We start from the raw sequence: 144,179 nt of genomic DNA on the forward strand, positions 1-144,179 counted from the left end.
ACCCCGTCCCGTGTGATGTGTCCCCCCCACCACCCCGTCCCGTGTGATGTGTCCGTCCCCCCCCCCCACCACCCCGTCCCGTGTGATGTGTCCGTCCCCCCCCCCCCCACCACCCCGTCCCGTGTGATGTGTCCGTCCCCCCCCCCACCACCCCGTCCCGTGTGATGTGTCCCCCCCCCCCCCCCTCCCGTGTGATGTGTCTCCCCCCCCCCCCCCCCCTCCCGTGTGATGTGTCTCCCCCCCCCCACCACCCCGTCCCGTGTGATGTGTCTCCCCCCCCCCCCCTCCCGTGTGATGTGTCTCCCCCCCCACCACCCCCTCCCGTGTGATGTGTCTCCCCCCCCACCACCCCCTCCCGTGTGATGTGTCTCCCCCCCCACCACCCCCTCCCGTGTGATGTGTCTCCCCCCCCCACCACCCCCTCCCGTGTGATGTGTCTCCCCCCCCACCACCCCCTCCCGTGTGATGTCTCCCCCCCCCACCACCCCCTCCCGTGTGATGTGTCTCCCCCCCCCCCCCCACCACCCCCTCCCGTGTGATGTGTCTCCCCCCCCCCTCCCCCCCCGTCCCGTGTGACGTGTCTCCCCCCCCCCGTCCCGTGTGACGTGTCTCCCCCCCCCCGTCCCGTGTGACGTGTCTCCCCCCCCGTCCCGTGTGACGTGTCTCCCCCCCCCGTCCCGTGTGACGTGTCTCCCCCCCCGTCCCGTGTGACGTGTCCTCCCCCCCCGTCCCGTGTGACGTGTCTCCCCCCCGTCCCGTGTGACGTGTCTCCCCCCCGTCCCGTGTGACGTGTCTCCCCCCCCGTCCCGTGTGACGTGTCTCCCCCCCGTCCCGTGTGACGTGTCTCCCCCCCGTCCCGTGTGACGTGTCTCCCCCCCCGTCCCGTGTGACGTGTCTCCCCCCCCGTCCCGTGTGACGTGTCTCCCCCCCCGTCCCGTGTGACGTGTCTCCCCCCCGTCCCGTGTGACGTGTCTCCCCCCCCCGTCCCGTGTGACGTGTCTCCCCCCCCCGTCCCGTGTGACGTGTCTCCCCCCCCCCGTCCCGTGTGACGTGTCTCCCCCCCCCGTCCCGTGTGACGTGTCTCCCCCCCCCCCCGTCCCGTGTGCCGTGTCTCCCCCCCCCGTCCCGTGTGATGTGTCTCCCCCCCGGTCCCGTGTGATGTGTCTCCCCCCCCGTCCCGTGTGATGTGTCTCCCCCCCCGTCCCGTGTGATGTGTCTCCCCCCCCGTCCCGTGTGATGTGTCTCCCCCCCCGTCCCGTGTGATGTGTCTCCCCCCCCGTCCCGTGTGATGTGTCTCCCCCCCCGTCCCGTGTGATGTGTCTCCCCCCCCCGTCCCGTGTGATGTGTCTCCCCCCCCCGTCCCGTGTGATGTGTCTCCCCCCCCCGTCCCGTGTGATGTGTCTCCCCCCCCCGTCCCGTGTGATGTGTCTCCCCCCCCCGTCCCGTGTGATGTGTCTCCCCCCCCCGTCCCGTGTGATGTGTCTCCCCCCCCGTCCCGTGTGATGTGTCTCCCCCCCCGTCCCGTGTGATGTGTCTCCCCCCCCGTCCCGTGTGATGTGTCTCCCCCCCCGTCCCGTGTGATGTGTCTCCCCCCCCGTCCCGTGTGATGTGTCTCCCCCCCCCGTCCCGTGTGATGTGTCTCCCCCCCCGTCCCGTGTGATGTGTCTCCCCCCCCCGTCCCGTGTGATGTGTCTCCCCCCCCGTCCCGTGTGATGTGTCTTCCCCCCCCCGTCCCGTGTGATGTGTCTTCCCCCCCCGTCCCGTGTGATGTGTCTTCCCCCCCCGTCCCGTGTGATGTGTCTTCCCCCCCCGTCCCGTGTGATGTGTCTTCCCCCCCCGTCCCGTGTGATGTGTCTTCCCCCCCCGTCCCGTGTGATGTGTCTTCCCCCCCCGTCCCGTGTGATGTGTCTCCCCCCCCGTCCCGTGTGATGTGTCTCCCCCCCCCGTCCCGTGTGATGTGTCTCCCCCCCCGTCCCGTGTGATGTGTCTCCCCCCCCGTCCCGTGTGATGTGTCTCCCCCCCCGTCCCGTGTGATGTGTCTCCCCCCCCGTCCCGTGTGATGTGTCTCCCCCCCCGTCCCGTGTGATGTGTCTCCCCCCCCGTCCCGTGTGATGTGTCTCCCCCCCCCGTCCCGTGTGATGTGTCTCCCCCCCCGTCCCGTGTGATGTGTCTCCCCCCCCGTCCCGTGTGATGTGTCTCCCCCCCCCGTCCCGTGTGATGTGTCTCCCCCCCCCGTCCCGTGTGATGTGTCTCCCCCCCCGTCCCGTGTGATGTGTCTCCCCCCCCGTCCCGTGTGATGTGTCTCCCCCCCCGTCCCGTGTGATGTGTCTCCCCCCCCGTCCCGTGTGATGTGTCTCCCCCCCCGTCCCGTGTGATGTGTCTCCCCCCCCCGTCCCGTGTGATGTGTCTCCCCCCCCGTCCCGTGTGATGTGTCTCCCCCCCCCTCCCCGTGTGATGTGTCTCCCCCCCCCACCCCCCCTCCCGTGTGATGTGTCTCCCCCCCCCACCCCCCCTCCCGTGTGATGTGTCTCCCCCCCCCACCCCCCCTCCCGTGTGATGTGTCTCCCCCCCCCACCACCCCCTCCCCGTGTGATGTGTCTCCCCCCCCCACCCCCCCTCCCCGTGTGATGTGTCTCCCCCCCCCCCCTCCCGTGTGATGTGTCTCCCCCCCCCACCACCCCCCTCCCGTGTGATGTGTCTCCCCCCCCCACCACCCCCTCCCGTGTGATGTGTCTCCCCCCCCCACCACCCCCTCCCGTGTGATGTGTCTCCCCCCCCCACCACCCCCTCCCGTGTGATGTGTCTCCCCCCCCCCACCACCCCGTCCCGTGTGATGTGTCTCCCCCCCCCCCTACCCCGTCCCGTGTGATGTGTCTCCCCCCCCCACCACCCCCGTCCCGTGTGATGTGTCTCCCCCCCCCACCACCCCGTCCCGTGTGATGTGTCCCCCCCCCCCCCCCTCCCCCACCACCCCCGTCCCGTGTGATGTCGTCCCCTCCCCCACCACCCCGTCCCGTGTGATGTCGTCCCCTCCCCCACCACCCCGTCCCGTGTGATGTCGTCCCCTCCCCCACCACCCCGTCCCGTGTGATGTCGTCCCCTCCCCCACCACCCCGTCCCGTGTGATGTGTCCCCCCCCCCCCCACCACCCCGTCCCGTGTGATGTGTCCCCCCACCACCCCGTCCCGTGTGATGTGTCCGTCCCCCCCCCCCACCACCCCGTCCCGTGTGATGTGTCCGTCCCCCCCCCCCCCACCACCCCGTCCCGTGTGATGTGTCCGTCCCCCCCCCACCACCCCGTCCCGTGTGATGTGTCCCCCCCCCCCCCTCCCGTGTGATGTGTCTCCCCCCCCCCCCCCCTCCCGTGTGATGTGTCTCCCCCCCCCCCCCCCTCCCGTGTGATGTGTCTCCCCCCCCCCCCCCTCCCGTGTGATGTGTCTCCCCCCCCCCCCACCACCCCGTCCCGTGTGATGTGTCCCCCCCACCACCCCGTCCCGTGTGATGTGTCCCCCCCACCACCCCGTCCCGTGTGATGTGTCCCCCCCACCACCCCGTCCCGTGTGATGTGTCCCCCCCACCACCCCGTCCCGTGTGATGTGTCCCCCCCACCACCCCGTCCCGTGTGATGTGTCCCCCCCACCACCCCGTCCCGTGTGATGTGTCCCCCCCACCACCCCGTCCCGTGTGATGTGTCCCCCCCACCACCCCGTCCCGTGTGATGTGTCCCCCCCACCACCCCGTCCCGTGTGATGTGTCCCCCCCACCACCCCGTCCCGTGTGATGTGTCCCCCCCACCACCCCGTCCCGTGTGATGTGTCCCCCCCACCACCCCGTCCCGTGTGATGTGTCCCCCCCACCACCCCGTCCCGTGTGATGTGTCCCCCCCACCACCCCGTCCCGTGTGATGTGTCCCCCCCACCACCCCGTCCCGTGTGATGTGTCCCCCCCACCACCCCGTCCCGTGTGATGTGTCCCCCCCACCACCCCGTCCCGTGTGATGTGTCCCCCCCACCACCCCGTCCCGTGTGATGTGTCCCCCCCACCACCCCGTCCCGTGTGATGTGTCCCCCCCACCACCCCGTCCCGTGTGATGTGTCCCCCCCACCACCCCGTCCCGTGTGATGTGTCCCCCCCACCACCCCGTCCCGTGTGATGTGTCCCCCCCACCACCCCGTCCCGTGTGATGTGTCCCCCCCACCACCCCGTCCCGTGTGATGTGTCCCCCCCACCACCCCGTCCCGTGTGATGTGTCCCCCCCACCACCCCGTCCCGTGTGATGTGTCCCCCCCACCACCCCGTCCCGTGTGATGTGTCCCCCCCACCACCCCGTCCCGTGTGATGTGTCCCCCCCACCACCCCGTCCCGTGTGATGTGTCCCCCCCCACCACCCCGTCCCGTGTGATGTGTCCCCCCCACCACCCCGTCCCGTGTGATGTGTCCCCCCCACCACCCCGTCCCGTGTGATGTGTCCCCCCCACCACCCCGTCCCGTGTGATGTGTCCCCCCCACCACCCCGTCCCGTGTGATGTGTCCCCCCCACCACCCCGTCCCGTGTGATGTGTCCCCCCCCACCACCCCGTCCCGTGTGATGTGTCCCCCCCACCACCCCGTCCCGTGTGATGTGTCCCCCCCACCACCCCGTCCCGTGTGATGTGTCCCCCCCACCACCCCGTCCCGTGTGATGTGTCCCCCCCACCACCCCGTCCCGTGTGATGTGTCCCCCCCACCACCCCGTCCCGTGTGATGTGTCCCCCCCACCACCACCCCGTCCCGTGTGATGTGTCCCCCCCCCCCCACCACCACCCCGTCCCGTGTGATGTGTCCCCCCCCCACCACCACCCCGTCCCGTGTGATGTGTCCCCCCCCACCACCCCACCACCACCCCGTCCCGTGTGATGTGTCCCCCCCCCCCACCCCACCACCACCCCGTCCCGTGTGATGTGTCCCCCCCCCCCACCCCACCACCACCCCGTCCCGTGTGATGTGTCCCCCCCCCCCACCACCCCGTCCCGTGTGATGTGTGTCCCCCCCCCCCCCCCACCACCCCGTCCCGTGTGATGTGTGTCCCCCCCCCCCCCCCACCACCCCGTCCCGTGTGATGTGTCCGTCCCCCCCCCCCCACCACCCCGTCCCGTGTGATGTGTCCGTCCCCCCCCCCCCCACCACCCCGTACCGTGTGATGTGTCCGTCCCCCCCCACCACCCCGTCCCGTGTGATGTGTCCCCCCCCACCCCCCCTCTTTTTTTAATGTTGATTTTTGATAGTTCAATATCTGGGCTGTAAGATTCCACTTGCTGTAGTTTGGTTCAGATATAGATGAGCCTTGGCTCCATGATAGCCTGCTCATCTGAGTCAGAAGGTCTGTGAGTTCACGGCCTACTCCAGAGACGTGAGCACATAATCTAGGCTGACACTTCCTGAGGGAGAGCTGCACTGTCGGAGGTGCCGTCTTTTGGATGGGATGTTGAACCGAGGCCCTGCCTACCGTCAGCTGGATGTAAAAGATCCCATGCACTATTTCAAAGAAGAAGTCATGATGTGAAGATGCCGGTGATGGACTGGGGTTGACAAATGTAAGGAATCCTACAACACCAGGTTATAGTCCAACAGTTTTATTTGAAAATCACAAGCTTTCGGAGGCTTTCTCCTTCGTCAGGTGAAGTGTGGGATTCCTTGAAGGTTATCACGTTTATAGTCAGAGAACAATATCTGGTGATTACAGATGATCTTTCCAACTGCCCGTTGTCAAGGCAATCAAAGTGTTCAGACAGAGATGTTACATACAGGACCACCGAATATACAAACGGCCAGAACAAACGACGGACGGACGAGAGAGAATGATCCGTTGTATTAAAAACAGATAACTTGTTTTCGCTGGTGGGGTACGTGTAGCGTGACATGAACCCAAGATCCCGGTTGAGGCCGTCCTCATGGGTGCGGAACTTGGCTATCAATTTCTGCTCGACGATTTTGCGTTGTTGTGTGTCTCGAAGGCCGCCTTGGAGAACGCTTACCCGAAGGTCGGTGGCTGAATGTCCTCGACTGCTGAAGTGTTCCCCGACTGGGAGGGAATCCTCCTGTCTGGCAATTGTTGTGCGGTGTCCATTCATCCGTTGTCGTAGTGTCTGCATGGTCTCGCCAATGTACCATCCTCCGGCGCATCCTTTCCTACAACGTATGAGGTAGACAACGTTGGCTGAGTCACAGGAGTATGAACCATGCACCTGGTGGGTGGTGTCCTCTCGTGTGATGGTGGTATCTGTCGATGATCTGCCATGTCTTGCAGCGGTTGCCGTGGCAGGGTTGTGTGGTGTCGTGGACGCTGTTCTCCTGAAAGCTGGGTAATTTGCTGCGAACGATGGTCTGTTTGAGGTTGGGTGGCTGTTTGAAGGCGAGTAGTGGAGGTGTGGGGATGGCCTTAGCGAGGTGTTCGTCGTCATTGATGACATGTTGAAGGCTGTGGAGAACATGGCGTAGTTTCTCCGCTCCAGGGAAGTACTGGACGACGAAGGGTACTCTGTTGGTTGCATCCCGTGTTCGTCTTCCGAGGAGGTCGATGCGATTTTTCGCTGTGGCCCATCAGAACTGTCGATCGACGAGTCGAGCGTCATATCCCGTTCTTACTAGGGCGTCTTTCAGCATCTGTAGGTGTCCATCACGTTCCTCCTCGTGTGAGCAGATCCTGTGTATTCGCAGGGCCTGTCCATAGGGGATGGCCTCTTTGACGTGGTTAGTGTGGAAGCTGGAAAAGTGGAGCATCGTGAGGTTGTCCGTGGGCTTGCGGTAGAGTGAGGTGCTGAGGTGCCCGCCTTTGATGGAGATTCGTGTGTCCAAGAAAGAAACCGATTCTGAGGAGTAGTCCATGGTGAGCTTGATGGTGGGATGGAACTTGTTGATGTTATCGTGTAGTCTATTCAGTGATTCTTCGCCGTGGGTCCATAGGAAGAAAATGTCGTCGATGTGTCTGGTGTATAGCTTTGGTTGGAGGTCCTGTGCAGTGAAGAAGTCCTGCTTGAACTTGTGCATAAAAATGTTGGCGTATTGGGGTGAGAATTTGGTCCCCATAGCTGTTCCGTGTGTTTGGTTAAAGAACTGGTTATCAAAGGTGAAGACATTGTGATCCAGGATGAAGCGGATGAGTTGTAGGATGGCGTCTGGAGATTGGCTGTTGGTGTTGAGTACTGAGGCTGTTGCTGCGATGCCATTGCAGGGAAATCAGAGCGATCCAGTTAGTCCCATTCCCCGTTCTTTCTCTGTAGCCCTACCGATTTTTTTCCTTTCAAGTATTTTTCTAATTCCCTTTTGAAAGCCGCAACTGAATCTGCTTCCACCACCCTTACAGGCAGTGTATTCTAGATCATAACTACTTGCTGTGTAAAAAAGTTTTTCCTCATGTTGCCTTTGGTTCTTTTGCCAATCACCTTAAATCTGTGTCCTCTGGTTCACGACCCTTCCACCAATGGGAACAGTTTCTCTTTATTTACTTTATCTAAATCATTTATGATTTTGAACATTTCTATCAAATCTCCTCTCAACCTTCTGCTCTAAGGAAAACAACCCCAGCTTCTCCAGTCTGTCCACGTAACTGGAACCATTCTAGTAAATCTTTTCTGCACCCTCTAAGGCCTTTGTATCCTTCCTAAAGTGCAGTGCCCAGAACTAAACTCAGTACTCTAGTTGTGGCTGAACCAGTGTTTTATAAAGGTTCTTCATAACTTCCTAGCTTTTGTACTCTATGCCTCTATTTATAAAGCCCAGAATCCCATATGGTTTTTTTAACCACTTTCTCAACCTGCCCTGCCACCTTCAACAATTTGTGCTCATACACCCCCAGATCTCTGTTCCTGTAGCCCTTTGAGTTGTGCCCTCTAGTTTATATTGCCTTGCCTCGTTCTTCCTACCGAAATGTATCACTTCACATTTTTCTGCATTAAATTTCATCTGCCATGTGTCTACCCATGCCACCAGCCTGCCTATATCCTCTTGAAGTCTTTCGAATGACTTTTGATTTGTATTTCTGTGCATTTATAATTGACCAGATTTTGTTGTTCTGTGTCCGTGGGTTATAATACAGCTGCTGAACTCAAACTTGAGGAGCTTGACTAGCTACTATTAACCATGTGGCACTGATCATTTGTGGGTTAGAGTGTAAAGCTGCACATGATCATGAGGTGACGAACCAGTTCACTACAGAATTATACAATGCAAGTGGTGAGGTCCTCCAATTGGGCAATTGTGTTTTGCAAACTATAGGTTGGTTTAAAAACAATTGGTATAATTTTAGACTTAATAGATAACACCACTTTATCTTTACAGTTTTCTGTTGCCTGTTACGTGGTATTGCCCTGTTGATTTGATTGAAGTGATGTGATTTAAATTGGTTTCCTGGTGTTTAAAACTACTGAGAAGAATATTAAACTGATTACACAAAAACAGTTTTAAACACATCTTTTGTCCTTGTTTCGTCTCCCTCTCTGTGCCTTGTCTGTTATTCTGGTAGCACTCAACTTTCTCAACCAGAAACATGTATTTGATTACCACTCCAGGACTTGAGCTCGTGATCGAGGCTCCAGTGCTATAGTGAGGGAGTATTGGATAACTTGTTAAACAGAGGTTCCATCTGCTTGTTTAGGTGGACATTAAAGATCCAGTAGCTCCATTGGAAAAAGTTAGTGCTATCTCGAGGGCTGGCAATTTGCTCGGAACTGCCCCCACTTTGTAACACTAACTTCATCAGAAGTGTGGCAGAAGCCCTGTTTAAACATGATGGAACCGGGGCAGCTCCAAGGAAATTGTGTGCTGCCCAATATTCCTCCATCGACGAGCACCATGAATAGACCAACCAGTCATCAATCTCATGGCTGTCCTTGAGCTATTGATAGCAAGGCTGATGGGATGTAGGTCGCTGTACTCCCAAAACAATTAATTTTTCAGTGCCTGATCACGATCAAAGTGCTTTATGTAATGCAAACATTTTAAAGGATTTTGAAGTTGGTAACTTGCCAATGTATTTAGACAGAAGTAAGTGTGCTATCGCTGACTTACTGAAGCAGTATCAGTGCTAGGCAGTAACCTCCTATTTTGGTGATCCTGATTGGCCATTAGTATTTCGTTTTTTCAAGATTTGCTGTCATCTTTGTCCAGCATCCTTTAAATGTAACTTTATTTTCCACACAACACTGCTTTGACTGCCTAGATTTTCCTTTTGACCTGGCAGATTGGTTGTGGTTCCAAATTCTGTTGGTCATATTGGAAGTGTCATTCTTTGGGCCAGATTTCAATGCCATTTAGAGACGTGCTCAAAGGCCAGAAGTCCGATGACACATTATTTGCTAGGTTGCCAAGATTTTCTTTGGTGTGCTATTGATACCCAGGGATTTTGTTGACTTCACAATATCTTGAGTTTGGGATGGGCATTTTTTCTAAATACTGAGTCATCTTGGCAACTTGAATAATAGAAAAGGAGGAAATATCTTTGGGTTTGTGGGGGTGCCACTTTACAAATGATCTACAACTTAGTTTACAGGTGACCCAATGTGCCCTTCAGTGTTCCCATTTTAAAAAAAAAGTGGAGCAGACAGTTTGCAATGTCATGTCATTGCCTATGATGGAGTAACATTCTGTTCTGCAGACCAATTTGATCATTAACATTTTATGTTGTAGTGTAAATAAATATTCAAGATCTCATTGCCATACCATTTTTTTTAAAAAGGAAAACCTGTCATTGACCTGGAATCTGAAATTTACAAGCAATTAAAAGGAATCCAGAAGTCTTCTATCGGCATATAAACAGGTAGCAAGAGGAGGGGTGGGGCCGATCAGGGACCAAAAAGGAGATCTACTCATAGAGGCAGAGGGCATGGCTGAAGTACTAAATGAGTATTTTGCATCTGTCTTTGAGAGTCTCAGTTAAGGAAGATGTATTTGAGATACAGGATGGGCTAATTGATGAGGAGGTACTAGAAAGGCTAGCTGTACTTAAAGTCGATAAGTCACCTGGTCTGGATGGGATGCATCCTAGGATGCTGAGGGAATTAAGGTTGGAAATTGCGGAGGCACTGGCCATAATCTTCCAAACGTCCTTAGATACGGGGGTGGCGTCAGAGGAGAATTGCGAATGTTACCCCTTGTTCAAAAAGGGTGTAAGGATAAACCCAGCAATTACAGGCCAGTCAGTTAACCTCAATGGTGGGGAAACTTTTAGAAACGATAATCCGGGACAGAATTAGCGTTCACTTGGACATGTGTGGATTGATTAAGGAAAGCCAGCTCGGATTTGTTAAACTAACCTGATAGAGTTTTTTATCAGGTAACAGAGAGGGTCGATGAGGGCAATGCGATTGATGTGTATATGGACTTTCAAAAGGCTTTTGATAAAGTGCCGTATAATAAGCTTGTCATCAAATTGAAGCCCATGGAATAAAGGGGGCAGTAGCAGCATGGATACAAAATTGGCTAAGTAACAGGAAACAGAGTAGTGGTGACTGGATGAAAGTGTATAGTGGTGTTCCCTAGGGGTCAGTACTAGGACTACTGCTTTTCTTGATATATTAATAACTTGGGTGTACAGGGCACTGTTTTCAAATTTGCAGATGACGCAAAACTTGGAAGCATAGTGAACGGTGAGGAGGATAGTGGTATACTTCGAGGACGTAGACAAGCTGGTGGAATGGGTGGACGTGTGGCAGATGAAATTTAATGCAAAAAAATGCGAAGTGATATATTTTGGTAGGAAGAGCGAGGAGAGGCGATATAAACTAGAGGGCACAATTCTAAAGGGGTACAGGAACAGAGAGATCTGGGGTATATGTGCACAAATTGTTGAAAGTGGCAGAGCAGGTTGAGAAAGCGGTTTAAAAAAGCATACTGGATCCTGGGCTTTATAAATAGAGGCATAGAGTACAAAAGCAGGGACGTCATGATGAACCCTTATTAAAACACTGGTTCGGCCACAACTGGAGTATCGTCTAGTTCTGGGCACCGCACTTTAGGAAAGATGTGAAAGTCTTTTGAGAGGGTGCAGAAAAGGTTTACTAGAATGATTCCAGGGATGGGGGACTTCAGTTACGTGGATAGACTGGAGAAGCAGGGGTTGTTCTCCTTGGAATAGAGAAGGTTGAGAGGAGATTTGATAGAGGTATTCAAAATCATGAAGGGTCTACACAGAGTAGAGAGAGAGAAACTGTTCCCATTGGTGGAAGGGTCAAGAACCAGAGGACATAAATTTAAGGAGCAAAGGAACCAAAGGTGACATGAGGAAAAACGTTTTTAGAGTGAGTGGTTAGGATCTGGAATGCACTGCTGGGGGGCATGGTGGAGGCAGATTCAATCATGGCTTTCAAAAGGGAGCTGGATAAGTACTTGAAAGGAAAAAATGTACTCGGCTATGGGGACAGAGCGGGGGAGTGGGACTAGCTGGATTGCTCTTGCATAGAGCCGGTTTAAACTCGAATGGCCTCCTTCTGTGCTGTAATCTTTCTATGATTCTATAACTGACCTTTAGTTAACCTCTGCCCCAATCAGTTACAATTATCTTTACTCTCATAGGAAGTTGTTGAGCATTGGCTTTAAAGGGACAGCACAACATTACTCCAGGTTCCAGACTACCCAAGAGCCATATCTGCTAGTTTGGATTAAATTGTCTTAATGCATGTGAATGGAGCTTTTTTTTAAACTGCAGCCTTCTCCTTTGTGACTTGAATAAGTTGTGCTTCGTACAGTTTTCATTTAGGTTAAAATGTTTGTTTGTTGTGAGGAGCATTTAGGCAAGATCATAGTTTTTGTTATAGTACTGTGTTGTGAATCATACAGGTGTGTCTACGTGTATTTGTTTGTAGGTTTCCTGCATAATTGAACCCAAATTCGCCACATATCATTAACTTTATCCGTTCCGCTGTTGGTCTGTCTGAAGAGATGTTGCTTTTACAGCATGGTGACAGCCCTGCTCGACATGGAAGACACAAGGCCTCTAGATAACACTTATCAACATTTACGGATTCCGGGGTCAAGTGATTTGCCATAGTGCAACATCCATATGTTTCTACACTTACTGCTTGACCCCTCTGTCCTTGCAAACTACCTCACTTTCCTCACCAAAGTCTTTGAACGTGTCGCCACCTCCCAAATCCATGCCCATCTTTCCCACAAATCCATGTTTGAACCCCTCCAATCAGGTTTCCGTCCCGCCACAGTACTGAAACGGCCCTTATCAAAGTCATAAATAACATCCTATGTGACTATGATCGTGGTAAACTATCCCTCTTCATCCTTCTCGACCAGTCTGCAGCCTTTGACACAGTTGATCACATCATCCTCTTCCAACACCTCTCCTCCGTTGTCCAACTGGGTGGAACTGCCCTCGCCTAGATTGGCTCCTGGTCCGACTACACTTTTTTAAAAAAAAAAAAAAATTCTCATCCTTGTTTTCAAATCCCTCCATGGCCTCGCCCTTCCATAGCTCTATAACCGCCTCCAGCCCTACAAGGGGATGGAGGCAGTTACAAAGCCCCAGCAAAGGGATATGGACAGATTAAGTGAGCGGGCAAGAAGGTGGCAGATGGAGTATAATGTGGGGAAATGTGAGGTTATTCACTTTGGTAGGAAGAATAGAAAAGCAGTATTTTTTAAATGGTGAGAAACTATTAAATGCTGATGTTCAGAGACTTGGGTTTCCTTGTACAAGAAACACAAAAAGTTAGTATGCATGTACAGCAATTAGGAAAGTCAATGGCATGTTGGCCTTTATTGCAGGGGGGCTGGAGTACAAGAGTAAGGAAGTCTTACTACAGTTGTACAGGGCTTTAGTGAGACTTCACCTGGAGTACTATAAACAATTTTGGTCTCCTTATCTAAGGAAGCATATACTTGCCTTAGAGGTGGTACAACGAAGGTTCACTAGATTAGTTCCTGGGATGAGAGGGTTGTCCTATGAGGAGAGGTTGAGTAGAATGGGCCTATACTCTCGAGTTTAGAAGAATGAGAGATGATCTCATTGAAACATAAAAGATTCCAAAAGGGCTTGACAGGATAGATGCTGAGATTGTTTCCCCTGGCTGGAGAGTCTAGAATTAGGGGGCATAGTCGCAGAGTAAGGGGTCGGCCATTCAAGAATGAGATGAGGAGGAATTTCTTCACGCAGAGGGTTGTGAATCTTTGGAATCCTCTACCCCAGAGGGCTGTGAATGCTGAGTCATTGAATATATTCAAAGTTGAGATGGATAGATTTTTGGACTCTAGTGGAATCAAGGGATATGGGGATCGGGCAGGAAAGTGGAGTGGAGGCCGAAGATCAGCCATGATGTGATTGAATGGCGGAGCAAGCTCGGGGGGCCATATAGCCTACTCCTGCTCTTATCTCATGTTCTTACAACCCTCCGAAATTTCTGCTCTCCTCCAATTCTGCTTCTTGTGCATCCCCGATTTTAATCGTTCCACCATTGGCAGCCGTGCATTCAGCTGTCTAGCTCCCTAAACCTCTCTGCCTCTCTATCTTTCTCTCCTTTTAAGAAGCTGCTTAAAACCTACCTGTTTGACTAAGTTTTTGGTCACCTGTCCTAATAGCTCCTATGTGGCTTGGTGTCAAATTTTGTTTGCTAATGCACCTGTGAAGTGCCTTGGGATGTTTTACTGTGGTAAAAGTGCTATATAAATACAAGTTGTGTGGATCACAGTTTTGCATTAAAAGTCCCAAAGGTAGATGAATGCTTGTATCTGATAAACCTCTTGCCTTACTAATGGCTTATATATAGTTAGTATTTCCTAGATTCTTTTCAGTTTTGAAATGCATTCCTGCTGCTTTCCCAAATTGCATCTATTGCCTGTACCTTAGATGTTCAGTTTACTGATGGCCTATCTAAGCCAAACCAGAAATGGATGCATGACTCCATTAAAAATTGAATTATTCACCTTACACTGATGCTATGCTTGTGTCTGGCACTTGATACAAGATTGTTTGAGGGAGAAAGCATTGAGATCGATCGAATCGTCCTCCAGTTTGGAGACAGTTTCAGGTTTCATTGGGTCTGCACCAATAAACATGCGCTGCAAATGTTTATTAATTTTCATGTTGCAGTTGAATTTCCAACCAGTCAATCTATTAATCGAGCAAGTGCAAAAGAAAATTATTGTAGAATCAATAAATACTAATGTGTTCACCTGAGCATAGAAACCACCTAGAAGCAAAGCTTGAGCAGTTTTAACTGCTGTCTGAACCCAGAGTGTGCATTACTGTGTTGAGATTGCCCCGGGATGTCTTTTTTTTGCATGGATTGTATGTGAAGGAGAGCTTGTTTACACTAAAGACATCAACAGGGTATCTTATTGAGACGTTCAAGATCTTTAAGTGTATCGACAAGTTGAACGCTGAGAAACTGTTTACAATGGCCCCAGGAATAACAGAGGGGCATCGGGTAAAGCTTGACAGAGGGAAGATTTATTTCACACAGGCTGGTTCATGCTCGGAATAAAAGAAAAACTTGCATTTATATAGCGCCTTTCACGATCCTGGGAAGTGCCAAAGTGCTTTACAGCCAATGAAGTATTTTTGAAGTGTAGTCACTGTTGTAATGTAGGAAATGTGGCAGCCAATTTGCGCACAGCAAGATCCCACAAACAGCAATGTGATAATGACCATCTGTTTTAGTGGTTTGAGGGATAAATAATGGCCAGGACAATGGGGAGAATTCCCCAATTCTTCAAAATAGTGCCATAGGATCTTTTACGTCCACCTGAGAGGGCAGATGGAGCCTCGGTTTAAAGTTTCATCTGAAAGACGGAACCTCTGACAGTGCAGTATTCCCTAAGTACTGCACTGGAGTGTCAGTCTAGATTTGTCCTGAGAATGGATTGCCCAGGGAGATAATCAAGGCTGATAACATCTGTAATTTTAAGAGGGACATGTATTTGGCAAAGAAAATCGATTTGAATGATGTAGATATTGAACTCTAGAGCTGGCCAGATGGACTGAAATGATCTTTTTTGGGTCTGTATATTCCTACCACTTAGTCAATTCCAGTTCTAGTGTGCTACACTGGTGCGCGTGATGATATTTGCACTGCACAGTTGAAGACTGAGTAAGTAGGTTTAGCGAGAACTTCCCGGCAGCCCGCAGGTTCCAGTGGCCAATATCAAGGGGCTCAGACATTGTCTACAGTGAAATGTTGATGTCCATGCTTTGTATTTGACATCGAAACACCAAAGAACTGGCTGAATCTTTTATTGCATCCTTTTTAAGGCTTGGCATGCAATCGGGTAATGTGTATATATACTACATATTTGTACTGCCTTGATCTGCGAGAAAGTCAGGACAGGTGGAAGAGGATGTGTGGATACCGGGGGTAATTAAATTAAAAACGCAGAGGGATAGTGGGGAAAAGGAGCTTTATAACAGTTGCTTCTAGAGAGGTGGACACATCTGTCATTCAAAATTAGGCCAGTTCTTTCCTCCTTCAGCTATTCACCAAACCCTAGTTATTTGAGGATTCTTCAATGGCTTGGAGCTACCATCTAAAGTTCTAGTGTAATCAGGGTGCAGGGTTGGAAGTTTGTTTGTTGTAAAATTCGCATCACCCCCACCCCCCAAATTCCTTTCTCCAATTTCCCTGAAAGATGGAGGTGAATGCCATTACTTGTAATCTGTGGGGTGCATTTAATTTCTCTGGTGGTTCCACGTTATGCTGGTATGAGAATGTGTGTAGTTTGTAATGGAGCCCTGTAGATAGCGAATTCTGGTATGCACCTGGCATTGTAAGCTGGGTATGACCCCTGTCCCATGCTACTGTGGAGCTGAACATTAAACATTTTGTTCCAATTCCTGATTTCTGGATGAAAAATTCACTCCAGTATTTTCCTCTGCTTCATAGCCCCCGTCAATTCATATTTCCACCTTTTCAAAAAGTATTTAATAGATTTTCCCTCAGTAATGTACAGCTGCATATCTCTCTGCTCCTGGTTTACTTTGTTAAATAATTTGCTTTACGTAGTCTCAATCCATAAACACTGACCTTTGATGTAAAGACACTTCTTTGAAGTGATTTAGCTGCAAATTGTAGCCAGCATTTAAAATAAGAGTAAATAAGAAAAATATTTGACCTCATCTGGATTACTGTGTTCAGTTATGGACACTGCACCTCCAGGAAGGATATATTGGCATTGGAGGGAGTACAGTGCAGATTCACCAGAATTATACCAGGGCTTAAAGCATTAAATTCAGAGGACAGGTTACATAAACTTGGCTTGTATTCCATTGAGTTTAGAAGGTTGAGGGATGATCTGATTGAGGTATTTAAAATGATAAAGGGACTCGATAGGGTGGATACACAGAAACTATTTCTTCTGGTGGGAGAATCAAGAACAAGGAGACACAATTTTAAAATTAGAGCTAGGCTATTTAGGAGAGAAATCTGAAACTCTTTCCCCCCCCCCCCCCCCCCCGCCCCCCAAAAAAAGGCTGTGGATGCTGAAATTTTCAAGACTGAGATATAGATTTTTGTTAGGTAATGGTATCAAGGGATATGGAGTTGAGGTACAGATCGGCCATGATCTAATTGAATGGCGGAGCAGGCTCGAGACACTGAATGGCCTCATCCTGTTCCTGTGTTGCTTCAGATTGATGCAAGTTTATGCTCTTTATACAGAAATTCTTTGCTAATTTTTTTTCTCCAATTTTTCTCTCCAGAAAGCTATGTCTATCATACTGGGACATGAATGATGTGGCAATGTCATCTGAAAGCATTTTTTTTTTACTTTCTTAGGTGTTCTAAGCGCATCCTCTGTTCCAGACTCTGGGGCCCTGCTGCTTCGGATCTTTCTCTCAGCACTTTACCTCCGCCAGCGTCATGCTTCCGACAACTAAAGACTGAGAGCAGTTGCTCCTCGCTGCTGGTTGCCATTGTGAAGGGAGCCGTGGGAATGGCCGGGCATTTCCGCAGCTACGTGTGGGACCCCATTCTCATCGTATCTCAGATTGTCTTGATGCAGTGCATCTACTACAGTTTCCTGGGCATTTGGTTGGCTGTGGTGGACAGCCTGGTGCAGAACAGCCGCTCGCTCGATCAAGTGTTTAGTTATGAGGTAAAAAAATGAAAGTTTTGATGAAGTCCACTCCTTTTCCTCGCAGCAGCCTCTTCAAAAAAGAAATCCTTCCTCCATGCAGTTTGAAACACGGTGGATCTATCCTATTTTCTGGGGAGGGAGCAAAATAAAACCACCTGTGGATAAGATGTTCATTGTATATGAAGCTATTCACTGTTCAGATGTTTTTGGCTGTAATCATGTGTGCACAGAGGCTTGACACAAGCCCTATGTAACTTGTGCCAAATTCATTTTTCCAGTAACTTGGAAATGTTAGTGATTTTGTGGGCAGGCGAGGGGGGTCTCTGTATGCATTCTGGGATTGTCCCGGGTGGCAGCATGGGTTCCAGATATTGGGAAACAAATATGGAATTTCACACTAGTTATAGAATGGTTACAGCACAAAAGAAGGCCTTTTGGCCCATCAAGCATGTTCCGACTCTTTGTAAGAGCCGTCCAGTTAGTCCTATTCCTCTACTCTTTCCCCGTAGCCCTGCAAATTTTTTCCTTTCAAGTATTTATCTAATTCCTTTTTGAAAGTCACAATTGAATGTTTCCACTGCCTTCTAAGCAGCACATTCCAGATCATAACTAATCGCTGCGTAAATGTTAGACACACTGTGTCAGATTGCTTCCTGATACGTGTTCTGTTGGGTTCATCAAAATGGTCAGTTGGAACCTCCTGTAAATAGTAAAACTGCACAAGTTCAGCACTAATGGAATAATGGGTGTTTTGTTTCCCTTTCTGATAGGGGAGGGATGGTGGAGATTGTAATGGAAAGTGTTGCTGTGGCAAAAATGGCCCATAGAGGTAGGGATGTCCTCTGTCTGGTTTTGGACCCGATACAGTGTTTCCTTTAGTGGACTGTCTGGTTATTTCCAAAACGTAAGCAGACTCTAACATTTATAGTTTAAAATAGAAGTCCACTTTCCCCGATTTCTATTTCTCATGATGTGGAGAAATTACTAACATGTGCTATAAGGCTTTCAATGAATCTTCATTACCAGTAAAGCAAACACCGGAACTTGAGGTGTTATCCCTCCCCTGCCACCTTTCTTGCACTTTGCCACGGGTGACAACTGTACCATGGGGAATAGATATCATAATGGAATATGCAAGACCGTAAGTGAGTACCGAGCAGCCATTCATTCTGGGATGTGGCGGGGGGGGGGTTGCAATATAATCCATAAAGTCACATTACAGAGATCAGCTAGTCTACAACATTTGAGAACCTCCATTATACTTCAAACGATCAAAAGTTTTTTAAAGAAAGGTAGTTATTTCATGGGCTTTTTCCCCCCTAAACTGCAAACTTACTAGAACGTTCCAATTTACGTATTTCTCCTACCAAACAGCAATTTCACCTTGGCCTGTACTAACCTACAGCAATTAAACTTGTGGCTTTAGAGAGACAAACCCGCTTAAACCTGGCTCCACCTAAGCAGCAGTATAACACATCACACGTGTGTGGAGTATAAGATTCCTGCCATTATAATACAACCACTAGCAAAGCCACTAGTGTTCAAAAAAATATTTACAACTTTTTACAGGCTTTCACCAAAATCAAAAACGGAATGTGCTGGAAACACACAGGCCGGTCAGTGTCTGTAAAGAGAAAAGCTTCAATATCCCCATTATGCTTTACTGAAATCCCAGTGACAGTGTTGTAACATATGGGAACAATGTCACTGAAGGATTCAAAGTGAATTGTTCATTTGAATTTCCATTTAAAAATCTACATTTAAGTGGAGTATCTGTAGACTTGGTGATATCTGTCTTCCCTTGTTCCTGCATTTTCTAATTCAAAACTGCTGAGCAAGAGCAGCAAAGGAACTAATCTCCCCCTGCACTGGAAGCCCTGCTTACCAGATTTTATTTTTATCACCATTTTGTCATTCAGCCTTTGCCCTGTAATTAGTTTTTCCCAGCCCAGATTAGTCTGCACCATTACGTTCAGTGATGCAGTGTATATACCAGGAGTGCAGTGTGTTATGGGCACTGGAGCCAGGGAGGGGGTAGAATGTGTGTCAGTCTGCTGGGGAAGAAGTACAGTGTGTATTCACATTGCAGTGTAAGTTAATTACTTCAACCTGCCCTGCACTATCAGAGTCCCCTTCCCTATTGTTCTCTCCCTCCACCCCACCGCCCCCCCCACCAAACCCTCGGCTCATACTTGCTTAAAAACTGTTTAATCTTCAACTACTTCCAGTTATGGCGAAGGGTCATCGACCTGAAACGTTAACTCTGTTTCTTTCTTCACAGATACTGCCTAATTTGCTAAGTATTTCCAGCATTTTCTGTTTATATTTAAGTTAGTTACTTGCCAGTCCAGATGTAGTAATGTTTCTTTTCAGACAAATCACAGACTTCACCCACCACCCAACACCCCCCCCCCCCCCCAAATCTTTCTAAATTCAAATAATCTTTTGCAACACAGCTGATGTGTTCTGTGGTAAACCTTGTAACCAGCATCAAAATCGGATTGTAGGACTGAATTGCAATATACTGCCTACTTGTGTTGTGTTGTTAAGCATCTAGATAGAGGCTTGGATGTGATGTCCTTGTTTTCATTCTCTGTTTATACTAACACTGATTTGTTTGTGCTTTAGGTGCTGGGATTTTCCACAGCTCAGGGGAGGTTGTCGATGATGGCATTTGTCCTCAATTCACTCACCTGGTAAGTACATACACAGATTAGAAGTGTGGAGAGAGAATAACAGACCGCATAACAATGTATATGGAATGTTGCAGTGAAAGTTTTGGAAGTAACCTGTTAAAGTAATCTAGAAAGTATTGATTGAAGGACATTATTTGAAAGTCTAAATTTTATCTGCCTCTCCAACTGATCCTTCTCTTCCCCCACCCCTTTCATATTTCATTACTGGTTCCTCTGGTGGATGGTGACAGGCATTAACACTCAACTCTCTTTCCCATCAGTTTTCTCTCCTCCTGTTCCAAGTGCTGAGTCATCAGTGGTACAATTCCCCAGACATAGACAGCCCTCCAATACCTTAGCCAAGTGGCCATTCTTCACGTGAGCAGTTTGGTGGATGTCAGCAGGTTATTCAACCACGAAGGGCAACACAGCCAAGCCTGAACCTGTCCTTGCCTGACATCCGTACACCTGCAGATGCCGGCAGTTGCACATTTTAACGGGTGTGCACCTGGTGAAACTAACCCAGTGACTGCCCGTTGGTAGCCACACATGCTTAATTCTGGTAAATTGAACTGGAGCATGATGCTTTCTTAGTTATGTTGTAGCTGAGAAGATACTGATTCTCACGGCTGTTGTGCTGTACCTGGGCATGTACTTTGTTAAGGCAAACGTGCTTAGCAACAGAAAAATACAAATTAGCATTTTTGGTTGTTTGCCTAAAAGAGTGCAGTGTAGGTGTCCATGTACTGCAGTGTTTGCATGATAGTCCCACTCCGGAGACTTGAACATATAATCTAGGCTGGCACTTCAATGCAGCACGAAGTGAATGCTGCAATGTCAGGGGTGCCATCTTTTGGATGAAATGTTTAACCGAGGTCCTGTCTGCCCTCAGGTGGACGTAAAAGATCCCACAGCACTATTTCGAAGAGGAGCAGAGGAGGTCTCCCTGGTGTCCCGGCCAATATTGATCCCTCAACAAACACCCCTAAAACAAATTATATGGTCATTTATCTCATTGCTGTTTGTGGGACCTTGCTGTGCGCAAATTACAGCAGTGACTACACTTCAAAAGTACTTCATTGGCTGTGAAGTGCTTTGGAACGGCCTGAAGTCGTGAAAGGAGCTATATAAATGCAAGTCTTCTATTTACCTCTGTACATATGCCTTCTAGTGACCAGATGATGTAGAGTGCAGGTGACCATGTACTGCAGTGTTTGCATGATATTTACAGACTGTACATGTCCCTCCTTGTGAAGAGAACCACATCTGGCTGGTTAATTGCTAGCAAATCCAGCCAAAAACAGAACAAGTATTTTTGCCAAACTAGCTAATTTCTGCTTTACTCCTGTGCTCTTGTACTGTTCACCTTGTAAAATATAGAAATAGGTGCAATTAAAAGGTCAGGAAGGTACTATGATATGAAAGCAATGCCATGATGGAGGGGTGGCTTTCTAGGTTGTAACACCCTGAGACTCTTAAGAGCTAAACAAAGGGGACAGATCGGTATTTGGAGTGGTCAAAAACTGACCTTTCACCTCTGACCCCTGGGTTTGAAACCAGCCCAGAGTGATGGAAAGAAAGTTTGTTTTTTTCCCTTTTCTGACTGTAGGAATCCTGTACGAAGTGAGTTTGGCCAGTGTCAACCTGGTTTCTAGTGAGTGTAAACGACCCACAACACACAGACCATAATTTGACACTAAGTTGGCAGTCTGTCAGAGCGCCCATAAGGATGACTGGCAAATGATACACTGGTGGAATAGAGAGAGATTATTCGCAGCTGGGAGTACTTGTTGGAGACGGTGGGTGCCTGCGATGGAAAGTGCTCCATTCCTTAGACTTGAAGAGCATAAAAGCCTAGCAAAGGAACAAGAGGAAAGACTTGCATTTATATAGCACCTTTCATGACCTCAATGTCCCAAAACACTTTACAGCCAATGAAATACTTTTGAAGTGTAGTCACTATTGTAGGAAATGCGGCAGCCAATTTGCACACAAACAGCAATGTGATAATGACCAGATAATCTGTTTTAGTGATGTTGGTTGAGGGATAAATATCGGCTAGGATACTGGGGAGCACTCCCCTGCTTTGAATAGTGCCCTGGGATCACTTGCGTCCACCCTAGAGGGAAGGTAGACAGGGCCTCGGTTTAATGTCACATTTGAAACGACTGTACTTCCGACAGTACAGCACTCCCTCAGTACTGCACTGGAGTGTCCGTCTCGTATTTTTTTGGTGCTCAAGTATCTGGAGTGGGAAAATTCTAAAGAATATTAGTCGGGGAGTGGAGCAGTCTGTTGTGTGTTAATGGCACATCTAACTACCTTTTCCTTTTTACTTCCAGTGCGCTTGGATTGTGGTATTTTATCCGAAGAGGGAAGCAGTGTTTGGATTTTACTGTGACCGTCCATATCTTCCACTTTGTAGGCTGCTGGATCTACAACTTGCACTTTCCCACAGCGCTGAGCTGGTGGCTGGTGAACATTGTGTGCATTGCACTGATGGCCGTGATAGGGGAGTATCTATGCATGCGGACAGAGCTGAGGGCCATCCCCGTGAACACTGGGCCCAAATCCAACCTGTGAACCATGGTGCAGACCCACATGCCTCTTGAGCGCTCGCACCTCTGATTTGTCTGATCGCGAATGAAACTGCCCTGATGACCAGTGTTAAAACAGATTGTAATGTTAACTCTTTTATTTCATTGTTGGCACGAGCTTTACTTTTGTGCACAGGATACAAAGACGTTTAATTTTTATTTTGGTCACCATATATAACAACCTGTTGCGTAAAGTGAAAATGGTTTGTGTACTGCATATTTTTTTTTAAAAAAGCCTTTCTAAGCATGTGTTCGAAATCTGGATCAGCTTTGGTGGGCAGTGCGTCAGGGGTTGGTGAGAGTTCACACCCAAGGGGTCCGTGTTTGTCGTTTTATACATAAGGCCGGACGTGGATTGAGAGATTTGTCTCCAGTCGGACTTGCTGGGAATATTGCAGATATCTGCTTTTAAATCTCATCGGCGACCTGTGGTGAGACCCACCCCCTCTCTCCTGAGTCATCTCACCTTTTCTTGTAACTGTTCCCAAATTTTCCACTTTTTTTTTCTAAAAAGTTTTAAATTTTAAATTTGGACAGAGAAGCTGTATGCACACTGAGCATCTATAAACTGGAAATCTCTGTCTTAAAACAATCCACTCAACACTTCGAACGATGAGGGATCTGGGCTAGTCATAAAACGAGACACCTGGGACCTGTTGTAACACTGGGTGTATCTGGCATTGCAGTTTCCTCCGATTGAGCGCCCTTGTTTTGATATTGAGATACATCTCCTGATTGGTGTAAAATAGTTTAGTAATGAACTGGTAAAAGCACTTTGAAACTAAAGGCTGGTCCTGGACTTGAGGGCTGACTTGTGGGCACAGTCCATGATCCTGGTGCCATGTTTTATTGGCATGGTATACAGCTTAATCTCTATTTTGTTTAAGAGTCACTGAGGAATAAATCTATTGCAGTACCTAAAATTTAAATGTTTTTAGTTCTTGATTCAAAACCAATTCAAATCGTTTCCATCGCAAGATCCTGAGCCCTGACACTTATTTTCTCTACACCCAAGTTTTCACCTCCCCTCAAGGTGATGACTCTTGATGGGGTTCAGTTTGACAATCAGGGTGTGCACAGCCTTGCTCCAGTATCTGAGCCACATTCATGAGCCTAGCCGGTGAGTGTTGAAGGGCTGTTCCGGGGATGTGCAGCCTGATCGCTGACGCAGTTAGTGAATAAATTGCTGACTAGTCCAACAGAATCATAGTTCCCTAAATTGGGGAATTACTCACATTTTAAAACACTTCCTGTTTGTTGCTGGACTTAGTTTTCATTTAATACACCCTTGCCTCTGAACCTGTGGAGGTCAGCATCCAACAGTGTTGTGACTTTTTTAAAAATCCAATTTAGAGTATTATCTTTGGGCTATAGCAGAGACTGCTAAATAATCTTTTAAACTTACTGTTTAAAACTAGGAGGAGCTCAGTTATGTCACGCCTCCTTCCTTCTTTCGGGACACCCTATACAATGAATTGCACTTTGGAGGGTAATCATTTAATATAAGGTAAAATTAACATTCAAGGAAATGTTTAGGGCTTTTTTAAAACTAGATGAGGGAATAGGATTATGGAGTAGCACTACTTGCACATGGTCATGGTGAAGAAGTGAATACGGTAAAGCAGAAAATAAATTTAGAGACAATAAGCTCAGACAAAAGTCAGGAACCATTGGGTGCCTTTACCTGACTGCTAGGAGCATTAGGAATAAAATACTGAATTGGAAACGGCAACAGGAATAGCCCATTCAGCTCCTCGAGCCTGTTCTGCCATTCAATTAGATCATGGAGGTTTCTGTACCTTAACTCCAATTTCCTGCCTTTTTTATTCGTTCATGGGATGTGGGCATCACTGGCGAGGCCAGCATTTATTGCCCATTCCTGATTGCCCTTGAGAAGGTGGTGGTGAGCCGCCGCCTTGAACTGCTGCAGTCCGTGCGGTGAAGGTTCTCCCACAGTGCTGTTAGGAAGGGAGTTCTAGGATTTTGACCCAGCGACGATGAAGGAACGGCGATATATTTCCAAGTCGTGATGGTGTGTGACTTGGAGGTGGTGGTGTTCCCATGTGCCTGCTGCTCTTGTCCTTCTAGGTGGTAGAGGTCGCGGGTTTGGGAGGTGCTGTCGAAGAAGCCTTGGCGAGTTGCTGCAGTGCATCCTGTGGATGGTACACACTGCAGCCACTGTGCGCCGGTGGTGAAGGGAGTGAATGTTTAGGGTGGTGGATGGGGTGCCAATCAAGCGGGCTGCTTTGTCCTGGATGGTGTCGAGCTTCATGAGTGTTGGAGCTGCACTCATCCAGGCAAGTGGAGAGTATTCCATCACACTCCTGACTTGTGCCTTGTAAATGGTGGAAAGGCTTTGGGGAGTCAGGAGGTGAGTCACTTGCCGCAGAATACCCAGCCTCTGACCTGCTGTTGTAGCCACAGAATTTATATGGCTGGTCCAGTTAAGTTTCTGGTCAATGGTGACCCCCAGGATGTTGATGGTGGGGGATACGGCGATGGTAATGCTGTTGAATGTCAAGGGAAGCTGGTTAGACTCTCTTGTTGGAGATGGTCATTGCCTGGCACTTGTCTGGCGCGAATGTTACTTGCCACTTATGAGCCCAAGCCTGGATGTTGTTCAGGTCTTGCTGCATGCGGGCTCAGACTGCTTCATTATTTGAGGGGTTGCGAATGGAACTGAACACTGCAATCATCAGCGAACATCCCCATTTCTGACCTTATGATGGAGGGAAGGTCATTGATGAAGCAGCTGAAGATGGTTGGGGCTTGGACACTGCCCTGAGGAACTCCTGCAGCAATGTCCTGGGGCTGAGATGATTGGTCTCCAATAACCACTACCATCTTCCTTTGTGTTAGGTATGACTCCAGCCACAAGAGAGTTTGCCCCCTGATTCCCATTGACTTCAATTTTTCTAGGGTTCCTTGGTGCCACACTCTGTTAAATGCTGCCTTGATGTCAAGGGCAGTCACTCTCACCTCACCTCTGGAATTCAGCTCTTTTTTTTGTCCATGTTTGGACCAAGGCTGTAATGAGGTCTGGAGCAGAGTGGTCCTGGCGGAACCCAAACTGAGCATCGGTGAGTAAGTGTCGCTTAATAGCACTGTCGACGACACCTTCCATCTCTTTGATGATTGGGAGTAGACTGATGGGGCGGTAATTGGCCGGATTGGATTTGTCCTTTTTGTGGACAGGACATACCTGGGCAATTTTCCACATTGTCGAGTAAATGCTAGTGTTGTAGCTGTACTGGAACAGCTTGGCTAGAGGCGCAGCTAGTTCAGGAGCACAGCCGGGATGTTGTGGCCCATAGCCTTTGCTCTATCCAGTGCACTCAGCCGGTTCTTGATATCACGTGGAGTAAATCGAATTGGCTGAAGACTGGCTTCTGTGATGGTGGGGATATCGGGAGGAGGCAGAGATGGATCATCCAATCAGCACTTCTGGCTGAAGATGGTTGCAAACGCTTCAGCCTTGTCTTTTGCACTCACGTGCTGGACTCCACCATCATTGAGGCTGGGGATGTTTACAGAGCCACCTCTTCCTCCCGTTAGTTGATTAATTGCCTGCCACCGTTCACGACTGGATGTGGCAGGACTACGTTGGCTGAGGAATCACTTCGCTCTGTCTATAGCATGTTGCTTCTGCTGTTCATGCATGTAGTCCTGAGTTGTAGCTTCACCAGGTTGGCACCTCATTTTTAGGTACGCCTGGTGCTGCTCCTGGCATGCTCTTCTACACTCCTCATTGAACCAGGGTTGATCCCCTGGCTTATTGGTAATGGTAGAGTGAGGAATATGCCGGTCCACGAGGTTACATATTGTGCTGGAATACAATTCTGCTGCTGCTGATGGCCCACAGCACCTCATGGAATGCCCAGTTTTGAGCTGCTAGATCTGTTCTGAATCTATCCCATTTAGCACGGAGGTAGTGCCACACAACACGTTGGATGGTATCCTCAGTGCGAAGACGGGACTTCGTCCCCACGAGGACTGTGTGGTGGTCACTCCTACCAATACTGTCATGGACAGATGCATTTGCAACAAGTAGATTGGTGAGGACAAGATCAAGTAAGTTTTTCCCTCGTGTTGGTTCGCTCACCACCTGCTGCAGGCCCAGTCTAGCAGCTATGTCCTTCAGGACTTGGCCAGCTCGGTCAGTAGTGGTGCTACCGAGCCACTCTTGGTGATGGACGTTGAAGTCCCCCACCCAGAGTACATTCTGTGCCCTTGCTACCTTCAGTGCTTCCTCCAAGTGGTGGTCAACATGGAGAACTGATTCATCAGCTGAGGGAGGACGGTAGGTGGTAATCAGCAGGATGTTTCCTTGCCCATGTTTGACTTGATGCCATGAGATTTCATGGGGTCCAGCGTCAATGTTGAGGACTCCTCGGGCCACTCCCTCCTGACTGTATATCACTGTACCGCCACCTCTGGTCGTTCTGTCCTGCCAGTGGGACAGGACATACCCAGGGATGGTGATGGAAGAGTCTGGGACATTGGCTGAAAGGTATGATTTTGAGAGTATGGCTATGTCAGGCTGTTGCTTGACTAGTCTGTGGGACAGCTCTCCCAATTTTGGCACAAGTCCCCAGATGTTAGTGAGGAGGACTTTGCAGGGTCGACTGGGCTTGGTTTGCCGTTGTCGTGTCCGGTGCCTAGTTGTCCGATGCCGGGTGGTCTGTCCGGTTTTATTCTTATTGTGACTTTTCGTAGTGAGATTTTACAACTGAGTGGCTTGCTAGGCCATTTCAGAGGGCAATTAAGAATCAACCACATTGCTGTGGGTCTGGAGTCACATATAGGCCAGACCGGGAAAGGATGGCAGGTTTCCTTCCCTAAAGGATATTAATGAACCAGATGGGTTTTTACGACAATCCAGTAGTTTCATGGCCACCATTACTGATACTAGTATTTTAATTCCAGAATTTATTTAATTAATTGAATTTAAATTCCCTAGCTGCCATGGCAGGATTTGAACTCATGACTCTGGATTATTAGTCCAGGCCTCTGGATTACTAGTCTAGTAACATAACCACTATGCTACCGTACCCGAACGTTCCCTGATACCCTTGTCCAATAAAAATCTATTAATCTCAGTCTTAAGTTTCAATTAACCCAGCATCCACAGCCTTTTGGAGGAGAGTTCTAGAGTTCCACTAACCTTTGCTTCCTGATTTCATTCCTAATTGGCCTAGCCCCAATTTTAAGATTGTGCCCTCTTGTTCTGGATTCCCCCACCAGAGGAAATAGTTTCTCTGTATCTACCCTATTTAATTGCTTTATCATTTTAAACACCTCAATTAGATCACTCCTCAACTGCCTAGACTCAAGGTAGTGCAAGCTAAGTTTATGCAATCTATTATTATTTAACCCTTTAAGCCCTGGTATCATTCTGGTGAATCTCCACTGTATCCCTTCCAAGGCCAGTACATCTTTCCTGAGGTTTGGTGTGCAAAACTGAAAGCAGTGCTTTAGGTGGGGTTTGACCAAGCCTCTACAATTGAAGCCTTACTTTTGAATTTCAGCCCCATTGAAATAAAGGCCAACATTCCATTAGCCTTTTTGATCACTTGTACGTGTGCACTAGCTTTGTGATTTGTGTACATGGACACCTAAATCCCTTTGTTCCTCCACAGCTCCCAGTCTCTCAACATTAAGAAAATATTCCAATTTATCTTTCTCAGATCCAAAGTGGATGACCTCACTTCCCTACATTGAAGTCCAGCTGCCATAGTGTTGCCCACTCACTTGTCTGTCCAGGTTCCTTTGTAACATCCTGCTCCCATCCAAACATAGTGTCATATGTAAACTTGGATATACAACTCCATAGCTTCACCTGCATCTGTTTTTAATATCCAGGTCATTAATATATATGGTGTAAAGCTGAGGCTCCTGTACAAATCCCTGGAGAACATCACATGTTGCATCCCATCAATCAGAGAATGTCCCTTTATTCCTACTGTCTCCCACCTCCCAACCAATTACTGACTGGTCACAAGGTTACCTCCAATTCCGTGCGCTCTTATTTGCTAATAATCTCTCCTGTGGAACCTCATCAAATGTCTAGATGGACTTCCAGAAGACAATGTCTATAGACACTTCCCAATCTACCATGCTAGTGACCTCCTCAAAAAAACAATTTCACTAGGTAAGTTAGTTGCAATCAACCCTTCATAAATTCTTGCTCTCTCTTGATCAGCTCAAACTTGTCCAAATATTCAGTCACACTGCCTCTGATGATAAATTCCAGTAACTTCCCCAACAATTGATAAACTGACAGGCCTGTAGTTACCTGGTTTCTCCCTCCCTTCTTAGATAATGGAGTGACATTTGCAATTTTCTAATCCAAAGGCACAATTCCTGATTCTAGAGACCTTTGGAAAATTATGATTAATGCATCTGTAATTTCCTCGCCTATTTCTTTTAATACCCTGGGGTGGAAAATATCAGGTCCTGGAGATTTATCTAAAGTCCCATTATTATCTCCATTACCATTTTTTTTACTTGTATTAAATTTATTAAGTTTCTCCAATTGACTTATTTTTACATTCCCATGTACTGCTGGTATTTTCTTCCTCCACTGTGAAACTCTGGATACAAAGTGTTCACTTAACAAATCAGCCTTTTCCTTATTGTCTATTATAGCCTCACCTGCATCAATTTTTAATGGGGCCCATATTCCCCTTTACCACTTTTTTCTCAATATATTTATAAAGACATTTGCTGTTATCTTTGATCCTTGCAAGTTTTTTAAAAAATTATTCCCTTTTTACACCTCATTACTTTTTTTTCTATTCCTTTGTTGCTTTTTGTAGCTCTCCCAGTCTGCTGGATTTCCCCTTTTCCTTGCCTTTTTTTAATTTTGAACATAACATAAGAAATAGGAGCAGGAGTAGGCCAATCGGCCCCTCGAGCCTGTTCCGCCATTCAATAAGATCATGGCTGATCTGATCCTAACCTCAAATCTAAAGAACACAAGAAGTAGGAGCAGGACCCGGCCACTCAGCCCCTGGGCCCGCTCCGTCACCCACAGGGCCTTGACCGATCCGAACTCAGCTTCATGTCCAATTTCCTGCCCGCTCCCCGTAACCCCTAATTCCCTTTACTTCTAGGAAACTGTCTATTTCTGTTTTAAATTTATTTAATGATGTAGCTTCCTGGGGCAGCAAATTCCACAGACCTACTACCCTCTGAGTGAAGAAGTTTCTCCTCATCTCAGTTTTGAAAGAGCAGCCCCTTATTCTAAGATTATGCCCCTAATATTTGATACTATCTCTTACTTCATTTATTGACCGTGATTGTTTAACTGCACAAGTGGATCCTTTGCCTTTTAGGAATATGTACTGGTTTTGTATTGTACCAAATACTTCCCACTGATTGTAGATTTACCCATTAACAGCTCAGCCCAGTTTACTGTGGTCAATTTATTTCTCATCCCTTTGAAGTTTATCTTAAATTTAAAATCTTGGTTTGTGACTCTCTTCTCCCTCTAAAAATTATCAAATTCAATCATATTATGGTCACTATTTGCAAGATGCTCCCTTACTGTTAGATTGTTAACTAATTCTGGTTCATTACTCAGTATGGCCTGTTCCCTCGTTGGTTCTAAAACACATTGTCCTAGAAAACTGTCCCGAATACATTCTAGAAACTCATTGCCTTTACTACTTGAGTTGTTCCGCTTCTCCCAGTGTGTGTGAAAATTAAAATCTCCCACGTATGTAGCAGATGCAAAATATGTCTAGGATTGAGTAACTGCAAAGGATGGGAGGGAATTCAGTATGCAGAGATAGAGGTTGTTCAAGAAAAACTATAGGAGAGGTAGCTGTATGTGTACAGGGTAATCTAGAAGTCAAAATTATATCTCTGGAGAGGTGGAAAAGTGAAACAACTTTTGTTTTAAAAACTTAGGAAAAGGACTGGGTTAACAATTGTAGTCAGCTAGGTGAAGGAATCATACAGTTCAGAAGGAGGCCATTCGGCCCATTGTGCATGTGCCAGCACTTTGAAAGAGCTATCCAATTAGCCGCCTGCTCATTTCCCATAGCCTTGCAAATTTTTCCTTTTCAAGTGTTTATCCAATGCCCTTTTGAAAGTTACTATTGAATCTGCTTCCACCACCCTTTCTGGCAGTGCATTCCAGATCATAAATTGCTGCGTGAAATAATTTCTCCTCATCTCCCCTCTGGTTCTTTTGGCAGATGCAGTATTTTGAGATTAGGAAGGGTTTGTACAATGTAATTCAACAAGCCCAATATAACCTAAGACTGTCCTAAATGCAAGTTTTTGTTGGTACAAGACTGCTTCCAGGTGCAATGTGTCATGAACTCCACTAGGGGGAAACTCACATCCAGTCTAACTACTGACACTATTTTGAGGACACCTTTAAGGCAATTCTTAAGACATTCCTCCTACAGAATGTCCTAAGGAGGACACTTGCACTGGCTACAGTAATGAAGGAGTCATTGGAAACTGGAGAGGTCCTGCAGGATTGGAAGCAAGCAAAGATTGTGACTTAGTGCCAAAGGGACAAATTAAACTCAGGGTCATTAGCCTTGCACCAGTCATGGGTAAAATAATGGAAACAAAATTAAGAATTTGGAGTTGTATACTATATCTATACAGTAATTGTTCAATAAGTAATACAGCATGAATTTAGATGGGGATGGTTCCGGTTGTTAAACCTGCTCCAACTTTTGAGGCTCTTACAAAAAAAAAGTAGATAGTGGAATTCCCTACAATCTGGTTTATTTGGACTTCTGGAAAACCTTTGATAGAGCCCCACATGAAAGATTACTACTGAAATGAAAATCTATAGGAATCCAGGGTATAACTTGGGAGTGGATAGGAAACAGAATATCAGAGAGGGGTGGGGAACTGTTAGTGGAGTTCCTCAGGAATTAGTGTTTAATCCCTTGTTTCTTATGTACTTAAGTAGCCTCAGTTTTGACAGCTCTGGTTGGACGTTTTCCTGGAGGTTTCATCACATGACCTCCAACTGCCTCGCCCAGTCAAACAGCCTTTTTTCCCCATCTCTGATATTTTTATAACCAAGAAACAAAAGTGTTCAAAGAAAATGGGGGGGGGGAAAAATCACTTTTTTAATGCCGCTATGATTTTTCTCCTGGGTTTTGCTCGCAGCAGAGTCCAGGAGATTAATCTTTAATTCCTGGAGACTCCAGGATAATCCTGAAGGATTGGTAACACTTAGTAGCCTGGATGTAGAAGCCAATTGTAAGTTCAATTTTTAAGAGTCTAAAATATGAAGTGCAGCAGGGTCAAATTTTGAGGAAGGATTTAGGCCAGATAGGCAATTGGCGGGCAAATAGCACATGAAATTTAATACCATCAAACGCAAAGTATTGGGAGAAAGGAAGCCAACAGGCTTACAGTGGAGAGTGGGAGGAGGCTCGTGTGGAGTACAAACATCGGTATAGACCAGTTGGGCCGAATGCATCCTAGGAACAGAAGTAGGCCATTCAGCCCCTCAAGCCTGTTCCGCCATTCAATTAGATCATGGCTGATCTGTATCTTAACTCCATCTACCTGCCTTGGTTCCATATCCCTTAATACCGTTGCCTAACAAAAATCTATCCATCTCCGTTTTTAAATTTTTTCGGGAGAAGAGTTCCAGATTTCCACTACCCTTTGTGTGAAGAGGTGCTTCCTGACATCACCCCTGAATAGCCTAGCTCAAATGGCCTGTTTCTGTGCTGTAGATAAGTATCTCAGGGATACTTCAAAAGATCTCAGCAGATGTTGAGAGAATATGCAGCAGCAACAATTAAAAAAGCAAATAGAAAGTTGGGATACATAGAGCGAAGAGTATAAATCCTCAGTGGCTGTGCTGATGTTTTATTATAATACTGGTGGATAATTCTGGTTTCCACGCATCAAAAGGGACATAGGTGCAATGAACATGCAAAAAAAACTACAAGACTGATCCGAAGGGTAAAGGGGATGATCCATGAGGAAAGACTGGAGAAGCTTACACTGCACCAGCCAGAGAGAAGACTATTAAGGAGAGACCTTATTGAGGTACATGAAATAAAAATGAGATAGGTAAGGCAATCCCATAATACTTCAAGCTATTTCTTGTGCTTTTTTTCTATTCTAGAAGCTGCACATTCAAAACACATAATAATACAGCATAGAAGGAGGCCATTTGGCCCATTGCACCTGTGCTGGCTCTTTGAAAGAGCTATCCAATTAGTCCCCTGATCTTTCTCCAAAGCCCTTCAATTTTTTTCCTTTTCAAGTTATTATTGAATCTGCTTCCACCACCCTTTCAGGCAGTGCATTCCAGATCAGAACAACTCGCTGCGTTAAAAAAAAATTCTCATCTCCCCTCTGGTTCTTTTGCAAATTACCTTAAATCTGTGTCCTCTGGTTACCGACCCTCCTGCCAGTGGAAACAGTTTCTCCCTATTTACTCTATCAAAACCCCTCAGAATTCTGAACACAAAATGTAAAGAATAGTTAAAGGATAGAAAAGATGGTTAAGAGGAGATCTGCTCAAGGTGTTCAAAATGATGAAGGATTTTGGTACGGTAAATTAGGAAAAACTACACTGGTCGGTGAGTCAGTAACTAGAGAGCAACATTTAATCACCAAAAGAACAAAGGGAGAGGTGAGAAGAATTTATTTTATTCCTGGGGTTGTTGGACATGGAATTTCACCGACCAGAAACAGTGATGGAAGCAGAATCCATCCAAGGGAAGTGGATAAATATTTGAAAAATAAATTACAAGTGTATGGGGAAATGGCAGGGGATTGGGACTAAGTGAATAGCTCTTTTCGAGAGCTACAACAGGTACAATGGGCCAATGGCTTCCTCCTGTGCTGTACAATTCTATAAAACAGACCAAGCTCTGAGAGTTCTTTGTAGGTTGGTAATATTGAAGTAAACTTGGTGTGAATGTGACTTAATTCTCTTTTTCTTTAACTCCCAGAAAAAAGATCTGTGTGGAATATTTTTCCCCATCCAGGGAAGAATGTAAAAGACTAATTTCAACACTCTGAAAAGAAAACCATTGTGGATTTTTTATTTTTCTTGCCTCAAAATAAAAGCCCACTTCCTTTTTCCCATTCCGGTACAGAATAGTGCTATTCCTGGCAAAAAATGAAAATGTACTGTTCATTTCCAGTGACTGGCCAGAACGACCTCATTTTCTAATTAGTTCCTCTCTCTACTTTCACTAATTTTTTTACTATGTGCTCGGCCAGTGGTTCTCATGCATTTCCGTGTGTGTGTGTGTGTGTGTGTGTGTGGTGGGGGATGTGGGGGAACCTCTGCAAATATAGGCACAACTTCTGGACGCCTCTGTTCCAACTTCTGAGAGGATTAGTGTCAGCTGCCCAAAGGAAAACAGTGCTTTCCATCGTTGCGAAACAAAAAGTGTTCATTAGTACAGAGAACCAGAGATAATGAGCTTGTAAGTTAATATATACAGAAATCTGGTGACTTTAGATATCCCCGGGACCCCTCTACGAGGATGTGCAGACTCGTGACGTTCCTTGAGTTCTTGTTTTGCTGACACAAGAGCTTGGCTCAAATCCATTGTTCAAAGTCTGTTAACATCTCAAACAATAAGAACCCATGACCTTGGCACCAATTACACTGACACTGAAATCAGCTTCTGAGAGTTCTTTCTTTTTCTCATAAGAAATTTAGTCCTAACTGTAATCTAACAAATGTACCCATAACAGGATTAAACATCCAGTTCAGCGGTAGGCTGTTATTTTGCATGTACCTCAGTACAAGTGTCCTTTCGTTTGCTTCTACCAATGCTGTTTTGTTTTGAATGCAAATAGTTTTGAGTTCAAATTGCAGGTAAACTTTTGCCAGATCACAAGATAATTATGGATGAGGAAGTCTATTTGGCCCATTTTAGCTCATTCACACAACACACACACACACATTGTGTCTTAAATGATTCCAGAGGTTTTTCCTCCATTGCCGTATCTAGGAGTGCACTTCATGTGTTGATCACTCTTTGTGTGAAGAATTTCCTGATATCAGTCTGTAAATTTACCTTTCACTAGTTTGAACCCCTGTTCCCTTGTCCTACTCACACAATTTAATTTACTTTTTGCTTCCCCTGGACTACCTTATCTAGCTCAGTAAGGTCACCTCTCAGACACTTTCCGGGTTGAAAAGCCCAAGTCCCTCATCTTTCCTCATTAATCAGACCCCTGACACCAAGGATCAGCCTCGTGGCTCGTCTCTGCACTGAATCCAACATTTGAATCCCTCCCTTGAGTCTCAGTGACCAGAACTGGACACAGCACTCGAGGTGCAGTCTGACCAGAGCACTCTTCAGTTTGACTGTAATTTCATCTGACTTGTATTCTATTGTTTGGCTATATAGTTTCCATAAATGTAACTTTTCTAGTTCTTATTCCTGTCATTCCTCATTTCCTACGGTGTTTGGAAAAGTAAATAGAACGTTGCTTAAGTCTAAGATTTGATTTCAGTAGGTGGTGTGAGAAACGCTACCTGTACAGGGTGGCTGGATAACTGAACGAGGTGACTTATACTTAACAGCGGAAAGCTTCCATCAAATGTTTTTGCTCCCCTTTTTACTGAAGGCACTGACTCATGCCAAAGCACCGGTCCACAGACACTGGCTGCTTTCTGGCACCTTGCTGTGTGGTCATTTTATCATGTGTGAGCCCAGGCAGTTATTGTTGGCCTGTCCAATCATGGTGGGCTGAGCCCAGTGCTAGCATCACCCCATGTCCCCACACATGTACTTCACAGATAGCTTTTGGTGGTGGGAGTCCCTGCTGAAGGTTTCCCCTTCCCCTAGGTCAGGGGCCCTGAGGCCAATTGTGGCACACCTACTACCACCCCAGCTGCATTCAAAAGCTCAAACACAGGCCCTGCGTGGCCTGGAATAAAAACAGAAAACACTGGAAACACTCAGCAGGTCAGGCAGCATCTACGGAGAGAGAAACAGAGTTAACGTTTCAGATCGATGACCTTTCATCAGAACTGGAAGATGTTAGAGATGAACAGCTTTTAAGCAGGTTCAGAGCCAGGGAAAATGGGAAGCAGGAAAAGAACAAAAGGGAAAGATCTGTGATTGTGTGGAAGGCAGGAGTGATTAAAAGACAAAAGGGATGATGGTGCAAAGAAAAAAGTGTTGTTAATGGGACAGGCATAGATGGGTCCAGGGGAGGTGCAAATCGTTACAGCAGAATAGCATAGAGAGGTTTGCTGTGGCCTGGGAATGTGGCAGAAGAAGGGCAGATAGACCCCAGGGTGTGGACCACCCAGTCGGTTGTGTACCGATAATTCCTGCTGCTTTTCTCCGCTATCAACTATCTTCTTAAACCCCTCTCTCCTGCCCCCTCCACCCTCACCTTCAGTAAGTGTGAGGAGCTCATGGATTTCTTTGTCAATAAGATTGAGATCATCTGTTCAGCTGCCTCTGCTGCTTTCTCCCCTTTCCTTTGCCCACCTAGCCAAATCTTCCTACAGACTCCCCCCTACCCAGCCCTGAACCCGTTTTTCTCTCTAGTTCTTAAGCAGTACGTTTCCGGCCCAACGAGGAAGGAGGCATTGCTGGACTTGGTTCTAGGGAATGAGGTGGAGCAAGTGTCAGTAGGGGAACAGTTAGGGAGCAGCGATCATAGTATCATAAGGTTTAGAATAGCTATGGAAAAGGACACAGACCACGCTAAAGTAAAAATATTCAATTGGAGGAGGGCCAATTTCAATGGGATGAGAACAGATCTGACCCGGGTAAATTGGAATCAAAAATTGGCAGGCAAAATTATAATTGAACAGTGAGCGGCCTTTAAGGAGGAGATGGTTTGGGTACAGTCTAGACACATTCCCATAAAGGGGAAAGGTAGGGCAACTAAAGCCAGAGCTCCCTGGATGACAAAAGAGATAGTGAGCAAGATGAAGTGGAAAAAAAGGGGTGTATGACAGATGTCAGGTTGATAACACAAGTGAGAACCAGGCAGAATATAGAAAGTTCAGAGGGGAAGTAAAAAAGGAAATAAGAGGGACAAAGAGAGAGTATGAGAATAGACTGGTGGCCAACATAAAAGGGAATCCAAAAATCTTCTACAGGCATGTAAACAGTTATTAAGAGGAGGGGTGGGACCGATTAGGGACCATAAAGGAGATCTACTCATGGAAGCAGAGGGGATGGCCGAGGTTCTAAATGAATACTTTGCATCTGTCTTTATCAAGGAAGAAGATGCTGCCAGAGTCTCAGTAAAGAAAGATGTCGTTGAGATACCGGATGGGCTAAAAATTGATAAAGAGGTACTTGAAAGGCTAGCTGTTCATAACGTTGATAAGTCACCCGGTCTGGATGGGATGCACCCTAGGTAGCTGAAGGAAGTAAGGGTGGAAATTGCGAGGTACTGGCCATAATCTTCCAAACATCTGTAGATACGGGGGTGGTGCCAGAGGATTGGAGAATTGCAAATGTTCAAAAAAGGGTGTAAGGATAAACCCAGCCACTATAGGCCAGTCAGTTTAACCTCGGTGGTTGGGAAACTTTTAGAAACGATAATCCGGGACAGAATTAACAGTCACTTGGACGAGTGTGGATTGATTAGGGAAAGCCAGCACGGATTTGTTAAAGGCAAATCGTGTTTAACTAACCTGATAGAGTTTTTTGATGAGGTAACAGAGGGTAGATGAGGGCAATGCAGTTGATGTGGTGTAAATGGACTTTCAAAAGGCGTTTGATAAAGTGCCGCATGGTAGGCTTATCAAGATTGCGGCCCATGGAATAAAGGGGGCAGTAGCAACATGGATACAGAATTGGCTAAGGGACAGGAAACAGAGAGTAGTGATGAACGGTTGTTTTTCGGACTGGAGGGAGGTGTACAGTGGTGTTCCCCAGGGGTCAGTGCTGGGACCACTGCTTTTCTTGATATATATTAATGACTTGGACTTGGGTGTACAGGACACAATTTCAAAATTTGCAGATGACACAAAACCTGGAAGTGTAGTGAACAGTGAGGAGGATAGTGATAGACTTCAAGAGGATATAGATAGGCTGGTGGAATGGGCAGACACGTGGCAGATGAAATTTAACACAGAAAAATGTGAAGTGATACATTTCAGTAGGAAGAATGAGGAGAGGCAATATAAACTAGAGGGCACAATTTTAAAAGAGGTACAGGAACAGAGAGATTGGGGGTATATGTGCACAAATCGTTGAAAGTGGCAGGGCAGGTTGAGAAAGTGGTTAAAAAAACATACGGCTATCCTGGGCTTTATAAATAGAGGCATAGAGTACAAAAGTATGGAAGTCATGATGAACCTTTATAAAACACTGGTTCGGCCACAACTGGAGTATTGTGTCCAGTTCTGGGCACTGAACTTCAGGAAAGTTGTGAAGACCTTAGAGAGGGTGCAGAAGATAATTACTAGAATGATTCCAGGGATGAGGGACTTAAGTTATATGGATAGACTGGAGAAGCTGGGATTGTTCTCCTTGGAACAGAGACGGTTGCAAGGAGATTTGATAGAGGTATTCAAAATCATGAAGGGTCTAGACAAAGTAGATAAAGAGAAACTGTTCCCATTGGCGGAAGGGTCAAGGACCAGAGAACATAGATTTAAGGTGATTGGCAAAAGAACCAAAGGTGACCTGAGGAAAAACTTTTTTACACAGCGAGTGGTTAGGATCTGGAATGCACTGCCCGAGGGGGTGGTGGAGGCAGATTCAATCATGGCCTTCAAAAGGGAACTGGATAAGTACTTGAAAGGAAAAAATTTGCAATTTGGAAAGGGCTGGGGAGTGGGACTAGCTGGATTGCTCTTGTATAGAGCCGGCACGGACTCGATAGGCCGAATAGCCTCCTTCTGTGCTGTAACCTTTCTATGATTCTAGTTTCTCTCCTATCTCCCCTCATGCCCTCTCCAAGCTCTTTTCCATGAGGCTCACCTCCTGCTCCCTTGACCCTATGATGACCACACAACTTCTTGGTTCCCCATGCTAACTGACATTGCAAATGGTTTTCTCTCATCAGGTACTGTCCCCTCCCCTTTCAAATCTGCCATCATCACCACCCCCCCTTCAAAAAATCCACGCTCAACCTCTCTGTGCAAAGTACCATCACATCTCCAAACTCCATTTCCTCTCCAAACTCCTTGAACATGTTGTTGCCTCTCAAATCTGTTCCCATTTTTCCCAGCAATTCCATTTTTGAATCTCTCCAATCAGTTTTCTACCCACGCCACACCACTGATAGGGCCCTTATCAAAGTCACAAAAATGACATCCTCTGTGTCTGTAACCGTGGTAAACTATCCCTCCTCCACCTCCTCGAACTCTGCATCGGTCAACCTCACCGCCCTCCTCCAAGACCTCTCCTCCGTTGTCCAGCTCAGTAGGACTGCCCTCACTTGGTTCCACTCTTACCTATCTGATCATAGCCAGAGCATCTCCAACATTGGCTTCTGTTCCCACCCCCAATGTTCTTTTGGTTGCCTCCCATCCTCCACCCACTGTAAACTTCTAATGCGGAACTAACTAAAGCCTGGATAAGAGTTTGGGGGATTGGGGGTGAGATAAGGACAGAGACTGGGGGCAGCGGGGTGGTGGGGGGGGGGGATTACAGAAGTTGAAGTAGGTGGTGTTGGTGGTATCCAGAATATGGGGTTTGAAACTTGGCTCTGAGTTAAATAGGAAACTGAGATTCTGAACTGTCAGGTTCAGCCTGAGCAAGCAGCCAAGGAGAGGGAATGGAGTTGGGGATAAGATCATGGAGTTTTATGGCAGGAGTCAAATAAGGTGGCATTGCTTTTCTCAACGACCATCGGCACGATAGAACCACTGGGGAGGGAGAATGAGGGGATCTGAGTTCCAAATGCTTTTTGGCATGGATTGTGCCCCTTGTTCCCTGCTGTAAATCCCAGAATTGCCCCCACCCCCAGCTCTTTATATGTGGTTGTGTCTAGAAAAGCCAGATGGTGAGCACAAGGGGTGCGAGTCACAGAATTGTCCTAGTGTGTTCAAGCTTCACCTCCGACCTGCATTTCCATCTAGCGAGGCTCATCGCTGGACTCAGAGCTCACGACAAATGAACGCAGGCGTGGCTCGGTGGTAGCACTCTGACCTCCGAGGGTTCAAGTCCCACTCCGGGAGCACGTAACCTAGGCTAACGCTCCAATGCAGTACTAAGGGAGGAGGGAGCACTGCATTGTCGGAGGTGGATGATCTTTTGGATGAGACGTTAAACCGAGGCCCCGTCTGCCCTCTCGGGGGGGGGGGGGGTGAAAGATTCCATGGCACTATTTCGAAGAAGAGCAGGGGAGTTCTCCCTGGTGTCCTGGCCAACATTTAGCCCAAAACAGATTATCTGTACATGCTGCTTGTGGAACCTTGTGTGAAATGTGGCCTCCACGTTTTCCTGCATTACACTTTGAAAGTAAAGGCTGTGGGACTCCTGAGGTCATGGGACGGTACCAAATAAATCCAAGTTCTTAGTGTAAAAACAGAAAATGCTGGAAACGCCCAGCCGGTCAGGCAGCATCTGTGGAGAGAGAGAGAGAGAGAGAGAAACTGTTAACGTTTCAGGCTCATGACCTTTCGTCAGAACCTTATCGGAACCCCTAGTACGGAATTTGCATCATTCTCACAAGACTTTGTGGGGGAGAATCAAAGAAGTTCCATCTCCTCCCACTCAACAAAAACCACTCAGCACTTCCTTGAAGGCGAGTCTGTTCTGTTGAAGCCGGGCGGTGTAATTGGTGCTTGCAGTAACCTCACCCCCAGTGTTGGGACCTGCCCGATTTGCTGAGTCTCCTGACTGCCCGTCTCACCATGTTTCGCTCGCTGGCCGCCCTGTGTCTCCTGAGCTGCGCTTCGGCCGCCCTCCACTTCAGGGGCAGTCAGCCCTGCCACAGGACACTGCCCGGCAGAAAGTTTCAAGGAGTCAGGTAAGGAAGGAAGGAGGGGAGGGATCTACAGGAGAAAGGGAAAGTGGAACCGGGGTATTAACCAGCAAGCTGGGGTGTAACTGCATGTACAGGGATTTAACGAGCCCGCCTTTTGATGATATTGTAACCTTTTAATGTGATACCAATCCAGCAGATCCTGGGCTGGATGGGTCAGTAACTCTCCCATCACCATCCTGTCCCCCTGGGTACTGGTAATAGAGTGAGAGTCCCGCTGCTATTTGATCCTTTAGTGTCCAGTTCCATTCTAAGGCGTCTCTGATCCATTTAAGCAGAGCTACTGCACTTTCAATCTGACTTCCTACCCACTATTTCCAGTTTCTTTTAATCGGATTTTTTTTTGTTAGTAGGGGATGGTTTCTGGATTTTAAAACATCCAGAGCGAAGCCTGAGCCTGGTACAGGCTGCAGCCAGAGCTGGGTTCCGCTCTTCCTTGTTTTAAGGTCCCCGGGGTAGGACCAGACCTTGTGTATTCCTGGGATGGCAGGACTGTCGTATGAGGAGAGATTGGGTTGACTCGGCCTGTATTCACTCGAGTTTATAAGAGTGAGAGGAGATCTCGTTGAAACATATAAAATTCTGACAGGGCTAGACGGACTGGATGCAGGGAGGACGTTTCCCCTGGCTGGGGGGTCCAGAACGAGGGGTCACAGTCTCAGGATAGGGGGTAGGACATTTAGGACTGAGATGAGGAGAAATTTCTTCACTCAGAGGGTGGTGAACCTGTGGAATTCTCTACCACAGAAGGCTGTGGAGGCCAAGTCATTAAATATATTTAAGAAGGAGTTAGATAGATTCTAGACACAAGGAAAGAGTGGGCATATAGTATTGAGATAGAGGATCAGCCATGATCATATTGAATGGCGGAGCAGGTCAAAGGGCCGAATGGCCTACCCCTGCTCCTATTTTCTATGTAACAGGTTGAACATTTTCTTGGTTGTCTGGTTGGTGCGATTAGAATCATAGATTCGTTACAGCGCAGAAGGAGGCCACTCGGCCCATCGAGCCTGTGCGGGCTCTTTACTCCTAGCCCTGCAAATTTTTCCGTTCAAATATTTATCCAAATCCTTTTTGAAATCCAATTTAAGGTCGATTCCCTTTGGACTCAAAAAATGGCTATTGAACAGGAAGCTGTGAAGGATTAGTACACAGAAGAGGAGGAAACAGGGTATTAGTAGGGTAATGTCAGGGTTGATTTTTGAGGGTGATTGGCTGATACTGAACTGGATAAGGTGAGTGAGGACCCAGCACACACACTCTGTCCTGACTGGCTTCCTTTGCTTCCCCTCCTCCACCTTAGCCACACAACCTGTATCTTGCTTTATGAACTGCTCTCCCTAAAACCCTCCACCTTGTACTTCCTATCTCCTCATTCAGAAGACTCCTCCAAACCTACCTCTTTGACCATGACTTTGGCCACCTCCCCCTAACACTTCTCCCGCCCCTGCTCGAGGTCCATCCCCTTGGGAGGTTTGACGATGTTAACGGTGCTATAGGAATGCAGAGTTGTTGTGCTAGTAATGGTGACTTGCAGTGAGTCAAAGAAGCAGATGAGGTAGTAGAGTGGCCAGTGCTGGAGAGTCTGGACTTGATTGATGAGTGACCAATGGTCAATGAATTGGAGATCCTAATGTTGAAGGAAATAAGAATACTGCCCTGAATCAAAGTTAAACAAAGTGTCAAGAGACAAAAGGTCAGAATGGTTATAACGAAGTTGTGTTTATATATCACCTTTACCATAGAAAAACATAAAGGAGAAACATGAACACAAAGCACAAATGGGGAAGTTAGGAGGGTGACCAAAGGAACGGTTGAATAGATGAGTTTTGTGATGGCTTTTAAAGATAGGGAGAGAGGAGGTGAGGTGAAGCGGTTTAAGGAGGGAGTTGTAGAGAGCAGTGCTGAGACAGCTGAAGGCTGAGGAAGCTACTGTTACAGAGAGATATCTAACTTGGCCCTCACTGCAAGTGTTAATAGAGATACAGAGGAAGAGGTTGGCAAGAAGCCAGAGAGAAAGAGAAAGACAAAAAAAGGAAGGCATCTGTGAGACTACAGGCAGACGACACTCTCTCAACTTCTTGATCAATGGACAAGAAACAAAGGGTTAGAGTTAATGGATGTTGCTTGAAATGGAGAAGGGTTGAAGTGGTGTACCCCAGGGGTCAGTGTTGACAACTTTTGGTCTGGGTATGTTTAGATGTTTTGGTCTTGGGCATAGGGAGCACATTATTGGAATTTGCTGAACACACAAAAGTGAAGAGGTCTGTAAATGACTTCAGGAGGACACAGATGCAATTTAAGGTGGAGAAGTTTGAGGTAATACATTTTGAGAGAGGAAAAAAACAAGGATTGTGAGTGTAAACTCCATGGAAAGAAGCTGAAGGACACGGATGAACAATGAGACCATGGGGTTCAAATGCATAATTCCCTGAAAGTGCGAGTATAGGCAGATAAAGTCATAAAAAAGGCCAATAGTATTTTAGATTGTATGAATAGGGGCATAGAATAGAAGAGGAAGGAGGTAATGATAAATTTGTACATGGCAATGGTTAGGCCAGAGTTAGAGTGCTGTGTGCTGTTTTGGGAGTCATGTTATAGAAAGGGTGTTAAAACCACAGACAGCATACAGTGTAGATTCAGCAAGACGATGCCAGAAATGCGAAACTATAGTTATGAAGAGACTATACTTGAACTATTTTCACAGGAGCAGAGAAGGCTAAGTGGAGATTCAAAAAGTTTTGATTGATAGGGAGAATAGAGAAAGACTATTTCCTCTGGTTTTGGAGTCAGTAATGAGGGGCCATCAATTTAAAATTGTCACTGAGAGTGAAGAGAGGGGTTGGCAGAAATGTCTTCACGCAGACTTGTCAAGAGTGTGAAATACTTTGCCACAGGGGGGGATTGAGGCAGACCTCTTCATTTTGTGAAGGAAAAATAGATCTGAAGCGGAGGGCTATGGGGAGAGAGCAGGACAGTGAAATTAGTTTTGGATTGCAGATGCAGAGAGCTGGCACAGACACAATGGGCCGAAAGGCCTCCCTCAGCGCTGCAAACATCTATGATAATAGACATTCACCACAGCTAGTTCCTAATCTAATGCACAATGCAAAGGCTTCACACAAATTTGATAGTCATAAATGTATAATCCTCTGTATATAAGGTGAATCGATGTTACTTTATAGGGAGATAGGAGTTGTACGGTAGGGGACCCCCTGCCAATACTGGCACACTCCCAGGGACCCCCTGCCAATACTGGCACACTCACAGGGACCCCCTGCTCATACTGACACATTGCCATGGACCCCTTGCCAATACTGGCACTCTCCCGGGGACCCCCTGCCAATACTGGCACTCTCCCGGGGACCCCCTGCCAATACTGGCACACTCCCGGGGACCCCCTGCCAATACTGGCACACTCCCGGGGACCCCCTGCCAATACTGGCACACTCCCGGGGACCCCCTGCCAATACTGGCACACTCCCGGGGACCCCCTGCCAATACTGGCAGACTCCCGGGGACCCCCTGCCAATACTGGCAGACTCCCGGGGACCCCCTGCCAATACTGGCAGACTCCCGGGGACCCCCTATAAATACTGGCACACTCCCAGGGACCCCTATAAATACTGGCACACTGCCAGGGACCCCCTGCAAATACTGACACACTCCCAGGGACCCCTATAAATACTGACACACTCCCAGAGACCCCCTGCTAATACTGACACACTCCCAGGGACCTCCTGCAAATACTGACACACTCCCAGGGACCCCCTTCTAATACTGACACACTCCCAGGGACCTCCTGCAATTACTGACACACTCCCAGGAACCCCCTTCTAATACTGACACACTCCCAGGGACCTCCTGCAATTACTGACACACTCCCAGGGACCCCCTGCTAATACTGACACACTCCCAGGGACCCCTATAAATACTGGCACACTCCCAAGGACCCACTTCTAATAATGACACACTCCCGGGGACCCCCTTCTAATACTGACACACTCCCAGGGACCCCTATAAATACTGGCACACTCCCAGGGACCCCCTGCAAATACTGACACACTCCCAGGGACCCCTATAAATACTGGCACACTCCCAGGGACCCACTTCTAATAATGACACACTCCCGGGGACCCCCTTCTAATACTGACACACTCCCAGGGACCCCTATAAATACTGGCACACTCCCAGGGACCCCCTGCTCATACTGACACACTCCCAGGGACACCCTGCTCATACTGACACACTCCCAGGGACACCCTGCAAATACTGACACACTCCCAGGGACCCCCTGCTCGTACTGACACACTCCCAGGGACCCCCTGCAAATACTGACACATTCCCAGGGACCCCCTGCAAATACTGACACACTCCCAGGGACCCCCTGCAAATACTGACACACTCCCAGGGACCCCCTGCAAATACTGACACACTCCCAGGGACCCCCTGCAAATACTGACACACTCCCAGGGACCCCCTGCAAATACTGACACACTCCCTGGGACCCCCTGCAAATACTGACACACTCCCTGGGACCCCCTGCAAATACTGACACACTCCCAGGGACCCCCTGCAAATACTGACACACTCCCAGGGACCCCCTGCAAATACTGACACACTCCCAGGGACCCCCTGCAAATACTGACACACTCCCAGGGACCCCCTGCAAATACTGACACACTCCCAGGGACCCCCTGCAAATACTGACACACTCCCAGGGACCCCCTGCAAATACTGACACACTCCCAGGGATCCCCTGCAAATACTGACACACTCCCAGGGACCCCCTGCAAATACTGACACACTCCCGGGGACCCCCTGCAAATACCGACACACTCCCAGGGACCCCCTGCAAATACTGACACACTCCCAGGGACCCCCTGCAAATACTGACACACTCCCTGGGACCCCCATCTAATACCGACACACTCCGAGGGACCCCCTGCAAATACCGACACACTCCCAGGGAGGACACTTCCAAAAGACTGTACGTTTGTGAATAGAAACAGCCCAATTGTTGCAGAAAGTGTGTTTTATTTTGTATATACAGCAACAGAAATTAATTGCTGATTTTAAAAAATGCAGAAATCTGAGGACCTCAGATTGAAAACCTCTGTTGCTGAGGATTGGTTGCCAAGAAAACAGGAGAGCCACGTATGATGTAGAAAGGTAAAGCCCACGGGGCAGCAAGTTGTTTACCTGGAGCTGTGCACATTGAGCAAAGGTTAGAAACATCACTGAAGGGAACAGGAGGAGAGCTGTAGGGATTGATGAGTTGGGGGGAGACTGTATGAGCTGAACAGTAGGGCAGGCTCTGGCTTGTGCCTGGGATCCTGAAGATGGTCGGTAATACTCTGCATGAACTGCTGTACCTGCTCTTTGTTCTCGATCCTCGGAATGGTTTGATGTGATAATCGAGCATGGACCACGTGGGTGAATTTTCTCGGGGACTCCCTCGCTCCGCCGCTGGATGTTCAGTGGAAACCCCAACGGGGCAGCAGGACAAGCCCAGAGGAAATTCACCCCCAATGATTCTGTGGTGTGAATGATGCTTGCTCCATTATTCATATCCGATGACCAAATAAGCAGTCATAAGGCAATGAATTAATTGTGATCTCTGGGTAAATCAAAACAACAATGGGGTGTGTGAACACTGGGCTTGGCGACTGTTGGGGAGAGTGAGAAGAAGGGAAGCAACATGTAGGGTCATGAAGTTTGAGGTAGAGTGAGGGGAGAGACTTGTGAACAAGACTATATGCCATTCCTCACTGAAGGAGCAGAATGAGTCATGAAAGATCTGGGAGTCACTGTACAGAATTGGGCTGTTCTACATATGTTTTCTCTTCACCTCTTAATATTATCCACATCCTGTCTTGGAAGAGCCGTAATTTCCTCCAGTTGAACATTTGGAAGACCGAATCCATCAACATTGCCCCCCACCACACCTCTGTACCCATGCCACTGATTCTATCCCCTTTACCAGCCACCTGTCTCAGGCTGAACCAGACTGTTTGCAACCTCAACATTCTATTTGACCCCAAGCTGAACTTCCGATCAGAAAGACTGCCTACTTCCACCTCTGTACCTCAGCCCATCTGCTGCCAAATCCCTCATCCATGTTTTTGTCGCCACCAGATTCAGCTATTCCAGTGCTCTCCTGGCCAGCATCCCATCCTCCGTAAACTTGAGCTCGTTCAAAGCTCTGCTGCCCGTATCCTAACTCGCACGAAGTCCCACTCACCCATCAACCCTGACCTTGCTGATCTATATTGGTTCCCGGTCTCACAAAGCCCCAAGTTTAAAATTCTCATTCTTGTGTTTAAATCGCATCATGGCCTCACCCCTCATTATCCTTAATATTGTAACCTTCTTCAGCCCTACAACTCACCACCGAACTCTCCGTTCCTCCAACTCTGGCCGTTTGTGCATTCCCCTGTCCCTTCGCTCCACCATTGCTAGCCATGCCTTCACTCGTTTAGATCTCGCGCACAGGAATTGCTTCCCTAAACCACTCTGTCTCTACTTCCCTCACATTCTTTAAGGCTTTACTTCAAACCCAATTCTTTGACCAAGCTTTTGTTCACCTCTCTAATTCCCGTTTTTTGGCTCAGCGTTCATTTTTTTGTGAAGCTCTATGAAGCATCTTGGGACTTTTTTCTACATTAAAGGCGCTATTTAAATGCAAGTTGTTGGTGCTTACAGGGAGCATAATGAGGCTGTTGAAATGCATCTACCCTATAAATCCCAAAATTTGTCCCATTAACGGAGTTACAGTTTTATAGACCAACATCAACAACAACAATTTGCATTTAGTGAAACGTCCTAAGGCACTTCACAGGAGCGAACAAACAAAACTTGACACCAAGCAACATAAGGAACTCTTAGGACAGGTGACCAAAAGCTTGGTCAAAGAGGTAGGTTTTAAGGAGCGTCTTGTGGGAGGTAGAGAGGTGGAGAGGTTTAGGGAGGGAATTTCAGAGCTTAGGGCCTAGGCAGCTGAAGGCATGGCCGCCAGTGGGGATGCGCAAGAGGCCAGAATTGGAGGAGCGCAGAGATCTTGAAGGGTTGTAGGACTGGAGGAGGTTATAGGGAGGGTTGAGGCCATGGAGGGATTTGAAAACAAGGATGAAAATTTTAAAAATCGAGGCGTTGCCGGACCGGGAGCCAATGTAGGTCAGCGAGCACAGGGGGTGATGGGTGAATACAACTTGGTGCGAGTTAGGATATGGGCAGCAAAGTTTTGGATGAGCTCAAGTTTACGGAGGGTGGAAGATGGGAGGCCGACCAGGAGAACATTGGAATAGTCAAGTCTAGAGGTAACAAAGGCATGGATGAGGGTTTCAGCAGCAGATGAGCTGAAGTCAGGGGGAGCCGGGTGACGTTACAGAGGTGAATGTAGGCGGCCTTGGTGATGGAGGGAATATGGGGTCAAATGCTCATCTCAGGGTCAGATAGGATGCCAAGGTTGCGAAAAGCCTGGTTCAGCCTCAGACAGTGGCCAGGGAGAGGGATGGAGTTGGTGGCTCGGAATCAGAGTTTGTGGTGGAGACCAAAGACAATGGCTTCAGTCTTCCCAATATTTAGTTGGAGGAAAGTTCTGCTCATCCAGTACTGGATGTCGGACAAGCAGCATTGGATCAGAGACAGTGGAGGGGTCGAGAGAGATGGTGGTGAAGTAGAGCTGGGTGTCGTCAGCGTACATGTGGAACCTGATGTCATGTTTTCGGATGATGTCACCAAGGGCAGCATGTAGATGAGAAATAGGATGGGGCCAAGGATAGATCCTTGAGGGACTCCAGAGGTAACGGTGTGGGAGTGGATAGAGAAGACATTGCAGGTGATTCTCTGGCTACGGATGGATCACTAGGAATGGAACCAGGTGAGCTCAATCCCACCCAGCTGGACAACGAAGGATGGTGTGGTCAACCATGTGAAAGGCCGCAGACAGGCCGAGAAGGATGAGGAGGGATAGTTTACCACGGTTACAGTCACATAGGATGTCATTTGTGACTTTGATAAGGGCCGTTTCAGTGGCAGGGGCGAAAACCTGATTGAATGGGTTCAACATGGAGTTGCAGGAAAGATGGGCACCAATTTGAGAGGCAACAACACGTTCAAGGAGTTTGGAGAGGAAAGGGAGGTTGGAGATGGGGCGGTATTTTGCAAGGACAGGGGGTTCAAGGGTTTTTTTTTTTAGGAGTGGGGTGACGATGGCAGATTTGAAGGGGAGGGGAAACGACCAGGGTGAGAGAGAGTAATGGTTTTAATGGGGACAAGGGCATCAAAGGTGGAGGTGAGGGTGTGATTGAGCAGATTGGTAGCTGCAGAAATGTCATGGTGAATGGAGGGCCAAAGATTAGACAGTTGGGAATTTGAAAGCGCCATTGTAAGTGACTTAGGGGAGAGTTTTTTCCAGGGGGGGACACAGAAGGAAGTGGGGTTGGGAGGGGGAAGGGGGATGTGAGTGGAGAGGGATACAAGGAAGTAATCAGAAATGGAATTATCTGTGATTGACATGATGGGAATATAAATGTCGAGGAGGTGGCCATGATTACAGGTAGGGAAGTTTATATGGAGGAGAGATTAAGGGAGGATAGGAGAGTAAACTCGGGAGAGAGCATGATGAGTTCAGATGGAGGTTGAAATCAGCGAGGATGAGAAGTTGGTCAGTCCAGAGGCTGAGGGAGGAAAGCAGTAACAATATCTCGTTGAGAAACTTGGCGTGGTACTTGGGTGGGCGTTGAGAACGAGGATTTTTAAGGAGAGGTGAGTGGGGTGGAACAAGGTGAGATGCTCAAAGGAGGAGAAGGTGCCATATGAGTAGGGAGACAGACCAAGGTGTGATTTGGTGATAAGGTCCACACCACCACTGCAGTGGTTCAGTTCCACTCCACTCCACCAGCCCAGTTCAGTTCTACTGGGCAGGGCAGGTGGTGCCAGATGGGCTTATAAACAAACAGACTCCAGGGAACTGATTTTCTATCTCAGGGAACTGAGACAGACAAGGGGTGGCATTTGTGAAGTGCTGATAATCATCATAAGGGAGTCACTTATTGCTGAGGAAATCCCACTAGATTGTAAAACAAGCTAACGTAATGCTCAGATTGGAAAAAGTAGACAGATCTAATCCAGTCCTTAATTTAAGTCCTTAATCTAACCACAGCTCCTTAAATTGTCCATCAATAGCTGGTAAAATAATGGAATTAATTATCAGGAGCAAGCTTAAGGGCAGCCCATGTGATCATATATACCAATCAACGCAGTTTGAGAAGGGGAAGATCATGTTTGACCAACCTCCTCCATATATTGAGGAAGTGGCATTCCATGTGGACAGTGTAAACCCATAAGATGTGGTTGACCTGGATTTCCAGTCCTGACCCAGTCTGGCCTATATGGGACTCCAGTCCCACGCCAACGCAATTGACTCGTAACTGCTCTCAGAAGTGGCCGAGCAAGTCACTCGGTTGTATAAAACTGCTTCAAAGAAGAAAGCCCACCACCACCTTCTCAGGGCAGCTAGGGATGGGCAATAAATGTGAGCCTTGCCACCGATGCCCACATCTCGAATGAATAAAAACATTAGGAAAAGGTACTTGTGAGGGGAGCGATGTTGGGATGGATGGGGAGGAAGTACTCAGCAGAATGACCCTGGGATCGGTGCCGGGGCCTCTACTGTATCTAATCTACATTAATGGCTTAGAAACACAATGTAAACTGCTCAAATTCACCGATGATACTGAATTAGGGGGTAGTAAAGTCAGAAGAAGGAAGCCGCTAAGATCGTACAAAAGGAATGGGATACTGCACTCAGTTTTCGTTCCCTAGATCTAAGGGAAATATTCAAGCCCTGGAGGCAATGCAAAGAGCCACTAGACAACAAAGGATTGAGTTTATGAGGAAAGACTGGGAAAACCGGTTCTCTTTAGCCTTGAAAGGTTGTAAACAATTTTACAACACCAAGTTATAGTCCAGCAATTTTATTTGAAATTCACAAGCTTTCGGAGGCTTCCTCCTTCCTCCTTCCTCAGGTGAATGTTGTGGAGTCCACAACATTCACCTGAGGAAGGAGGAAGCCTCCGAGAGCTAGTGAATTTCAAATAAAATTGCTGGACTATAACTTGGTGTTGTAAAATTGTTTACAATTGTCAACCCCAGTCCATCACCGGCATCTCCACATCATGCCTTGAAAGGAGGTGACTGAGAGTTGAAAGTATATAAGATGTTAAATGATATAGGTAGGGTACAGAGGAGATTTACGAGGATGTTGCCAGGACTGAAGAATTTTAACTATGAGAAAAGATTGGATAGGTTGGGGTTGTTCGCTTTGGAACAGAGGAGGCTGAGGGGAGATTTAATTGAAGTATGTAAAATTATGAGGGGCCTAGATAGAATGGATAGGAAGGACCTATTTCCCTTAGCAGAGAGGTCAATAACCAGGGGGCATAGATTTAAAGTGATTGGTAGAGGGATTAGAGGGGAGTTGAGGAGAAATTTTTTCACCCAAAGGGTGGTGGAGGTCTGGAACTCACTGCCTGAAAGGGTGGTAGAGGCAGAAACCCTCATCGCGTTTAAAGGGTACTTGGATGTGCACCTGAAGTGCCGTAACCTACAAGGCTACAGACCAAGAGCTGGAAAGTGGGATTAGACTGGATAGCTCTTTTTCAGCCGGCACAGACACGATGGGCCAAATGGCCTCCTTCTGTGCCATAAATTTCTATGATTCTTAAATCTGGAGCAATCGTCTCTCCTGCTCTTTCCCAGTTCCTCAAAACGGTGGAACTCCCTACCCATCACTGTCCTCTCCTTCCAACAATTTTCAAGTTTTAAAACCCAAGCTTTGATGCCTGATCATGAATCCCTGATTTCCTCCCTCTCCTATGTACAAAAACAGGAAATGCTGGGAACACAAAGCAAGTCAGTCAGCATCCATGGGGAGGATAGACAAGGAGACGGTTCGATCTGGGCCCTTCGTCAGAACTGAACGATGAACAAGTACTTTAATAGAGTCAGAGGAAGGGAAGGAGGGAAAACAAAGGCAGGGAGGATGTATGGGTGGAATGAGCTGTGCCTGCTTAAAAGGAAAACATGAGATCTGAGAGGATCTTTGCATCAGACAATGGAAAGAAGACTCAAAGGCACCGGAGAAACAAAGAACTTGTGAATCGCTAAGGCCTTTGCTTGTCCTCCCATTTTCTCTTGGACGTTCTGTAACCATTTACACCTCAACAAAAGCAAAATACTGCGGATGCTGGAAATCTGAAATAAAAACAGAAAATGCTGGAAGTACTCAGCCAGTCAGTCAGCATCTGTGGAGAAAGAAACAGAGTTAATGTTTTCCTTTGCACCATCATCCCTTTGTCATTTAATCACACCTGCCCTCCACCCTATCACAGACCTTCCCCTTTGTTCTTTTCCTGCTCCCTTTCCCCAGGTTCTGTACTTATTCATCTCTAACGTCTTCCAGTTCTGATGAAAGGGCATCGACCTGAAACGTTAACGCTGTTTCTCTCTCCACAGATGCTGCCTGACCTAGAACATAAGAATATAAGAGATAGGAGCAGGAGAAGGCCATCTGGCCCTTCGAGCCAGCTCCGCCATTCAATGAGATCATGGCTGATCTGATTCTGGCCTTAACCCCGATTTCCCGCCAGTTCCCCATATCCTTTGACTCCCTTGCTGATCAAAAAATTGTCTAACTCAGCGTTGAATGTATTCAATGACTCAGCCTCCACCGCTCTTTGGGGCAAAGAATTCCAAAGGTTCACAACCCTCTGAGAGAAGAAATTTCTCCTCATTTCTGACTTAAATGGGCGACCCCTTATTCTGAGACTATGCCCCCTAGTTCTAGATTCCCCTTTGAGGGGAAACATCCTCTCAGCATTTACCCTGTCAAGCCCCCTCAGAATCTTATATATTTCAATAAGATCTCCTCTCATTCTTCTAAACTCCAATGAGTATAGGCCCAACCTGCTCAATCTTTCCTCATAAGACAACCCTTCCATACCCGGAATCAACCTGGTGAACCTTCTCTGAACCTCCTCCAATGCAAGTATATCCTTCCTTAAATAAGGGGACCAAAACTTGTACGCGGTACTCCAGGTGTGGTCTCACCAGCACCCTGTACAGTTGTAGCATGACTTCCCTGCTTTTATACTCCACCCCCCTTGAAATAAAGGCCAATATTCCATTTGCCTTCCCAATTACCTGCTGCACCAACTTTTTGTGTTTCATGTACGAGGACACTCAAATCCCTCTGTACCGCAGCATTCTGTAGTCTTTCTCCATTTATATAATATTTTGCTTTTTTATTCTTCCTACCAAAGTGGATGACTTCACATTTTCCCACATTATACTCCATCTGCCAAATTTTTGCCCACTCGCTTAATCTATCTCTATCTCTTTGCAGACACTTTGTGTCCTCATCGCAACTTACTTTTCCACCTATCTTTGTATCATCAGCAAATTTGGCCACAGTACACTCGCTTCCTTCATCCAAGTCATTGATATAGATTGTAAATAGTTGACGCCCCAGTACTGATCCCTGCGGCACCCCACTAGTTACAGATTGCCATCCTGAAAATGACCCCTTTATCCCGACTCTCTGTTTTCTGTTAGTTAGCCAATCCTCTATCCATGCTAATATATTACCCCAACCCATGAGCTCTTACCTTTTATGTGGCACCTTATCGAATGCCTTTTGGAAATCCAAATACACTACATCTACTGGTTCTCCTTTAACCACCCTGCCCGTTACTTGCTCAAAGAACTCTAATAAATTTGTCAGACATGATTTTCCTTTCATAAAACCATGTTCACTCTCCTTGATTTTATTTTGAGTCTCTAATGACAGATGTTAGGCTAATTGACCTATAGTTACCTGCTTTCTGTCTCCCTCCTTTCTTAAATAGGGGTGTTACATTTGTGATTTTCCAATCCGTTGGGACCTTTCCAGCACCTAGTGAATTTTGGAAGATTACAACCAATGCATCCACTATCTCTGTAGCCACTTCTTTTAAGACCCTCGGATGCAAGCCATCAGGTCCAGGAGACTTGTCAGCCTTTAGACCCATTAGTTTGCCAAGTACTCTTTCTCTAGTGATTGTTTTTAGTTCCTCCCTCCCCTTTGCCCCTTGATTTTCTACTATTATTGGTATGCTTTTAGTGTCTTCTACTGTGAAGACAGATACAAAATATCTATTCAATTCCTCTGCCATTTCCTTGTTTTCCATTATTATTTCCCCAGTCTCATCCTCTAAAGGACCAATGTTTACTTTAGCTACTCTTTTCCTTTTTATATACTTGTAAAAGCTCTCACTGTCAGTTTTTATATTTTTGCTAGTTTACTCTCATAATCTATTTTCTCCCTCTTTACTATTCTTTTAGTCATCCTTTGCTGGTTTTTAAAGTTTTCCCAATCTTCGGGCTTACCGCTAATCTTTGCCACGTTGTATGCCTTTTCTTTTAACTTGATACCATCCTTATAACTTCCTTAGTTAGTCTTGGTTGGTTCACCCTATGAATGGCACAGTACCGCACACCCATTGAATCTTTGGAGGATCTTAAACTAAGTGAGAGAGCAGACTGTTGACTTGAGAACCTATGTCCATACAGTCTCCGATCTTGAGCATCATTTTACAAAGATTCTTTGGTCTATAAAGATAATGTAGGAAATTCATTTATCTCCACTGCTAACTTATTGTGGTAAAGATGGATCAACGGATCTCACAACAAAACTCTGTTTGTTACGTGCATTTTCTAGTTTAATGCTGTTGGTTAAAGTCAGACTCGGACACTCTTGGAATTCCTATTGTTTCACTTGTTCTTTCCCCCCCCCCCCCACCCAGGTCTTACCCTCGCCCCCATGAATACCTGTCCATTGCTGCTTTGCCAAAGGCATGGGACTGGCGTAACGTAAATGGCACCAACTTCGTCAGCACCACCAGGAACCAACACATCCCCCAGTACTGCGGATCATGCTGGGCTCACGGGAGCACCAGCGCTATGGCAGGTATGATCTGCCCTTCACTGAAATATCCTTCAGGCTCTGTCGCGATGGCTCAGTTGGTAAGATTGGCTTGTAACCGAGCGACACAAAGCGAGGAAAGTCTGGGGTTCAATTCCCAGTCTCTGCTGAATTAGCCCATCTCACCAGGAGCAGCAGTCCAAGGGGCTACATTTGGCCTTTAGAGCCTCCGGGTTGGGAATGGCAAAATCGTCCAGGGTTCCTGCTGATCACTATCCAGTGGCCGCTCCTGGACATGATGACGGTATAAGGCTCGACTGTGATGTCCCTCGGGATTGGTGTCAAGGCTCAAACGTGAAGAATGATGAACTGGGTAATGTTCCAGAGGTACATTATGTGGTATCCGTTCGAACTCTAACCCAGTAAGATTCATTGCCACCAGGGCAGACGGTGAGAATACTGGAAAAAGACCAAATATCCTGAAGCATTTGGGGGGCACCGGGCGGGAAAGCTGTCAGTCCGAGCCTCCTTACAGTGAGAGGAAACTAATGGAAGTTGTATTTGTGCAATGGATCTAATGTAGCCACACACTAAGAAGGACTGCTGGAATTAATTAGTTTACCCTCTGTGCCATGTACAGCCCCTTGTACCATGTTCCAGCTCCTTGTACCATGTTCTTTCCCTTGTACACAAATCTTTGAAGGTGGCAGGACAGATTTAGAATTAAAGCCAGGCCATTCAGGACTGAAATCAGGAAGCATTTTTTCACACAAAGGGCAGTGGAAATCTGGAACGCTTTCTCCCAAAAGGCTGTGGATGGTGGGGGTCAATTGGAGCTTTCAAGACTGAGATCACTAGATTTTTGTTAGGTAATGAATATGGAGCAAAGGTGGGTAAATGGAGTTGAGGTACAGATCAGCCATGATCTAATTGAATGGCGGAGCAGCTCGAGGGGCTGAATGGCCTACTCCTGTTCCTGTTAGTTCCTCACCTCTGGAATTCAGCTCTTTTGTCCATGTTTGGACCAAGGCTGTAATGAGGTCTGGAGCCGAGTGGTCCTGGTGGAACCCAAACTGAACATCGATGAGCAATTCATGGGGAGGGGAAAGTTTTATCGGATGAGTGGTGAGTAAGGTTAAGCAATGAATTGGTGAGTAAGTGCCGCTTGATAGCACTGTCGACGACACCTTCCATCACTTTGCTGATGATTGAGAGTAGACTGATGGGGTGGTAATTGGCGGGATTGGATTTGTCCTGTTTTTTGTGGACAGGACATACCTGGGCAATTTTCTACTTTGTCGGGTAGATGCCAGTGTTGTAGCTGTATTGGAACAGTTTGGCTAGAGGTGCGGCTAGTTCTGGAGCACGTCTTCAGTTTACAGCCGGGATGTTGTCGGGGCCCGTAGCCTTTGCTGTATCCAGTGCACTCAGCCGTTTCTTGATATCATGTGGAGTGAATCGAATTGGCTGAAGACTGGCTTCTGTGATGGTGGCTCATTTCCTACATTGCAACAGTGACTACACTTCAAAAAGTACTTCATTGGTTGTAAAGCTCTTTGGGATATTCTGAGGTCGTGAAAGGCTCTATATAAATGCAAGTCTTTCTTTTTAGTGGTGAAATACTGCAGCTTTGCACTATGGGTTACATAGAATTACACAGAATGTACAGCACAGAAACAGGCCATTCGGCCCAAATGGTCCATGCCGGTGTTTATGCTCCACACGAGCCTCCTCCTATGCCAATTAAGAATGGGGTTGGCACTGCCAAACTCATTTCACACAGCTCCCTCATCGCCAGCAGACAGAGGAGACTTTCATTCCATTTTACCCCAGATCCAGAAGTGAAAGTCCAGTGTGATAACCCACTGCACCCTCGCAGCTCTCACTGCACAATCGCTCTTCCCTCTCCCCTCGGTCGCAGCTCCCACTCCCCTCGGTCGCAGCTCCCACTCCCCTCGGTCGCAGCTTCCACTCCCCATGATTTGTCTAACAAACAGCACCTTTTCTTTTCAGATCGGATCAATATTAAACGTAAAGGGACCTGGCCATCTGCATACCTGTCTGTGCAGAATGTCATTGACTGCGGTAATTCAGGCTCCTGTGAGGGCGGAGATCACACCGGAGTGTGGGAATATGCAAATACGCACGGCATTCCAGATGAGACCTGCAATAACTACCAGGCCAAGGACCAAGGTAACGTTCTCAGAGTGCGGTGTCCTTCACCCTGTATTACACTGATGGGATTAGGGTGAGTAGGCCTGGAATACACTAGAACCTGCTCACAGTAAAACCAATTTAAGGTACATTGATTATGTTTATTAGCCCACTTCCACCTGAAGCACTTACATAGAATTACATAGAATCTACAGCACAGAAACAGGCCATTCGGCCCAACAGGTCCATGCCGGTGTTTATGCTCCACACGAGCCTCCTCCCTCTTCATCTAACCCCATCAGCCTATCCTTCTATTCCTTTCTCCCTCATGTGTTTATCCAGCTTCCCCTTAAATTCATCTATGCTATTTGCCTCAACTACTCCTTGTGGTAGCGAGTTCCACATTTTAACCACTGTCTGAGGAAAGAAGTTTTACCTGAATTCCCTATTGGATTTATTAGTGACTATCTTATATTTATGCCCCCAGTTTTGGTCACCCCCGCAAGTGGAAACATCTTCTCTACATCTACCCTATCAAACCCTTTCATAATCTTCAAGACCTCGATTGGGTCACCCCTCAGCTTCTCTTTTCTAGAAAACCTGTTTGTTTTGGCTGCCAGAGGTTATTCTGGGTTGTTGAGCCATAGCGAGCAGTTCAGATGTATATCAGTTGGAGATTGGCCCTTTCTAAGACAGTTGACGACCAACGTAAATGCAACAGCAAAGAAACCGCTTCGCGGAGCAGCAGAAGCAAACAGCATCGAAACATTCAATGTCAGCTTGACTCTTGCTCGTGTTTCCTTGCCCCGCCTTTAGGTTGTTTGCCATTTAACCAGTGCGGTACCTGCACGACCTTTAATGTCTGCCACGTGATCCAGAATTACACGCTCTGGAAGGTCGGTGACTACGGCCCTGTCAGTGGGCGGGAGAAGATGATGGCGGAGATTTACGCCAACGGTCCAATCAGGTATGGCATTTGATCTGGTCCATCCCTTCCTACAATGTTGTTCTTGTAGGGATGGTATAAAATGTCAGACTCACTGAATGATCAGGTGTGAAGGAAACCTCAGTACAACAATTGCTGGTCCACTCGGAGTCGGAGCCGGGAGTTTTCAAGCAGACGTTTCCACTCATTGTGGGTTGATTCATGTGGCTCATTAAAGTGACAGTGTAACCAGGCAGGGAGCCATCCTTTTAAGTTCAAAGTATTCAATCGGTCAGGTCAGTTTTTTTTGCTCCCACTTTTCTCCCCTCTGCCCTGAAGACATTGATTGACGCTGAGGTGTAGTCCCATGGATTCCAGTAGCTTTCTGTTACCTCAGGCAAGTGGCCATTCTTCATGCAGGAGCGTTGACATTGAGAATTGCCAGGCTATTTAACCACATGAGGCACTGCACCTGAGCCTCACCCTGTCCTCACTCAATTTCCACCCACCGCGGTCTCCAACAGTCAGCAGGACGAAGCCAGGTTGTGCTATTTTTTACCCCCCCCCCCCCCTCGACTGGGGCACTGAGGCCAATTATAGTGCATTACACAACACTGGTTGTGATCAACTAACTCAGCACAGGTTAGAGCTGGGACCTGCTCCGATTGGCTGACTACCACACCATCCAATCCAGTTTACTTTCAATATTTTTACTACTCGATTAGCTATTAAACTATCCAATCAGATGACTACATGTTCATAGAGTGTGATATGTTAAAAGGAGAGGTGCATTCTGCCAAATTACTCCATATCCTTCATGTTTTAAAAGCAGATAGTTGTACATTCACATCTGTATCTCAGTCTTGTTGCTCTGGTTTATAATTTAAACCTAGTAATTAGAGGCTGTCTGGGGGCAGACATTTTGTCTAGAACTTTCCTTCCTGTTACCATACGAGTGGGAAAAGCTACCCATAATCCTATCCCACTAAAACACGGACAATAAGGAGCTGGTATAAACCTCCCTGTGTCCCCAGGAGCCTCCACCTCTAGTGGCACATACAGGGCAGCTCTACTGGGTGTTGGGGGAAGCTAGTGGCAGGGTCAGGAGCCTGCACCAAGCCTTGTGTCAAGTTACAATGGCCATGCCTAGGTGCTGTAAACCAACATCCACTATGTTTCTGTTTTGCTTGTGGTAACGATTGGAAAGAAAGACTTTCACGACCTCAGGGCGTCCCAAAGCGCAATACAGCCAATGAAGTACTTTTTAAGTGTAGTCACTGTTGTAATGTAGGAAACGTGGCAGCCAATTTGCACACAGCAAGGTCCCACAAACAGTAATGAGATAATGACCAGACAATTAGTTTCAGTGATGTTGGTTGAGGAATAAATATTGGCCAGGACACCGGAACATTTTGAATAATGGCATGGGATCGTTTACGTCCATCTGAGAGGGCAGATGGGGCCCTGGTTTAATGTCTTATCCAAAAGACTGCACTGGAGTGTCAGCATGGATTTTGTGCTCAAGTCTCTGGTGTGGAACTTGAAGCCACGCTCTTCTGACTCAGAGACGAGAGTGCTACCCACTGAGCCAGGGCTGTTATGGTCTGTAGTCATGGATCCCCGATTCACACTGCGATTTGTTTAGCATTGTTTGAAAGGAAGGCCAAGGATTTTAGTATTAACAGAGCATTCCTTTACAAATGGCATTTCAGACCTTTGAAAACCCATCTCAATTTATCACTGATGCTATAATAGCATTTAAATAGTCATAAATCTCTTGCCTTTTATCAGTCCAGTGCAGTAGTGTCCCTTTGCCTGACAGAGGCCCCAGAGTTGCTCAGCTGTTCGGGCAGATGTTCACCGTAACTCTGGTGGGAGTCCAGTGGAATGGCCGTAAACTCCGCCGGGACCAGGAGATGCAGGGTCCTGGCCTTTACACTGGAGTTTCCAGAGCCCTTGTTTTGAGGTGGGGGGGGGGGGGATGTCAGAGCCTCCACCCACCAAAAGCAAAGCCATTGAAACAAAGGGCGAATCCATTGGTGGAGACTTCCTACACTGGCAATTCCTGCTTCCTCAGGCTCAAATTTGGAGGTTGCTACGCTGAGTGAGATAAGCCAGCCTCCTGAAAGAAAGACGTGCATTTATACAGCACCTTTCACAACCTCAGGGTGTCCAATAGCGCTCCACAACCAATGAAGTACTTTTAAAATGTAGTCACTGTCGCAATGTATGGAAACATGGCAGCCAGTTTGCACACAGCAAGGTCCTAGGCCCAACCATCTTCAGCTGCTTCATCAATGACCTCCCTCCATCATAAGGTCAGAAATGGGGATGTTCGCTGATGATTGCACAGTGTTCAGTACCATTCGCAACCCCTCAGATAATGAAGCAGTCCAAGCCCGCATGCAGCAAGACCTGGACAACATCCAGGATTGGGCTGATAAGTGGCAAGTGACATTCGGGCCAGACAAGTGCCAGGCAATAACCATCTCCAACAGGGGAGAGTCTAACCACCTCCCCTTGACATTCAATGGCATTACCATCACCGAATACCCCATCAACATCCTGGGGGTCACCACTGACCAGAAACTTAACTGGACCAGCCACATAAATACTGTGGCTACAACAGCAGGTCAGAGGCTGGGTATTCTGCAGTGAGTGACTCACCTCCTCATTCCCCAAAGCCTTTCCAACATCTACAGGGCACAAGTCAGGAGTGTGATGGAATACTCTCCACTTGCCTGGATGAGTGCAGCTCCAACAACACTCAAGAAGCTCGACACCATCCAGGACAAAGCAGCCCACTTGATTGGCACCCCATCCACCACCCTAAACATTCACTCCCTTCACCACCGGCTCACCGTGGCTGCAGTGTGTGCCACCTACAGAATTCATTGCAGCACCTCCCAAACCCGTGACCTCCACCACCTAGAAGGACAAGGGCAGCAGGCACATGGGAACAACACCACCTGTACATTCCCCTCCAAGTCACACACCATCCCGACTTGGAAATATATCGCCGTTCCTTCATCGTCGCTGGGTCAAAATCCTGCAACTTCCTTCCTAACAGCACTGTGGGAGAACCTTCCCCACACGGACTGCAGTGGTTCAAGAAGGCAGCTCACCACCACCTTCTCAAGGGCAATTAGGGATGGGCAATAAATGCTGGCGTTGCCAGCGATGCCCACATCCCATGAACGAATGAAAAAAAAATGCTCGAGTGGGGCTTGAACCCACAACCATTTGACTTAGAGGCGAGAGTCCTACCTCTGACCCATGGCTGACATCCAAGGGCCTTATAAACCTACTGCCTGGTATGTGTACTTCTCTGTCCTGTGCTTGTTTGAAAGTTGAGACTCCATATCAGAACTGGTTGTGTTTCGTGAATGTTTCATCTGATTCCTTGTAGTTGTGGCATTATGGCCACAGAGAAGCTGGACGCCTACACTGGAGGATTGTATATGGAGTTCCAACCAACGTCTGTCATAAACCATATTGTGTCGGTGGCAGGCTGGGGCGTGGACAAGACCGGAGTTGAATACTGGATTGTGCGCAACTCCTGGGGAGAACCATGGGTAAGTGCTGCCCAGATCCGTCATCGTATTCTAAAGCAGTTCAGCAGCTGGGTATTGTTGGTTGTCTTGGGTGGGGTGTTGAGTATGGACGGGGGGGAGGGGGGGGGAGGGGGCGGCAAAGGGGTAATGTAAAGGATGTTCTCTGAGGTTGGACGTAAAAGACATCAGCAGTTTTATTCTGAGGCTAACTGACCAATGAGTTTATAGAGTGACTGTAACTGACCAACGTATTTGTAGTGGGACTGTAACTGACCAACGTGTTTATAGAGGGACTGTAACTGACCAACGTGTTTCTAGAGGGACTGTAACTGACCAACGTGTTTACAGAGGGACTGCAACTGACCAACGTGTTTATATTGACGCTGTAACTGACCAACGTGTTTATATTGGCGCTGTAACTGACCAACGTGTTTCTAGAGGCGCTGTAACTGACCAATGTGTTTCTAGAGGGACTGTAACTGACCAACGTGTTTATAGGACTGTAACTGACCAATGTGTTTATAGTGGGATTGCAACTGACCGTGTTTATAGTGGGACTGTAACTGACCAACGTGTTTATACTGGGACTGTAACTGACCAACGTGTTTATACTGGGACTGTAACTGACCAACGTGTTTATACTGGGACTGTAACTGACCAAAGTGTTTGTAGTGGGACTGTAACTGACCAACGTTTTTATCGAGGGACTGTAACTGACCAACGTGTTTATACTGGGACTGTAACTGACCAACGTGTTTATACTGGGACTGTAACTGACCAACGTGTTTATAGAGGGACTGTAACTGACCAATGTGTTTATAGAGGGACTGTAACTGACCAACGTGTTAAAAGAGGGACTGTAACTGACCAACGTATTTATAGTGGGACTGTAATTGACCAACGTATTTATTGAGGGACTGTAACTGACCAACGTGTTTATAAAGGGGCTGTAACTGACCAACGTGTTTATAGAGGGACTGTAACTGACCAACGTGTTTATAGAAGGACTGTAACTGACCAACATGTTTCTAGAGGGACTGTAACTGACCAACGTGTTTATATTGGCGCTGTAACTGACCAATGTGTTTATAGAGGGACTGTAACTGACCAACGTGTTTATAGGACTATAACTGACCAACGTGTTTATAGAGGGACTGTAACTGATCAACGTGTTTATAGAGGGACTGTAACTGACCAATGTGTTTATAGAGGGACTGTAACTGACCAACGTGTTTATAGAGGGACTGTAACTGACCAACGTGTTTATATTGGCGCTGTAACTGACCAATGTGTTTATAGAGGGACTGTAACTGACCAACGTGTTTATAGGACTGTAACTGACCAACGTGTTTATAAAGGGGCTGTAACTGACCAACGTGTTTATAGAGGGACTGTAACTGACCAACGTGTTTATAGAAGGACTGTAACTGACCAACATGTTTCTAGAGGGACTGTAACTGACCAACGTGTTTATATTGGCGCTGTAACTGACCAACGTGTTTATAGAGGGACTGTAACTGACCAACGTGTTTATAGAGGGACTGTAACTGACCAACGTGTTTCTAGAGGGACTGTAACTGACCAACGTGTTTATATTGGCGCTGTAACTGACCAATGTGTTTATAGAGGGACTGTAACTGACCAACGTGTTTATAGGACTGTAACTGACCAACGTGTTTATAAAGGGGCTGTAACTGACCAACGTGTTTATAGAGGGACTGTAACTGACCAACGTGTTTATAGAAGGACTGTAACTGACCAACATGTTTCTAGAGGGACTGTAACTGACCAACGTGTTTATATTGGCGCTGTAACTGACCAATGTGTTTATAGAGGGACTGTAACTGACCAACGTGTTTATAGGACTATAACTGACCAACGTGTTTATAGAGGGACTGTAACTGACCAACGTGTTTATAGAGGGACTGTAACTGACCAACGTGTTTATAGAGGGACTGTAACTGACCAACGTGTTTATAGAGGGACTGTAACTGACCAACGTGTTTATAGAGGGACTGTAACTGACCAACATGTTTATAGGACTGTAACTGACCAACGTGTTTATAGAAGGACTGTAACTGACCAACGTGTTTATAGGACTGTAACTGACCAACGTGTTTATAGAAGGACTGTAACTGTCCAACGTGTTTATAGGACTGTAACTGACCAACGTGTTTATACTGGGACTGTAACTGACCAACGTGTTTATAGAGGGACTGTAACTGACCAACGTGTTTATAAAGGGACTGTAACTGACCAACGTGTTTATACTGGGACTGTAACTGACCAACGTGTTTATAGGACTGTAACTGACCAACGTGTTTATAGAGGGACTGTAACTGACCAACATGTTTATAGAGGGACTGTAACTGACCAACATGTTTATAGAGGGACTGTAACTGACCAACGTGTTTATACTGGGACTGTAACTGACCAACGTGTTTATAGAGGGACTGTAACTGACCAATGTGTTTATAGAGGGACTGTAACTGACCAACGTGTTTATACTGGGACTGTAACTGACCAACGTGTTTATAGAGGGACTGTAACTGACCAACGTGTTTATAGAGGGACTGTAACTGACCAACGTGTTTATAGGACTGTAACTGACCAACATGTTTATAGAGGGACTGTAACTGACCAACGTGTTTATACTGGGACTGTAACTGACCAACGTGTTTATAGTGGGACTGTAACTGACCAACATGTTTATAGAAGGACTGTAACTGACCAACGTGTTTATAGGACTGTAACTGACCAACGTGTTTATACTGGGACTGTAACTGACCAACGTGTTTATAAAGGGACTGTAACTGACCAACGTGTTTATACTGGGACTGTAACTGACCAACGTGTTTATAGGACTGTAACTGACCAACGTGTTTATACTGGGACTGTAACTGACCAACGTGTTTATAAAGGGACTGTAACTGACCAACGTGTTTATACTGGGACTGTAACTGACCAACGTGTTTATAGGACTGTAACTGACCAATGTGTTTATACTGGGACTGCAACTGACCAATGTATTTATACTGGGACTGTAACTGACCAACGTGTTTATACTGGGACACTAACTGACCAACGTGTTTATAGGACTGTAACTGACCAATGTGTTTATACTGGGACTGTAACTGACCAATGTGTTTATACTGGGACTGTAACTGACCAACGTGTTTATACTGGGACTGTAACTGACCAACGTGTTTATAGTGGGACTGTAACTCACAAGTCAATGGGCATGGCTAAATCCACCGTCCCCGAGACCAGGATGTGTAAAACCTCTGACTTTATATCCGTGTGACTTGGAGGTTCCAGTATGCAGCATCGCCTAGCTTACCAGAAGCCTCCGTAATTGACAGGCATCATTTGATATAGAGTCCGTTATCCCACCTCACAATGTATTTATTTCCAAACCTTTTCCCTCTCCTCCCCTGAGAGCTCTGACCAAGTTGGGACCTGGTTAAACGAGTTCCCTCCAGTACCTCACCCAGGTGGTGATTCTCCATGGGTGAGCTTGGACAGTGAGTGTTGCAGGTCATTAATAATCTTGTTTGAGGGAGAGACATTGGCCAGGACACTAGGTCCCACAAACAGCAATTAAATAATGACCAGGTAATCTGTTTTAGTGATGTTGGTTGTTAGTGATTATTGGCCAGGAAACCAGGGAGAACTCTCCTACTCTTCTTTGAATAATGCCATGGGATCTTTTTCATCCACCTGAGAGGGCAGATGGTTTAACGTCTCAAACGAAAGACGGCACCTCCAGCAGTGCAGCACTCCCCCAGTTCTACACTGGAGTGTCAGCATAGATGTGTTCAAGTGACTGGAACCCACAAACATTTGACTCGGAGGCAAGAGTCCTACCTTTAACTCAAGGGTGACACCCAAGGGCCTTGTAACCTGCTGCCCAGTATGTGTACTTCTCTATCCTTTGCATAGTTGAAAGTTAAGACTCAATATCAGACTGCAAGGGGGCCTCAGAAGTGAGACTGATCCCGCCCTCACCCGACTGCCACACATGTACACTTACCAGCAGGAGGCGCTGAATTGTGGAGGAGTGGGAACCCTGGCTGATTCAATCATTTGTATTCCCCCTCCCCCACACCCCCAACCCAGGGGCACTGAGGTCAATTGCAGCACTACTACCCACCATTGTGGCTGAGAACAGCTATCTTGGCACAGACTGGGAATCAAACCTGGGACCCTCCTTGTCTGTAGGGCTCAGTCACTCCCTGCGTCAGCAAGATGGCTTGTGACAGAGAAGGGAAACAGTTGCTGGGAGAGAGGGATCCAGTCATTGGGCTCTCTGGAGGGAGAGGGAGCCTCACAGTGGGCATATCTCTTTGCCAATGTCCCTCAGATAAGGACTTGGAGCAAGTACTTGGTGATGCATAAGCCTGGCAAAGAACTTTGGACTTGGACTTCTATAACAGCAAGAGGCTGACATGTCACAGGATGTCCTGTGTAGGTCCTTTCTGGAAGTGGATGTTTAGCATATAGCTCATGAGACTTGACACAATAGCTACTGCAGGCCAGCTGAAGAACACGTGATGATATATCCAGGGCCTGCTCCGCCATTCAATAAGATCGTGGCTGATCTTCGACCTCAACTCCACTTTCCCGCCCGATCCCCATATCCCTTGATTCCCTCAGAGTCCAAAAATCTATCGACCTCAGACTTGAATATACTCAACGACTGAACATCCACAGCCCTCTGGGGTAGAGAATTCCAAAGACTCACAACCCTTTGAGTGAAGAAATTCCTCTTCATCTCGGTCCTAAATGGCCGACCCCTTATCCTGCGACTATGACCCCTAGTTCTAGACTCTCCAGCCAGGGGAAACAGCCTTTCAGCATCTACCCCTCTAAGAATTTTATACGTTTCAATAATATCACCTCTCATTCTTCTAAACTCCAGAGAATATAGGCCCATTCCACTCAATCTCTGCTCATAGGACAACCCCCTCATCCCAGGAATTAATCTAGTGAACCTGTGTTGCACCACCTCTAAGGCAAGTGTATCCTTCCTTAGGTAAGGAGACCAAAACTGTACACAGTACTCCAGGTGTGGTCTCACCAAAGCCCTCTACATTTGTAGCAAGACTTCTTTACTCTTGTACTCCAACCCCCTTGCAATAAAGGCCAACATACCATTTGCCTTCCCAATTGCTTGCTGTACCTGCATGTTAACTTTCTGTGTCTCATGTACAAGGACACCCAAATCCCTGTGAACACCAACATTTAATAGTTTCTCACCATTTAAAAAAGATTGTGTTTTTCTATTCTTCCTACCAAAGCAAATAACCCTCATTTCCCCACATTATACTCCATCTGCCACTTTCTTGCCCACTCACTTAACCTGTCTATATCCCTTTGCAGACTCTGTGTCCTCCTCACAGTTTACTTTCCCAACTAACTTTGTATCGTCAGCAAACTCGGTCCCTTCATCCAAGTCATTAATATAGGTTGTAAATAACTGAGGCCCAAGCACTGATCCTTGCACCCCACTAGGTATAGCCTGCCAACCTGAAAATGACCCATTTATTCCTACTCTCTGTTTTCTGTCCGTTAACCAACCCTCTATCCATGCTAATATATTACCCCCAACCCCATGAGCCCTTATCTTGTGTAACAACCTTTTGTGTGGCACCTTATCGAATGCCTTTTAAAAATCCAAATATACTACATCCACCGGTTCCCCTTTATCTAGCCTGCTAGTTACATCCTCAAAAAACTCTTAATAGATTTGTCAAACACGATTTCCCTTTCATAAAACCATGTTGACTCTGCCTAATCATATTATGATTTTCTAAGTGCCCTGTCGCCACGTCCTTAATAATGGATTCCAGCATTTTCCCGAAGACTGATGTCAGGCTAATTGGCCTGTAGTTTCCTGTTTTCTCTCTCCCTCCTTTCTTGAAGAGTGGGGTTACATTTGCTACCTGTCAATCCACTGGGACTGTTCTAGAATCTAGGGAATTTTGGAAGATCACAACCAATGCATCCACTATCTCTGCAGCCACCTCTTTTAGAACCCCAGGATGTAGGCCATCAGGTCCAGGGGATTTGTTGGCTTTTAGTCCCATTAATTTCTCCAGTTTCTCCTGTTTTGTCATTCAATCAGATCATGGCTGATCTGTACTTCAACTCCATTTACCCACCTTTGATCCATATCCTTTCTTACCCTTACCTAACAAAAATCTATCGATCTCAGTTGTGAAAATTTCACTTGTCCCCCAGCACCCACACCCTTCTGGGGGAATGAGTTCCATATTTCCACTACCCTTTGTGTGGAAGAAGTGCTTCCTGATATCACTTCTAAATGGCCGAGCTCTAATTTTAAGATTGTGCCCTCTTGTTCTGGATTCCCCCACTAAAGGAAATAGTTTCTCTGTATCTACCCTGTTGAATCCCTTTGTCATTTTAAACACCTCGCTTAGATCACCCCAGAACCTTCTAAACTCAAGGGACTACAAACCAATTTTATGCAACTTGGCCATAATTTAACCCTTTAACCTTCTGCCAGTATGGATTTCTCAGTAGCTTGTCTTGGAGACAATTGAGCACAATGATGGATTTCCACATGCATTAGCCTCTAGCTAAGTTAAAAAAACACTGCCCCCACCAGGGGAGGCCTCCCGAGTTAAATTCTATATTTTTTCTAAATGTAACTCATTCACAGAGAGGCTCTACTCGCCGTGGCTGATAGCTGCCCTCAGCCGTCACCACATTAACTCTGTGGGTTACTGTTTCAGGGGGAGAAAGGTTGGCTGCAAATCGTCACCAGTGCCTACAAGGGAGGAAAAGGAAACTTCTACAACCTGGCAATAGAGGAAAACTGCGCCTACGGGGACCCCATCCTGCAGTAGTGCGCGGGTTTGACATGGTGCAGACAGCAAGTCTCCTCTTCATAGGAATGGAACTTCTTAAAAAAAAATGTTTTAAAAAGTGGTAATCAAAAATGTAAATCGTTGAGGTATGCAAATTATTTTACATCCTGTGCTTCAGGACCGAGGGAGAACGGCACTGAGTGCAGAAGTGATTTTTTTATTAAACAAAGATGGAACCATGTAAAGGGAAACTGAAGAGAAAATTATATTTGGATCAAAGCAGCTAAGGCCGCCATATAAATTAAAAAGCCTGTTGAAAATCATAGGCATGGTTTTATTTAACCCGTGTCCATCTCTTATATTTATCTCGATGCCGTGTGGAAGAGACAAACATTATTCCCACACAACACGCCCAATGCATCAGAAGTATTGTATTGAAAAATCTCCACATGTAGCTTGTGTAAGTGAAAGGGTATCAGACCAAACTTACTCTCCCTTCCTTTCCCTAAAATGTACACACTAGGAAAGTAGTTCAGGATCTATGTCGAGGTTTTTTTTTATACCCAGCCTGAATGGGTTTGCTCCAGATCGCCCAACATAACCTCGACCATAAGATAGCGATTATTGACCAAATCAAATCAGTCAACAGCAGGACCACAGTTCAACTTAAACGTTACTTACCAGAGACATCACAGACTGAGTCGGGGGCAGAGATGTATTACTGACACTTCCTGATTAAACTGCAATTGCAATGATGGAGTCAGTACCATCGTACGGTTAAGTGATTCTTTACAACAATCATTGGGATCTAAATCATCATAAGCTCCAACAGTAACCTAATTGTAAACAACACAACATGTCACCATTGGATGGGCTTCACTTAGTAACACCCTAACTGAACTTAAATCACTAAAACTAGAAAATGTAATTCTAAGTCTATATTCAGTGCCTCATTGGTAGACGTTCAGTAGCAAGGCTGACTTTTGATGACCTGAGTATAAAAACAATATAACATCTGTGAGTAGCAGGGCGGTTGTGAAGCTGGCTGTTGCTGGTTTCTTGAGCTATTTGAGATATCTCTGCAGCAAGTTCTCATCATCTTGTTTCTTCCTAATTCAACTAACTTGGCATGGACTGTAACTTCCTCAGTGAACCCTTACACTGTACGTTTCTTAGAATAATTAAACTCTCTCTACTTCTGTGAAACTTATGCTAACATTCCCAAACCTTCAACTTTTGTAAATCTTCCAACTTATAAATCTTATCAGTAGAATCTCATTTCAGGTGATTTTAACTAATCAAAGGTCAATTTGGTTATGTAGCTCTTTTCTAAGGTGATACTCAAGTTGAACATAGGAGTTAGAAGGTTGTAAGTGTCAGTCTGTGGGAACTTTAGCAAGACAGGATGTTTATACTTGAGCCTCGCCCCTGTAAGTGGACCACATGTCCTCTATGAGCCAGAGTGCACCTTTTACAATACAGTCCCCACCACTTATACCGCCCATGCTTATACCTGGCAGTTAACAATAACCATTTTCCATCACCACTGAAGTCAATTACAAAGGCGCCATTTACGACATGTTGAGTGCGCCGACTATTTTGGGCCGTTCGATAAGCTTTCCGCACCTCGTTACAGAGAGATTACATTAATTACTTAAACCTCTCGACTTACCATTTTAAAAGCTCTGCTGTTTTCAGGCAAAGTCAGGTTGTCAAGCAGCTTCAATCAGCTCTTCGCACCTCCTTAAAGCGCGATCACTTTAGTGATCAGATTCGGATGCAGCTGTTAACAATTACGAGAGGCAGTTGGAAAGTGGAGACTTCAGGGGTTCTGCAACAAGCCTGGTTTTTTAAACTTGCACGTTAAAGTTTTCCTCAATGCGCAGAAAAATATCCTGATGGCCAGATACAATCTATTACAGTTTTACTGTCCACCACACATAGCAGGCAAATTGCGTTAACACCATCACGCCCACTATAAAGGTGCGGACTGTATTTAGTTAAACAATAGCATGAGCACTTGTTCCTTCTACCAACTACTGCAATGTTGCATGTGCTGTAAAGTGCATTCTCTTCTCTAAGAAAATTGCACTGAAGAGCACTAAAAACTACTCACAACTTCAAACCAATCAACTGGTTTATTATACTTAAAGTACACGTATGAACAGTACACCGTTTGACAGTGAGCATGGACGACTTCCTGTGCTCCTTGGATGATGAAAAGTAATGCAACTTTACTGACTTTGTGGGCCCACTTTCAAGTTAAGCTATTCCAAAGCTAGCTGGTCGTTCTGTTCCTTGCTGCTAGATCTCTTTTGCCAATTCTGTCTGAGAGAGAAAGACAAACTCCTCTGTCACCTGCCTTACTGAATCACCTGCACTGGCTTCTCTTCCCGCTCCAGCACCATTATCTCTGGAGTCCCCCAAGGATCTATCCTTGGCCCCCTCCTATTTCTCATCTACATGCTGCCCCTCAGCGACATCATCCGAAAACACGACGTCAGGTTCCACATGTACGCTGACGACACCCAGCTCTACCTCACCGCCACCTCTCGACCCCTCTACAGCCTCTGATTTGTCACGCTGCTTGTCCGACATCCAGTATTGGTTGAGCATTGTCTTCGGTCCCCAAACTCCGATCTCTAGCCACAGGCTCCATCCCTCTCCCTGGCCACTGTCTGAGGCTGAACCAGACAGTCCTATTTAACCATGAGCTGATCTTCCGACCCCATATCCGCTCCATCATCAAGATCACCTACTTCCACCTCTGTAACATTGTCCGTCTCTGCCCCTGCCTCAGCTCATCCATACCTTTGTTACCTCTAGACTCGACTATTCCAATGCTCTCCTGGCCGGCCTCCCACCTTCCACCCTCCGTAAACTTGAGCTCATCCAAGTCTCTGCTGCCCGTATCCTAACTCGCACCAAGTCCCGTTCACCCATTACCCCTGTGTTCGCTGACCTACATTGGCTCCCAGTCCAGCAACACCTTGAATTTAACATTCTCATCCTTGTTTTCAAATCCCTCCATGGCCTCGCCCCTCCCTATCTCTGTAACCTCCTCCAGCCCTACAACCCTCCGAGATCTCTGCGCTCCTCCAATTCTTGCCTTTTGTGCATCCCCGATTTTAATCGCTCCACCATAGGCGGCCGTGCCTTCAGCTGCCTAGACCCTAAGCTCTAGAATTCCATCCCTAAATCTCTCCACCTCTCCACCTCCCTCTTCGCCTTTAAGACGCTCCTTAAAACCTACCTCTTTGACCAAGCTTTTGGTCACCTGTCCTAATATTTCATGTTGGTTCGGTGTCAAATTTTGTTTGATAATCGCTCCTGTGAAGCACTTACTACATTGAAGGCACTGTATAAATGCCATTTGTTGTTGTTTGGCTTGCTGAGCTATCAATCACCGAAGGATTCAAACTGGACCCACCCTTAGAATTGTGGGCAAACAACATGCCTCTCATTTTAATTAAGCCACATTAGGTAGCTATCAACAACGAATGAAAACAATTCTCGTTGATAGTCTAAGACAGCCAATATCGATGACTAGACATTTCAACTGAATGATTTCCTGGGGGTTTTCCCATCGTTTCAGAGCCACAGAAATTTGCATAAATAGAGTATCAACACTGGCATGTCTCAGCTGCGACTCACTCTCGGGGTAACTAATTAACACTTCTGATTACCACGGCAACCAGCCTGGTTTCCATTTCTGCTGGCTGAATGTTTGAGATAACTAGCTAAATTTGACGTTACAGAATTATTAAACATTTAGAAATCCAGTTCAGGCATTACAAATGGTGTAACACACCTGTTCTTATAAAGCAGTAGTTTTTCTAAGATGAGTAAGGAAATTGTACTTACCTGTGACTGACTGACTGATCACAGCAGCCATTTTATGTTTTAAATCACATTTGGATGGATTCGCTCTTTAATTTAAAAAAAGGTTATTTGGTGATACTTTAATTAAAAAAAAATATTTTCAATAACTCTGGAGGGTACATTGGCTACTGAAAGATTTTTTTTAAATATTTTCAATAACTCTGGAGGGTACATTGGCTACTGAAAGATTTAAAAAAAACTAACGTCCATCAATAACAAGCAGAGGAATGGGGATTTCCGTAAGTGTTATTTCCCAGACACAATTTATATTTTTAAAAAAACATTCAGTTTAACAGCTGTCGCCAAAGTCTGTTGCCCTTTCGCTGGGAATTACTGCAACAGTTTGCGTTGTCAGGCAGAATGCAGAAGTTAAGCTCACCACAAGTGTCACAGGTCACACTGGATCATGTGAGGGTGAAGCACACACAACAGAGATTGATGCTGTTGCTCTCAGTAGGGTTGCCAACCCTCCAGGATTGTCCTGGAGCCTCCAGGAATTAAAGATTAATCTCCCAGACACTGGTGCGAACAACCCGGGAGAAAAATCACAGGGGCATTAAAAAAAATTGTGCGCTTTTTCATTTTCTTTAAACTCTTTTGTTTATTAGTTATAAAAAATATCGGAGATGGGAAAAAAAAAAGGCTGTTTGACTGACAGTCAAGAATCATCCAATCGGGTAATGAAGAGTCTGTTCACCTGGGAAGGCGGTGATCAGTGAGGATGGACGTGTCGGGTGGCTAATGGCGGGAGTGGGGTGGGGGTGGGGGTGGGAGGTTTTGGAGGGCATGTGATGAAACCTCCTGGAATACCTCTAACCAGAGTTGGCAACCCAAGCTCTCAGAGCAGTTGACATTCCCCTAACATGTTTCTACCACCCAACATCCTGGCTTAGCTCAAGGAAATGATTGTCAAGCTGCTATTTTCTTGGTTGTATCCATCCCATTTGCACTTGTATCATTTCTGAATGAAGTGTTTTTGGAATAGATCAGGGAAAAGCGGCCTGTTTGAGGCCTGTCTGCCCAGCCCATGTCAGGCCGTCGGCTATAGGCTGGTCAAATTCTCCCAGCTGATGCGAAGAAGGCAGCCCGCTCCATTTGGGGTATTCGGAAACTGTGATGCCTTACACAGTCAAATAGCCTGCCAGCATTCACTGTACAGGCTGACAGAGCAAGAACGAGCAATTGGGCAGCCAGTGCCCACAGCAGCGAGGTAGGAAGAAAATCTGGGTGATCCTTGTCTGCTATTTAAGGCTGACGCTTCACTGTGAGGAATTGATCTGACCTTTTTTAGCCACTAAATCGAGAACAGAAAGTGAAACGAATATCAGCAGTTGCAACCTGAGGTTTCCTTAGAATAGAATCATAGAAAGGTTACAGCATGGAAGGAGGCCATTCGGTCCATCGAGTCCGTGCCGGTTCTACGCAAGAGCAATCCAGCTAGTCCCACTCCCCCGCCCTATCTCCGTAGCCCTGCAAATTTTTGCCTTTCAAGTACTTATCCAGTTCCCTTTTGAAGGCCATGATTGAATCTGCCTCCACCACCCCCTTGGGCAGTGCATTCCAGATCCTAACCACTCGCTGTGTAAAAAAGTTTTTCCTCATGTCAACTTTGGTTCTTTTGCCAATCACCTTAAATCTGACCTCTGGTTCTTGACCCTTCCGCCAATGGGAACACTTTCTCTATCTACTCTGTCTAGACCCTTCATGATTTTGAATACCTCTATCAAATCTCCGCTCAACCTTCTCTGTTCCAAGGAGAACAACCCCAGCTTCTCCAGTCTATCCACGTAACTAAAGTCCCTCATCCCTGGAATCAGTCTAGTAAATCCCTTCTGCACCCTTTCTAAGGACTTCACATCTTTCCTAAAGTGCGGTGCCCGGAACTGGACACAATACTCCAGTCGTGGCCGAACCAGTGATTTATAAAGGTTCATCATGATTCTATACTTTTGTACTCTATGCCTCTATTTATAAAGCCCAGGATCCCGTTTGCTTTTTTAACCGCTTTCTCAACCTGCCCTGCCACCTTCAATGATTTGTGCACATATACCTCCAGATCTTTCTATTCCTGTACCCCAATTAGAGTTGTGCCCTCTAGTTTATATTGCCTCTCCTCGTTCCTTCAGGCGGTAGGAGTTGCCGTGGTGGGTGAAGCGGTCCAGAGCGCGTACTGATGGGCTTTTCCCCTTTCATTCTTAGGAGAGGTGTAATTAAATGTTACAGCGGGCCAGTCAGAGGTGCTTGGGTGTCCTCTGAGATCGAAGCATCACTGCACAGGCACAAGTACGCACAAGCGCATGACATTCTGTACGTATACTGGGCTTTAATTACTTTAAAGGAAACCAGAGCACTCAGTTTATGCAGCCCACTGCAGCCAGTCACACAATCTTAAATCTCCTTACAGTGCTAGTCTTTTGGCCAGTAGCTTGAATGGGCTAGAAGGGCAGTTTCAGTATTATGTCGTCACGTACAACATGCCAGCATCAAGCTGTCTCCACTTGTTCTAACAGAGGCAGAGCCGCCAATCGCCTCTGTAACTGTACAACCGAAGGGACTGATCACATCAACATAAGGGAATGAGGAAGGGCACCAGCTAACCTGAGGGAGCCCAAGAGGGGGCAGGATTCAGCCGCCACAGAGAACACCACACTTGGCACCAGGACACGGGTCTGCATCTGTGATATCCCCACCCTGAGCTCTGGGATACGGGTCTGTATCTGTGATATCCCCACTCTGAGCACTGGGATATGGGTCTGTGCCTGTGATATCCCCACTCTGAGCACTGGGATATGGGTCTGTGTCTGTGATATCCCCACTCTGAGCGCTAGGATACGGGTCGGTGCCTGTGATATCCCCACTCTGAGCGCTAGGATACGGGTCGGTGCCTGTGATATCCCCACTCTGAGCACTGGGATATGGGTCTGTGTCTGTGATATCCCCACTCTGAGCACTGGGATACGGGTCTGTATCTGTGATATCCCCACTCTGAGCGCTGGGATATGGGTCTGTATCTGTGATATCCCCACTCTGAGCACTGGGATACGGGTCGGTGCCTGTGATATCCCCACTCTGAGCACTGGGATATGGGTCTGTGTCTGTGATATCCCCACTCTGTGCACTGGGATACGGGTCTGTATCTGTGATATCCCCACTCTGAGCGCTGGGATATGGGTCTGTATCTGTGATATCCCCACTCTGAGCGCTGGGATATGGGTCTGTATCTGTGATATCCCCACTCTGAGCGCTAGGATACGGGTCGGTGCCTGTGATATCCCCACTCTGAGCGCTAGGATACGGGTCGGTGCCTGTGATATCCCCACTCTGAGCACTGGGATACGGGTCGGTGCCTGTGATATCCCCACTCTGAGCACTGGGATACGGGTCGGTGCCTGTGATATCCCCACTCTGAGCTCCTGATATCAAATGCGCCATCCTGCTTTTGAGTGGAAGCCCATCATTTCCTCACAGGAAGAGAAAGAAACCACAGGTCCTACAGAAGACGACTCACTGCACCTCAGTGATAAGGCATGATATAAAAGCAGGGATCATTATTGGAACCGATGGCGTTCAACAGCTCTACAGTGGATGCTGGGATCTTCTCTTCTCCTAGTATCTGTCTTACCCTGGACATCAAGAACAGCACCAGTATTGGGGGGGGGTTGCGCGTGGGTGCTATTAACCGATACCCAGAGACCCACGGAACAGCAGCTGTGTATTAGGAGCTCCACCCCCCAACTGTATAGGAGTTCAAAAATGTGAGGGAACATTTAAAAAAAACAAGTTGGAAGTCAAGTCATTGCTGAAAACAGGGTGGCCCCAGTATTTATTTTGACCATGCCACTTACAAACATCATACAATTTTCTGGCTCAGTTACAGAAAAAAAAAACAAAAACGCAGTTTCTATATTTCCCCCTTTAGCAGTCAATTACGTTAAAAAAAATATAAAATCTACCGATTATTCATCTAGCAGACCACTAATGGTTCTTGATCAATAATTCCCGTGTCAGTTTTATAGTGTAGACGAGTCCCACAAACACCGTTCGGGATATTCCACCTTGTCCCATCACTATTACTACTCAGAATGTCTCTCTCGCGTCCTCTTGTTGGTCTGGCTCGGGCTATTCTCTCCTCCAGTCACCACTGCTGTGCCTTCTTCATGGTGCTAGTTCATCATGATGAAGTTTGATTTGCAGTGCGCTGGAAGTACACATTACACGGAACTTTTATTTAGCATTTTACAGTCACATAACGTTACTGACCCATTCCCTTCCCCCACTCCCCCGGCCCCAGCCAAGGAGAGAGAATGAATCTGGTGATCTGCTAGCAAGGTCCTGCCAATGCTGCTTTGACCCAGCCACTGGAAGATGTGCACCACTGCTCTTAGATAGACTGGGTGTGATCAGCATTTCACTGCGTGGAACATCACAAGGAGGAAGCCACGCCCTAACACTCCATTATGTTGGTGAACCAAAAGAGTGCATCTTAAGGAAGCAGTCTGTGCCCGCATGCAGCAAGACCTGGACAACACCCAGGATTGGGCTGATGAGTCACAAGTAACATTCGCGCCAGACAAATGCCAGGCAATGACCATCTCCAACAAGAGAGAGTCTAACCACCTCTCCTTGACATTCAACAGCATTACTATCGTCAAATCCCCCACCATCAACAACCTGGGGGTCACCATTGACCAGAAACTTAACTGGACCAGCCACATAAATACTGTGGTTACAAGAGCAGGTCAGAGGCTGGGTATTCTGCAGCGAGTGACTCACCTCCTGACTCCCCAAAGCCTTTCCACCATCTACAAGGCACAAGGCAGGAGTGTAATGGAATACTCTCCACTTGCCTTAATGAGTGCAGCTCCAAAAACAATCAAGAAGCTCGACACCATCCAGGACAAAGCAGCCTGCTTGATTGGCACCCCATCCACACCCTAAACATTCACTCCCTTCATCACCAGCGCACCGTGGCTGCAGTGTGCACCATCTACAGGATGCACTACAGCAACTCACCAAGGCTTCTTTGACAGCACCTCCCAAACCCGTGACCTCTACCACCTAGAAGGACAAGGGCAGCACCTGCACGTTCCCCTCCAAGTCACACACCATCCCGACTTGCAAATATATCGCCGTTCCTTCATCGTCGCTGGGTCAAAATCCTGGAACTCCCTACCTAACAGCACTGTGGGAGAACCGTCACCACACGGACTGCAGCGGTTCAAGAAGGCAGCTCACCACCGCCTTCTCAAGGACAATTAGGGATGGGCAATAAATGCTGGCCTTGCCAGCGATTCCCACATCCCATGAACAAATTTTAAAAAAGGACATTCTGATGGTAGATGTAACTCCTGTCCCCCTGAGCAGGAATTCCAAAGCGTTATCCTACATAGAGGGGCTACAAAAAGTCTCGAAATCATTCACGTTAGGGAGCAGAAAAAGAGCCAAGGTTCCTGCTCCCGATTGCCATCTCTTCACCCCTGTTGTGCAAGGTCAGGACTGGGCCCGGCCAATTCACTGTCTAGACTCACCTGTGGAGGAAGGCCATTTATCACTGAGGGGAAGTGTCTCCCAGACAGATTCAGGAGAGGAGGGTTGAAAATCATTTTGGGGCAGGAGGGGGGGCCGGCGGGACAGAAATTAACACTTTAACCCATTCCCCGCTGCATAAACAAAAACAACATATGGCTCCACAAGAAATGTTATAAATTGTAAGAGGAAGAGCTCAACTCGACTCAACAATAGATCTAAGACTGGGGTCCGGCTCAGATCTGAATGAGCAGATACAACAATGCTTCTGTCAACTGTCTAGTCACAGATACCTGACTGGAGTTTAAGTACAACTGGACAGAACTGGCACTCTCCCTTAACGCAGTGAGAGAGGATCACCGCTAGAAAATCAGCTGAATAAGAACGAACTTGAATTTATCCAGCGCCTTTCATGACCTCAGGACATCCCAAAGCGCTTTACAGCCAATTAAGTACTTTTGAAGTGTAGTCACTGTTGTAATGTAGGAAACACGGCAGCCAATTTGCGCACAGCAAGGTCCCACAGACAGCAATGTGATAATAATAACCAGATCATCTGTTTTTTAGTGATGCTGGTTGAGGGATAAATATTGGCCAGGACACCAGGGAGAACCTCCCCTACTTTTCTTCGAAATAGTGCCATGGGATCTTTTATGATCACCCGAGAGGGCAGACGGGGCCTCGGTTTAACATCTCATCTGAAAGACGGCACCTCCGACAGTGCAGCACTCCCTCAGTACTGCACTGGGAGTGTCAGCCTAGGTTTCAAGCTCAAGTAATAACCCTCTGACGAAGCACCCCACCCAAACCTGTCTTCTCTCTTTCACCTGCAGATGGTCCTACAATTCTAGAGTGTTCCGTTTCTTTTATTTCAGATTTCCAATACTCATGGCTTTTCTCTCCATCCCTGCGTGTAACCCTGCTCCCCACTTACCGATGAACTCTGCCACAGCATCACACTCCCCCTCGGTTTTAATTGTGCCAACGATGCTGTCGTTCTCCAGGATTGGGAGGAAGAGGTGGACAAAGTCCGAGGTGTATGGAGGGGCAATGACATCCAGTACCTGCAAGTATAGTACAGATTATAGGCCGGGGGTTCCTACACTACGATGATATGGGGATGACATGCACAAGTAACAAAATCCTGAATCCAGGAAGAGGTTTTGTATCAATTGTTGAGCCTCATTTCCAGTTCCTAATGAGAAACACTCTCAGGTTCCGATCAACCCCAACATAATCACGCCACAAGGGGCTGAAGGTCTCAGCTTCCACCCATTAGGGGTTGCCGATCAGCCAGGGCTCCCAGTCCTGATCGCTGCCTGCTGTGCAGTGCATGCATGTGGACATTAGGTGAGCACAGGGTCAGGCTGGGCTGTGATGCCCTCTACTGCCACATAGCCTGCTTACTCTTGCCGTCTGGGCTCAGACGTGAAGAATGGCCACTTGGGTGAGGTGACGGAAGGCAGCCGGTGCCCGAGTCAGCACCTTGAGGACAGCAAGGGGGAACCTTTGGTCACAATTACAGAACACACCAGATTCTGCTGTCAAACTTGTCTGCCTGATGCACTTGTGTATTCAGCAACCGACTGCAGTAAATCACCGGGCAAGCTGCTAACCTCCGTGACAAAGTATCTGATGAGTGAGATGTCCGTATCCAGTTTCTCCAGACACTTGCGGATGTAGCTGACCACAGGCAGGACATAACCACGACTCAACAGGTGGACCATCCTGTCCAGCAGGGTCTTCTTCAACTCCAACTAACAGTAAACACAACAAAAACGTATCAAGCACTGAGTGAACCCCTCCCCACTCCCCGGATAGTCAGTTCAAAGTCAGAGATAGGGAATTGAGGGTCAGGAGAAAGCTGCAGGAGTATAGGCACCAGGAGAGTGATCCAACCTGCTTGCCTTGTGCACTGGGTGGTCATGGGGTGGGGAAATGGAACTAAAGTTTTAAGCAGCTCCTTCAGAAAAGGACAAAGTCAGTCTCCAGCAGTGCAGGTAGATACGAGGCAGCCTTTCATCATGAATGGGCAGAAAACCTAGCCAGAGGGCCTCACTGCAAAATGGGCAATCAGCAGAGGACCCATGAAGCTGCACAGGTATTTATTCTAACTGTGCGGTGTAGAAACCTTCGCCCTTGGCCCTAAACCGTTCTAGAAAGAAGGCCCAAATATAGGGCTTTCAAATGGGGAGTCTTGCTCTCACATGATGGAAATGAACTTGCTCACAGCGAGAACTAAGGAATGGTAAAGTTTCCCACACTGTTTGTGACCAGTAGACTCAAGTACAACCCCATCAAATACGCAGTATGACATAATAAGACAGGAGCTCTACCTGTAACAATGCACTTATAGAGCTCTACTAAACATTACCCACACTGTACCAGCAAGAGTTTTCCATTTAACACAATGTACATCCTTACATTGTATGTGGGGTTCCTCATTAGTCCAAATGTGCTGAATTTCAAGGTAAATTCATCCCATGGATTTAGATCTAGTGAACATTGCACTGTCACTGACCAACTGAGGACCCTTTACAGCTGCAGAATGGAGTCTTAATCCTCTCTGTAATGACAAGACCAAGCCCAAATCCACCTAAGGTGATCACACTATGCCTTCCAGTCTCCACCAGAGTGGGAACTTCATCCTATCTGTGTCACTGGAATTAAACCGTGGTCCCAGAAGTAATAAAAAAACAGGTGAACTAACAATCATTTGGCATTTTTTTGTACAGTATTTCCATTCTCCTCTCCACTGATCCTAGGCAATGGGAGGATTACCTGCTCCATGACGTCAAGCTGGGAATGTTCAGTCTCAAACAGTTTTACAAGAAGCTGCAGCACCTGGGGATGGAGGAGCTGATGGCAGGTACTGATCTGAAGAAAGACGCACAGCAAAGAAAGACAATTACAATCACTGTCCTAATCACATTAAAAAAAGACCCATTACAGCTCAGCTCCCCGGATGGTCGAGTGGTGGGGGACTGTCAGTCTCGAGCTAGCTGATCTCAGCTGGGGCAGCAGTAGGAACGCTACAATTGGCCTCAGCACTCCTAGGGTTAGGGAACGAAACGTCATCCATAGATCCCGTTCCTGATTGCTAGTCATACCTGGCAGGTCTGGAATGTCCCTGGTTTTGATCAACTCCTGTCCCGGCAGATCCAGAGTGTTCCTAGTTCCACACAGTGCAGATTCTATATCCCACTCTGGAATTCACTCGGTCATCTGGTAGCAACTTTACTGACAGTTGCAAACCGGATTGTGTGGGACATTTACAGCTGTCTGGTTTACAACTTCTTGCTTATTGTTTTTTCTTTTAACTTTGTTTTATGTGAATCTTGAGTTCACTAAGGTGAGGGACGTTAGAGCTGGAGAATGGAAAACTTTCCATTCCAGGCCCCCAGTGTCAGCATCGAGCATTCTCAGGTCAGGGATAGCAGGAGTTAGACACTGAATGAAACTGCCCCCTGCTCCGCCCCAATAATGTCACCCAGCCACAACCTCAGAACAGCACCTGCTGCTGCTCCAGCGTAGCAATTTTCTATTCCCTCACCAGACACCCTCTGGCCTATTTCAGCGAGACTGCCAACTTAGCGCTGAATCGGGGGTTGTTTTGTTCTGTAAGTCCATGTGCACTAGGAACTGGCAGAGACTGCCCGAACCCAGTATTGTTAATTTAAATGGGGAATGTGGCAAATGCCCGGCAGAATGTGCAGGACCAGTGTTACAATTCCCTAGATAACACTTGCACTGTTCCTCTATGTATTTCTGATATGTACTTCATAAACTGTGTTATAAGGTATTAAATGGGAAAAGGAACTTACATCCTCAGGACTTCCGAAAATACTTCACAGCCAATGAATTACGTTTGATGTGTAGTCACTGTTGCTTTGAAGGCAAATGTGGCGGCCAATTTATGCACTGCAAGGTCTCACAGAGATGTTAATCTGTTTTTGATAAGTTGGTTGGGAAATAAATGTTGGCCAGGACACTGGGAGAACTCCTCTGCTCATCTTTGAATAGTGCCGTGGGATCTTTTACATCCACCTAAACGGACAGATGGGGCCTCAGCTTAATGTCTCTTCCAAAAGACGCCTCCTACTGAGGGAGTGCTGCATTGTCTGGACTGGGGCTTGAACCCACAGCCCACTGAGTCAAAGGTCAGCGTGCTACCACTGAGCTAAGGCTGACACTTTATCTATAGATAGATAAGGTAAAGTCAGATTAGTACTTCAAAGTAAATCAGCTAAGTATGGACATTAATAAAAGATAACTTTAAAGTGGATATCAGATACCCCGACCAGCTGGTCTCTTTCTGCCCGTCAATTTCATATGTTAGTATGTAACACCACTATTCAAAAGCCTGGAATTGTAGGCGCTTTTGAGAGATTAACTGAGGATCACTTTGGGCTTTTCAGGGCTATAATGAAAGCTGTTTTCAGTACTTGAGCTCACCTGACATTAACACATGCACTTTGTACCAGGATAGTGATCTGGAGCAGGAACCTAGCTAATTTTTCATCTTCAGGGTCAGGGAGGCTAATAGTAACAAAACAACTACTGGCTCCGCCAAAGATCAGCTAACTCTGCACAGACTGGGGATAGAACCTCGAATGTTTAATTAGATACATTCTTCAACACGGGGAAGAGCTTCTACATTTCAATGCTTCGCAAAAGTAAATTGGGAACTAAAGTCGCCCAAAAGATATGGGATGGGGATTATATACAGCTCAGATACCTCATCCAGTAGGGCCAGGTGAACAGGCGTGTGGTCTGTTTGCAGTTGAAAATAGCTGGGCTCCGACACAGTCCAGTCAACCCATTTCAGCACCCCCATTGCCACAACCGGGAACCTGACAATCAGAAAGAAAGTCACCAGACACAAAGTAAAATACGCAGGCATTCCTCACACAGCTCATCGGACAGTGACTGGTACAGCATTCAGTCACCACCATTCGAACACTTTCCACTACTAAACTAAATCTCAGTATCATGTCCCAGAACTCCTGTCATTTCTTAATATTTTTGGCTGAATTTTGAACCCATCAAGGAAGGGAGTCAGTGCCAGAGCTTAGAAAACGTCCCGCACTTCTGTCACCCAGTATCAGCATTCAACTGCGTGACTAAAGTGTTGGATGTTTGCTACACTCTGGCATAGGGCAAGTACAGCACAGGTTAGATACAGAGTAAAGCTCCCTCTACACTGTCCCATCAAACACTCCCAGGGCAGGTACAGCATGGGTTAGATACAGAGTAAAGTTCCCTCTACACTGTCCCATCAAACATTTTCAGGGCAGATACAGCACGGATTAGATACAGAGTAAAGCTCCCTCTATACTGCCCCATCACACACTCTCAGGTCAGTGTACAGCATACCCAGGTCAATCACTAGATGCCCCACAGCACAGAACTATTCACAAATTAGCCTGTAGCTCCCTCTCAGTTCTTCTACATATCAATCATGAAAACTTCTTCAGTGTTATACAGAGATAACGGAGGGCAGAGGTTCAGTGTTATACAGAGGGTCCCCATACCCTGTGGTACACATTGATTACACTGATAGAGGGCCCCATACCCTGTGGTACACAATGATTACACTGATAGAGGTCCCCATACCCTGTGGTACACAATGATTACACTGATAGAGGGCCCCATACCCTGTGGTACACACTGATTACACTGATAGAGGTCCCCATACCCTGTGGTACACAATGATTACACTGATAGAGGTCCCCATACCCTGTGGTACACAATGATTACACTGATAGAGGGCCCCATACCCTGTGGTACACACTGATTACACTGATAGAGGTCCCCATACCCTGTGGTACACAATGATTACACTGATAGAGGGTCCCCATACCCTGTGGTACACAATGATTACACTGATAGAGGGTCCCATACCCTGTGGTACACATTGATTACACTGATAGAGGGCCCCATACCCTGTGGTACACAATGATTACACTGATAGAGGGCCCCATACCCTGTGGTACACATTGATTACACTGATAGAGGGTCCCCATACCCTGTGGTACACATTGATTACACTGATAGAGGGTCCCCACACCCTGTGGTACACATTGATTACACTGATAGAGGGTCCCCACACCCTGTGGTACACAATGATTACACTGATAGAGGGCCCCATACTCTGTGGTACACAATGATTACACTGATAGAGGGCCCCATACCCTGTGGTACACATTGATTACACTGATAGAGGGTCCCCATACCCTGTGGTACACATTGATTACACTGATAGAGGGTCCCCACACCCTGGGGTACACATTGATTACACTGATAGAGGGCCACACCCTGGGGTACTCACCGAATACACTGATAGAGAGTCCCCAGTTCTGCAACTAGCTCTGAAGCCCCCTTGTTCTCATTGCAGCACAGATTGTGGACGGTCTCAATGGCCTTTGAGGTGGATTTCAGCTCATCTTTGTTGATGTTAACTCTTTTGTTCTGTCAGTAAGAACAGCACCTCTGGGTTACACAGGCAATCACTGGGACATTCTTATAGCTCGCACCCTCTGCACCCAAAATTCCTTTTAGCTTTTCCAAACCCACCCATCAGAATTTCCCTCTGTGAGCATTTCAGTTTTGTGTGTTAAAAACGAAAACTTCTGTCCTTAAATCACTGCCCCGATCCGAGCTGCAAAGAGCTTTCAGCCCTTCAACCCGGCCAATTACCGCCCCATCAGTCTACTCTCAATCATCAGCAAAGTGATAGCACTGTCAACAACACCTTCTATCAAGCGGCGCTTACTTACCAATAACCTGCTCACCGATGCTCAGTTTAGGTTCTGCCAGGACCGCTCGGCTCCAGACCTCATTGCAACCTTGGTCCAAACATGGACAAAAGAGCTGAATTCCAGAGGTGAGGTGAGAGTGACTGCCCTTGACATCAAGGCAGCATTTGACTGAGTGTGGCATCAAGGAGCCCTAGTAAAATTGAAGTCAATGGGAATCAGGGGGGAAAGCTCTCCAGTGGCTGGAGTCATACCTACCGCAAAGATGGTAGTGGTTGTTGGAGGACAATCATCTCAGCCCCAAGACATCGCTGCAGGAGTTCCTCAGGACAGTGTCCTAGGCCCAACCATCTTCAACTGCTTCATCAATGACCTTCTCTCCATCATAAAGTCAGAAATGGGGATGTTCGTTGATGATTGCATGGTGTTCAGCTTGATTCGCAATTCCTCATATAATGAAGCAGTCCGAGCCCGCATGCAGCAAGACCTGGACAACATCCAGGCTTGGGCTGATAAGTTGCAAGTAACGTTCGTGCCACACAAGTGCCAGGCAATGATTATCTCCAACAAAACAGAGTCTAACCACCTCCCCTTGACATTCAATGGCATTACCATCGCTGAATCCCCCACCATCAACATCCTGGGGGTCACCATTGACCAGAAATTCAACTGGACCAGTCACATAAATGCGGTGGTTACTAGAGCAGGTCAGAGGCTGGGTTTTCTGCGACAAGTGACTCACCTCCTGACTCCCCAAAGCCTCTCCACCACCTACAAGACACAAGTCAGGAGTGTGCTGGAATAGTCTCCATTTGCCTGGATGAGTGCAGCTCCAACACCACTCTAGAAATTTGACACCATCCGGGACAAAGCAGCTCGCTTGATGTGTACGGAAGAACAGTCTGTGCACTATTACATGAACATGGTGTGTACTGAAGAACAGTGTGCACTATTACATGAACATGGTATGTACTGAAGAACAGTGTGCACTATTACTTGAACATAGTGTGTACTGAAGAACAGTGTGCACTATTACATGAACATGGTATGTACTGAAGAACAGTGTGCACTATTACATGAACATAGTGTGTACTGAAGAACAGTGTGCACTATTACATGAACATGGTATGTACTGAAGAACAGTGTGCACTATTACATGAACATAGTGTGTACTGAAGAACAGTGTGCACTATTACATGAACATGGTATGTACTGAAGAACAGTGTGCACTATTACATGAACATAGTGTGTACTGAAGAACAGTGTGCACTATTACATGAACATGGTATGTACTGAAGAACAGTTTGCACTATTACTTGAACACGGTATGTACTGAAGAACAGTCTGTGCACTATTACATGAACACAGTGTGTACTGAAGACTGTCAGTCCCACTGATATTACTGTGTCTGAAATGCAGAGCTGACCTTTTTCCACGACTCCACCACACTGGCTGCATAGGCCAGGATGTAGATGTACTTGTGTTTATGCTCAGGATTGATTTTAGAGCCTGGTTTGAAGAGAGACTGCATGAATAGATCGAGGAAGGCAGGGACCCTGATCTGGAACGAGAATCAAAGGGTCACAGTTAGTTAGGTACAGATATGCCTGGATATGATAGCACAAACTTACAATACACTTTACAGGGAGTAGATGAATAATCTGAGGGAAAACAGGCAGAAAACTGGCCTCAATTTGTGACCCTGGTTTTCAAACCAGGTCGGAGAGCTTTCTCTGTGTGAAATACAAGCCAACTCCAGGATACTTAAGTGTAGCTCTCCCGATGGTGCTGTACCCTGTGTGGTACTGAGCCACATTTTCCCAGGTTCCTGACCTGGTCTGTGCTGAGTTAAATGATCTCAGTAAGCGAGAAACAATTAGTCTCCTGGGATAGGAAGAGTTTAAAAAAACACAGCCAGGACTCTTGGCCCTTAATGGGATTCGGTGATTCTGCTAGAAATTGCACGTGCGGACAGGGCTGGGGCTAGCCATGATGCCCCCGACAGTTGAATAGCTTGCCCACACACATTATCTAGGCTCACACAGGAGGTAAGCACCTGAAGGCATTGCCGCCACCCGTCCTTCACCCTGAGTCAGGAGACAAGTGGAGATAATTGGGAAAATTAAAGGTGTGGAGTTTTCGGAAAGAACGGCCTACGTCCTTGTGAGATGGGTGACTGATTGCAATTCTTACCAGTTCTACAGGAGGTGGATCCATACTCGTGAACATCTTATACAGCACAGTGATGTCGGCAGGATTCAGAGCTCCCTTGGATAGCATGGCGCCCAGCGCCTGGCAGGCTCGGGGGTAGGAAGCAGCCGTGCCCAGTGCCAAAGTGATCTGGCTGGCATCGTGGCCTCTGAGGGAAGGCAGTAGAAAGAGAATTATTTTTCCTGATGACTCAAAAGAAAGATTCTGCAAAAGGCTGGGAATCAGCGTTTGAAGTTACTGAGCAGCTAGTGAACGGACTGCTCAGCACGATACTGAACCACACTGATCAGGGCGGTTCCAATTTTGATGTGCTGAGTTAGTTGATCTTATTTACAGTGGTACAACTAGCCATGGCATCCCAGGATTAGTGAGGTGAAAGTCAGCCGGTGTTCCTGCTCCAGTGATCCCCACTGGAAAATGTGCCCATTTGACCAAACAGACTGATGACACCGGCCACCTAGGCTAACACATGAAAGGCCAAAGGCCATTTGGGTGGGGTATTAGAGGGAGGCCAGCACCTGTGGAACTGTATCCCAGCAACAATCAGCACCTCTGAGAAAGGAGGGGAGAATATATTCTTTTTTGGGGGTTGGGGGGGGGTGGGGGGGGGGGGGGGGAGGGCGGGGGAGAAGTTTTCACTTTCCCAAAGCTTATGATCATAGTAATGTAGGAACAGGAGTAGGCTATTCAGCCCCTTGAGCCTGTTCCGCCATTCAATTTGATCATGGCTGATCTGTATCTTAACTCCATCTACCCACTTTGGTTCCATATCCCTTAATACCCTTGCCTAACAAAAATCTATCAATCTCAGTACTGAAATGTTAACCTAGCCTCAACAACTTTTTGGGGGAGAGTGTTCCAGAATACCACTACCCTTTGTGTGAAGAAGTGCTTCCTGACATCACCCCTGAGCAGCCTAGCTTTAATTTTAAGGTTGTGCCCCCTTGTTCTGGACTCTCCACCAGAGGAAATAGTTTCTCCCTAGGAAATCCTTTAATCATCTTAAACACCTCAATTAGATCACCCCTTAATCTTCTATATTGCTTGAACTTTAACCCAGAGAAAAGGAGAATATCCATCAATAAGAGACAGAAACAACAAAAGACCCAATACAGGTTTCAATGCACTTGCCACTCACTCCCATCCAGTTGTTTCTCAGTCTTGCTGACTGGATCATGCTGAACTACCTCCAACCACAAAGACCAAAGTAATAGATTAGAAAAAAGGTAATTTTGAGGGGAGGAGAAAAAAAGATTGACATTCAGCCGGCGCGGACCCGATGGGCCGAATGGCCTCCTTCTGTGCCTTAAATTTTCTACGATTCTATAAAAAACAGCAGTGGGAAATATTTAAAACGGTGATCAATCGAGTTCAGGAGAAATATATTCTGCTAAAAAACAAGAATGAACTAGCCAATAATGAAACACCATGGATGAATAAAGAGATAAGGGTAAAACTGAAACTAAAGGAAAAGGCATACACTAAGTATATAGACAATAAAGGGGAGGATGACAAAAGGGAATACAAAGAGGTTAGGAAAGAAGTCAAAAAAACAATTAGGAAAGCAAAGAGGAACTAGGAAATTAAATTATCAAGCAATATTAAAAAAAGAAAGCATTCTACAGACACATAAATAACAAAAGAAAAATCAGGATAGGGATAGGACCATTAAGGGATGCACAAGACAAACTCACAGGTAATGACAGCGAAATGGCAGAAATATTGATTAGTTACTTTGCCTCAGTATTTACCAGAGAGACTATCAAGGTGGACATGACATCAGAAGAGATCAAAAAAGATATAAAAATATTTAAGATAGAAAGGGGGGAGATAATTGATAAACTAATCAAACTTAGAGAGGACAAAACCCCTGGTCCTGATGAATTGCATCTGCGAATATTAAAAGAAGTTAGGGAAGAGATAGCAGAGGCACTATTACATACATATAAAAATTCATTAGAAGAGGGAACAGTGCCAGAGGACTGGCGGACAGGGAACTATAAACCTGTTAGCTTAACATCGTTGTAGGAAAGATAATGGAATCTTTACTCAAAGATGTAATAGAAAAACATCTAAAAACCAAAAATAAAGAATAGTCAGCATGGATTTCAGAAGGGAAAGTCATGCTTGACCAAACTTATTGAATTCTTTGAAGAAGTAACAGAAAGAGTAGACAAGAGTAATGCAGTAGATTTATTTATATTTGGATTTTCAAAACGCCTTTGATAAGATACCAAATTGTAGCCTAATGGCTGAGGTCAGAGCATGTGGAGTCAGGGGACAGGTAGCAGAATGGATAGCAAGCTGGTTACAAAACAGAAAACAGAGAGTGGGGGTTAAGGGTAGTTACTCAGACTGGCAAAAGGTGGGAAGTGGTGTTCCACAAAGATCGATGCTGGGACCACTGGTGTTCACAATTTACATTAACGATTTGGATTCGGGAATCGGAAGTAAAATTTCAAAATTGGTGGACGACACCAAATTGGGGGGTGTAGTTAACACAAAGGAAGAACGCGTCAAAATTCAAGAAGACATTAATAAACTTGCAGAATGACGTGTAATTGGTAAATTAATTTCAATCTAGTTAAGTGTGAGGTCGTGCATTTTGGAAAGAAGAATAAGGAGGCCACACACTGCTTGGATAATAAGAGTCTAAATGGGGCAAAGGAGCAGAGGGATCTAAGGGTACAGATACACAAATCACTAAAAACAGCGCCGCAGGTTAATAAGGCCATAAAAAAAGGCAAACCAAGCACTGGGGTTCATTTTTCGAGGGACAGAATTGAAAAGCAGAGAAGTTATGTTAAACTTGTATAGAACCTTGGTTAGACCACACTTAGTGTACCATGCACAGTTCTGGTCTCCATATTATAAAAAGGATATAGAGGCATTGGAGAAGGTGCAAAAAAGAGTCACAAGAATGATACCAGAACTGAGAGGATATACTTATCAGGCTGGGGCTCTTTTCTCTAGAAAAGAGAAGGCTAATGGGTGACCTGATAGAGGTCTTTAAGATAATGAAAGGGCTCGATAGGGTCGACGTAGAGAAAACGTTTCCACTTGTGGGGAGTCCAAAACTAAAGGTCATAAATATAAAATAGTCGCTAATAAATCCAATAGGGAATTCAGGAGTAACTTCTTTACCCAAAGAGTGGTTAGAATGTGGAACGCACCTATCACAAGAAGTAGTTGAGGCAAATATCATAGATGCATTTAAAGGGAAGCTAGATATGCACACTAGGGAGAAATGAATGGAAAGGTATGCTGACAGGGCTAGATGAAATAGGGAGGGAGGAAGCTCGTGTGGAGCATAAACCCCGGCATAGACCAGTTGGGCCGAGTGGCTTGTTTTGGTGCTGCACACTCGATATAACTCCAACCACATCAGCCACAATCCCAGTGATCGCCTCCTAGAAGAGTGGAGGGCAACGAGCAACCAATCCACATATCATCAGCAGGAACAAGGCAGCCTGGAATGCAGCAGAAACAAGGCAGCCTGGAATGCAGCAAGAACAAGGCAGCCCGGGAAAGGTTCACTCGACTTATTCCTGAAATGAGGGGGTTATCTTACGAGGAAAGGTTGGACAAGTTGGGCCTGTATACACTGGAGTTTAAAAGAATGAGAGGTGATCTTATTAAAACATATAAGATCCTGAGGGGACTAGAAGGGGTAGATGCTGAGGGGATGTTTCCCCTTGTGGGAGAGACTAGAACTAGGGGCCACAGTTTAAAAATAAGGGATCTCCCATTTAAGACGAAGATAAGGAGAATTTTTTTCTCTCATAGGGTCGTGAGTCTGTGGAACTCCCTTCCCCAGAGAGTGGTGGAGGTAGGGACATTGAATATTTTTAAGGCTGAGTTGGACAGATTCCTGATTAACAAAGGAGTCAAAGGTTATAGTAGGTAGATGGGAAAGTAGGGTTGAGGTCACAATCAGATCAGCCGTGATCTTATCAAATGGCAGAGCAGGCTCGAAGGGCCAAATGGCCTACTCCTGCTCTTAATTCGTATGTTCGTATGCAGCAGGAACCAGGCACCCCGGGAACGCAGCAGGAACCAGCCCGGGAACCATGCAACAATGAAACACAGTAATCTACCGAACAGCAGGTGGAAGGGTAATGAAATCAGTCAAGTTCCCTGCTCCTTACCACTATTCAGCAATCCCTAATAGAAGTATTACTATGAATGTGTCGAGCAAGGATCGGTCTCACTGTATGTGGAATGGCCACATGGGTGAGGTAATGGAAGATGACCAGTGCCCATGGGTGAGGTAATGGATGATGACCAGTGCCCATGGGTGAGGTAATGGAAGATGACCAGTGCCCATGGGTGAGGTAATGGATGATGACCAGTGCCCATGGGTGAGGTAATGGATGATGACCAGTGCCCATGGGTGAGGTAATGGATAATGACCAGTGCCCATGGGTGAGGTAATGGATGATGACCAGTGCCCATGGGTGAGGTAATGGATGATGACCAGTGCCCATGGGTGAGGTAATGGATGATGACCAGTGCCCATGGGTGAGGTAATGGATGATGACCAGTGCCCATGGGTGAGGTAATGGATGATGACCAGTGCCCATGGGTGAGGTAATGGATGATGACCAGTGCCCATGGGTGAGGTAATGGATGATGACCAGTGCCCATGGGTGAGGTAATGGATGATGACCAGTGCCCATGGGTGAGGTAATGGATGATGACCAGTGCCCATGGGTGAGGTAATGGATGATGACCAGTGCCCATGGGTGAGGTAATGGATGATAACCAGTGCCCATGGGTGAGGTAATAGATGATGACCAATGCCCATGGGTGAGGTAATGGATGATGACCAGTGCCCATGGGTGAGGTAATGGATGATGACCAATGCCCATGGGTGAGGTAATGGATGATGACCAGTGCCCATGGGTGAGGTAATGGATGATGACCAGTGCCCATGGGTGAGGTAATGGATGATGACCAGTGCCCATGGGTGAGGTAATGGATGATGACCAATGCCCATGGGTGAGGTAATGGATGATGACCAATGCCCATGGGTGAGGTAATAGAACTGTACCCTCAGGGTTCAGCACTTCAGGAGAGATGGGGAAAAATTAGTAAGAAGAGTCTTCAGTATTTGCCTGAAAAAGGGTCTTTAATAATTCACGAAGACCCAATGTTCTCCTGTGTACTTACTTCTCGTGTGCATATCTCTGAACTTCCTGCGCAATTCGTCGCAAGGCTGCCCCGCCCTGTTCCTCCTGGGCCAACACAGACATTATAGACTGTGCGTACAGGTATGTGTGCTCCCCGTGACACACCATTTTCTGTGGAAGTTACAAAGGAGAGTTGGCGAATACACCTGAAACACACAGGCAATTCTCTAACGGCAAAAATATGATTTCAAAGATTATTTGTAGCGAGCAGTAAAAGCCAGGATGACACATCCCTGGACAATTCCCCTCGGCACAAGACGGACAGGACAATCCCCCTCGGCACAAGACGGACAGGACAATCCCCCTCGGCACAAGACGGACAGGACAATCCCCCTCGGCACAAGACGGACAGGACAATCCCCCTCGGCACAAGACGGACAGGACAATCCCCCTCGGCACAAGACGGACAGGACAATCCCCCTCGGCACAAGACGGACAGGACAATCCCCCTCGGCACAAGACGGACAGGACAATCCCCCTCGGCACAAGACGGACAGGACAATCCCCCTCGGCACAAGACGGACAGGACAATCCCCCTCGGCACAAGACGGACAGGACAATCCCCCTCGGCACAAGACGGACATGACAATCCCCCTCGGCACAAGACGGACAGGACAATCCCCCTCGGCACAAGACGGACAGGACAATCCCCCTCGGCACAAGACGGACAGGACAATCCCCCTCGGTACAATTGAGACAGGACAATCTCCCTCGGCACAAGACGGACAGGACAATCCCCCTCGGCACAATTGAGACAGGACAATTTCCCTCGGTACAATTGAGACAGGACAATTCCCCTCGGTACAATTGAGACAGGACAATTCCCCTCGGCACAATTGAGACAGGACAATTCCCCTCGGCACAATTGAGACAGGACAATTTCCCTCGGCACAATACAGACAGGACAATTCCCCTCGGTACAATTGAGACAGGACAATTCCCCTCGGCACAATTGAGACAGGACAATTTCCCTCGGTACAATTGAGACAGGACAATTCCCCTTGGTACAATTGAGACAGGACAATCCCCCTCGGTACAATTGAGACAGGACAATTCCCCTTGGTACAATTGAGACAGGACAATTCCCCTCGGTACAATTGAGACAGGACAATCCCCCTCGGTACAATTGAGACAGGACAATTTCCCTTGGTACAATTGAGACAGGACAATTCCCCTTGGTACAATTGAGACAGGACAATTCCCCTTGGTACAATTGAGACAGGACAATTCCCCTCGGTACAATTGAGACAAGACAATTCCCCTCGGCACAATTGAGACAGGACAATTCCCCTCGGCACAATTGAGACAAGACAATTCCCCTTGGTACAGTACATACAGGACAATCCCCCTTGAACTGCACACAAGATCCATTACCCATGATGCTGCCGCCTACAGCTAACCGGGCAGAAATACACTCACCGCAAACTCGGGCAGGTTTTTCTCAAGATGCTCTTCGCCTCCATCAACAAGCGTGGCAAGCGAGGTGCGGAGAACACGGGAGAAGACCTCCAACTGCTGACAGGCCGTTGACACGCTGGTTATTTCACCCTGGTATCCAGCATCTGAGATTAGCTGCAGTGAGACAAATAGACAAGCAGAGAAGTAAGAGACAGCCCCCACAGCAGAATCCATGAGACACCATTCAGAGACCATCAAGGAAGTCGGCACTCCCACTCTAGCCTGTGCTAATCTGGCAGCCTATCCGCTACCATTGCTGGACACACAATACTGTTCCGCAGGATGCTTGTTTAGGAGGCTCAGCGATATGGTGTAGTGATGCAACAAACCACTGCATCAGTAAATGCCAGGACACTGGTCACCCACACTCAGACTCCATTTGCTGAGATGAAGGAAGGAGGGAAATGTGGAACTTGAGTTACCCCTATGCCACTCTCACACCCCCTGGGACTGGCTGGCACGCTGCTTTCTCTCAACCCCTCCTCTGCCAAAGGTACTGACTCTTGGTGGGGGACAGTTCCACAGGCACCTCTGATAGACATATGAAGAATAACTGACTAGACAATGAGTATCAGCAGTCATATTTGACTATAAAGGGCATTAAAGCTGATCCCAATCACACCTTCTCTTGACATCTACACATAGGCACTTTCCAGAAGTGGGTAACCATCAGGATTGGGCAACCTGGCAGATTTTTTTCCCCATTCCAAACACAGGTGCTGAGGCCAAATGCTGTGTTCCTACTGCAGCTCCACAGAGATTAGCCACATCAGCAAAGACCAAAGATTGAACCTGGTCTGTAACACTCAGTTTCATACTTGGCCGTGCATTTACAAACTGAGCCACTTTAGGGAGCTGGTCCCTCCATTTCTGAGACCGGAGTTCTAATTCTGCACAGCTAGAACGGCTAAACGCTTCCATCTGAAAGGGTCCTAATTGTAATACATTTTGCACACCAGTCTTTACCAAAAAGACAGCTATAATTCATTACTAATTATTATCCCAGCTCAGGAGACTTTGTATGTTAAGTGGAAATGCCACAATAAGGGGCATCTTCTGAGCTTGGGGCTAAGCCACATTGATGGGACACCGTAAGGGAGCTTTACTCTGTATCTAACCCATGCTGTACTTGCCCTGGGAGTGTTTGATTCAGGTGGTGAGTGCCCAAAGGGCTTCCATTTTCCAGTGCCAATAGCCATCTCCTTGATGAGCAGAAAATTCAGCAAAAATATTAAAATAGCATGACCATGTGGACATTCAATGCTCAAATCCCTAATGCTCTGACTCACCTTGGCCAGCATCCAACCGTACTTTGAGCGGCCCCAAATTCTTTCACACTACCACCTTACCAGCTTGGTTATTCCAAATATTTGCCACTAATTTTAAAATTTTATCCGACGGGCCTGACGCCCTATTCTGAGTTCACTTTATTGGTAGCATCCAATTACAGACAAGGATCCCCTTGCCACAAGAAATGTTTCCTACACCGGATGAGACGTTAAACCGAGATCTCATCTCAGGTAGATGTAAAAGATCCCACGGCACTATTTGAAGAAGAGTAGGGAACTTCACCCGATGACCTGGCCATATTTATCCCTCAACCAACATTGCTGTTTGTGGGATCTTGCTGTGTGCAAACTGGCTGCTGTGTTTCCTACATTACAACAGTGACTACACTTCAAAAGCACTTCATTGGCTGTAAAGCGCTTTCGGACATCCTGAGATCATAAAAGGCGCTATATAAATGAAAGTCTTTCTTTCTTGCTCTTAAAGCTGTATACCCCCAGATTGCTCAGTACAATTTTTGAAAAATTTCTTATTTTGTGGATTTTTTCTGTTAGATTGGGTTTGAATTTTTTTAGTAATTTTATTTATATTTGACCCCCGCTGTCAGGCCCTGATGGTAGGATGGATATTCCCCTACTCCTGGGAGATGGAGGGCAAGGAGAAGCAGATGCCCCGGTTTCAGCTGGGAAGGGTGTCCCGAAGTGCCAAATTGGGCAACTGTCCCCACACGCACCTCGTGCAGTTGCATGTCTCCCTGAAACGGGGGTTCGGCTTACCCACTCATTCACTTGCCCGCAGAATCAGTTTTGTGGTTCCAATTGGGTTTCCCTTCACTTCATTTACACCTGACACCTCCTCTCACCTTCACACCAAGGCTCACAAATATGTAAAACTGATCTTGAAGCTTGATAAAGTTGCAATAAATATTTGTCCTCCTACGCCGGCGCATACCCATTTAATCTGGACTTGATGGGGTTTCCACCGCACGCCTGGCGAAGTTACTGAGGAAATTCCCGGCCTGCCATTATAAAACAGCACATCCTCCGACTTACTGCGAGCAACGCCACAGGAAATTAGCTTGTACCAATAAAATTCCAAACTGACGGTCAGGCAGTGAAGGGTTATGGAGTCAGTGAAGCTGCAAATCCATGTAAATTCCAAATATAGACTGTGTACCAGGGCTGCTGTTAGGACAGATATATCAGCGCGGGGATGGTTTTACCTTAACAGTAAAGTTGAGCATCAAACAGTCGGGATGAGCTTCCGCCAGCTTATAGAAAAGGTCTCTCCAGGTCACATGAGCAATCATCTGCTCCAGCCAGGCTGGGGTCTGCAAAAAAGAAAAACACACGAGAGTTAAATCATGGGAGTTATGCCAGCAACTACAGTAGAGGCTATTGCGTCTCACTCAGCTCGAATGGCTGTGAGATGCAGTGTCAGAACAGACTGAAGGTCAAACAGTGCATGCTTGGGTGCTCAAACACTACATGTGGTGTAGTACAGCAACAACTTGCATTTATATAGCACCTTTAATGTAGTAAAACATCCCAAGGCACTTTATACAGCGTCTGTCAGCATCTCAGGACGTCCCAAAGCGCTTCTCAGCCAACAAAGGACTTTCTGAAGTGTAATCACTGTTGTAATGTAGGAAATGCAACAGCCAATTAAAATAGCAATTAGATAAATGACCACATAATCTGTTTTAGGTGTTGGTTGAGGTATAACGGTTGGCCAGGACACCGGGAGAACTCTCCAGTGGGATCTTTTACGTCCACCTGAGAGGGCAAATGGGGCCTCGGTTTAACGTCTCATCTGTAAGTACTGCGCTGGAGTGTCAGCCTGGATTATGTGCTCAAGTCTCTGGAGTTGGAATTGAACCCACGACCTTCTGACTCAGAGGCGAGAGTGGTACCACTGAGTCATGACTGAACATCCAAACTCATTTACTCTCAGCGTTAGGCACTACAACCTGCAAAACAGGCATAGTGGATATGTTCACACCACAGCCATGTCTTGATGAATTTAACTTTTTGTTTTGAAATCATTTTCTAATACAAATGATAGCTGGAACTTTGTGCCCTAAATTTTTTTTTTGATGTTGATCCTAGTAACCTAAAATACCACCTCTCCAGGATTGCTAGTAACAGTCCCACAGCAGGAACGAGCAACAAGATCAAAAAATCTAGTCCGCAAAGAATTTTAAGGAACAGGAACAGGCCTTTAGGTCCAACAAACCCGTTCCATTTTGATTGATCTGAAACCCATCTACCTGCCCTGTCAGTGTATCCATTAGTCGATCCCTTCTACTCTCCAAAAACATAGCCAACGTGCTCTTAAACGCACAAATAGCTTAGTATATACCAAACACTATCTTGTTCCCTTAACCTCCATTTTATGATAGTGTTTGTTTCATGTGTAAAATTGCATGGGCCTTTCATACATTCTCCCTGTCTACATAAAAAGCCACAACCCCTGGTGCTCTGCAAGTTGCCTCTGCTCCTACTGTCCACACTGTCTCTGAAGTGAACTGAGTGCTTTTAAAAGCTGAGTGGGCATTTTAACATGCTGCATAGACTGTTTAAATGACTTTTCACAACACACTCTAATCTCCATCTGTTCTCTCTGAAACAATACCTGTACTAATGTTGTAATGCATTGCATCACTGTTTCAACTTTTACATAAAAATTACCACACTGAAAGAGGCCATTCGGCCCAACCAGCAGTCCTAATCCCATGTGCGTACTTTATTCCCCATTTCTTCAACCACTAACCTATTCTTAAATGTTGACATGGTCTCTGCTTCAATCGCTAGTGCATTCCACGGCCTCACAACCCTCCGTGTAAAAAATGTTTCTCCTGCTGTCTGTCCTAAATCTCTTACATTTAATCTTATAACGATGTCCTTTTATTAGAGTCTTCAACCACTGGAAATAGTCTGATTCTATCTCCGTCCCATCCCTTTATAATTTTAAACATCTCTCTCAAATCACTCCATAACCTCCTCCGTTCCCGTATCTGCAGCTTTCCCCAGCACTCACCTGTCCCCAAATTTCCTCCTGCTCTCTTGACCTTTAACCATTGCCCTTGTTTATTACCGGTCGATCTCCTGTGGCATTGCTCATGGGTTTGGAGTATGGGTTGTGATATTTAGATGCTAACCTGGCCTGTCCTTTCTGAAAAATGGCCAAAACAGACATATCCAGGTAACTACAGCCACTTATAAACCCCTGAGATCAATCAGTAAGCAACTGTTAGCTGCTTGTAAATTTCAGGTTCCAGGTCAATGAGTGGCTTTGCTTTGCAGCTGTAATAAGTGGGATGTCTGCAGTATGATGGACACGTGCTAACCTCGAGATTCCTTTTATTTTTGTATCATATATATTCATTCCATATACACAGATACAGACAGATCATCTTTTTGTTACTTTACAAACATTTTACAGAGGTGATTTTCACTGATAGCTGGAGAGTTACTGCTCAGTTTGATTGCTGTAACCAGGATCCATTCATTATATGTGATTCAATTCAGGACATTTCAATCTGTCATAGGTGGGGTTCAGTTAGAAACAAGTAAACAGTAAGAGAGGACAACTGATTTTCAATCAATCATCTTCCCCTGCAACTCACGCCAATCCGGCCAATTACCGACCCATCAGTCTACTCTCAATCATCAGCAAAGTGATGGAAGGTGTCATCGACAGTGCTATCAAGCAGCACTTACTCACCAATAACCTGCTCACCGATGCTCAGTTTGGGTTCCGCCAGGACCACTCGGCTCCGGACCTCATTACAGCCGTGGTCCAAATATGGACAAAAGAGCTGAATTCCAGAGGTGAGGTGAGAGTGACTGCCCTTGACATCAAAGCAGCATTTGACCAAGTGTGGCACCAAGGAGCCCTGGTAAAATTGAAGTCAACGGGAAACTCTCCAGTGGCTGCAGTCATACCTAGTACAAAGGAAGATGGTAGTGGTTGTTGGAGGCCAATCATCTCAGCCCCAGGACATTGCTGCAGGAGTTCCTCAGGGCAGTGTCCTAGGCCCAACCATCTTCAGCTGCTTCATCAATGACCTTCCCTCCTTCATAAGGTCAGAAATGGGGATGTTCGCTGATGATTGCACAGTGTTCAGTTCCATTCGCAACTCATCAGATAATGAAGCAGTCCGAGCCCGCATGCAGCAAGACCTGGACTTCATCCAGGCTTGACAAGTAACATTCGTGCCAGACAAGTGCCAGGCAATGACCATCTCCAACAAGAGAGAGTCTAACCACCTGCCCTTGACCTTCAACGGCATTAGCATCGCAGAATCCCCCACCATCAACATCATGGCGGTCACCATTGACCAGAAACTTAACTGGACCAGCCATATAAATACTGCACTACAAGAGCAGGTCAGAGGCTAGGTAGTCTGTGACGAGTGACTCACCTCCTGACTCCCCAAAGCTTTTCCACCATCTACAAGGCACAAGTCAGGAGTGTGATGGAATACTCTCCACTTGTCTGGATGAGTGCAGCTCCAACAACACTTAAGAAGCTCGACACCATCCAGGACAAAGCAGCCCGCTTGATTGGCACCCCATCCACCACCCTAAACGTTCACTCCCTTCACCACCGGCACACCGTGGCTGCAGTGTGTACCATCCACAGGATGCACTGCAGCAACTTGCCAAGGCTTCTTCGACAGCACCTCCCAAACCCGCGACCTCTACCACCTAAAAGGACAAGAGCAGCAGGCACATGGGAACAACACCAACTGCACGTTCCCCTCCAAGTCACACACCATCCCGACTTGCAAATATATCGCCGTTCCTTCATCATCACTGGGTCAAAATCCTGGAACTCCCTTCCTAACAGCACTGTGGGAGAACCTTCATCACACGGACTGCAGGGGTTCAAGAAGGCGGCTCACCACCACCTTCTCAAGGGCAATTAGGGATGGGCAATAAATGCTGGCCTCGCCAGCGCACCCACATCCCATGAACAAATAAAAAAACACTCAGCCGATGACCCTATCTCCCTTGAGGTTAACAATTTACATTTCACTCCCTTCTTACTCCTAACTTATTCATTTTAGACTTGTGTTCTCTGGCATTTGAATGTGTGGAAAGAAGCTGCAAGTGTGAATTCGCCAAGATAGGGTTAAACATAAGTAGATATTTGAAAGAAGTGCTTACCTCAAAAGAGAGGCTGAACCTGATAAGCAAAGGTAACAATGTAAAAAGTCCTTGATTATTTTGTCAGCCTTGTTAACACTCTGCCAGGTCAGAGGCCTTCGTAACAGGAGAGGTCAACCTTTGGAGGCAACGTGGTTAAGAACCAGGTACAGGGTAATGAGAGCGGTTATTAAGGATCAGCCAAAGTCCAAGGTGCTTTTATATTACAGGACTGCAGCCCCAGCTGACAGCAGCCGCACGGCACTTTCTGGGATTAGAGTAAATAGCTCTAGTTGAAGAGCTAGCACTGATTCAGGGGCACTAATCAGCCGAATGTGCTGAAATTTCTATGATTTCAGAAGTGTTCCAACAGTAGATCAAAGTATAAGGAATACTGGAACAAAAGAAGAAATCTGCTGAGTTACACCAATCTACCAAGGGAGGCACTGCATCCCCATCAGCGTGACAAGTTTACATAGGCAGCTTCCATTATAAATGTGGATAAAGGAATTTAGAATGGAAATATAAAAGTAAGAACAGGATGTATGACTTTACAATGAGAGCTGAATTACGGCAGAGATCCCTGATCCACTGGTTCCCCTGCCCTCTAAACCTGCTTCAGTTGAAGACTACATGGAAAAAATTCTGAAGGACAAAATTAGTCTCCACTTAGAGAAGCAAGGATTAATCAGGGATAGTCAACATGGCTTTGTCAAGGGAAGATCATGTCTGACTAATTTGATTGAATTTTTTGAGGGGGTGACTAGGCGTGTGGATGAGGGTAACGCAGTGGATGTGGTATACATGGATTTCAGTAAGGCCTTCGATAAAGTCCCCCACAGGAGACTGGTCAAGAAGGTACGAGCCCATGGAATCCAGGGTGCCTTGGCACTTTGGATACAAAACTGGCTTAGTGGCAGAAGGCAGAGGGTGATGGTCGAAGGTTGTTTTTGTGACTGGAAGCCTGTGGCCAGTGGGGTACCACAGGGATCGGTGCTGGCTCCCTTGCTGTTTGTGGTCTACATTAATGACTTGGATATGAATGTAAAAGGTATGATCAGTAAGTTCGCTGATGATACAAAAATTGGTAGGGTGGTAAATAGCGAGGAGGACAGCCTCAGTCTGCAGGACGATATAGATGGGTTGGTCAGATGGGCGGAACAGTGGCAAATGGAATTTAACCCGGAAAAGTGCGAGGTGATGCACTTTGGAGGGACTAACAAGGCAAGGGAATACACAATGAATGGGAGGACCCTAGGCAAGACAGAGGGTCAGAGGGATCTTGGTGTGCAAGTTCACAGATCCCTGAAGGCGGCGGAACAGGTAGATAAGGTGGTAAAGAAGGCATATGGGATACTTGCCTTTATTAGCCGAGGCATAGAATATAAGAACAAGGAGGTTATGATGGAGCTGTATAAAACTCTGGTTAGGCCACAGCTGGAGTACTGTGTGCAGTTCTGGTCGCCACACTACAGGAAGGATGTGATCGCTTTGGAGAGGGTGCAGAGGAGATTCACCAGGATGTTACCAGGGCTGGAGCGCTTCAGCTATGAAGAGAGACTGGGAAGATTGGGTTTGTTTTCCTTGGAGCAGAGGAGGCTGAGGGGGGACATGATTGAGGTGTACAAAATTATGAGGGGCACAGATAGGATGGATACTAAGGAGCTTTTTCCCTTCGTTGAGGGCTCTATAACAAGGGGACATAGATTCAAGGTAAAAGGCGGGAGGTTTAGAGGGGATTTGAGAAAGAACTTTTTCACCCAAAGGGTGGTTGGAGTCTGGAACTCACTGCCTGAAAGGGTTGTGGAGGCAGGAACCCTCACAACATTCAAGAAGCATTTGGATGAGCACTTGAAATGCCATAGCATACAAGGCTACGGACCAAATGCTGGAATATGGGATTAGAGTAGACAGGGCTTGATGGCCGGCGCGGACACGATGGGCCGAAGGGCCTCTATCCGTGCTGTATAACTCTATGACTCTATGATGCAATGCCACAGGAGATTGGCTGGTACATATAAAAGAGGTAGAAAGAATGTCAACCATTGTAAGTCTAAAGAGAAACCTCTCCAACAACAGAAAATACCTCCTATACCAGGATCCCAACAAGTTCGGGTTCCTCTTCGCCTTAGTGAGCAATTTGCTGGGATTAACTTTGTCAATCCCCTTCCTGATCGGAACCTCCTCACTTCCAGTGACGCAGTGTCCTGGATTTCTGTCCATTCAGAGTTGAAGCCGGGTGCTCAGAGAATGAACTGAGGGCACCACAAAGCTCAATCCACATGGAAGGAGGGGCAGCAGAGCAGGGGGCTGGGGGGAGGAGGTGACACGATGATGTACCGCAATTGGATCAGTCTATTCTCATTGGAGTATCATGCTGTAGAGTATCTGTTGTGTTTGCAGATCTTTTTCTGTTGAACCATTCTTTGTGTGTAATGTACCATAAAAACATGACCAAATTTTGGTTAAAGTTTTCAGAACATTACCTCCCCTTCCTCTGTGAAAATGGAATCAGCTTTCCGAGGATCAAAGTGTTTGATCAGCAAATTCTTCAAATGGTTTTCAACAGTCTCTTGAACGTGTGATGGTTCCACCCCTGAGAAGGAAAGAAGCACAAACTAGAACAGATTTTAAACAAATAAAAACAAGTATATGGGCGTGTACAACCCAACCAAACTTAGGCAACACAACTCAATGCAGCCAGATAGAAGGACTTGAGGGACAAAGCCCAAACCACAGAAATTCATGGACCTGGAGGTGGGAAGCAACCCAACTCAACCAGTCCCAAGGACTTGGATGTCACAATCCAGGCTAGCCAGACACAGGGACATGAGGGCACAGCACAACCCGACCAGCTCCACCCATAGCTCAGAGGGACGATGATGGTAGCAGACAGAAGGGCCCTGCAGACACAACCCAATCAGACAGAAGAGCCCTGCAGACACAACCCAATCAGACAGAAGGAACTGACAGACACAGCCCAATCAGACAGAAGGGCCCTGCAGACACAACCCAATCAGACAGAAGAGCCCTGCAGACACAACCCAATCAGACAGAAGGAACTGACAGACACAACCCAATCAGACAGAAGGGCCCTGCAGACACAACCCAATCAGACAGAAGGGCCCTGCAGACACAACCCAATCAGACAGAAGGGCCCTGCAGACACAACCCAATCAGACAGAAGGGCCCTGCAGACACAACCCAATCAGACAGAAGGGCCCTGCAGACACAACCCAATCAGACAGAAGGGCCCTGCAGACACAACCCAATCAGACAGAAGGGCCCTGCAGACACAACCCAATCAGACAGAAGGAACTGACAGACACAGCCCAATCAGACAGAAGGAACTGACAGACACAGCCCAATTAGCTCCAAGGAAAGAGCCTTCCATAACATAATTGCAACAGAAATAAATACAGAAAATGCAATAAATACTCAATAGGTTGAACACTGTCTGAAAGAGAAAGGCTTCAGGTGTTGCCTTTCATCAAAATTACACAGTACACTAATAACTTAAACTACCATAATTTCAACTTGGTTCCAGTGGAGAAATTACACCAATTAAGCAATGTCACTAAGACAACTGAATCTGGCCCTTATCACCCTAGGCCAATACTCCCCATCCAGGAAGTACCTTACACATCGCTGTTAGTGGGTTACCAAGGGGGGAATCATGCTGAAATGCCAACACAAGGTGGCAAAACATCACTCTCCCACACTCTTTCATTCCCAGTCTTATGGAGGGCTGATGGAGAGAGAAAATCAGAGGTGAAATGAGCCAGAACCCCTCTTAAATCACTGGCAGCAACTGCTCATAGCAACACGGGCTCACCTGAGAGAGGGCTGAGAGAGAACCAGCGGAAAGGATCTGATTCCCTCCACAAGAAAAGGTCAGTGAGTTATCCTCAATCCCTCAAAGAAATGCTCAATTTGCATTTTTCATCTTTACCAGTTCACCCAGTACTGGCCAGGAGTTACCTGTCTGAATGAGCCATTCTGCCAGCAGGTTAACAGTCTGTGCCACCGCTGTATAATTCTCAGATAGCATCTGGATCACATGTTCCGGAGAGCCCCCTGCCTGGAAATACCTGGGGAAATTAAACAGGAACAATCAGGGTCAGTCACTATCATAGTGATGGAAGGTGTTGTCAACAGTGCTATCAAGCGGCACTTACTCACCAATAACCTGCTCACCGATGCTCAGTTTGGGTTCCGCCAGGACCACTCGGCTCCAGACCTCATTACAGCCTTGGTCCAAACATGGACAAAAGAGCTGAATTCCAGAAGTGAGGTGAGAGTGACTGCCCTTGACATCAAGGCAGCATTTGACCGAGTGTGGCACCAAGGAGCCCTAGTAAAATTGAAGTCAATGGAAATCAGGGGGAAAACTCTCCAGTGGCTGGAGTCATACCTAGTACAAAGGAAGATGGTAGTGGTTCGTGGAGGCCAATCATCTCAGCCCCAGGGCATTGCTGCAGGAGTTCCTCAGGGCAATGTCCTAGGCCCAACCATCTTCAGCTGCTTCATCAATGACCTTCCCTCCACCATAAGGTCAGAAATGGGGATGTTCGCTGATGATTGCACAGTGTTCAGTTCCATTCGCAACCCCTCAGATAATGAAACAGTCCCACATGCAGCAAGACATGGACAACATCCAGGCTTGGGCTGGTAATGACAAGTAAATTCGTGCCAGACAAGTGCCAGGCAATGACCATCTCCAACATGAGAGAGTCTAACCACCTCCCCTTGACATTCAACAGCATTACCATCACCGAATCCCCCACCATCAACATCCTGGGGGTCACCATTGACCAGAAACTGAACTGGACCAGCCATATAAATACTGTGGCTAGAAGAGCAGGTCAGAGGCTGGGTATTCTGCGGTGAGTGACTCCTGACTCCCCAAAGCCTTTCCACCATCTACAAGGCACAAGTCAGGAGTGTGATGGAATATTCTCCACTTCCCTGGATGAGTGCAGCTCCAACAACACTCAAGAAGCTCGACACCATCCAGGACAAAGCAAACCGCTTGATTGGCACCCCATCCACCACCCTAAATATTCACTCCCTTCACCACCGGTACACAGTGGCTGCAGTGTGTACCATCCACAGGATGCACTGCAGCAACTCGCCAAGGCTTCTTCGGCAGCACCTCCCAAACCCACGACCTCTACCACCTAGAAGGTAAAGGGCAGCAGGCACATGGGAATAACACCACCTGCACGTTCCCCTCCAAGTCACACACCATCCCGACTTGCAAATATATCACCGTTCCTTCATCGTCGCTGGGTCAAAATCCTGGAACTCCCAACCTAACAGCACTGTGGGAGAACCTTCACCACACGGACTGCAGTAGTGCAAGAAAGCCGTTCATCACCACCTACTGAAAAGCAATTAGGGATGGGCAATAAATGCCGGCCTTGTCATCCCATGAGCGAATAATTTTTTTAAACCCCACACAAAACGGGCTCAGTCACTATCCTATCCCACAGGGCCCAGTGTCAGTCACTATCCTATCCCACACGGCCCAGGGTCAGTCACTATCCTATCCCACAGGGCCCAGTGTCAGTCACTATCCTATCCCACAGGGCCCAGGGTCAGTCACTATCCTATCCCACACGGCCCAGGGTCAGTCACTATCCTACCCACAGGGCCCAGGGTCAGTCACTATCCTATCCCACACGGCCCAGGGTCAGTCACTATCCTATCCCACAGGGCCCAGGGTCAGTCACTATCCTATCCCACACGGCCCAGTGTCAGTCACTATCCTATCCCACACGGCCCAGTGTCAGTCACTATCCTATCCCACACGGCCCAGTGTCAGTCACTATCCTATCCCACACGGCCCAGTGTCAGTCACTATCCTATCACACACGGCCCAGTGTCAGTCACTATCCTATCCCACACGGCCCAGGGTCAGTCACTATCCTATCCCACAGGGCCCAGGATCAGTCACTATCCTATCCCACACGGCCCAGGGTCAGTCACTATCCTATCCCACACGGCCCAGGGTCAGTCACTATCCTATCCCACACGGCCCAGGGTCAGTCACTATCCTATCCCACACGGCCCAGTGTCAGTCACTATCCTATCCCACACGGCCCAGGGTCAGTCACTATCCTATCCCACAGGGCCCAGTGTCAGTCACTATCCTATCCCACACGGCCCAGGGTCAGTCACTATCCTATCCCACAGGGCCCAGTGTCAGTCACTATCCTATCCCACAGGGCCCAGTGTCAGTCACTATCCTATCCCACAGGGCCCAGGGTCAGTCACTATCCTATCCCACACAGCCCAGGGTCAGTCACTATCCTATCCCACAGGGCCCAGGGTCAGTCACTATCCTATCCCACACAGCCCAGGGTCAGTCACTATCCTATCCCACACGGCCCAGGGTCAGTCACTATCCTATCCCACACGGCCCAGGGTCAGTCACTATCCTATCCCACAGGGCCCAGGGTCAGTCACTATCCTATCCCACAGGGCCCAGGATCAGTCACTATCCTATCCCACAGGGCCCAGGGTCAGTCACTATCCTATCCCACAGGGCCCAGGGTCAGTCACTATCCTATCCCACAGGGCCCAGGGTCAGTCACTATCCGATCCCACAGGGCCCAGTGTCAGTCACTATCCTATCCCACACGGCCCAGGGTCAGTCACTATCCTATCCCACACGGCCCAGGGTCAGTCACTATCCTATCCCACACGGCCCAGTGTCAGTCACTATCCTATCCCACACAGCCCAGGGTCAGTCACTATCCTATCCCACAGGGCCCAGGGTCAGTCACTATCCTATCCCACAGGGCCCAGGGTCAGTCACTATCCTATCCCACAGGGCCCAGGGTCAGTCACTATCCTATCCCACAGGGCCCAGGGTCAGTCACTATCCTATCCCACACAGCCCAGGGTCAGTCACTATCCTATCCCACACAGCCCAGGGTCAGTCACTATCCTATCCCACAGGGCCCAGGGTCAGTCACTATCCTATCCCACAGGGCCCAGTGTCAGTCACTATCCTATCCCACAGGGCCCAGGGTCAGTCACTATCCTATCCCACAGGGCCCAGGGTCAGTCACTATCCTATCCCACAGGGCCCAGTGTCAGTCACTATCCTATCCCACACGGCCCAGGGTCAGTCACTATCCTATCCCACACGGCCCAGTGTCAGTCACTATCCTATCACACACGGCCCAGTGTCAGTCACTATCCTATCCCACACGGCCCAGGGTCAGTCACTATCCTATCCCACAGGGCCCAGGATCAGTCACTATCCTATCCCACACGGCCCAGGGTCAGTCACTATCCTATCCCACACGGCCCAGGGTCAGTCACTATCCTATCCCACACGGCCCAGTGTCAGTCACTATCCTATCCCACACGGCCCAGGGTCAGTCACTATCCTATCCCACAGGGCCCAGTGTCAGTCACTATCCTATCCCACACGGCCCAGTGTCAGTCACTATCCTATCCCACACGGCCCAGGGTCAGTCACTATCCTATCCCACACGGCCCAGGGTCAGTCACTATCCTATCCCACAGGGCCCAGTGTCAGTCACTATCCTATCCCACAGGGCCCAGTGTCAGTCACTATCCTATCCCACAGGGCCCAGGGTCAGTCACTATCCTATCCCACAGGGCCCAGGGTCAGTCACTATCCTATCCCACAGGGCCCAGGGTCAGTCACTATCCTATCCCACAGGGCCCAGTGTCAGTCACTATCCTATCCCACAGGGCCCAGGGTCAGTCACTATCCTATCCCACACAGCCCAGGGTCAGTCACTATCCTATCCCACAGGGCCCAGGGTCAGTCACGATCCTATCCCACACAGCCCAGGGTCAGTCACTATCCTATCCCACACGGCCCAGGGTCAGTCACTATTCTATCCCACACGGCCCAGGGTCAGTCACTATCCTATCCCACAGGGCCCAGGGTCAGTCACTATCCTATCCCACAGGGCCCAGGGTCAGTCACTATCCTATCCCACAGGGCCCAGGATCAGTCACTATCCTATCCCACAGGGCCCAGGGTCAGTCACTATCCTATCCCACAGGGCCCAGGGTCAGTCACTATCCTATCCCACAGGGCCCAGGGTCAGTCACTATCCGATCCCACAGGGCCCAGTGTCAGTCACTATCCTATCCCACACGGCCCAGGGTCAGTCACTATCCTATCCCACACGGCCCAGGGTCAGTCACTATCCTATCCCACAGGGCCCAGTGTCAGTCACTATCCTATCCCACACAGCCCAGGGTCAGTCACTATCCTATCCCACAGGGCCCAGGGTCAGTCACTATCCTATCCCACAGGGCCCAGGGTCAGTCACTATCCTATCCCACAGGGCCCAGGGTCAGTCACTATCCTATCCCACAGGGCCCAGGGTCAGTCACTATCCTATCCCACACAGCCCAGGGTCAGTCACTATCCTATCCCACAGGGCCCAGGGTCAGTCACTATCCTATCCCACAGGGCCCAGGGTCAGTCACTATCCTATCCCACAGGGCCCAGTGTCAGTCACTATCCTATCCCACAGGGCCCAGTGTCAGTCACTATCCTATCCCACACGGCCCAGGGTCAGTCACTATCCTATCCCACAGGGCCCAGGGTCAGTCACTATCCTATCCCACAGGGCCCAGGGTCAGTCACTATCCTATCCCACAGGGCCCAGTGTCAGTCACTATCCTATCCCACACGGCCCAGGGTCAGTCACTATCCTATCCCACAGGGCCCAGGGTCAGTCACTATCCTATCCCACACGGCCCAGGGTCAGTCACTATCCTATCCCACACGGCCCAGGGTCAGTCACTATCCTATCCCACAGGGCCCAGGGTCAGTCACTATCCTATCCCACACGGCCCAGTGTCAGTCACTATCCTATCCCACAGGGCCCAGGGTCAGTCACTATCCTATCCCACAGGGCCCAGTGTCAGTCACTATCCTATCCCACACGGCCCAGGGTCAGTCACTATCCTATCCCACAGGGCCCAGGGTCAGTCACTATCCGATCCCACAGGGCCCAGTGTCAGTCACTATCCTATCCCACACGGCCCAGGGTCAGTCACTATCCTATCCCACACGGCCCAGGGTCAGTCACTATCCTATCCCACAGGGCCCAGTGTCAGTCACTATCCTATCCCACACAGCCCAGGGTCAGTCACTATCCTCTCCCACAGGGCCCAGGGTCAGTCACTATCCTATCCCACAGGGCCCAGGGTCAGTCACTATCCTATCCCACAGGGCCCAGGGTCAGTCACTATCCTATCCCACAGGGCCCAGGGTCAGTCACTATCCTATCCCACACAGCCCAGGGTCAGTCACTATCCTATCCCACACAGCCCAGGGTCAGTCACTATCCTATCCCACAGGGCCCAGGGTCAGTCACTATCCTATCCCACAGGGCCCAGTGTCAGTCACTATCCTATCCCACAGGGCCCAGTGTCAGTCACTATCCTATCCCACACGGCCCAGGGTCAGTCACTATCCTATCCCACAGGGCCCAGGGTCAGTCACTATCCTATCCCACAGGGCCCAGGGTCAGTCACTATCCTATCCCACACGGCCCAGGGTCAGTCACTATCCTATCCCACACGGCCCAGGGTCAGTCACTATCCTATCCCACAGGGCCCAGGGTCAGTCACTATCCTATCCCACACGGCCCAGGGTCAGTCACTATCCTATCCCACACGGCCCAGGGTCAGTCACTATCCTATCCCACACGGCCCAGTGTCAGTCACTATCCTATCCCACACGGCCCAGGGTCAGTCACTATCCTATCCCACAGGGCCCAGGGTCAGTCACTATCCTATCCCACAGGGCCCAGGGTCAGTCACTATCCGATCCCACACGGCCCAGGGTCAGTCGCTATCCTATCCCACACGGCCCAGGGTCAGTCACTATCCTATCCCACAGGGCCCAGGGTCAGTCACTATCCTATCCCACAGGGCCCAGGGTCAGTCACTATCCTATCCCACAGAGCCCAGGGTCAGTCACTATCCTATCCCACAGGGCCCAGTGTCAGTCACTATCCTATCCCACACGGCCCAGTGTCAGTCACTATCCTATCCCACACGGCCCAGGGTCAGTCACTATCCTATCCCACAGGGCCCAGGGTCAGTCACTATCCTATCCCACAGGGCCCAGGGTCAGTCACTATCCTATCCCACAGGGCCCAGGGTCAGTCACTATCCTATCCCACACGGCCCAGGGTCAGTCACTATCCTATCCCACACAGCCCAGGGTCAGTCACTATCCTATCCCACAGGGCCCAGGGTCAGTCACTATCCTATCCCACAGGGCCCAGTGTCAGTCACTATCCTATCCCACACGGCCCAGGGTCAGTCACTATCCTATCCCACAGGGCCCAGGGTCAGTCACTATCCTATCCCACAGGGCCCAGGGTCAGTCACTATCCTATCCCACAGGGCCCAGGATCAGTCACTATCCTATCCCACAGGGCCCAGGGTCAGTCACTATCCTATCCCACAGGGCCCAGGGTCAGTCACTATCCTATCCCACAGGGCCCAGGGTCAGTCACTATCCTATCCCACAGAGCCCAGGGTCAGTCACTATCCTATCCCACAGGGCCCAGGGTCAGTCACTATCCTATCCCACAGGGCCCAGTGTCAGTCACTATCCTATCCCACACGGCCCAGGGTCAGTCACTATCCTATCCCACAGGGCCCAGGATCAGTCACTATCCTATCCCACAGGGCCCAGGGTCAGTCACTATCCTATCCCACAGGGCCCAGGGTCAGTCACTATCCTATCCCACAGGGCCCAGTGTCAGTCACTATCCTATCCCACAGGGCCCAGGGTCAGTCACTATCCTATCCCACAGGGCCCAGTGTCAGTCACTATCCTATCCCACAGGGCCCAGGGTCAGTCACTATCCTATCCCACAGGGCCCAGGGTCAGTCACTATCCGATCCCACAGGGCCCAGTGTCAGTCACTATCCTATCCCACACGGCCCAGGGTCAGTCACTATCCTATCCCACATGGCCCAGGGTCAGTCACTATCCTATCCCACACGGCCCAGTGTCAGTCACTATCCTATCCCACACGGCCCAGTGTCAGTCAGTATCCTATCCCACACGGCCCAGGGTCAGTCACTATCCTATCCCACACGGCCCAGTGTCAGTCACTATCCTATCCCACACGGCCCAGGGTCAGTCACTATCCTATCCCACACGGCCCAGGGTCAGTCACTATCCTATCCCACAGGGCCCAGGGTCAGTCACTATCCTATCCCACAGGGCCCAGTGTCAGTCACTATCCTATCCCACACGGCCCAGGATCAGTCACTATCCTATCCCACACGGCCCAGGGTCAGTCACTATCCTATCCCACACGGCCCAGTGTCAGTCACTATCCTATCCCACACGGCCCAGTGTCAGTCACTATCCTATCCCACACGGCCCAGTGTCAGTCACTATCCTATCCCACACGGCCCAGTGTCAGTCACTATCCTATCCCACACGGCCCAGGGTCAGTCACTATCCTATCCCACACGGCCCAGGGTCAGTCACTATCCTATCCCACACGGCCCAGGGTCAGTCACTATCCTATCCCACACGGCCCAGGGTCAGTCACTATCCTATCCCACACGGCCCAGTGTCAGTCACTATCCTATCCCACAGGGCCCAGGGTCAGTCACTATCCTATCCCACACGGCCCAGGGTCAGTCACTATCCTACCCACAGGGCCCAGGGTCAGTCACTATCCTATCCCACACGGCCCAGGGTCAGTCACTATCCTATCCCACAGGGCCCAGGGTCAGTCACTATCCTATCCCACACGGCCCAGGGTCAGTCACTATCCTATCCCACACGGCCCAGTGTCAGTCACTATCCTATCCCACACGGCCCAGGGTCAGTCACTATCCTCTCCCACACGGCCCAGGGTCAGTCACTATCCTATCCCACACGGCCCAGTGTCAGTCACTATCCTATCCCACACGGCCCAGGGTCAGTCACTATCCTATCCCACACGGCCCAGGGTCAGTCACTATCCTATCCCACAGGGCCCAGGGTCAGTCACTATCCTATCCCACAGGGCCCAGGGTCAGTCACTATCCTATCCCACACGGCCCAGGGTCAGTCACTATCCTATCCCACAGGGCCCAGGGTCAGTCACTATCCTATCCCACAGGGCCCAGGGTCAGTCACTATCCTATCCCACAGGGCCCAGGGTCAGTCACTATCCTATCCCACAGGGCCCAGGGTCAGTCACTATCCTATCCCACACGGCCCAGGGTCAGTCACTATCCTATCCCACAGGGCCCAGGGTCAGTCACTATCCTATCCCACAGGGCCCAGGGTCAGTCACTATCCTATCCCACACGGCCCAGGGTCAGTCACTATCCTATCCCACAGGGCCCAGGGTCAGTCACTATCCTATCCCACAGGGCCCAGTGTCAGTCACTATCCTATCCCACAGGGCCCAGGATCAGTCACTCTCCTATCCCACAGGGCCCAGGGTCAGTCACTATCCTATCCCACAGGGCCCAGGGTCAGTCACTATCCTATCCCACAGGGCCCAGGGTCAGTCACTATCCTATCCCACAGGGCCCAGGATCAGTCACTATCCTATCCCACAGGGCCCAGGGTCAGTCACTATCCTATCCCACAGGGCCCAGGGTCAGTCACTATCCTATCTCACACGGCCCAGGGTCAGTCACTATCCTATCCCACAGGGCCCAGGGTCAGTCACTATCCTATCTCACACGGCCCAGGGTCAGTCACTATCCTATCCCACAGGGCCCAGGGTCAGTCACTATCCTATCCCACAGGGCCCAGGGTCAGTCACTATCCTATCCCACAGGGCCCAGGGTCAGTCACTATCCTATCCCACAGGGCCCAGGGTCAGTCACTATCCTATCCCACAGGGCCCAGTGTCAGTCACTATCCTATCCCACAGGGCCCAGGATCAGTCACTATCCTATCCCACAGGGCCCAGGGTCAGTCACTATCCTATCCCACACGGCCCAGGGTCAGTCACTATCCTATCCCACACGGCCCAGTGTCAGTCACTATCCTATCCCACAGGGCCCAGTGTCAGTCACTATCCTATCCCACAGGGCCCAGGGTCAGTCACTATCCTATCCCACACGGCCCAGGGTCAGTCACTATCCTATCCCACACGGCCCAGTGTCAGTCACTATCCTATCCCACAGGGCCCAGGGTCAGTCACTATCCTATCCCACACGGCCCAGTGTCAGTCACTATCCTATCCCACACGGCCCAGGGTCAGTCACTATCCTATCCCACACGGCCCAGGGTCAGTCACTATCCTATCCCACACGGCCCAGTGTCAGTCACTATCCTATCCCACAGGGCCCAGGGTCAGTCACTATCCTATCCCACACGGCCCAGGGTCAGTCACTATCCTATCCCACACGGCCCAGTGTCAGTCACTATCCTATCCCACACGGCCCAGGGTCAGCTCTAGGGGTCAGTGTGTGGGTGTTGAACTCCTATATTTTTCTCAGACTCTGCTGACTGATATGGGTCAGGAAAAACTCATCGGACACTGGATTAAAAACAGTAAACATTCCCTTTTTACCATGGGCGGGTGGGGTGGAGTTGATTTTCAATCCAGGTTTTGTATATTGTTAGTTGGATAAAAACTTTTCAATAACTTGTACCAGTGTGTAACATCTGCAGAATGAGCATTGTTGAATGTCTGGATTAGGATTTCTTGTTGCGTCGATAAAATAGTTGGAGGTTTGGTGCCACCCTGTGGTCAGAAACACATACTGCAGGCCAGCGTTCCAGCCTTTTGTTTCCGGAAAGCCTTTGACAAATACAGATGCCCACACAGGAGACTATGGAACAAGATCGATGGGTATGGAATTCGGGGAAGGGTAGAAAATTTAGATGAAAACCTGGTCTGAAGGAAGGACACAGAGAGTAGGAGTTACGGGCAGTTTCTCAGAGTGGTTGGAAGTGGGTATCGGTGGTCTCACAGGGTTCAGTGCTGGGGCGACTTCAGTTCACTGGTCTTAAGAGTCTTGAGTTACTGAAAGAGTTTTATCCAACTAACAAGATACCAAAAGCTAGACTGAATTTCAAACCCATCTCCACATGTTGTGTAAAAAGGGAGTGTACATCAATGCTTCGGATATAGGTGAAAAAATAGCAGCCTTGAAATTAGGGTAGTGTTGAGAATGTGGACATGGGCCAGGGGCCTGGACAGTGGCCAATGTAGTATCCATTTTTTTTTTTAAAAGGGAGACAGAACTAATCCGGGTAATTACAAGCCAGACAGATTAATATCCGTTGGAGGGGAAATTTTGGAATCTTTAATTAAAAAATGAAATTATAAATATCTAGATGAGGGGAAATAATTAGAAGCAACCAACAGGGATTTCAGAAAGGAAGATCACGCCTGTCAAACCTGATGAGTTCTTTGAGGAGTTGACGGATATGATGGAGGGGGGGAAATGCAGTAGAAGAAAGCCTTTGATAAGGTACCACACAGGAGAGTGTTGGAGAAGATTAAGGGGTATGGAATTAAGGGGAGGAGAGCAAAATGGATTAAAAACTGGTTAGAGGAGAGAAAACGGCTTTATAAATAGAGGCATAGAATATAAAAGCAAGGAAGTTATGATGAACCTTTATAAAACACTGGTTTGGCCACAACTGGACTATTGTGTCCAGTTCTGGGCACCGCACTTTAGGAAAGATGTGAAGGCCTTTGAGAGGGTGCATTAGAGATTTACTAGAATGATTCCAGGAATGAGGGACTTTAGTTACGTGGATAGACTGGAGAAGCTGGGATTGTTCTCCTTGGAACTGAGAAGGTTGAGAGGAGATTTGATAGAGGTATTCAAAATCATGAAGGGTCTAAACAGAGTAGATAGAGAGAAACTGTTCCCATTGGCGGAAGGGTCAAGAACCAGAGGACATAGATTTAATGTCATTGGCAAAAGAACCAAAGGTGACATGAGGAAAAACTTTTTTACACAGTGAGTGATTAGGGTCTGGAATGCACTGCCCGAGGGGGTGGTGGAGGCAGATTCAATAATGGCCTTCAAAAGGGAACAGGATAAGTACTTGAAAGGAAAAAAATTGCAGGGCTACGGGGATAGGGCAGGGAGTGGGACTAGCTGGATTGCTCTTGCATAGAGCCGGCACAGACTCGATGGGCCGAATCTAACCTTTCTATGATTCTAACAGAGAGGGGGAGTTAAAGGCACTTTCTCAGAATGGTTGGAAGTGGGTAGCGGTGTCCCAGAGGGTTCTGCTCTGGGACCACTTCAGTTCACTGTGTACACTACTGATTATACAAAAATAGAACACAAACCAACAGAAATTAAAGAAAAAAGATGTTAAAGGGAACCTTGTTATTTTGGGTGGTGGGGGCGGGGGTGGAGATGGAAGGGAGTGAGAATACTTTCAGTATTTGTTCACTTGCGAGGAGACATTTATCTTTTCCCTCCAATGGATTGGCAGCCAGGTTGGATCTCAGAATAGGCGTACGCCCCAGGACAGCCAGCAGTTGTCGCTGGCTGCCAGTGCATGGATCAGTGTCAGACCCAGCCCTGGATGTTGATCCTCTTGCTCCAGCTTAAAATTCAATTCCGAGCTCCCCAATGGTCTAGCGGGTAAAGACCCCGCCCAGTGCAGCACTGAGGCACACAATACTAGTCTGTGCCAAATTAGCTGATCTCAACCAGGGACACTCACAGCCCAGGTCCTTACATGAAGAACAGGTGTGTGGCACTGAGGGAACTGCACCACAAGGGCAGGAGGCAGTAGAATGACCAGAGGTTATAGAGCGGGCTTAACTCTTGGAGAACGGGATCGCCCTTGTATCTGTTCAAACATTTGTAGTTTGTACATTATCATCTGTACAACACAGAGTCTGCGACCTAAATGTTATGAGGAGAATCCGAGGGAACAGATTGAAAGAGCGCATTGCTGTGGTTATAGGATTTTTTTGAACAGAAACTTGTTCCATTTTTAATTTCAGAGATAAAATGTACTCAAAGGGGATAAGAAAACTACTTCTGCCCACAGAGTGGCCGGCACAGTGCTGGGTGTGACCAGCGCCGGGTGTGGCCGGCACAGCGCCGGGTGTGACCGGCACAGCGCCGGGTGTGGCCGGCACAGCGCCGGGTGTGGCCGGCACAGCGCCGGGTGTGGCCGGCACAGCGCCGGGTGTGGCCGGCACAGCGCCGGGTGTGGCCGGCACAGCGCCGGGTGTGGCCGGCACAGCGCCGGGTGTGACCAGCGCCGGGTGTGGCCGGCACAGTGCTGGGTGTGGCACCAGGTTTGTGCATAACTATGGGTTTCAGTTACCGTTTCAGTGTGTTGAAGATAGGCGGCTCCATTATGTAATCTCGGCTGGAGAATTTCTGAAGGCACTCCTGCTGCACCTCTGCATCATCTTCACCGTCCCCATCTTCTTCATCGTGCTGTGTGGGGATATCAAATTGTTAGTCAGGCCGACGACATGCTTCCCTAGCACACTCTCTCTTTTTCTAGTTTTCTCTCCCCCTCCCCTGAAGATACTGATTTAAGCTTCAACTCTGACCCTTCAAAACCCAAACGGAATGATCACCTTCTGAGTCTGAAGGTTGTGGGTTCAAGTCCCACTCCAGGGAATGGAGTACAAAATCAAGGCTGACACGCCAGTGCAGTACTGAGGGAGTGCTGCACTGTCGGAGGTGCTGTTTTTTGGCGAAGACATTAAACTAAGGCCCCATTTGCCCTCTCAGGTGGATGCAAAAGTTCCCATGGTGCTATTTCGTAGGAGAGCAGGGGAGTTCTCCTCGGTGTCCTGGCCAGTATTTTCCCTCAACCAACATCATTAAAACAAATTATCTGGTCGTTATCTCGTTGCTGTTTGTGGGATCTTGCTGTGTGCAAATTGGCTGCTGCTTTCCTACATTACAACACTTCAAAAGTACTTCATTCGTTGTAAAGCACTTTGGGATGTTCTGAGGTTGTGAAAGGCCCTACATAAATGCAGGTTCTATTTTTTTTTATTCCAAAATTGGTCTCCCAGCAGGACATTGAGATCAGGAGGTTCCCAGGTTCATCCCCTGCGCTGGATTAGCTCTTGGTTAGGATGGCAGCAGAAGGTTAGTAAGGGGAAAATCAGCCAGAGTCTCCAATCTTGACCGTTATCCAGTTACCATCACTGGAAGCACACACGTGGAGATGTTGGGTCAAGAACAGTATCGGGCTCCGCTGCGGTGTCTCCACTGGTCAAATGGTCATCCAATGAATATGCAGAATGGCACCATTGACCAGGTACCATGGGGCTGCTGGTACCTATGGAGCCATATCCCAGCATGGGCCAATGCCATTGGGAGAGGGGAGCAGTTTGGCAGGGGTGGAGGGGGAGATGATAAAGAAACAAATGTACAGGACTGGCAGGCCTTAGGCTTCAAACTGGGGACAATACAGGATCCCAGGAGGTCCTGGAAATCATTTAATTTCTGAATTTTGCTGCTCTTGGTGCAGTAGCACATTATTCCCATGCTGTACACCAGTGCAACCATTTCCTGCTGTAGCTGAGACTGTCTGCTGGACCTTAATTCAAACGGATCACTGGGATTGTGTTAGTATTGGCAGGGGGTCCCCGCCAGTGGGACAGTATGGGCAGGGGGTCCCCGCCAGTGGGACAGTATGGGCAGGGGGTCCCCGCCAGTGGGACAGTATGGGCAGGGGGTCCCCGCCAGTGGGACAGCATGGGCAGGGGGACCCGCCAGCGGGACAGCATGGGCAGGGGGTCCCCGCCAGTGGGACAGCATGGGCAGGGGGTCCCCGCCAGCGGGACAGCATGGGCAGGGGGTCGACGCCAGCGGGACAGCATGGGCAGGGGGTCCCCGCCAGTGGGACAGCATGGGCAGGGGGTCCCCGCCAGTGGGACAGCATGGGCAGGGGGTCCCCGCCAGTGGGACAGCATGGGCAGGGGGTCCCCGCCAGTGGGACAGCATGGGCAGGGGGTCCCCGCCAGCGGGACAGCATGGGCAGGGGGTCCCCGCCAGCGGGACAGCATGGGCAGGGGGTCCCCGCCAGCGGGACAGCATGGGCAGGGGGTCGACGCCAGCGGGACAGCATGGGCAGGAGGTCCCCGCCAGCGGGACAGCATGGGCAGGGGGTCCCCGCCAGCGGGACAGCATGGGCAGGGGGTCCCCGCCAGCGGGACAGCATGGGCAGGGGGTCCCCGCCAGCGGGACAGCATGGGCAGGGGGTCCCCGCCAGCGGGACAGCATGGGCAGGGGGTCCCCGCCAGTGGGACAGCATGGCCAGTGGGACAGCATGGGCAGGGGGTCCCCGCCAGTGGGACAGCATGGGCAGGGGGTCGACGCCAGCGGGACAGCATGGGCAGGGGGTCGACGCCAGCGGGACAGCATGGGCAGGGGGTCCCCGCCAGCGGGACAGCATGGGCAGGGGGTCCCCGCCAGCGGGACAGCATGGGCAGGGGGTCCCCGCCAGCGGGACAGCATGGGCAGGGGGTCCCCGCCAGCGGGACAGCATGGGCAGGGGGTCCCCGCCAGCGGGACAGCATGGGCAGGGGGTCCCCGCCAGCGGGACAGCATGGGCAGGGGGTCCCCGCCAGCGGGACAGCATGGGCAGGGGGTCCCCGCCAGCGGGACAGCATGGGCAGGGGGTCCCCGCCAGCGGGACAGTATTGGCAGGGGGTCCCCGCCAGTGGGACAGTATTGGCAGGGGGTCCCCGCCAGTGGGACAGTATTGGCAGGGGGTCCCCGCCAGTGGGACAGTATTGGCAGGGGGTCCCCGCCAGTGGGACAGTATTGGCAGGGGGTCCCCGCCAGTGTGTCAAGTGTTGGCAGGGGGTCCCCGCCAGTGGGACAGTATTGGCAGGGGGTCCCCGCCAGTGGGACAGTATTGGCAGGGGGTCCCCGCCAGTGGGACAGTATTGGCAGGGGGTCCCCGGCAGTGTGTCAGTGTTGGCAGGGGGTCCCCGGCAGTGTGTCAAGTGTTGGCAGGGGGTCCCCGGCAGTGTGTCAAGTGTTGGCAGGGGGTCCCCGGCAGTGTGTCACGTGTTGGCAGGGGGTCCCCGGCAGTGTGTCAAGTGTTGGCAGGGGGTCCCCGGGAGTGTGTCAAGTGTTGGCAGGGGGTCCCCGGGAGTGTGTCAAGTGTTGGCAGGAGGTCCCCGGGAGTGTGTCAAGTGTTGGCAGGGGGTCCCCGGGAGTGTGTCAAGTGTTGGCAGGGGGTCCCTGGGAGTGTGTCAGTGATTATAGGGGTCCCTGGGAGTGTGTCGGTAATGGCAGGGGGTCCCTGGGAGTGTGAGAGTATCCGCAGAGCGTCCCTGGGAGTGTGAGAGTATTAACACCACCCCCCAATTCAGAAACATTTGAAAACCACTATGATCTGTCACAAAGAAGCTGTCCTTTGCAGATTTAACACTGTATTTTTCATAAGTCTCCATTAGCAAAACAAAATTTCAAAAATGGAAACGAGTGAGATTGAAGCAATTTACTCTTTCAGTTACTGTCACTGTCTAAAACTACTGGCACTTTATGTCCAAACATGCAGTGAACAGCACAGGCAACACTGAACTTCTTGCACCGAGTTCTGAACTTGTGATGTCAACCAGGTAATTATTTCTGTATATCGCGCAATTCTTTCTCAATTCCTACCCTCCATTCTTCAATCTCCTCTCGAGCCCAGGAGCAGTGAGGCAATTACACATTTTAATACTTATTTGTGCAGGAGGAGTGCACACTTTGCTTTGTCACACTCTGGTGAGAGCACACTCAGGTCCTGAGCTGACACCCCAATCGAGTAAAAGTTGTCTCCTTGATTAAAGCTGTTAAATTTTATTAACGAGTTCCTCATTAATAGGTGCAAATTTACACATTTGTTGGAGTCGCCCATAAATATTAACAGTCTTGGTTACACAACGACAACTTGCATTTATATAACCCCTTTAATATAGTAAAACGTCCCAAGGCGCTTCACAGGAGCGAACAAACAAAATTTGACACCAAGCCACATAAAGAGATATTCGGACAGGTGACCAAAAGCTTGGTCAAAGAGGTAGGTTTTAAGGAGCATCTTAAAGGAGGAGAGAGAAGTGGAGAAGTTTAGGGAGGGAATTCCAGAGCTCAGGCCTAGGCAGCTGAAGGCACGGCCACCAATGGAGGAGCAATGGAAATCAGGGATGCACAAGGCCAGAATTCGAGGAGCGCAGGGATCTCGGAGGGTTGTAGGGCTGGAGGAGGTTACAGAGATAGGGAGGGGCGAGGCCGTGGAGTGATTTGAATGGAAGGATGAGAATTTTTAAAACGAGGCTTTGCCGGACCTCAGCAATTGGAAGGAGATGCAGAGGGAAAGGAGACCGGGGGGGGGGGGGATGCAGAGGGAAAGGAGACCGGGGGGGGAAGGAGGGGGGAAGGAGAGGGGGAGGGGGGAAGGAGAGGGGGGGGGGGGAGGAGAGGGGGGGGGGGGAGGAGACGGGGGGGGGGGGGGGGGAAGGAGACGGGGGGGGGGGGGGGGAAGGAGACGGGGGGGGGGGGGGGGAAGGAGACGGGGGGGGGGGGGGAAGGAGACGGGGGGGGGGGGGGAAGGAGACGGGGGGGGGGGGGGAAGGAGACCGGGGGGGGGGGGGGAAGGAGACCGGGGGGGGGGGGGGGGGGGGAAGGAGACGGGGGGGGGGGGGGGGGAAGGAGACGGGGGGGGGGGGGGGGGGAAGGAGACGGGGGGGGGGGGGGGGGAAGGAGACGGGGGGGGGGGAAGGAGACGGGGGGGGGGGGGGGGAAGGAGACGGGGGGGGGGGGGGGGAAGGAGACGGGGGGGGGGGGGTCAGAGGAAAGGGGATGAGGGGAAGGGAGAAGGAGGCAGAGGGTCAGGGGCAACAGATGTGGGGCTGGGGGCAACATGGGCGCGAGGAAATTGGAAATGGCCTTGGAAGGGTGAAATATTTTGGAGTTGGGTCTCTGGCCATCAATCACTCTGAAGCGGAGGTCAGACACGGTCTGGTGCCCCGCCGCCTCCTGCCGTTAGCCCCTCCCCTCCCCCGGCCGTTGGCCCCGCCTCTCCGCCCGGCCCCTCCCCCCCGGCCGTTGGCCCCGCCTCTCCGCCCGGCCCCTCCCCACGGCCGTTGGCCCCGCCTCTCCGCCCGGCCCCTCCCCACGGCCGTTGGCCCCGCCCACCTCCCTCACGGCGCCTCTCCGCCATTCGCGGCCTTTCCTTTAGCTTTGAACAGAATGAGGCGGATGCGGGGCCTCGCCCTCACCGTGAAGCCATCCTGCTCCTCCCAGTCCGCAGCGCTCCCGAAGTACTCCTCGTTCATCCCCTTCCCCCGGACCCCGCCGCCGGCTCCAGCACACACACCGCTCCGGCCACTACTCTCCCCCAGGCCACTCATGGACCGAGATACAAACAAACAGCAGCTGACAGCAGAGGGTCCTCAGCCGGCTGTGGCACCTGACCTCCCTGCACAGCGACATCTGCAGCACCGGTGGAGCAATTACAGTCACTGCCACTGCAAGATTGAACTTCAGGACTGCCAAGTGATGCAATGATACAACACAGAAGGGGGCCATTCGGCCCACCCTGCCTGTGCTGGCTCTTTGAAAGAGTTATCCAATTAGTCCCACTCCCCTGCACTTTTCCCATAGCCCTGTAAACTTTTTCCCTTCAAGTATTTATCTAATTCCCTTTGAAAGTTACTATTGAATCTGTTTCCGCCACCCTTTCAGGCAGCGCATTCCAGATCATAACAACTTGCTGTGTAAAAATAGGGTTGTGTGGTGTCCACGACATGCCAGATCATCGACACAGACACCACCATCACACGAGAGGACACCACCCACCAGGTGCATGGTTCATACTCCTGTGACTTGGCCAACGTTGTCTACCTCATACGTTGCAGGAAAGGATGCCCCGGAGCATGGTACATTGGCGAGACCATGCAGACGCTGCGACAACGGATGAACGGACACCGCGCAACAATCGCCAGACAGGAGGGTTCCCTCCCAGTCGGGGAACACTTCAGCAGTCAAGGACATTCAGCCACCGATCTTCGGGTAAGCGTTCTCCAAGGCGGCCTTTGAGACACACGACAACGCAAAATCGTCGAACAGAAATTGATAGCCAAGTTCCGCACCCATGAGGACAGCCTCAACCGGGATCTTGGGTTCATGTCACGCTACCAGCGAACAAAAGTTATTTGTTTTTAACACAACGGGTCATTCTCTGTCTTTCTCTTCCTTTCGGATGTTTCTCTCTCTCTCTCTCTCTCTCTCTGTCTGTCTTTTGTCTGGCCGTTTGTGTATTCGGTGGTCCTGTAGGTAACATCACTCTGTCTGAACACTTTGATTGCCCTGACAACAGGCAGTTGGAAAGATTATCTGTAATCACCAGGTATTGTTCTCTGACTATAAATGCGGTAACCTTCCATGGAATCCCACACTCGCTCACCTGACAAAGGAGAAAGCCTCCGAAAGCTTGTGATTTTCAAATAAAACAGTTGGACTATAACCTGGTGTTGTAAGATTCCTTACATTTAAAAATAAATTGTCATCTCCCCTCTGGTTCTTTTACCAATTAAATTAAATCTGTGTCCTCTGGTTACTGAGCCTTCTGCCACTGGAAACAGTTTCTTCTTATTTACTCTATAAAAACCCATCATGATTTTGAACACCACTATTAAATCTCCCCTTAATGTTCTCTGCTTTAAGGGGAACAATTCTAGCTTCTCTCGCCTCTCAAAGTAAAATGTAACCTACTTTTGTAACCTCTTCTGCTCTCAAAAAATAAACACATCTTTAAATTTATGCTATAAAATGCTGGAAAAGCTCAGCAAGTGGGGCAGCATCTGTGGAGAAAGAAACAATTAACGTTTCAGGTCGAAGATCTTTAGTCAGAACTGGAAGATGTTAAAGTTTTTAAGCAAGTACAGAACCAGGGAAAAGTGGGGGAGGGGAGGGGAGGGGAGCGAAGGAAAGAACAAAAGGGAAGGTCTGTGATAGGGTAGAGGGCAGGAGTGATTAAATGATGAAAGGGATGATGGTGCAAGGCAAGGATTCCTCATGGTTTCCAACTTAAACTCTACCCTTCATGTTTCAGATCCACTCGTGATTACAGATATCTCCATGATATTCAGTGTTCCTCGAACCACTGCTCTCACCCCTCCTTGCCTTGCACCATCACTCTTTTGTCATTTAATCACTCCTGCCCTCTATCCTATCATAGACCTTCCCTTTTGTTCTTTCCTCCCACCTTTCCCTGGTTCTGTACTTGCTTAAAAACTTTAACCCTTTAATATCTTCCAGTTCTGTTGAAAGGTCTTTGACCTAAAATGTTAACCCTGTTTCTTTCTCCACAGATGCTGCCTCACTTGCTGAGCTCCAACATTTTCTGTTTTTATTTCAGATTCGAGGAGCCGTATGGCCTACTCCTGTTCCTATTTCTTATGTTCTTATTTCCAGCATCTGCAGTATTTTGCTTTAAATTTATGCTGATTGTAAATGTTTCATATACCAGTTTCCTGGTGGTAGTAAATTAGAGACTGCCTTGCCCCACCTTGTCCTAGCACAACTCTAGCAGCTCAATTCACAGCGTGTTGAATGGTATGGCAGAGCTGGGCCAATATTAGGTCCAGTGTGTCAGCAGTAATAAAACCTGCTTAGATTATGACTTAGAGTTCTGGAAATGTAAGACTTTAAAATGCTGGAAAGCGGCAGGTTAACTAAAGTTAATGGGAACCCCCGGTAATATTTTGATTAATCGGTAGCTTTGGTACACCAGCAGAAGATTCAGAGGAGATTCACTGGAATGGTACCAAGGATGAGGGACTTCAGTTAGGTGGAGAGACTAGAGAAGCTGGGATTGCTCTCAGAGCAGAGAAGGTTAAGAAATGATTTAATAGAGGTGTTCAAAATTCTGAAGAGTTTTGATGGAGTAGATAGGGAGAAACTGTTTCCACTGGCAGGAGGACCAGTAACCAAAGAACAACTGATTTAAGATAATTGCCAAAAGAAATAGGAGTGAGATGAGGAGAATTATTGCACAGCCTGAAAGGGTGGTGGAAGCAGATTCAATAATGACTTTCAAAAGGGAATTGGATAAATACTTGAAAAGCGCTATGGGGAAAGAGCAGGGGAGTGGGACTAACCTTGCAAAGAGCCAGCATAGGCACGATGGGCCTGTCTCCATCCCTGCCTCAGCTCATCTGCTGCTGAAACTTCATCCCTACCATCGTTACCTCCAGACTTGACTATTCCAATGCTCTCATGGCCGGCCTCCCATCTTCCACCCTCTAAACTTGAGCTCGTCCAAATCTCTGCTGCATGCATCCTAACTTGCACCAAGTCCCGTTCCCCCATCACCCCTGTGCTTGCTGACCTACATTGGCTCCCAGTCCAGCAACGCCTCGATTTTAAAATTCTCATCCTTGTTTTCAAATCCCTCCATGGCCTCACCCCTCCCTATCTCCGTAACCTCCTCCAGCCCTACAATCCTCCGAGATCTCTGCGCTCCTCCAATTCTTGCCTCTTGTGCATCCCCGATTTTAATTGCTCCACCATTGGCAGCCATGCCTTCAGCTGCCTAGGCCCTAAGCTCTGGAATTCCCTCCTTAATACGCTCCTTAAAACCTACCTCTTTGACCAAGATTTTGGTCAGCTGTCCTAATATCTCTTTATGTGTCTCATTGTCAAATTTTGTTTGATAATCGCTCCTGTGAAGTGCCTTGGGACATTTTACTACGTTAAAGGTGGTATATAAATGCAAGTTGTTGTTGTGGGATTCTATGATTTGCAAAAGTGTCAGAAAACTAAGTCTCCAAAGCAGTGGATCTCTGTGCTTGGGGAGCAATCGGCCACACTCCCCGGGATCAGAAAGGATAAAGAATTTCTGTTTCATACTCTCCAGGATGTTGTCACTCAAGAGGCAATGCTAAGTGGGGCACAGAGATCGAGTTCATCTGTAGAGGGAACCAGGAGTCACAGCGCAGGGACCCCTGAGTTACTGAAACTATCCAATAAATACATCGTATTGGACAGCTGTGAGATGGATGGTACCAGTGACTCAGAGGAGGGTGGTCTCGAGCAACCCTTTGGCATCATGGAGCAAGTGACTGGAGGGCTGGAGCAAGAGGGGGGTACATGACAAGAATAGGAAAGCAGTAGAAGTGGGCAATTCTACAGCCAGAGGAATATACAGGCTTTTATTTTTTGCAGTGACTGGATGTCCCAAATGTTATGTTGACTCTCTGGTGCCAAGGTGAAGGAAATCACGGAAAGGATGGACAAACTTCTGGGAAGGGAGAGGGAGCAGCTAAAAGTCATGGTCCACTTTGGAACCAATGACATAGTTAGAAGTATGTTTGAGGTTTCTCATTGAGTCTAATGAGTTAGGCACTAGATTGAGGAAGATACAGCACTACAGAGAGATAACAGGGTACTAGGATTACTTTTGGATTGGGGGATGGGAGGATGGGGGGATGGGAGGGGGGGGCGGGTGCGGTGGGGATGCAGGAGAACCAGCGATTGCAGATTATGCACTCTCCCAAAGGAAGAGGAAATCAGAGGGTCAGTCACTTTGGGTTTACTATTGTGTACTTCGTAATGGTTAGTTTCAGAACAGCACTGATGGAGTCTTGGGAGCAGGTTGTCTAACTGCCCTCGTTCTGTGTGTGGCACATGGCCCAATTGGAAAAGTTAATAACAAAAGAAGGAATTACTCTTAAAATAATTTTAAAAAACAATGCAGCACAAGTCAACTAGTTGGGATGAAATCCCCAGTGATCCCAAAATTCAAATGGCCAATTTGGATTAGTCTGAAATAAAAACAGAAAATGCTGGAAATATTCAGCAAGTCAGGCAGCATATGGGAGAAAGAAACAGAGTTAACATTTTAAGTTGATGACCCTTCATCAGAACTGGAGGAAGCTCATAGAATCATAGAAAATTTATGGCATAGAAGGAGGCCATTTGGCCCATCGTGTCTGCACCGGCCAAAAATGAGCCACCCAGCCTAATCCCACTTTCCAGCACTTGGTCCGAAGCCTTGTAGGTCACGGCACTTCAGGTGCACATCCAGGTACTTTTTAAATGAGTTGAGGGTTTCTGCCTCTACCACCCTTTCAGGCAGTGAGTTCCAGACCCCCACCACCCTCTGGGTGAAAAAATATTTCCTCAGCTCCCCTCTAATCCTTCTACCAATCACTTTAAATCTATGCCCCCTGGTTATTGACCTCTCTGCTAAGGGAAATAGATCCTTCCTATCCACTTTATCTAGGCCCCTTATAATTTTGTACACCTCAATTAAATCACCCCTCAGCCTCCTCTGTTCCAAAGAGAACAACCCCAGCCTATCCAATCTTTCCACATAGCTAAAATTCTCCAGTCCTGGCAACAGCCTCGTAAATCTCCTCTGCACCCTCTCTAGTGTAATTACATCCTTCCTGTAATGTGGTAACCAGGACTGTACACAGTACTCAAGCTGTGGCCTAACCAGTGTTTTATACAGTTCCAGCATAACCTCCCTGCTCTTAAATTCTATGCCTCAGCTAATAAAGGAAAGTATTCCATATGCCTTTTTAACCACCTAATCTACTATCCTGCTACCTTCAGGGATCTGTGGACTCGAACTCCAAGGTCCCTCACTTCCTCTACACCTTTCAGAATCCTCCCATTTATTGTGTACTCCCTTACCTTGTTTGCCCTCCCCAAATGCATTACCTCACACTTCTCCAGATAGAATTCTATTTGCCACTTTTCTGCCCACCTGACCAGTCCACTGATATTTTCCTGCAGTCTACAGCTTTCCTCCTCACTATCAACCACACGGCCAATTTTTGTATCATCTGCAAACTTCTTAATCATGCCTCCTACATTTAAGTCCAAATCATTAATATATATCACAAAAAGCAAGGGACCTAGTACTGAGCCCTGAGGAACCCCACTGGAAACATCCTTCCAGTCACAAAAACACCCGTCGACCATTACCCTTTGCTTCCTGCCACTGAGCCAATTTTAGATCCAACTTGTCACTCTCCTTTGGATCCCATGGGCTTGTACTTTTTTGACCAGTCTGTCATGTAGGACCTTGTCAAAAGCCTTGCTAAAATCCATGTAGACTACATCAAATGCACTACCCTCATCAACCCTCCTTGTTACCTCCTCAAAATTTCAATCATGTTAGTCAGACATGACCTTCCCTTAACAAATCCATGCTGACTGTCCTTAATTACTCTGTGCCTTTCTTAGTGACGGTTTATCCTGTTCCTCAGAATTGATTCCAATAATTTGCCCACCACCGAGGTTAGACTGACTGACCTGTAATTACTCGGTCTATCTCTCTCTTCCTTTTTAAACAATGGTACAAAGTTAGCAGTCCTCCAATCCTTCGGCACCACACCTGTATCCAGTGAGGATTGGAAAATGATGGTCAGAGCCTCCGTTATTTCCTCCCTTGCTTCTTTTAACGGCCTGGGATACATTTCATCCGGCCCTGGTGATTTATCTACTTTCAAATGTGCTAATCCCCTTAATACTTCCTCTCTCACTAAGTTTATCCCATCCAATATTTCACACTCCTCCTCCTTAACTACAATGTCTGCATCGTCCCTCTCTTTTGTGAAGACAGACGCAAAGTATTCATTAAGAACCATACCCACATCCTCCGCCTCCACACACAGGTTACCTTTTTGGTCTCTAATAGGCCCTATTCTTTCCTTAGTTATCCTCTTGCTCTTAATTTATTTATAAAACATCTTTGGGTTTTCCTTGATTTTACTTGCAAATATTTTTTAATACCCTCTCTTTACTTTCCTAATGTCCTTTTTAATTTCACCCCTGCACTTTCTATACTCCTCGAGGCTTTCTGTAGTATTGCGTTCTCAGTGTCTGACATAAGCTTTCTTTTTCTGCCTTATCTTATCCTGTATGCTCCTTGACATCCAGGGGGCTCTAGATTTGGCAGCCCCGCCCTTTTTCTTTGTGGGAACATGTTTACTCTGCACCCCTTGAATCTCCCCCTTGAATGCCTCCCACTGCTCTGACACTGATTTACCTTCAAGTAGCTTTTCCAGTCCACTTTTGCTAAATCACTTCTTAGCTTAGTAAAATTGGCTTTTCCCTAGTTGAGAACTTTTACTCCTGTTCTATCTTTGTCCTTTTCCAAAACTATGTTAAAACTAACTGAATTATGATCACTACCACCAAAATGCTCTCCCACTGATACTCCTTCCACCTGCCCAGCCTCATTTCCTAAAACTAAATCCAGAACTGCCCCCTCTCTTGTTGGGCTTGCTACATACTGGCTAAAAAATTTCTTCTGAATGCAATTTAAGAATTTTGCACCCTCTATACCCTTCACACTGATTGTATCCCAGTTAATATTAGGGTAGTTGAAATCCCCTACTATTACTGCCCTACAGCTTTTGCACTTCTCAGAAATTTGTCTACATATTTGCTCTTCTATCTTCCTCTGACTGTTTGGGGCTCTCTAGTACACTCCCCTTTTTTGACTGCCATTTTTTTGTTCCTTAGCTCAACCCATATGGCCTCATTTGATGATCCTTCGAACATATCATCCCTCCTCATAGCTGTAATTGTTTCTTTAACCAAAATTGCCACCCCCCTCCTTTTTTATCCCCTTCTCTATCTTGTCTGAAAACCCTGTAACCAGGAACGTTGAGCTGCCATTCTGCCCTCTTTAAGCCATGTTTCTGTAATAGCTAAGATATCATACTGCCACATGTCCATCTGTGCCCTCAGCTCATCTGCCTTATTCACTATATTCCTTGCACTGAGGTATATGCCTTTAAGCACTGCCAAACTCCTTTGAAGAAGCAGTATTTTGCTTTGGATTAGTCTGAATTTGCTTACTTTTGATCAATTTTGGTTGGTTCATGTGAGTGTAGAGTCAGGAACTGCACACTTTGGCTGCTTCAGGTAAGTATAGAGTCAGGAACTGCACATATTAGCACTGGGATTACTCACAGGTTGGGGGTAGGATTTCCACTGCCAGCAACTCGTTACATAAGAACATAAGAAATAGGAGCAGGAGTAGGCCATACGGCCCCTCGAGCCTGCTGCACCGTTCAATCAGATCATGGCTGATCTTTGACCTCAACTCTACTTTCCTGCTCGATCCCCATATCCCTTGATTCCCTTAGAGTCCAAAAATCAATCTATCTCAGCCTTGAATATATTCAATGACTCAGCATCCACAGCCCTCTGGAGTCGAGAATTCCAAAGATTCACAACCCTCTGAGTGAAGAAATTCCTCCTCATCCCAGTCTTGAATGGCCGACCCCTTACCCTGAGACTATCCTCCCTAGTTCTAGACTCTCCAGCCAGGGGAAACAATCTCTCAGCATCTACCCTGTCAAGCCCCCTCATAATCTTATGTTTCAATGAGATCGCCTCTCATTCTTCTAAACTCCAGAGAATATAGGCTCATTCTACTCAACCTCTCTTCATAGGACAACCCTCTCATCCCAGGAATTAATCTAGTGAACCTTCATTGCACCGCCTCCAAGGCAAGTATATCCTTCCTTAGATAAGGACCCCAAAACTGTACGCAGTACTCCAGGTGAGGTCTCACTAAAGCCCTATAAAACTGTAGTAAGATTTCCTTACTCTTGTACTCCAAACCCCTTGTAATAAAGACCAATATGCCATTTGCCTTCCTAATTGCCTGCTGTACCTGCATACTAACTTTTTGTGTTTCTTGTACGAGGACACCCAAGTCTCTCTGAACACCAACATTTAATAGTTTCTCACCATTTAAAAAATATTCTGTTTTTCTATTCTTCCAACCAAAGTGAATAATCTCACATTTTCCCTAATTATACACCAACTGCCACCTTCTTGCCCACTCACTTAACCTGCCTATACCCCTTTGCAGACTCTTTGTGTCCTCCTCACAGCTTACTTTCCCACCTAGCTTTGTATCGTCAGCAAACTTGGATACATTACACTTCATCCAAGTCATCAATATAGATTGTAAATAGCTGAGGCCCAAGCACCGATCCTTGCCGCATCCCTCTAGTTACAGCCTGCCAACCTGAGAATGACACGTTCATCCCTACTCTCTGTTTTCTGTCCTTTAACCAATCCTCTATCCATGCTAATAAATTACCCCTAACCCCATGAGCCCTTACCTTGTGTAACAACCTTTTATGTGGCACCTTATTAAATGCCTTTTGAAAATCCAAATATCTGCATCCACTGGTTCTCCTTTATCTACTGGTTCCCCTTTATCTACCCTGCTAGTTACATCCTCAAAAACTCTAATAAAACTTTAATATCATTAAACGTTTCTGTGCTTAAAGCTATCCTTAGATCACCTTAGCAGCCCCATTGTTATCACATTGTCTGCCGACAGCAGCGTGTGGACCCATGGTCAATTCACGTCATTTCTCAGCTTGGATTTTCCTTTCACTAACCTTCACATACAATTCAGCCATAGTGATCCATAATCTGCAGAAAACAATCAAAGTAATCGATTTGAAGGGCATCAAAATCCTTACATTGTAAGCTCGGCTCAGTTGGTAGTTCTTTCACCTGAGTCAGAAGGTCGTGGGCTCGAGGCCCACTCCAGAGACTTGAGCACATAACCTCGGCTGGCACTCCAGTGCAGTGCTGAGAGAGTGATGCATTGTCGGAGGTGCCGTCCTTCAAATGAGACGTTAAACTGAGTCACCACCGGTGCAGTTAAGATGGACAGTAAAGATTCAACAACATTATCTAAAAGAAGACAGGAAGTTCTCCCATGCACAGATTTCCTGCAGAGAGCTCACTTGGTGACCTGGCCAAGATTCTTCAACTATGAGCTGGCGATTCATGTCATGTTTGTTGCATCCTGCTGTGTGCAAATGGCCACCAATGCACTTCAAAGTAATTTATTGTGTGTGAAATGCTTTGAGTCATTGCTGAGAGATATGAAAAGGCAATTTATAAATGCAAGTCTTTCTTTCTCATGCTAAGATACAGTGCAGATTATGGGCAGTTTTGCGAGCCACATAATACCGAGACTGACCACAAACATAGGGTGCTTGGCCGTAAGATCAGCATTACAAACAGCTATAGCACTCTTGCATGACCAACACTTCTTTCCGATGTATAGCCCACGCACTGACAACCAGGGTAGGTCAAAGAGTCAGCCTGCAATATTGTGAAATAGGCAGTGTTTGAAGGTGGATGCTGTCACATTCACTGACACTTTGCGTTCAGCGGATCGCATCCACCCCATAACACAATGCAGCCACCTCATTGTGCAGCAGGAGATATTGCGGGTCCCCGCGCAGTGCCATCGCAGCCGGTGCTTTCAAGACCTTCCGCGTGCCTGCATACCAATGAGAACTCAGCTCTTTCAGACAGTGCTCTAGCACTTCCAGTGCATAGGGCATAACACGCTGGGAGCGCCATGGAGAGCGGTCAGGGGTTAGAATTTATGGTGCCACCAGCTAGTAAAGGGCTGCTGACTGCCTGTCAATTGTTGCCTTTTTTTATGTTCTGGCAGGGAAGCACTTTGGGGCCTTTTGAGCCGGAGGTGCCAAAGAATAGGTAAATTGGGGGGCCCTAAGAAAAGGTAAGGGCCCCCCAGGTAATACATTTTTTTTTCTTATTTTCCCCCTTCAGCACCCATTGGGAATGGGTGTCTGGACTGCGGTTCAGGCGCTCCAGTAATATTATGGGGAGGGCCCCTAATTTAAGTATTCTGGACAGCCATTATGAGCCAGTGCCCTTTGTGCTGGCCAGCTGCATTTGGCTGCACTGAAACTCACTGCAATATGGTGATGTCTCTGAGAATGGAAGGCTGCTCGAGGGCCAAGGGCATGTCTTTATGGCAGGTAATACTCCCACCACACTGAAAGATGCATCCCAAATCTAGGCCACTGTCTTTAGAACGTTAGGAGAGAGGTCCCCGGGTGTCTGTCAATATTTGCAGGAGGTCCTCTTGAAGAAAAGTTTTAAAACTGCTGACTTAAATTGACTGGTGTGTGTTTTGATTTTTTTTAACTTTAGGGCCTCAAGATATTCAAGAACACACTAGGAAACTCAAGATGAAATAAAAGGATGATTAACCAAAAGCCAAATGCTGAAAAATGTCAAAGCCTTGCCAGGTAGCAAGATTTTCAGAACCAGGACTATCTAGGCAATTACCATTGCCTTATTCCAGTAACTAGTCTTTGTGTAACCTGCGTTGAGAGAAAACACTCAAATATTTACAGTGTCTGGGAAGTTCAGAACGTTGGCAGAAAACATCACCAAGTTTCAAAAATTGGGCTACATGCCCACGGCAATCATTTAAATTCATTCAATGAAAGATGGAATGTAGAGAATATTACAACTGCTCATAATGTCTATGTAGTGATAATTTCAAGACTACACAGGTTCAGCTGGGTGAAAAAAGTGTCCTGACGAAGAAGGATGGCTTTACCCATCTGAGAGTTCAATGCAAACAAACTCAAGAAAGAAAAGAAAGGACTTGCATTTATATAGCGCCTTTCACAACCTCAGGACGTCCCAAAGCGCTTTACAGTCAATTAAGTACTTTTGAAGTGTAGTCACTGTTGTAATGTAGGAAATGTGGCAGCCAATTTGCACACAGCAAGATCCCACAAACAGCAGTGAGATAAATGACCAGATAATCTGTTTTTAGTGATGTTGGTTGAGAAATAAATGTTGGCCAGGACACCGGGGAGAACTCCACTGCTCTTCTTCCAAAAGTGCCATGAGATCTTTTATGTCCATCTGAGAGGGCAGACGGAGCCTCGATTTAATGTCTCATCTGAAAGACGACACCTCCGACAGTGAAGCATTCCCTCAGTACTGCGCTGGGAGTGTCAGCTACGAAAAGTCTAAGAGCCAGGTTTGGGAATGCACTTGCCTGCTTCTGTGCAAAAGGGGAGGAATCAGAAGAGACCATGAAGCAATAATACTGGACATTGATGCAGTTTTTCACTTTGTATATCTTAGAGTTGGAGACAGGTGACATGGTTGCCAAAGAGACATGCTATGTTTTTGGTGCAGCCTTGTTCTGTCTTACTGTAAATTTTTTTTTGGCTTCTATCTCTCAGACTACTGTCATAGGCAAGCAATATTTCTCTACGTCCCAGAGAGTGCTTTCACTTGCTCTGACACCTCGGTTAATTAGCATGTCCGGGGATCGAGCAGAGAACCCTCCTCAGTTTATTCCAGCTATTGGTTTGCTGCATGCCCTCATGTGATCCTCCATGTCTTCAGAAGATGACAGAATAACATTGGACTAAACTTTGACTTAAAGTGCCAAAGAAATTTATTAAATAATAAAAGTATAAGCAAATAGTTTCAGTAATGCAACATATATTTTTTATAGTCATTAAGCTAAGCTAGCTCCTTCTGTAAAGTAGCTTGCAACTGCTGTGTAACTGCTAAGTAACATTCTTATGTAGTTGTTCTTTTCCTTTTCTCACCATCTAGAGAAACTACCTGGCTAATTCATCTCTCTGATTGACTCACTGATTTGAAAAAGGCTGATAAGTACTCTCCAAAAAAGCGACGTGGACCAAGTTCACTTAAAGTTAGTCTGTTCATTTTATTTTAAAAAAGACTATAAGAATCAAAAACATATTTGAACAATTCCCAAAAGATTTTTGTATTTGAATAGAATGGCTTGGCCCCTCCGTCGGACAAACTGACTAATTGTTGCAACGATTGTAATGTGGTTGAGCAGGGATATGATTTCTATTATTGTTGCCGGTTTTTAACCCCTGATGTACAATGACAAAATTAAAGAAATCAAAATCTTAGATAAAGTGGTTCAAGTCGTTGACAATGTCTGAATTTCTGATATCATAGAATCATAGAAGTTACAACATGGAAATAGGCCCTTCGGCCCAACATGTCCATGTCGCCCAGTTTATACCACTAAGCTAGTCCCAATTGCCTGCACTTGGCCCATATCCCTCTATACCCATCTTACCCATGTAACTGTCCAAATGCTTTTTAAAAGACAAAATTGTACCCGCCTCTACTACTGCCTCTGGCAGCTCGTTCCAGACACTCACCACCCTTTGAGTGAAAAAATTGCCCCTCTGGACCCTTTTGTATCTCTCCCCTCTCACCTTAAATCTATGCCCCCTCGTTATAGACTCCCCTACCTTTGGGAAAAGATTTTGACTATCGACCTTATCTATGCCCCTCATTATTTTATAGACTTCGATAAGATCACCCCTTAACCTCCTGCTCTCCAGGGAAAAAAGTCCCAGTCTGTCTAACCTCTCCCTGTAAGTCAAACCATCAAGTCCCGGTAGCATCCTAGTAAATCTTTTCTGCACTCTTTCTAGTTTAATAATATCCTTTCTATAATAGGGTGACCAGAACTGTACACAGTACTCCAAGTGTGGCCTCACCAATGCCCTGTACAACTTCAACAAGACATCCCAACTCCTGCTTTCAATGTTCTGACCAATGAAACCAAGCATGCTGAATGCCTTCTTCACTACCCTATCCACCTGTGACTCCACTTTCAAGGAGCTATGAATCTGTACTCCCAGATCTCTTTGTTCTATAACTCTCCCCAACGCCCTACCATTAACGGAGTAGGTCCTGGCCCGATTCGATCTACCAAAATGCATCACCTCACATTTATCTAAATTAAACTCCATCTGCCATTCATCGGCCCACTGGCCCAATTTATCAAGATCCCGTTGCAATCCTAGATAAGTAATATTGGCTCTTACTGCACATTACTGGTGCTGTAAGGAGAGGATACGAAAGAATGATTTGTACAGGGGTAGGCAGACGTACTTTCTGTGTCCAATGTCAACGGGACTAATTTTGACTTTGGCCGATATCTGATCAGCCACCCGTTATACATCTCATCCGACTTCAATGGAAATGAAAATTGAGAGCGATGTATGGATAAAGGGCGGCTGATCTGATATCGACTGTTTTACACTATCACCCAAAGTCCAAATTAACCCCAACAAGTTTTAGATTGTTCTTGTAACTGGCAAGAACTTCTGTTTTACAGTTGTTCATTAAATTACCAGAACACTTAGCCTACAAAGGTCACTGGCTATATCTCCTTTATAGTGTGCGATGCAGTCTCGTGTTATGCAACTTCTTGGACAACTTGGAATGTTTCCAAAGATGACAACAGCATTCCTACACCTTTTCTCAATGCCTTAGGAAGACACACCCACGGACTATACATTGCTGGAAAAAAATTATCATACTGAGGTTTGCCAGCAGTTTTCATACTGGCATTATTCAGGAAACGCATACACCTCAAAGTGCATTCCGACATCCAACGCAGCACTTATCATAGTGCCATAGTAGGTACAGCACAGGAGGAGGCCATTCGGCCCATCGTGCCTGTGCCAGATCGTTGAATGAGCTATCCAATTCGTCCCACTCCGCTGCTCTTTCCCCATAGTCCTGTAATTTTTTTCCCTTCAAGTATTTATCCAATTCCCTTTTGAAAGCTAGTATTGAATCTGTTTCCACCACCCTTTCAGGCAGTGTATTCCAGATTATAACAACTCGCTGTGGAAAAAAATGTTTCCTCATGTCGCCTCTGACTCTTTTGCCGATCACCTTAATTCTGTGTCCTTTGGTTACCGACCCTTCTGCCACTGGAAACAGTTTCTCCTTATTTACTCTGTCAAAACCGTTTATGATTTTGAACACCTCTATCAAATTTCCCCTTAATCTTCTCTGTTCTAAGGAGAACAATCCCAGCTTCTCCAGTCTCTCCTCATCCCTGGCACCATTCTATTAAATCTCTTCTGACCCGCTCAAAGGCCTTGACATCCTTCCTAAAGTGTGGTGCCCAGAATTGAACACAATACTTCAGCTGAGTGTTTTATAAAGGTTTCGCATAACGTCCTTGCTTTTATACTCTATGCCCCTATCAATAAAGCCCAGGACCCCAGATGCTTTTTTAATAGCCTTCTCAACTTGTCCTGCCACCTTCAAAGGTTTGTGTACGTACACCCCCAGGTTTCTCTGTTCCTGCACCCCCTTTAAAATTGTACCATTTAGTTTATATTGCCTCTCCTCATTCTTCCTACCAAAATGCATCTCTTCACACTTCTCTGCGTTAAATTTCATCTGCCATGTGTCTGCCCATTTCACCAGAATGTCTATGTCCTCCTGAAGTCGGTTACTATCCTCCACATTGTTTACTACATTTCTGAGTTTTGTGTCATCTGCAAACTTTGAAATTATACCCTCTATACCCAAGTCAAGGACATTAATATATATCAAAAAGAGCAGTGGTCCTAATACTGACCCCGGAGTACACCACTCTATACTTCCCTCCAGTCTGAAAAACAACCATTCACCAGTACTCTGCTTTCTTCCCCCTAGCCAATTTTGTATCCACGCTGCCACTGTCCCTTTAATCCCAATGGCATCTGGAACATAATAGAAAAATTGCTCTTCGGGGATGGACTCAATTAGACCTATGCATTATTTCCTTCTGGAAAATGAGGTGGGACAAATAACTAATGTGACAGTAGGAAAGCAATTGGGAAATAGCAACCACAACATAGTTGGGCTCAATGTGAAAATAGAAAAGGATATTTAAGAATCGAAGACAAGAGTGTTGGGCTGTAAAAAGGCAAGATTCCACAAAATAAAAAGGGACCGGGTCAAATTAACTGGGCAGAAAGATTAAACAGATCAGCAGTGGGGAACTTTCAAATAGGCGATGGACAAAGTACAAAATAGATAGATTTTTAAAAGACAAATAGGGAGTGTATCAAAGGTTAGAGTTCTGTGGATAAATAGAGAGATTACAACTAAAGTGAAACTTAAAAGGAGACATATGATAAAACGAGTACCAACAATAAAGAAAATTATGAAGAATATGGAAAGTATATTGGGGAAGTGGAAAGTTAGATTAGAATGGCTAAAAAAGGAATATGAGAAAGACTAGCTGATAAAATAAAAGGAGATAAGAGGTTTTATAAGTATGTTAGAAGTAAAACAATAATTAAAGAGAGCGTAGGACTGCTCAGGAATGAAGGATGGATTCTAACTGTGGAAGATGACGGAGATATTAAATAAATATTTTGTGTCTGTGTTTACAAATGTTAGTGGAAGTGAGATTGTAGATGTTCTAGAGAACAACAACAGCTTGCATTTATATAGTGCCTTTAACGTATTAAAACATCCCAAAGTGCTTCACAGGAGCTTAATCAGATAAAATTTGACACCGAGCTACATAAGGAAATATTAGGACAAGTGACCAAAAGCTTAGTCAAAGAGGTAGGTTACAAGAAGCGTCTTAAAGGAGGAGAGCTAGGTAGAGAGGTAGGGAGGGAATTCTAGAACTTAGGGCCTAGACAGCTGACGGCACGGCCACCAATAGTGGGGTGAAGGAAATCGGAGATGCTCAAGAGGCCAGAATTGGAGGAGTGCAGAGATCTCGGAGGGTTGTAGGGCTGGAGGAGGTTACATAGATACGGAGGGGCGAGGCCATGGAGGGATTTGAACATGAGGATAGGAACTTTAAATTTGAGGAGTTGCTAGACCGAGAGCCAATGTAAGTCAGCAAACACGGGGGTGATGGATGAACGGGACTTTGTGTGAGTTAGGATATAGGCAGCAGGTTTTGGATGAACTGAAGTTTACAGAAGGTGGAAGATGAGAGGCCAGCTAGGAAAGCATTGGAATAATCAAGTCTGGACATAACAAAAGCATGGATGAGGGTTTCAGCAGCAGATGGGTGAGGTGGGGGCAGAGAGGAGGGATATTGCAGAGGTGGAAATAGGCGGTCTTGGTGATGGAGTGGATATGAAGAAGAATATTTAAAAATTGTTAGAGATGTACAAAAGGATTTGATTCTGATAAAATTAGTAGAATTCAGGTGTATATGTCACTAGGACCTGATGGCTGTACCAAAGCAGTTGAAAGAAGCCAGAGCAGAGATGGCACAGGCTCTGGCCACAATTTTTCAAACCTTCTTTGATATGCAGATTGTGCCAGTGTACTGGAGGTTAGTCAATATAACAATTCTGTTCAAAAAAGGAGAGAAGGATAAACTGGACAACTACAGACCATTTATCTTAATGTCAGTAGTGGACAAACTCTTAGAATCCAAAATTCAAGGTAGTATTAGGGAGTATTTTGTGGTGCATGTGAGAAGCCAGGACAGCCAGTAAGGATCTGTTAAAGGCGAGACACGTTTGATAAATTTAATATTTTTGAAGCAGTGCAGTGGTTGGATAGTAAAAGGGAATGCAGTAGATGTACTATATATAGATTTTCAGAAGGCATTCACGGGAGCCTTGTTTACAAAAAATTAAGCATATGACATAAGAGGAAATGTGGCAGAATGGATAGGAAGTTGATTGACAGATGGCAAACAAAGGGTTAGGGTTAATTTGTGATGCTTCGATTGCTGATGGGTTGGAAGTGGGGTACCCTTGGGTTTAGTGCTGGATCCACTTTTGTTTTTGATATATATATAGATGATTTGGATTTGGGCATAAGGAGCAGAATGTTGAAATTTTCTGACAAGACAAACATTTGCCAAAAAACGAGAAGGACTGTAAAAGGCTTCAGCAGAAGTTAGACGGGTTAGCAGAATGGGTAGTTAGGTGGCCAATCCAACTTAAGCATGCAGGGAAGCATGAAGTAATGGATTTCAGGAGGAAAACAAGGAATGGGAGTCTATACACAGTGGAAGGATATTGAAGGGTGAAGAGGAACAAAGAGATTTGAATTCACATACATCAATCCCTGAATGTGTGAGTGCAGATAGGTACAGCCATAAAGACAGGGTATCCAACACAAAGCAGAAAGTGTGCAAATGCCTTGACGTGCTCAGCCTGGTTCTTCTGTTTTGATCAAATTAGATAGATTTCTTTCAGGAAATAACATTTTGGAGGTACAGTACGAGTAATTTGAGACATCGCATATGGTAAGTACAGCATGCTTGGGAGGAATAGATAATATTGGACCTGGTTCCCAAAGCTCTCCACCACTGGGGATTTTCCTCACCTCATGTCTGAGCCTGTTGTAGGCTAATTGATAGAGATTGATTGCTATGATTAGTCAACAACTCTTTTATCGTTGTATCATGTGACTTCCAGGATGGTAGATGGCAAACTAGATGGACCTCGGTCTTTTCTCGTCTAGCAATTCCTATGTTCCCATGTCTGTAATTTATTAATTACTCATTGCTTTTTATGAAAATAAACATGAGCAAAGTGGCCAAAAAACTACTAATGAGGGATTGCTAAGGACATATGACAGCAACAAAGAAGAGGAGTCAGTAATATCCAGAATAAAAGAAAGGAGAATGGGGGCCAATGGAATTACTGACAATATTTTTTGAAAATTCATTTGGTCAACTTCTTGGATTCTCCACTAAGCTAAGAAAGAAAGACTTGCATTTATATAGTGCCTTTTATGACCACAGGACATCCCAAAGCACTTTACAGCCAATGAAGTACTTTTGAAGGTAACCACTGTTGTAATGTAGTAAACAGGGCAGCCAATTTGCACACAGCAAGGTCCCACAAACAGCATGGTGATAATGTTTTAGTGACGTTGATTGAGGGATAAATATTGGCCAGGACATAGTGTCATGGGTTCTTTTACATCCACCTGAGAGGGCAGACGTCTCATTCAAAAGATGGCACCTCCGATATTGCAGCGCTCCCTCAGTACTGCACTAGAGTGTCAGCCTCCATTTTGTTCTCAAGTCTCTGGAGGGGGACTTGACCCCACAACCTTCTAACTCAGAGGCAAGAGTGCGACCACTAAGCCACAGCTGACACCTATAGGGGGCACTGTGTTAGATATTCTCAATGTTAAAGGTGTCACATTGTGTGACACATGCTAGCTGCTATTTTATAGTGAGAGTATATTACCCTGTGATTGTGCAATCTGACTATTGGGTTTCCACAAATTGCCCAAAATGCTTTCTGAAAGTTTTTTTATCCACCCTTTGCTTTTTCTCTGCATAGCACCTCAAGTGCACAAAGCCATAAAAAAAACTAATGGAATTCTGGGTTCTGTGGCAAGAGGTATAGAATATAAAAGTTGAGACATAATGGTGAATCTATATAACACCCTAGTAAGACCACAGTTGGAGTACCGTGTGCACTTTTGGGCTCCACACTATAGGAAGAATGTTGAAGTAATAGAGGGTAAAGTGCAGGTTCACCAGTGCCTGATATGTGGAAATACAAATATGTTGACAGACTTGGAAAAAATGGGTTTGTTTTCATTAGATCAGAAGAGATTCAAGGCGTTTAAAATTAACAACTGGTGGGACAGGATAGAAACAGATTCTTTCCAAATGCTTGAGCGGCCTCGAAAAAGGGAGGACGTCAATGTAAGATTAAATGTAAGAGATTTAGGACAGAGAGCAGGAGAAACTTTTTTTACACAGAGGATTTTGAGGCTGTGGAATGCACCACCAGAGTTAGTGATTGAAGCAGAGACCATGTCAACATTTAAGGATAGGTTAGAGAGGTGGTTGAAGGAAAGGGGAATAAACAACAGCAACAATAACAACAACTTGCTTTTATATAACGCCTTTAACATAGTAAAACGTCCCAAGGCGCTTCACAGGAGTGTTTTCAAACAAAATTTGACACCGAGCCACATAAGGAGATACTAAGACAGGTGACCAAACGTTTGGTCAAAGAGGTAGGTTTTAAGAAGGGTCTTAAAGGAGGAGAGAGAGGCAGAGAGGCAGAAAAGTTTAGGGAGGGAGTTCCAGAGCTTAGGGCCTAAGCAGCTGAAGGCACTGCCATCAATGGTGGAGGATTAAAATCTGTGATGTGCAAGAGGCGAGAATTGGAGGAGCACAGAGATCTCGGAGGGTTGTAGGGCTGGAGGAGGTTACAGAGATAGGGAGGGGCGAGGCCATGGAGGGACTTTGAAAACAAGGATGAGAATTTGCCGAACTGGGATTCAATGTAGGTCAGCAAGCACAAAGGTGATGGGAGAACGGGACTTGGTGCAAGTTAGGATACAGGCAGCAGGGTTTTCGATGAGCTCAAGTTTATGGAGGGTGGAAGGTGGGAGGCCAGCCAGGAGAGCATTGGAATAGTCGTGTCTAAAGGTAACAAAGGCATGGATGACGGTTTCAGCAGCAGATGAGCTGAGGCAGGGATGGAGATGGGCGATGTTATGGAGGTGGAAGTCGGTGGTCTTGGTGATGGAGCAGATATGTGGCCGGAAGTTCATCTCAGGGTCAAATAGGACGTTAAGGGATATATAAACAAACCTGGGTTTAGGACTATTCCTTGTGTGGAGGATAAACACTGGCACAGATAGGTTGGGCCAAACAGCTTGTTTCTATGTTCAATGTAAAGGTTTAAACAAAATTAAAAATGTCACAATAACAGGATTACATTTATCCATTGAATTGCCTTTTGTGTCTTTTACTTGAAGGCCTCATCCTCTCCCAAAGGCCTGGGTAGAACTTAATATTTTTGCCAAGCACTGAGCCAGTGTGAGCTGAATCTGGGTTGTGGAATCTGAGCATGTGCAGTGTACCTAATTTCCCAGGATGCATCATTGCTGTTCAGTCAGCGCTACTGATGGGGTATTTTTCTTTGGCTCCAAGAACTTTCTGTCTGGTAACTTCTTTAAATAATTTTGAAAAACAAGTGGTCAAATTTCAAATGCTTTACCAAGGTGAAATTTATAGTGAGTGTGTTTTTTTAAAAAGCAGAAGGTGTGTGTGAATGTAAGAAGGGAAGGAGACAATGTTTTGAAATAGCTATTGTAGCTCTTGTTTTGTGTTCTATAAACTTTAAAAAGTATATTAAACTGAGGGAAAGAGGGGGTGAGGGAGACTGGAATCACAGAGAGAGAGGGTGTAATTCTTCATTTAGTGTTACTTCAATTTTCAAAAGAAAAAGGTGAATTTTGAAGCCACCTCCACCTGTGCTTTGTTGACAAATGATAAATACTTAGACCTGTGAGATAAAGATTCTAGTTTCTAACACCCATGAGACAGAGGCAGTGAGTAAGAAAGAAAGACATAAATAGAAAGCATAGCTGACAAACGGTTCCTTTCCTCATTCTAATTTAATTTCTTTTTAAAAAAAGTTGAGTTTTGAAAGCAAACAAAGCCTCTTTGAGGGAAACAGATAGGAAGGGTAAGTAAGATGGGAAGAGGGAAACTGTTTGAGGCCATGAGAGCCTCCAGCCATCTCATTACCCATCCTTGGGGGGAGTAGGTGGGGAGAGTGGATGGAGGGTTAAAGGTGAGGTGAGTGACCGTGGAGCAAAGAGGAAGGGAGGATACAAGAGTTGAGTGGGTGTTTCAAAGGGGAAGAGGTTGGGGCAGTGTTGAATTAAGGGGATGGTAGGAAGGGGAATGAGTAGTTGAACACTGTCGGGACAGAGGACAGAATGGGAGCAAAAGGGTGGGGGCAGCATGAACAATTGGAGAAGGGATCAGGAGTAAGGGCCACATTTTCCCTGTTACAGTTAACCAAATGCATCAGTGTGTTCTTTCTCCACCCACCACCTCCCATCCAAAAGGAAAGAAGAAAAAGATGGAGAGAGAAGCAGCTGGGGACAGACTGAGGATCAAAAAGAAGAGTTAGGGGGAGAGAAGCAGCAGTGTAGAGGAAGAGACCGAAGCAAAACAGAGACAAAGAGAAAGAACAACATAAAGACATCAAAAAGGGGTAAGAGAATGACCATAATCTCTGATTTACAATGTGCGACACTAATATACTTTAACTATAAAATAGCAGCTCTTGTGTATCACACAGTGGGACATCTTTAACACTGAAAATATCTAGCACTGCACCACCTACAGGACTAACAGGTACTGTAGGTACTCACAATAAGTTTTCAATGAAACACTCCACTCAATGTACTGAATTTTATATATAATGGATTTTGTATAGATTGATAGATACTAGTGGATCTCCCCTGGTATTCTTCATGGTCAGTCAGATAATTAATTGTTTTATAGTACAGGACTGCTGTACCATGTATTGTTCTGCTATTGTTCTTATGCAGCTAAAGCCCATAAAGTTCAATTGTTGTTAAGTAAACACAGGCTCAGTTCAATTAGATTTTAACTGTTTGATCGGGGACTTTGGAGATGTGGGTAGAGTTTCTGCTTTGGGTGCATCAGGAAATTGCGCCCAAAATGCGCTTGAAATTGCACTGGTTAGGTTACGCTTCAAGTTTCCACTAAAATTAATTTGCATAACCACAAATCTAAAATCTTCCATGAAAACCAATGCAATCGGGCAGTGTAATAGAACATAATCATTTCTTTTGTTTCTCTTTCCATTAAAAAGTATTCCTTAATGTATTTAAGATTGCTAACCTGGTGCACTTTTGTTAATACAGCTGAAAACAGGTTTATCACCAAAAGTATGCATTTTTAATAAGGGTGTCCAGTCCTCTGCCTGTGAGGAACCTGATTTAAAATCACTGAAAGTGACCTAAAGAAAACTATACCGAACCATTTAAATAGTTTCATTGGTGCACGCTAGTCAGTTTCTTTGAAAAACTTTTTCGAAGTTGCCGACTAGTGTCTGCGCGCCTAAGAAAATGAGTGCAATTTGAAGAGCTTCCTGAGCCAGCGGAATCTTGCAATTTCGACCTGTGGGTGTGGCCAGTTTTGTGGGCGGGGCCTGATCCGGGCGAATTGAATCTTGAACAGGCGTAAAAGGTGGCGGAAAACACGGGCATAGGTGGTTTTGGGCGTAACTCACTTACGTTTAAATGCCCCGATCTTTTGCGCTGGTTGGGCCGATTCCGCCTAAATTGCACTGGAATTTGGGCGCAAAAACTAGGGGTAATTTCCCCTCTATCCAGTTGCAGCCTACAGATCAAAAGCTCCCAGCATTTGAAGTTTGTCTTGGGGTCTTTTAACAATTTGTGACCCTACCCCTCTTGCTGAATGTGATAGATGAATGCATTACTACTGTTTTTAATATTTAAAAAAATAAGATCTCTAATGATTATGGTGATCCATGCAGTAAAAGAGGTCAACTTTATTTTAAACCACCAGGAATGAGATTTGGCAGGTGTCTTAGAAAGAGAAGTGGGAGTGAAAAGTTGATTTGGAGAAGAGGCGATGTAAACGTGGGGAGTCACAATAAGAACCCTCCTATCTCGGTGCGCCAGTCATTTACGGTAATATGTGTGTTTTTTTTAAAAATGGGTTCATTTCCTGATCACGTGGCTCTGAGGGGACTTATCTTTCTGCATGTTCTAAACAAAATTAGCGAAAAGGGGGAGAGGAAGAGAGAGAGAGTTTGTCGAGGAATCGAGGTCAGGGATCTGGGCTGTTCCTTTGGGAGTAGGGAAGGGGGAGGAGAGAGAGAGAGAAAAAAAAAGAGGAAGGAAGGTAGGAGAGGGAGAGAGGGAAGGAGGGAGGGAGCTGGGCTTCTCCTCCTCCTCCTCCTCTCTGGGCTGTGTGCTCTCTGCTGGATTATGGTGATTCCCTGCGGCTGAAGTTGCTCTTGTTTCAATTCCCATCGCTGGGAGTCGCCGAGCGTGGGCTGAGGCAGGGGCAGGGGCAGGGGGAGATTGTATCTATCTTCTAGTATTTGGTTACATTCTTTCACCATGGGGACGTGTTACAGTCTGAGATCGCGGCTCATCGGTCCCCACGCCGCCTCCTCCATCGCTTACTCGGGGGGCCGGACGGCCAATGCTGCCGTCAGCGGTGAAGGGGAAGCCGGGCAACACGATCATCCCGCCGGCCAGTTGAGAGAGCGGCTGCGGGCCGACGAGAAAGCCCGGCTCAAAGCCGACAAGAAGCGCAGCCGGAGCATCGACAAGAGCCTGAAGGCGGAGAAACGCGAGTACAAGCAGACACACCGGCTCCTGCTCCTCGGTGAGTCTTGGCTTCTCCTCCACCATCTCAATAATATCTTTTATTGTCATCTGTTTCATTATTGTCAATTTGTTCTTTAGTGATTTCACCCCCCCCCCCAAAAAAAATAAACAGCAGGTTGTAACTTTGTATCTCCAGTTCTTGTTTTGCAAACTCCATGGGCTGTCACAGATCTTCAACCCAATTATGGGGCCAAAACAAAAAGTTCAGATGAACTTCTTTAAACTGGCACTGTCATGGCCT

The 144,179-nt window shown here is 47.4% G+C and overlaps 3 protein-coding genes across 3 annotated transcripts; 2 read left to right on the forward strand and 1 right to left on the reverse strand.

Moving 5' to 3' along the window:
- Positions 1-16,740: 16,740 nt before the first annotated feature.
- LOC137315435 (protein SYS1 homolog) lies at positions 16,741-23,247 on the forward strand. Its single transcript, XM_067980116.1, has 3 exons — positions 16,741-17,070; positions 19,681-19,748; positions 22,070-23,247. Exons 1-3 carry the CDS (start codon positions 16,909-16,911, stop codon positions 22,308-22,310), a joined length of 471 nt encoding a protein of 156 aa, XP_067836217.1. The 5' UTR covers positions 16,741-16,908; the 3' UTR covers positions 22,311-23,247.
- Positions 23,248-39,935: 16,688 nt separating this feature from the next.
- Positions 39,936-68,035, forward strand: LOC137315434 (cathepsin Z-like). The gene is made up of 6 exons (XM_067980114.1): positions 39,936-40,246; positions 54,109-54,272; positions 56,241-56,420; positions 57,198-57,348; positions 60,716-60,881; positions 67,619-68,035. Exons 1-6 carry the CDS (start codon positions 40,131-40,133, stop codon positions 67,730-67,732), a joined length of 891 nt encoding a protein of 296 aa, XP_067836215.1. The 5' UTR covers positions 39,936-40,130; the 3' UTR covers positions 67,733-68,035.
- A 7,333-nt stretch (positions 68,036-75,368) lies between these two features.
- LOC137315433 (negative elongation factor C/D) lies at positions 75,369-120,533 on the reverse strand. Its single transcript, XM_067980113.1, has 15 exons — positions 120,379-120,533; positions 115,464-115,579; positions 103,142-103,251; positions 101,647-101,756; positions 95,230-95,337; positions 92,682-92,834; positions 91,243-91,373; positions 86,053-86,218; positions 85,286-85,420; positions 83,433-83,572; positions 81,840-81,954; positions 79,883-79,978; positions 78,718-78,858; positions 78,036-78,165; positions 75,369-75,773 (listed from the first exon to the last, which is right to left on the reverse strand). Exons 1-15 carry the CDS (start codon positions 120,508-120,510, stop codon positions 75,739-75,741), a joined length of 1,818 nt encoding a protein of 605 aa, XP_067836214.1. The 5' UTR covers positions 120,511-120,533; the 3' UTR covers positions 75,369-75,738.
- Between the last annotated feature and the right edge of the window lie 23,646 nt (positions 120,534-144,179).

The sequence above is a fragment of the Heptranchias perlo genome, unplaced genomic scaffold, assembly GCF_035084215.1.
Source record: "Heptranchias perlo isolate sHepPer1 unplaced genomic scaffold, sHepPer1.hap1 HAP1_SCAFFOLD_549, whole genome shotgun sequence".
NCBI lineage: Eukaryota > Metazoa > Chordata > Chondrichthyes > Hexanchiformes > Hexanchidae > Heptranchias > Heptranchias perlo.

Excerpts from the sequence above, each read along its gene's own strand:
- LOC137315433 (XM_067980113.1), bottom strand. The coding sequence starts at position 120,510 with ATGAGTGGCCTGGGGGAGAGTAGTGGCCGGAGCGGTGTGTGTGCTGGA. Across the intron at positions 91,374-92,681 it reads AAAACCTGCCCGAGTTTGCG|AAAATGGTGTGTCACGGGGA; the intron begins GTGAGTGTATTT and ends TAACTTCCACAG. Across the intron at positions 85,421-86,052 it reads ATCCACCTCCTGTAGAACTG|ATCAGGGTCCCTGCCTTCCT; the intron begins GTAAGAATTGCA and ends TTCTCGTTCCAG.
- LOC137315435 (XM_067980116.1), top strand. The coding sequence starts at position 16,909 with ATGGCCGGGCATTTCCGCAGCTACGTGTGGGACCCCATTCTCATCGTA. Across the intron at positions 17,071-19,680 it reads ATCAAGTGTTTAGTTATGAG|GTGCTGGGATTTTCCACAGC; the intron begins GTAAAAAAATGA and ends TTTGTGCTTTAG. Across the intron at positions 19,749-22,069 it reads GTCCTCAATTCACTCACCTG|TGCGCTTGGATTGTGGTATT; the intron begins GTAAGTACATAC and ends TTTTACTTCCAG.
- LOC137315434 (XM_067980114.1), top strand. The coding sequence starts at position 40,131 with ATGTTTCGCTCGCTGGCCGCCCTGTGTCTCCTGAGCTGCGCTTCGGCC. Across the intron at positions 40,247-54,108 it reads AGAAAGTTTCAAGGAGTCAG|GTCTTACCCTCGCCCCCATG; the intron begins GTAAGGAAGGAA and ends CCCCCCACCCAG. Across the intron at positions 54,273-56,240 it reads GAGCACCAGCGCTATGGCAG|ATCGGATCAATATTAAACGT; the intron begins GTATGATCTGCC and ends TTTTCTTTTCAG.